Here is a 144179-nt window from a genome sequence, read left to right as displayed (position 1 = left end):
AGCTTTGGGGGACAGTCAATTTTCTCCCAAATCTTGTAGAGTCCTGCCCTGCTAACGGTGTTGAATGCTTTACTGAGATCTACGATAGTAAGGTAAAGAGGTATATCCTGATCCCTACACTTCTCTTGTAGTTGGTGTATGGAGAAGATCATGTTCACTGTAGATCTGGCAGCACAGAAACCGCACTGTGCTTCTGGATACACTCAGTCTGCAAGTAGATGAAGTCTTTAAGCAAGACCCCAGTGAAGACCTTCCCAGTGACTTTAAGGAGTGAAATGTCCCTGTAGTTGTTGCAATCTCCTCTGTCACTTTTATTTTTCAACATTATGATGATTTTTCCATCACCCATGTCCTGTGGAACAGATCCTACCTTCCGACAGAGAAGGAGGAGCTCATGAAGGTGTGACAGTAGATGAGACATTCCTTGCTTGAGCAGTTCAGCTGGAATTCCATCCTTGCCGGGTGCCTTTCTGCTTGCTAAGCAATCAATAGCCTTTGTGAGTTCAAGTGGTGAGGTTTCATCATCCAATTCAACCATGAAACTGCTGGAGAGAGTCAAACAGAGACTGGGAGATGTCTGTCTCATGGGAGTACAGCTCACAGTAATGTTCAACCCAGCAGGACATATGTTTACTTCGAATGGTGAATACTCTACCAGCTGCTGATTTCAGGGGGTCAACTTTGGTGATGGTCGGACCAAGCGCCCTCTTGATTCCATCATACATAACACATCGATTTCCGTTGTCACCAGGAGTTTGGATTTCTTGTAGGTTGATTCAGTGTTTATTTACACAGTGTCTCCCTGTCTTTTATATGAATATCTTGGCTACTTTCAAGTTATGCAGTGTTCTAACTTTTGGATTTAAGTTGTGCATCAGGTGGGCTTTGTTTTTTGCTTCAATGGCAGATGTCATCTCTGTTGAGTAGGTCACAAACCAGTCTTTGTTGTGGGTTCCACCTTTACCAAATGTTGCTGCTGCTGTGTCAGAAATGATTGAACTCAGCGACTTCCAAACTTCATCAATATCGATGTTGTTTGATGAAGCTTTTATTGATGTGCCTGTAAAATATTTTACTTCTTTGTTTCATGTTCCTTGATAATTTAATTTCATAAAGGAGGTGTCACTCTGAAGAATCTGTAAGTCAGTCAGAATTGTCAGCAAGGATAATCAGCATTTTCTAATTGGAGATGTTAATCAGGAACCTTTCAGACACAGAATCGTAGATTTTGCACCAAAGATCAATTTAGGATTGAAATAAAAGTTCATAACTTTATTATCACCTAGTTCCTGGTAAGAGTTCTTGAATCAAGGGGAAATATCACAGATGGTGCTTTTAAAAAGGGACATTGCAATCCCAAAAGGCAGCAACACCTTCAGAATATTAAACTCCAGCCAGTTACAATGTTGCTAACATCAACAGAAACAAACTAAATATTGACAGACAATCAATCCTGGATGTGATTCACAGCAGCAACAACAGCAGAATCCAACCCCTGCAGTCACTTATGAACTCGCTGGTGTGTCAGAAGATTGGATGACCGAGTAAATCCCTTCCCACACAAGGAGCAGGTGAATGGCCTCTCCCCAGTGTGAACTCGCTTGTGCACATTAAGATCAGATGAAGACCTGAACCGCTTTTCACAAACAATACAGCTGTACGGCTTATTTTCTGTGTGAATTCGCTGGTGTGACCAAAGGCCAGATGAATGAGTGAATCCTTTCCCACATACAGAGCAGATGAATGGCTTCTCCCCAGTGTGAACACGTTGGTGTGCAGTGAGGTCGGATGACTGCCTGAAACTTTTTCCACAGGAAGTACAGCTGAATGGCCTCTCCCCAGTGTGAATTCGCTGGTGTAACATGAGGCTGACTGACTGAGTAAATCCCTTCCCACACACTGAGCAGGTGAATGGTCTCTCCCCAGTGTAAGTGCGTTGGTGTGCAGTGAGGGTGGATAACTGCCCAAAATGCTTTCCACAGTAAGTGCAGCTGAATGGCTTCTCCTCAGTGTGAACTCGCTGGTGTACCACCAGGTTGGCTGATTGGGTGAATCCTATCCCACACATAGCACACGTGAATGGTCTCTCACCAGTGTGAACACGCTTGTGTGCATTGAGGTTGGATGAGGACCTGAACCTCTTTCCACAGTAAATACAACTGAACGGCCTTTCCTCAGTGTGAATTCGCTGGTGTAACATAAGGCTTGCTGACTGAGTGAATCCTTTGCCACACAAGGAGCAAGTGAACGGCCTCTCCTTAGTGTGGTCTTGCTGGTGTGCAATGAGGTTAGATGAAGACCTGAACCTCTTTCTACTGGACATGCCGCTGAATGGCCTCTTCTCAGTATGAACTCGCTGGTGTTTCAGCAGACTGGATGACTGAGTAAATCCGTTCCCGCAATTGGAGCAGGTGAATGGCTTCTCCCCAGTATGAATTCTCTGGTGTGCAGTGAGGGTCGATGACTGCCTGAACCTCTTTCCACAGGAAGAGCATCTGAATGGCCTCTCTTCACTGTGAATTCGCTGGTGTGACATGAGGCAGGCTGTCTTAGTAAATCCCCTCCCACACTCAGAGCAGATGAACGGCTTCTCCCCAGTGTGACTGCATCGATCGATTTCCAGCAGGCATGGATAATAAAATCCTTTACCACAGTCCTCACATTTCCATGGTGTTCCATGGTTTCTCCATGGTGTTGGCCCCAATGTGACTGCGTTGATGGTATTCCAGCCGGGATGGATAATTGAATCCTTTACCACAGTCCCCACATTTCCATGGTTTCTCCATGCTTTGGTTACCTTGTGTCTCTCTAGTTTGAATGATCGATTGAAGCCTTGCCCCACACTGAACAAGTGTACGGTTTCTTTCCACTGTGAATGGTGTGATGTTTTTTTCTGGCTGTATAACTGGTTAAAGCTCTTTTCACAGTCAGTGCACTGGAACACTCTCACTCAAGTGTGTGTGTGTCTCGGTGATTTTCCTGTCACACTGATGTTTATTTTTTTCCCTCAAACAGAACAGTAAAACATTACTCCTTCTACATTCGAAAGGCTGATGATATTCAGGTCCTGGTGAACCGAGTGACTCTATCAGATCTTGATGTGATATTTGGTTGGAACTTTCCATCTGCAAATCCTCCCGTTCTAATATCCTGCAAAATGAGTTTACAAAAATAATTACTTTAAGTCCAAGATAGAAATCGGAACAGACAATTCTTGTTTCTACGGAACATTTTTTTCTTCTCTTGTTCCCCAAAAGCTGTAAATTCCCGTCCCACACAGTCTCCCTCCTCCCTGGGCTGAAATCCAAACCCATCTCACCATCTCCACAGTTTATTTCCTCCACTCCCAGTTCCCTTTCTCCCTGTCCCCTGCCTGGGTTCAGTTCTCCAGCTCCTATCCACAGAGTGACAATAAAATCAATGAACCCATCATTTTCTCTCCTGGCCCCGCCTACCGTTACGTCACGGGAAGATTGCGCATGCGGTCTGCTCCCCGCTGGACCAAGATGGCGGCTGTGAAAGTGGGCCTGTTCTCAGGAGAAAAGCGCCGGAGCTGCAAACGTGGGTTCCCCAGGTTTTTCTTCGAGTTTTGAGACCTTTATCAAGCATTTAGAAACCATCCCCGTTCACCGGCCAGCTTCATCGCTCCCTCTGGATTTCTGGATCATTACCGGCTGCAGATGCGGAGAAGGAGCGTCTCTGCCCATCGCTATCACATCACGCATGCTCCAAACAGTGATCGGCACTGCGCCTGCGCACGGCTCTCGTGTGGTGTAGATAGGGGACATTCACCACCGCGCGGAATGCTGGGTAAGGATCTCGCCATCGAAAGTCCTAATTAGTGAACACTGATTGTCTTTTACTATGATGTGGAGATTGGGGCGCGAGTCGGGCAACAGATAAATTTAAGAACCAAATTATATAGAAACCCAAGAGCTCAGACCCTCCATTATCCGTCAGAAAGAAGGGGAATAGTAATTGATGGAGAATCGGGAATCCCTCAGAAGTTTTCCAATACCACAGCAATGGCAGAAGAATCCAACACCCCTCCCCCACCACCCCCACCAGTCAAACGTGATCTCAGGAGATCGGAAGGAAGAGCCTGCAAGACTAAAATAGGGCTCATTCACGTGGACACTCTTGGTCATGTATTTTCAGTTATGCTGCCACATATCAGTAACACAGGGAATTATTTTTCATTCATCACTGTATGCAGGTGTCACTGGCTAGGCAAGCATTTATTGCCATCCCTTACTGCCCTTGAGATCACTGCCCTTGGTGATCCATCTTCTAGAACTACTGCAGTCCATGAGGATTTTAGTTTCTCTGAGCAGTTTTGATTCAACCATGTGGCTTTTAGACCATTTCAAGGGTCAAGCACATTGCTGTTGGGCTGGAGTCACCCGCAGACCCATGAGGTTGGGATGGCAGGTTTCTTGTCCTAAAGGATGTCCAATGGACGCCCAGTTGGACAATCCTATAGTTTTATGATCACTGATACCAGCTTTTATTGTACATGTTTATTCCAGATTTATTTAATTAACTGAATTTAAAATCTCTAACTGCTGTGGTGGGATTTGAACTCACATCTCCAGATTATTATTCCAGTCTCTAGATTACTAATCCAGTAATGTAACCACTATGTAATTAGAATGCCCAAATTCAGATTGAACAAATAGGTGCTGTGCTCAGAGCTACACCAAGGCGCTCCTTCACTTGGAGCCAAAGGAAATGTTTCAAAGACAATCTCAAAGCCTCCATGATGGTGTGCTCTATGAACATAAACACTTGGGAAGCAGATGCCCAATCACGACCTAAAGTGGTGATTCATCCTCAAACATGGCATCAAGACTTTCCAATCAACAAGAACAGCCAACAAGAGATGACCAGAGAGGGCAGTTGCTCAAGCCAACAATCCACCACCAACTCTACTGGCTGAGAACCCCCATAATCCTCACTGTAGGAAGAGCTTGCAAGGCTAAGATAGGGCTCATTATTCACCTGTGAACCCACTGACATCTCACTGCCACCCAGTCATCCAAAAGAAAGAATCATCCCCGACATAAGGGATCACCAATGGACAACCACGATGTTATCATACCCTTCTTTACCTGGAGATCAAATGCCTGATATACAATTGTAGTAGCAGTTAGCAACCTGATGTGAACTCCATGTGGTATTTTAGTGCATAACTTGAACAATTTATTTTGAGTGTGTTTATGTTAAATGAGTTAACGCTTGATTTTCTAAAGCACTGGTTAGACCTGAGCAGGAATGCTGTCTTCAGCTCTGGGTATCACATTTGAAACAGGATGTCAAAGCCATAGAGAGGATGCAGAAGAGATTTGCTAGAATTGTACCAAGGATAAGAGGCTTCAGTTACATGGAAAGATTGGAGAAACTGGGATTGCTTTCCTCAGAACAAAAGGGCTATGAGATGTGATAGAGGAGTTCAAAATGATGAGCGGTTTTGACAGAAGGAAAGAAGGAGGAAGGCTCTCCAGAAGGTTCAGTAACCAGAGGACTTAGATTTAAGGCGATTACCAAAAGAACATTTTTTTAAGCAGTGAGTTGTTGTGATCTGGAATGCACTGCCTGCAAGGGTGCTGGAAATAGATTCAATAGCAACATTCTTGGGAGAATTGGGTGAAAAGTTGAAGGGAAGAAATATCCAAGTCTATGAGTAAAGAACAGGGGAGTGGGACTAATTCAATCGCTACACTAATGAGCAGGTACAAATACGATGAACTGACCACCTTCTTTTGGCAGCATCTGAAGATAATGGTGGATGATGCTACCCAGAATGCTCCATGTGGTAGAATACAGCCTATAAACATCAACAGGGATGCAATGCTCAGATTTTTCTCCCTTTCTCTCATGAAGCTGCTGTGTGATGGTGGGTTTCAATCCTAGTCACTATTTACCCTCCTGTCCAGTGCCAATTGGTAATTCTGAGTTTGTGATCCCATACTGTGAGCTATAATAATGGTATTTTATTCAAGAAACACGTTCGCAGCCAGAGGCTGAATTAAAGTGTGACTTACATCAGAAAATTCATATATAGACAAAATAATCAAGTTAAAAATATAGAAACATGTAAGAATCATGTAGTAAGAAGAATAGACAAGCAAATTCAGATTACAGGGAAGTGGTAATGGATATTAAAAGAAGGAATATGGAATTAAAATTATATTAAAATTACAAATCAATACATCACTTGTATAATACCGGCACTGAAATACACATGGATTTCATCATTTAAATCCTTCATTGAGGACCTGAACCATGTAAGGAATAGGACTAGGTTAGTACCTTTCTGTCTTACATGGATTGGATTTTGTCGAACCTCAGAGTTGCCTTGATTGCCCTGTGCTGCTGATGGTAACCAGTTCTGTATCCATTCTCATTCTTGTGGAAGATGTTGGAACATCTCCCTTGTTTGGAGCTTCAGCCATCTCCAGGAGTTCCCAGGACAATCAATCACCACTGACTAACATTATGCAGCCAGATGGAGTTCAGGGGCTCAGAGGAACATAAAAAATGAGTCCATGCATCTGAGTTCGGAAATACAGTTAAACATGATTCAATGTATAAACTGAACTATTTAAAATCAAAGAAAAGTAATTCTTTGCAATTAACATAATCATTTTCTCCGACATATTCACTTCTCCGGGAAGTGGATAATGTTCATTGTTTTACATTCTACTTTTCTATGACTGTAACCCCTGACTTTCCTCTCCCTGCGAACAGATATGAATGGCGAGTCAGTCTGTCCATAATAAAAATAAAAATACCTGGAAAAACTCAGCAGGTCTGGCAACATCTGCGGAGAGGAACACAGTTAACGTTTTGAGTCTGTATGACTCTTCAAAAGAACTAAGTAAAAATAGAAAAGAGGTGAAATAGAAGCTGGTTTAAGGGGGTGGGTGGGACAGGTAGAGCTGGATAGAGGGCCAGTGATAGGTGGAGATAGCCAACAGATGTCATGGACAAAAGGACAAAGAGGTGTTGAAGATGGTGATATTATCTAAGGAATGTGTTAATTAAGGGTAGAAAGCAGGACAAGCAAGGTACAGATAGCCCTAGTGGGGGTGGGGTGGGGTGGGGTGACGGGAAGGGATCGAAATAGGCTAAAAAGTAACGATAAAACAATGGATGGAAATACATTTAAAAATAATGGAAATAGGTGGGGAAAGAAAAATGTATATAAATTATCAGAAAAAAGGGGGGGGCGGGGGGTGGATCGGAAAGGGGGTGAGGATGGAGGAGAGAGTTTATGATCTAAAATTGTTGAACTCAATATTGAGTCCGGAAGGCTGTAAAGTGCCTAGTCGGAAGATGAATGACTGTCAGATTCTGATGCGATGTTTGATTTGAGGTTCCCATCCACAAATCATCTCCTTCTTTCCCACCCCCCTTTTTTTCCAATAATTTATATAGATTTTTCTTTTCCCACCTATTTCCATTATTTTTAAAAGTATTTCCATCCATTGTTTTATCTCTACCTTTTAGCCTATTTCGATCCCTTCCCCCACCCCCACTAGGGCTATCTGTACCTTGCTTATCCTGCTTTCTACCCTTAATTAGCACATTCCTTAGATAATATCACCATCTTCAACACCTCTTTGTCCTTTTGTCTGTGGCATCTTTTGGCTATCTCCACCTATCACTGGCCCTCTATCCAGCTCTACCTGTTTCCCCCCCTTAAACCAGCTTTTTTTTAACTTCTTTTCTATTTTTACTTTGTTTTGTTGAAGAGTCATACGGACTCGAAACGTTAACTGTTCCTCTGCTGCCAGACCTGCTGAGTTTTTCCAGGTATTTTTATTTTTATTTTGGATTTCCAGCATCCGCAGTTTTTTGCTTTTAGCCTGTCCATAATGTTCCGCGCGCGTGAACATGTCCCATCCCCATCAGAAGGGCCGTAACGCGCAGGTGCGGAAAGGCCCCGCCCCCTGTGTCCGCCTGCATGCACAGAGCATGCGCGATGTGGCAGCCTCAGGAACAGCGAATGCGGCTCTCAGAGATCGAGAAAGAGCGGCCGGGCCCGGCGGCCGTGCGGTAATTTCCCCGGGCTGGGAGGCTGGGGGTCGGGGGTGAGGGGCTGCCCATTAAAGCGATGCTGCAGCGCCTCCCCCATCCTCGCCGCCGCTTCTCTGTTTCTTCTCCCGTTTCCATCGAGTGCGACTCACAACAAGGGAGCCACCCAGAATGCCCCGCGGCTGGCCCTGGGCGCATGCGCACTCAGCACCTGGGGAAAGGAGCGAGCTGGATAGAGCGGTTTCTGGGGCGCGGGGGATTGTGGGAATCAGCCACCATGAGTCAGTGCCTATCGGTGAGTGTTTTGTTGCAAACTCTGTTTCCTTCTCCACAGATGCTGACTTAGCAAACACTTTTGTAAAAATTTCAGACATCCTGCATGTGCATGTTTTGCTTTTGTTTAATTGTACGCGTTGCTGATAAATCCGAGTATTGAAACACAGACGGACCAATTAAAAGCCGTATTTCAAGTCGGAGACAGTATTTATGTCGACGCTTTATATTTCAAATACAGAAACTTTTACAATTAATTATTGGGACATGGGCATCACGAGCATGACCAGCAACTCTCTCAGCCTCCTTCAAAAAGCACCTTCCAAACCCACGAACTCTACCACCGAGAAGGACAACGGCAGCAGATGCATGGGAATATCACCACCTGCAAGTTCCCCTCTAAGCTACATACCATCCTGATTTGGAACTATATTCCCATTCCTTCACTGTTGCTGGATCAAAATCGTGGAACTCCCTTCCTAACAACACTGGGTGTACCTATAACACATGCACTTCAGCCTTTCCAGAAGGTGACTCACCTCTACCATCTCAAGGGAAGTTGGGGATGGGCATTAAATGCTGGCTTAACCAACGACACCCACGTCTGTGAATGAATTCAAAAAAATATTGACAATCAGCAGTTTCCCCTTGAGAAGGTGATGCTTGATCAATTGCTGCAGTCTGTGTGGTGAAGGTACTGTCACAGTGCTGAGTTAAGGAGTTACAAGATTTTCACCCAGCAACAATGAGGTAATGGCACTGTAAGTGTGAGTCAGCTTGGTTTGCGATTGGAAGGGGAATTTGCGGTTGATACTGTTCCACTGTCCTTTGGGCTGGTGAAGGTTCTCATTCACTCCCTCCCTCTCCCACCTCAGTCTTTCTCCTCCCATCGAGGCTGGATTCTTGTGTAGGTCCAGGCCAGATTCCCTTCACTGAAGGATCAGTTGGGCTTTTAATGACAATGGCAGCTTTCATGGTCACTTTTTCCTAGTGCCCTCCCCACAAGTTACCAGACTCATTCAGCTCAATTTCACAACCTGCTACTGTGTTTATCACTTCTCTTTCTCCCATTTGAATTAATTTTACAGGATATTCGAAGGAGATGATTTGTGGATGGGAACCTCAAATCAATCATCGCATCAGAATCTGACAGTCACTCAATTCATTGGGACACGAACAAGATCAGCTTTTGAACATGGAATCAGAAAGTACTGTTCATAACTGGAAGAAGCCATTCATGTGTTCTCTGTGTGGACGAGGCTTCAGACGATCATATAACCTGTCAAACCACAAGTGTTGTCCAGCTGGGGAGAAACCGTGGAAATGTGGGGACTGTGGGAAGGGATTCAATTACCCGTCTGAGCTGCATATTCATCGCCGCAGTCACATTGGGGAGAGACCATTCACTTGTTCCATGTGTGGGAAGGGATTCACTAAATCATCCCACCTTCTGAGACACCAGCGAATTCACACAGGGGAGAGACTGTTCACCTGCTCCGTGTGTGGGAAAGGCTTCACTAACTCATCCCACCTCCTGTCACATCATCGTATTCATAGTGAGGCAAGACCTTTTCAATGTTCTGACTGTGACAAAAAATATAAAAGGAAGAATGATCTATTGAACCATAAACGCACTCACACCGGGGAGCGGCCATTCACCTGCTCTGTGTGCAGGAAGGGATTCACCCGTTCATTCGACCTCCTGACACACCAACTTGTTCACACTGATAAGATACCATTTAAATGTCCAGACTGTGAGAAGAGCTTTAAAAACCTTGCTGATCTGCTGATGCACCAACACACACAGACCAGGGAGAGACCATTCATCTGCTCTTTCTGTGGGAAAGGTTTCATTTGGATGTCCAACCTACTTAATCACCAGCGGAGTCACACTGGGGAGAGGCCATTCATCTGCTCAGTGTGTGGGAAGGGATTCACTCAATCGTCCACCCTGCTGACCCACCAGCAAGTCCACAGTGGCGAGAGGCCATTCACCTGCCACGTGTGTGGAAAGAGATTCAGTCGTTCATCCACACTGCTGAGGCACCAGCGAGTTCACAAGTGACTGCAGGGGTTGGATTTGGATTCTGTTGTTATTGCTGTAGTTAATCACATCCAGGACTGAACCATGTTCATTCTGACAGTCAGAGTTTGTTGCTGCTGACATTAATAAGCTTGATAGCTGGGTTGCACATTGATGTTCTGTGTAAATATTGACTCAATCAGCTTTGCTTCAGACACACGGTGTTTTGAAGATTTGATTTCCCCAATGATAAGAGGAGACTGATTGATCTTCTGTTCCTGACTGGACCATTATTTGGGGCCTTTTCTAACTCAAGGTTATTTCTGTTCTCATCGAGTCCATCTTCTCCATATTTAGCTCCGAACTTTCATCAATCCCATAAATCTGTTGAACACATTGGTGAAATCCACCTGATGTTGGTGTCAATTGCCTTTTGGAAGATTTCCCGGTTTTCTTTTTTGAAATTCCATCGTGTTTCTGCTGTTGATGTGATGACAGGATTTTCATTGCCAATGATGGGATGATGGGAAAACCTGTGCTGACTGTTAGGAATTTGTCAGGAATGGTTCTGGAGGTGGTGATTGGGTTTCCTTTGCTTTAGTTGGAGAAGAAGCATAGATCCAAGTTATATTCTCTCTGCCACCTTGATTAATGGAATGTACCTTGAACCCTGACAACAAAAAGGAGGAAGTTATTTTCTAGTAAAGCTCACTGTACAATTGCTTCTCCATTATAGTTGACATCTACATAACCCCACATTGTGTGGTAGATATTGAAGATTCTGAGATGGATGGATGGATGTTGATGAGGAGGAAGCAGTGGGTCAGGTACGATTGTTGGTTTATAGTCATCTGTAGATTGTTAACTCTCCTACACTTATTGCCGTAGTGAAAAGTCCAGAAACACTGGTCTGCTTCAGTTTGGTGCAGCCCTCGATACTTTATTTGATGTAACACACCTGACCAGGGGGTGAAATGTTATTGGGGGTAGGTGGAACCATGATCTTATTGAATGGTGGAGCAGGCTCACGGGGCCGAGTATGTTCATGCCTATGACCGTATTGGGATGGTCATTGCAAGCGATTAGGTCAAAACCTTTAATATGTCCTCTTTGTGTTGAACTGGTGAATGTGTTCGATATGTGTTTCCTGAGGAACCAGGGCATCAATGCTGTGTTTCCTGAGTAACCTTTGGAGAGACTGGCATTTTGAGTGAGAGATGCCTTAGATGTTAAGCTGACATATTGGGATAGCTGGTCTAATGTGTGGTTTTCTTTGGTCCTGAAGAGGACAGTTTCATTTGATTTGCTGCTCTCACCGGAGGTTGATTCAATGACAAGTTCAGAGTCCTTTGCGATGATGTTAGTTGTGATCTATGATCATGTAACAGGATGGGCCCTGAGAAGGCTGTGATCATCCACGCCTGAAGAGCCTCAGACCGGGTCATGGTGGATGCTGCCACCTTCTCAATAGCTGGAAGATTAAAACATCTCCATCATGAGAGATTGATAGATTTCTGATTAACAATAACATAAAAGGTTATGGGGATAGTGTGGGGTAAAAGGCATTGAAGTGTTCGATCAGCCATGATCATATTGAATGGCGGGAGCAGGCTGGATGGGCTGAGTGGCCTTCTCCTGTTCCTATCATGAGACTGTGGAGCTCCTAAACAGACCCTGCAGCACATGGTCAAACATTGTCCTCAGAGGAAATTCACAGGCAGCTTATCAGATATCCACACTGTTACACCAGAAGCTTTGGCCTGGGTGTCTGACTCAGATATTGACATTTAAGGTGGTTTTTGCTTCTACTCCCCGACAGCAGAAGAAAAGAAACCCCAAGCTTGTTCCGTTTGATTATGCTGCTTGTGGGTTACAGGCTGAACTGTAATGTTTCACTTTACACACATCTAGATTTCATTTGCACAACTCTGTAGAGAACAATCTTGTATGAGATTTGAAATCTGTTATTTTCTGTGTTATTTTACCCTTTTGGAACCTGATTTAATAAAACTACTCCACGTGTACTGTGTGTGAGAACTTTTGAAATGTTCTGATCTTTGTAATTTTCATTGCTGATTTTGATGGTCTCATTGATTTAATCTCTTGTTACGAACATACCTCGTACTATTACCTTAATTGAGCGAATTGTTTCAAATTCTTCCTGTGTCAGCCCTTTAGCCCCTCCATAGCTACCTGTCAATGATCCTTAGTTAAGCTGGGTCTTAGGTGCTGGTCTTAGTGATTGGGGCTGGGGTTAGGAATTGGGCTAGGGTTTGGGTGTCGTTAGCAGTTATTGGTTAGAATTGGGGTCAGTGTTTGCAGCAGTGGTTATTGGTTAGGGTGGTGTCAGTGTTTGGGGTTAGCTGTTATTGGTTCAGATTGGGGTTAGTGTTCGGGGTTATTGATTGGGTTTGGGATCAATGTTTGCAGGTAGTGGTTATTGGTTGGGTTTGGGGTCAGTTTTTGTACGTTCATGGTTATCGATTGGGGTTGGGGTCAGTATTTGTGCGTTCGCGGTTATCGATTGGGATTGGGGTCAGTGGTTGGGATTGGGATTAATGGTTTGGGCTGGCCAATAGGATGTTAGGTTTGGGAGTTAATGATGAGAGTTAGAAACCATAATTGATAACACCAGTATCACTTGACACATCCTTTTCCATTTTTTGTATTTGAACCTCATACAGACGAATCACAAAACAGCTTCATGAATTGTTCATTTGAGGACCCTTGCTTCTGGCTCGAGCCCGATTTCCTCCCTCCTTTCACATCTTGACATTTCGCACAGAAACAAACATCAGGGACATTAGACTGCAGGACAAGAGCAGGTGGATCCAGATGTTGAGCTGCTTACAGCCAATCATCATCCTGCCTGAAAAGAGATTTTGACAATAACCAATCAGCAGCCCCGCTGGTCACCATCTGATTCCATCATCATCGCTTCATCTATTCCTCATCTTTCACCCTCGCTAGAGCTGGTTTCACCACCAGGACCATTCCCCAGACTGAGACTCTCTGATTCCCATTTTATACTCTGTGTTCATGGTCCCTGGATTTGGTGTCTCAGTGTAAGTGGCCCCAACTCTGCTTTCAACCTGACTCTCCAGCCTCTCTCTCACTTTCCATTGACTTCAATGTATCGGAAACTGACAGCTGGATCCTATCGGCATTTGAAAGATATTTACAAAATGATTCAGGATTTCATATATTTGGGATCTTTCTCTGTTCCATCTACTCGAGATGTTGGATACAGGCTTTCCCCTGGGAATATTGATCTGCAGTATTGGGCCCTGATGTGTTTAATTGCTCATCTTGTTGACTCTAAATGTTGAAATTTGTGGTTTCAGACACCAGAAAATTAAGCTACAACAGATTGTTTTTTACCGACTTTATTAACATCCTGGGAATAATAGAGTATGATTACTTTTTCTTTATAACAGTGATAATACAGAACTCTCTTCTTCTCAGCTGTGATCTAACAAACTGTGGCTACTCAGGAGATATTTAAATTTAACTTGTTCACTACATTCATGATCTGACTCTGCTCAGCATATAACAAGGATATCTGTGCATTGTTCTGAGTGTAAGCACAAGGCTGTGTCACTATCACACACAAATACCGTTTCCTTGGTTCACATCTCCATACAAAGACCAGCTCTTCTACACATCCCCCTTCTACACAATTGCAGCAGACATGGGCAAGGATGTGAGACTCATTAATATACACCCTCATTTCATAACAGGAACAAAAGGTTCAGTCATTTTACATTTCAGGCAGAATACAGAACCACACTGATAGTTTAACAGAGTCTCATGAGCCTGCAGGCTCCTGTTAAAACAGAGCAGTACAGGAGCACACCAGCAATTTAACAGAGTCTCATCAGCCTGCAGGCTCTTGCTAAATACATACACAAGGGAATGGCAGTAGAGTGTTAATTCTACTGGACTAGTGATCCAGAGACCTGGATGATTGTCTGGAGACATGAGTTTGAATCCCACTGAGGGTATCTGGGGATAAATTTAATTAATTCATAAACCTGGAATAAATCTAAAAAGGCTGGTCATGATGATCATAAAACTATCAGATTTTTATAAAGCCTCATGTGGTTCCGAATGCTCTTTAGGGAAGGAAATCGGCCGTCCTTACCTGGCCTGCCGACATGTGACTCCAGGACCACAGCAATGAAGCGGACTCTGAAATGGCCGAGCCATTTAGTTGTATCAAAGTTCTGCAGAAATTAATAAAACCAGACAGATCACCCTCAATGACCCTGCAAAGTCCTCCCTATAACAGCTGGACTTTGTGTCAATTTCTGTCAGATCTAGGGTTTGCTTTAACTTAATTGTAAAACTTAAGTCAATTACAATTATTAGACTTGAGTTGGGAGAGCTGATATAAAAGGACTTTCAGTTCTGACTCACTACAGGATCATGCTTCTTACAAGTCAGCTGTCACGAGCTTCACAGAATTTACTAAGTTAATCATAATAATTACAAAATGCTAAACTTACCAAAGGCAGTGGAAACAGTCGGTTCACTTTGGAACACTCGCTCATGACTTCTGGCCAACTGTCATGTTGTCTCTTGTTCTGTTGACTGTAATCTATCTTCTTCCTGCTCATCTTCCTGGAGCTGCAGCTATGCTCCTGAAAGCTGGTGCTTATTAACCCTTTCTAGACACAGCCCCTGTGCACGATCAGTAGTGTTCCTGAACTCTGGTTCAGACGATGCATGATCAGTCCGATTGGTTTAGGTGGTGCGTGATTAGTTTCTGATGGGTCATCTACTGATGCCATTTCATTTAATCTCCTGACTCTCCACACTCTAATGTGTCAATAACTTGTGGGACTGTGCCCCTCATTATAGATTTTCCTGTCATTTCATGAAATTTTGTAGCTTTCTACTGAGATAATCGGATGCCTTAAGATGTTTTCTTTGTCCACTTATTTGAGATAAGAAAGCATGTGGAGTCAAGTCCTAATGGTTAACACTTTGAGGGAGGCGGTGGCATAGTAGTATTGTCACTGGACTAGTATTCAAGAGACCCAGGGTAATGCTTTAGGGACCCAGGTTCGAATCTCACCACGGCAGATGGTGAAATTTGAATTAAAAGTTTGATAACGACTGCAAATCCATTGTTGTAAAAACCCATCTGGTTCACGAATGTCCTTACGGGAAGGAAATCTCCTGTCCTTACCTGGTCTGGCCTACATGTGGTTCCAGACCTGCAGCAATGTGGTTGGCTCTTAATGCCCTCTGAACAAGGGCAATTAGGGATGGGCAATAAATGCTGGCCTAGCCAGCAACACTCACATCCCATGAATGAATAAAAAAAAACTCGGGCTCATTGTCCCAAATGCCTAATTGATGTTTAGAAATCCTGTAGAGTTCTCATTAGGGCAGGCGCCTATCAATATGTTTTGGTTAAAGAAACTGCTTGCTGGTGTATGTTTTCGTAGTGGCTGCCAGGGATTGGAACACAGTTTATTAAAAAGGTACAAAGTGGCACACAGCCTTAAACTGATACCGAAAATACAAAGTTACTTCGCACCTAAAATCGACAGGTAGTGTGCATAAAATCAGTGTATAAAGGTGATCAGTGTGTCAAAGTTGAGATCGCAAGATACACATAAAAGTGCATACAATTGATACATTTAATTGATACATGTTCATAAGTAATATGAGTCAAAAGAACTACAGAGCTACAAAAACTGATTGGAGCACTTAATTCTTTAAGTTTACAGAACCAGGTTATATATTGTTCAGGAAAGTGACTGCTTCTTTGAAAACACGACAAGTTAAAAGGATAAACTGATTTAAGACATAAGGCTGAAGGTTTGAAACCCCACAGCTGTTTTCTTCACACAATAGGGTCTTCTACCTCAAGAATAGCTTATCAGTGTCAATGGCTGGGGAGTTAACGGTTCCAGACCTTAGCTCATCCAACCAAGACGGGGTTTGCAGTATTTACTCTGTAATTAAACCATAAAAGTGTAGCTTTGCACCAGCCTAGGGCCATGGGCTGTATTTCACTTGTCAAGTAAGGATGCAGCTACAGACAAAGAGCCAGTCACATGCTACCAGTGTTCTACATCGATTACAATTAAGCAGAATATCATATTAGGTTAGTTGATTAATACACTTCAATTCCTTGATCATTACACATAACTAAACTAGAAACTAATTATTAAACATGAACTTGGCTACAATCTCACGGACTAGTCAAGCAACAGCCTGACACAGTCACACTCAGAGACAGGCCCTAACAGAGATGGCAGCACAGAGGTATACAGGGTGAGACAGTGGCCCTGGGAGTCCTCCACCTTGACTCCAGTCCCCATGAAGTCTCATGGCACCAGGTCAAACATGGGCATGGAAATCTCATGCTGACTGCCTTCCCTCAGCTGATGAATCAGTGCTCCTCCATGTTGAACACCACTTGGAAGAAGCACTGAGGGTGGCAAGGGCATTGAATGTACAGTGGGTGGAGGAATGTCCATCACCAAGACTGGCTCACTCACACCAATATCGACTGAGCTGGCTGAGTCCTAAAGGACATAGCTGCTAGACTGGGTCTGCGGTCAGTGGTGAGGGAACCAAGAGGGAAAAACCTACTTGACCTCGTCCTCATCAATCTACGTGTTGCAGATCCTTCTGTCCATGACACTATTGATAGGAGTGACCACCACACAGTGCTCATCCACTTTCGGGTTGACAAACTGTAACTGGTGGAGTGTCACAAGGATCAGTGCTGGGGCCTCAACTATTACCATCTGACTAGGATGAAGGAATCAATTGTGTTATAATCAAATTTGCTGATGATACAAAGAGGTAGGAAAGCAAGTTGTGAGGAGGATATAAAGATATAGATAGGTTAATTGAGTGGGCAAAAATTGTGGCAGGTATAATGTGGTAAAATGTGAGGCTGTCTACTTTGGCAGGAACAATAGTAAAACCATATGATTTAAATGGGGAGAGACTGCAGAATGCTGCGGTACGGAGGGATCTGGGTGTCCTGGTACATGAATGACAGAAAGGTAGCATTCAGGAATAGAAAGTAATTAGGGAGGCATTTTTGAAAGGGGGCTGAAGTATAAAAGTAAGGAATGACTGTACAGATCATTGGAGAGAGCACAGCGAGGGAACTGGGCACAATTTTCATCCCCTTACTGAATGAGAGATATACTTGCATTGGAAACAGTTCAGAGAAGGTTCACTATACTGATTCCTGGAATGAAGGGATTGTCCTATGAGGAAAGGTTGAGCAGGTTGGGCCTATACTTGTTGGAGTTTAGAAAAATAAGAGGTGATCTTATTGAAACAAGATCCTGAGGGGGCTTGACAGGGAAAATGTTGGGAGGATGTTTCCTTTCGTGGGTGAATCTAGAACTAGGAGGCACAGTTTAAAGATAAGGGGTCTCCTTTTTAGGACAGACACAAGAAGGAATTTCTTTGCTGAGGGTCATTAGTCTTTTGAATTCTCCTTCCCAGAGAGCAATGAAGGCTGGATCACTGAATATATTCAAAGCTGAGTTGGACATGTTTTTGATTGACAAGAGAGTCAAGAGTTATGGGAGCAGTCAGGAAAGTGGGAGTTAATGCAACAATCAGATCAGCCATGATCGGAGCAGACTCAAGGGGCCAAATGACCTACTCCTGCTTCTAATTCTTGTGATTTTATAAGACAAAGTCCCGTGTTCACACTGAGGATACCGTCCATCATATTGTGAGGCACTATCACCATGCTAAATGGGATAGATTCAGAATAGGTTGAAATATAAACTGGGCATCCATGAGGTGCTGTGGGTCATCAGTAGCAGCAGAATTGTATTCAGCCACAATCTGTAACCACATGGTCCACATATCCCTCACTCTACCATTACCATCAAGCCAAGGGACCAACCCTGGTTCAACACAGAGTGTAGGAGCAGCACCAGGCATTCCTAAAACTCAGATTCCAATCTGGTGACCCTACACGATGGAACAATGTGCATTCTAAACAGTGGAAGCAGCATGCTCGAGGCAGGGTTAAGCGATCCCACAAACAACGGATCAGATCACAGATCAACCTGCCACATCCAGTCAAGAATGGTGCTGGACAAGTAAACAACTAACAGGAAAAGTAGGTCCCCACAATCATCACCATCCTCAATGATGGCGGAGCCCAGCACATCAGTATAAAAGACTGGGTTTTGTGTTTAGTGATCCCGGGAGTGTTACCAATACCTTTCCTGGACACCAAGGCTAGGAGGGACAGTTTGGAAGGTATGGGACTTGTCCGTGAGAGTAATTAAAGGCATGATAACTGAAATAATCTAGAGTTAGAAAGGAGAAAAGGCTCCAAAAATGGAGCAGTTAGCAACTGGACATCAATTAATCTCATATTGGAGAAATCAAGGTCTCGAAAGTGTGCCTGTAACAATATTAGTTCACTTGACATTTATCCAGAATATTAAATTCCAGCTCAGTTATACGGGTTACTTACATCAGCTGAAACAAAGCCCAGCTGTCTGAATGAACATGGTTCATTCCTGGATCTGATTAACAGCAGCAATAACAGCAGAATCCAGTCCCTGCAGACTATTGTGAACTCGCTGGTGTGTCAGCAGGTGGGATGAGCGAGTGTATCCCTTCCCACAGTCGGAGCAGATGAACGGTCTCTCCCCAGTGTGAACTCGCTGGTGTCTCAGCAGAACACTTGTGGTTTTAAAGCTCTTCTCACATTCAGAACAATTGAAAGGTTTCTTATCAGAGTGAACAAGTTGGTGTGATCTGAGGCTGGTTAAATAAATGAATCCTTTTCCACACAAGGAGCAGGTGAATGACTTCTCCCCAGTGTGAACTCGCTGGTGTTTCTGGAGGCTGGATGACAGAGTGAATCCCTTCCCACACACTGTGCATCTGAATGGCCTCTCCTCATTGTGAACCCGCTGGTGGATCAGCAGATCGCTTGTGGTTTTATAACTCTTCTCACAGTCAGAACATTTGAAAGGTCTTTTATCTGTGTGAACTAGTTGGTGTGTAGCGAGGTGGGATGACCGAGTGAATCCCTTCCCACACACAGAGCAGATGAACGGCCTCTCCCCAGTGTGAGTGCGTTCGTGTTCAATGAGATTCTGTGATCTTTTAAACACCTTCCCGCAGTGAGAGCAACTGAACTGTTTCTCGGTGTGAACAACCTGGTGCCTGATCAGGTCCTTGGAGCTTTGAAAGCTGTTCTCACTGTCCGAGGGGTTACACAGCCTCTCATCAATGTGAACTTGCTGGTGGGTCTGCAGGTGGGATGACTGAATGAATCCCTTCCCACACACGGAGCAGGTGAATGGCCTCTCCCCACTGTGACTGCGTCGATGCATTTCCAGCAGGGATGGGTAATTGAATCCCTTCCCACAGTCCCCACATTTCCACGGTTTCTCCATGGTATGGGTGTCCTTGTGTCTCTCCAGGTTGGTCGATCAGTTGAAGCCTCATCCACGCACAGAGCAAATGTACAGATCTCCCCACTGTGGACAGTGTAATGTTTTTTCAGGCTGTGTAACTGGTTAAAGTTCAGTTCACTGAAACACACTCACTCGGATGTGTGGGTGTCTCGGTGCTTTTCCAGTCACACCGATGGTTGAATTCTTCTCCCCCAGACAGAACAGACAAACATTTCTCCTTCCACCTTTTAAATGTTCAAAGGCCGTTGATATTCAGGTCCTGATGAATTGAGTGGCTCGGTCAGATCTTGATCTGATGTTTGGTTTGAGTTTCCCATCAGCAAGTCCTCTCCTTCTAATCCTCTGTAAATAGAGTTGACAGAGTCAGTATCACGATCAGTGCAGGATAGAAATTCAGAACAGACTGTTCTTGTTAGACTTATTTCTGTGGAACATTCTTTCCACTTGTTTTCTCAAACACGTGATCCAATCAAAGTAAAAGAAACTAAAATTGGCAACAAAGTTCCATCAAAAGTGAAGAGAGCCTTCCCAACTAAACCAGAATATTGTTTCCAGTGTCTATGAGACACTTTGTACCCTGAGGTACCACCGGTTGTGGGAGGTATCAAGTCTATCGGTGGACACCGCATGTTCCTTGTCCAAGGCCACTCGGGCACAGACAAAACCATGGAAGAGAGGCCAGCAGCCATAGATACCACCCACCCTTGATCTCCAAAATGCTGTTTTAACCGAGAGCAGCTCCAGTAGAAGATCCTCTGTCTTAACCACCTCCCACTGGGCAGCAAGATCAGGAGCCTGGGGCTGAAGCGTAAACTAACATGGAAGAGCAGCCCCTCAGGTAACCATACATGGCTGCTACCTCTCAGACTGAATATATACATGGTCTCCTCTGGGCTGCAAACATCACCTGCAGTCTGGGAATAGGTGAAGCTGTTTAAAAAACTGGAGCGGCTGTTTGCACTACCCGGGCACTAGGACTCGGCAGGGAACAGAGATTCTGAAGCCCCGCCCACTCTACCCAGTCGCCAACGCATGCGCTCTACTCCTCGCTGAACAAAGATGGCGGCAGTTCACCTGGGCCACTTCTCGAGAAAAGGACTCGAAGCTGCAAACCCGGGACCTGCAAATTCTTATTCGAGGTGTGAGGCCTTCAGTAGGTGTTTCGAAACCGTCCCTGTCGACCCGCCGGCTCTATCGGTCCCTCCGCGTTTCAATTTCCTTACCGGTTGCAGATGAGACAAAAGAGCGTCTCTCCCCACCGCCATCACTCTCACTGCGCATACTCCAAACAGATCGGACCTGCGCCTGCGCACCACTCCTGTGGTTTGGATGGGGGAACATTCACCACCGCGGGGAATGCTGGGTAATGACCCCGCCATTACAGGTCCTCATTAGTGTTTTTTCAACTGATGGGCAGATTGAGGCGGGAGGCAATAATTAAAATTGGGAACAAAATTATGCATCAACTCAAGTGCATGGACCCTCCATTAACCACGAGAAAGAAGGGGAGTGGGAATTGGTGGGGCATTGTCCATCTCAGCATTGAAAATAGAAACATGAGGGGGAAATCAATTTGTATATTTTTTACAAACATCGACATGCAAAGAGAGAGATGCATGACCTTGGAAACCCTCATCCACGTGGCACAGAATGTCTGAAACTCATAATCAGAGCCTCAGGAAATCAAAATACTGACAACATTTAAACTACTCTGTTGTTTTCCAGAGACCCAGGGGACTGGGGTTCAAATCCCACCACGGCAGATGATTAAATTTAAATTTAATAAAAATCCGGAATTAAAACTCTGATGAGGACCATGAAATCATTGTTGATTGTCATAAAAACCTAACTGGTTCACTAATCCCCTTCAGGGAAGGAAATCTGCCATCCTTACCTGGTCTGGCCTACATGTGACTCCAGATCCACAGCAATGTGGTTGACTTTTAAATGCCCTCTAAACAAGGGCAATTAGGGATGGGCAATAATTGCTGGCATAGCCAGCGACGCTCACATCCCCAAAAAAAAGAATGTTTTAATGATAACTTGTCTACCAGGGGTTCCAACTGACTCACTTGACTGGCCAACTCAGGTTCCAGGCCTCAATTGCTCCAATTGGTGAACTCGCTGCTTCCTTGCTCCTCGGGCCTCTGAGTTCCTCTTGCTGTTGTTTCCCAGGACAGTCAATGCCTGCTCTCCAACACGGCCCTGTCAGATGGAGATCAGGGGCTCAGAGGAAGAAAATAAAATGAGGCGGTGAATCTGAATTGGGAAAAACAATGAGAGAAACAGGATTCAATGGAGAAACTGAGCGGGGGGTGAGCACAGCCTCAGGAGCAGCGAGTGCGGCTCTCCGAGGCTGAATGGGAGCGGCCGGGCCCGGCGGCCGTGCGGTGATCTCCCCGGGCTGGGGGCTGCTGGGGGTCGGGGCTGCCCATTAAAGCAATGCTGCAGCGCCTCCCCCATCCTCGCTGCCGCTTCCCAGTTTCTTCTCCCATTTCCACCGAGTCCGACTCACAACAAAGGAGCTGCCCAGAATGCCCCGCGGCTGGCCCTGGGGAAAGGCGTGAGTTGGTTAGAGCGGTTTCTGGGGCGCGGGGGATTGTGGGAACTGTCGGTAATTGTTTTATTCGAGGCTGAGGAAAGGTCAACGACCTGAAATGTTAACTCTGTTTCTCTCTTTCCACAGATACTGCTTGACCTATTGTGTTTCCCTGCATTTTCTCTTATTGCATTTCAGATTGCTCGAATCCACTGTATTTTGCTTTTGTTCTATTGCAGGCTGAATCCAGAAACACAGACAGACCAGGTTTGAATCAGGATAGTGTTGGATGCAGAAGCACATTGAACTGAAGTGGAGATGGAGGTGAGGCTGCTGGGTTTAACCCATAGGACTAGAACTTAGCTGCAGGAGAAGGACATTCAGCCCTTCAAGCCTGCTCCACCATTCAATAAGATCATGGCTAATCTGGTTGTGGTCTCAACTTGAATTTCCTGTCTGCCCTTGCAACACTTGACTCCCTTGTCTATCAACAATCTGTCTAACTCTGCCTTGAACAATGACCCAGCCTCTATTGTGCTCTCGGGAAGTGAATTCCATAGGCTAACGAACCTCCTCATCTAAGTCTTAAATTTCTCATCTCTTATTCTTAAACTGCGTCTCCAGGTTCTAGTCTCCTCCACTGCTCTGAAACCCAGAGGACTTGTTGAGCCCAACAATTTCCAATGTGGGAAGCTAAAGGGAGGTAGATTCTAGGAGAAATTAGTTTATTAAACTGACGCGGTTCCTATACTGCAACAGAAAACAGTATTGTTTTATTAACAAGTTTATGTGTAGAGTCTTTTAATCCATTTGGCAAGTACAGAAAATTTTCACTTCATTCATGGGAATTGGGCATCACCAGTGAGACCAGCACATATTGTCAATTCCCAGTTTCCCATTGAAAATGTGACGGTGGGCCTTCTTGTTGAACGACTGCAGTCAGTGTGGTGAAGGTCCTGTCACAATTCTTCTTAGTAAGGAGTTACTAGATTTTCACCCAGTGACGATGAAGGAACAGGGATATATGCCTGACTCAGAATGGTGTGTGACTTGAAAAGGATGATGGTATATGTATGCACCTGCTGCCCTTGTCTTTGTAGATGGTGGAGGTGACAGGTTCTGTCAAACGTCTGGTAGAGGTGCAGATGTAGAAAACCTCCACTGCTGCCACCTCCCAATTCTCTCCCTGTTCTGTAGATCCAAACCTGATAGCAGGTTCCCTTCGCTGGAGGACAACAGTATACAGTTGGGTCTTTACAATAATCCGGCAGCTTTCATGGTCTCTTTTCTAATGCTGGCCCCATGAATTCTGCTCAATTTCACAACCTGTCTTTTTGTTTTTGTGTTCTCTCTCACACTCTCTTTTTCCTTTTTTCTATTTGTTTTACCAAATATTAAAAGGAGAGAATGTACAGATGGGAAACCCAAACCTAACATCACATCGGGATCTGACAGAGCTGCTCAATTCCTCTGGATTTGAATATCATCGGCCTTTGAACATGGAAGGAACTAGCACTGTTCACAGTGGGGATAAACCGTACACGTTTTGTGTGTGGACGAGGTTTCAGTCGATCATGTGGCCTGTCAAAACACAGGCGGAGTCACACTGGGGAGAAACCATGGAAATGTGGGGATTGTGGGAAAGGATTCAATTATGCCTCTGAGCTGAAAGGTCATCGACGCAGTCATACGGGGGAGAAGCCTTTCACCTGTACTGAGTGTGGGAAGGCATTTGTTCATTCATCCACCCTGGTGACACACCAGCGAGTTCACACTGGGGAAAGGCCATTCACCTGTTCCCTGTGTGGGAAGAGATGTATGTTTTTATCTGGGCTGCTGAGACACCAGCAAGTTCACAATGATAAGAGACAGTTTAATTGCTCTGACTGTGATAGGAGCTTTAAATGTCCATATGGACTGAGGGAGCACCAGCGCATTCACACTGGCTACTCACCATTCAGCTGCTCTCACTGTGGGAAGAGCTTCAGGCGATCGTCCAGCCTGTTGATACATCAGCGAGTTCACACTGGGGAGAGGCCGTTCACTTGCTCTGTGTGTGGGAAGGGATTCATTAATTCATCCAATCTGCTGATACACCGGCGAGTTCACACCGGGGAGAGGCCTTTTAAATGCTCAGACTGTGGGAAATGTTATAAAAGTTCTGGAGACCTGGCGCACCATCAACCAGTTCACTCTGACGAGAAACCGTTCAGGTGCTCTCACTGTGGGACTGGGTTCAGGCAATCATCTGACCTCACTGTACATCAGCGAGTTCACACTGGGGAGAGACCATTTACCTGCTCAAAATGTGGGAAGAGCTTTGCTCGTTCATGCAATCTGTGGAGGCACCAGCAAGTTCACACTGGGGAGAAGCCTTTCACCTGCTCTGTGTGTGGGAAGGGATTCACTCGTTCTTCCACTCTGCTGATGCACCAGCGAGTTCACAAGTGACTGCAAGGGTTTGACTCTGCTGTTAACCACATCCAGGACAGAACCATGTTCATTCTGAGAGTTGGGATCTGTTTCTGATGATTTTGATAAACTGCAGTCTAGTTACAATTGTTCAAATTCTGGATAAGTGTCAAATCAGCTTTGTATTAAACAGTGTGTTGTGTCTTTTTAAAAGCACGAAGACAAGTTAGTTCCTTTTGAAATGCTCTTTTTGTTCTTTCACAACAGCCAGTTTGTGCACAGCAAGATCCCACAAATAGTAATGAGACAAATGACCAATTAATCCAGATTTTTGTTTTTTAGTGGTGTTAGTTAAAACACGAATGTTGGTCCCACTGCACCAGGAGAACTCCCCTCTGGGTAGTTGTTAAGGTCTTCTGAGTTGAGTGCGGAGCTGATTGAGCTGCTGGGCCTGCAGTGTACCTTGAAGAACATCTGTCTGGGATCTTTCCTCTTAATTCTCTGACTCCCAGTTGTTTCTGCAGCAAAATAGGTAACTTTGAATATCAATTTCAATTTAATCTTTGGAGCAAAATCGACAACTTTTAATCAGCTGTAAAACAGAAAGAAAGTTCCTGTGTTCATTTCGCACCTTTCATATCCTCAGAACATCCCAACGGGATCCACAGTCAATGATACATTTTGGAAGGAAGAATGAGGAGAGGCAGTATAAACTAAATGGTACAATTTTAAACAGAATGCAGGAACAAGAACACTTTGTATATAGAGAAATATTTGGAGGTAGCAGGGCTATTTGATAAGGCTTTCATAAAGCACAAAGGATCCTGTCTTCATTGAAATAGGCTCAGAGTACAAAAGCAAGGAAGCTATAGTAAACTTTTATTAAACCACTGGTGAGACCTCAGCTGGATTTCATGACCAATCTGGGCACCTCAGTTTAGAAAGGACGTCACTATCTCAGAGAGGGTGCAGGAGAGATTCAACAGAATTATACCAAGGATGAGGGATTTCAGTTCTGTGAAGGGACTGGAGAAGTTGGGATTTCCCTCCTGAGAGCAAGGAGGTTATGGAGAAATTTAATGGTGGTGTTCAAAATGCTGAGAGGTTTCGACAGGTAGATAGGAAGAAAATGTTTCCACTGCAGGACAGTCAGTTAGCTCTGGAATTCCTTCCATAAACATCTCCACCTCACTTTCCTCCTTTAAGATACTCCTTAAATCCTACCTCTTTGATGAAGTTTTTGGTTTCATCTGCCCTGTTAATCATTACATGGCTTATTGTCAAATGGTGATTGATAATTCTCCTGTGAAATACTTTGGGATGTTTCACAATGTTAAAGATGCTACATAAATACAAGCTGTGGATGTGAGAGTCATACTGGATTATGGATTATAAATTGTACAAACATTAAAAAAGGAAAAGATGATTTAAATCTGTCTGGTCTTTGATTACCTCTCCTCCAGATCCAAACAAATGTATTAAACAACAACACTGAAGCAGTCACTGTCCAAATGCAACAAGACCTGGGCAATATGCAGGCTTTGGCTGACAAGTGGCAAGTAACATTCGTGCCTCACAAGTGCAGGGCAATGACCATCTCCAACAAGAGAGAGTCTAACCATTGCCCCTTGACATTCAATGACATTACCTTCACTGAATCCTCCACTATCAACATCCTGGAGGCTACCATTGACCAGAAACTGAACTGGACGAGCCATATAAATACTGTGGCTACAAGAGCAGTCAGAGGTTAGAGATCCTGGGGCGATTAGCTCACCTCCTGACTCCCCAAAGTTGTCCACCATCTGCAAGACACAAGTCAGGAGTGTGATGGAATGCTCTCTGCTTGTCTGAGTGAGTGCAGCTCCAACAGCACTCAAGAAGCTTGACACCGTCCAGGTCAAAGCAGCCTGCTTGATTGGCACCCCATCCACAAACATTCACTTCCTCCACCACTGACGAACAGTGGCCACAGTGTGTACCATCTCCATGATGCACTGCAGAAACTTGCCAAGGCTCCTTAGACAGCACCTTCCAAACCCACAACTGCTACTATTTAGAAGGACAAGGGCAGCAGATACATGGGAACACCACCAACTGGAAGTTCTCCTCCAAGCCACTCACCATCTTGATTTGGAAATATATCACCGTTCCTTCACTGTCGCTGGGTCAAAATCCTGGAACTCCCTCCCTAACAGCACTGGGTGTACCTACACGCAGGGACTGCAGTGGTTCAAGAAGGTAGCTCACTGCCACCACCTCAAGGGTAATGAGGGATGGGCAATAAATGGTGGCCGAGCCAGTGATGCCCACATCCCGTAAATGAATAAAAAAAGGGCATGGTGGCACATAAGTAAAATATTGCAGATGCTGAAAATCTGAATTCAGAAACAAACAGAAAATGCTGACATCCAGTGGTATCTGCTTTTACTTCAGGGAAAAGTGGGACTTCGTTCCAGTGGGACTAAATCCCTGTCTCCTTGGGACTGAACCCTTTGTACCAGTGGGACTAAATCCCTGTCTCCTTGGTACTGAACCCCTTGTACCAGTGGTACTCAACCCTGGTCTCCATGGGATTGAAACCTCAGCCACCAGCTCTTGTTGCCCTAAACTCCACACCCCTGCGTTGTGATTGTTTTTGACCGAGTGGACCCCAGACTCTTGTGCTGCAGTTTTTTGTTACCCTCCTTCCACTGTTCTGAAACAGCTTTTGCCCCTCAAATCTCCGTGCTGCCAGAGAAAACCAAAGTTTCAATAGGAGATTCACTGCTTCAATGGTGTGTGTCTGTTCCCAGAATGTACAGCAGGACAGAAAGTCTGCCACTTAGTCTGTCAGAGGAACTCTCCTTGGTCACGTGCAGCATTGTTTGTACTTTTCCTCAAGTGGATAAGGGGTTTGTGCTGTGGTCCCAGTGGTGGAGTTTGGCTGCATCAGGGCCCTCCCCTGTCCTGAGCCGGTTCAGCAAGGACCACTATCATCGTGGCAGTTCAAACCATTCAGCAGATGGGGATTGTCACGAGGAACTTGTCAGTGACTTTCTGTGGTTCCATTGCTTGATCCAAAGGATGTCTGCTGGTAGATCTTGCTCAGGAAGGGTGCTCCATATGGGGCAGTGAGATGGACTGCGGGCAGTAGATAGGTTGAACTGGTCATCATGGAGCGGTTAGTGAGGTGCAGCATGAATGGTTTCAACCAGTTTGTGGGTTTTAATCAGTTGGCGGATATGTGGCAGAGTGATGTTTGTGAGGACAGGAAGCCAGGGGAAGGGTGTTGAGTGCAGAGTTCCAGTTACGATGTGCATTGACAGTGAGATAACAGCAAACAACAATATAAACCTCCAATAACAGCCTCCACCGCTTCCCTCCGAGCCGGATCACAACAAAAACCTGAGAGCAGAGGCAGTCCCAAAATCCAGGAGAGGCAGAGAGTGTCAGTAAATGTAGGAGAAATGGAGACTGGTCAGGGAGCGTCTGTAAATGTAGGAGAAATGGAGAGTGGTCAGGGAGTGTCTGTAAATGGAGAAGACTGGTCAGGGAGCGTCTATGAATGGAGGAGAAATGGAGACTGGTCAGGGAGTGTCTGTAAATGTAGGAGAAATGGAGACTGGTCAGGGAGTGTCTGTAAATGGAGAAGACTGGTCAGGGAGCGTCTATGAATGGAGGAGAAATGGAGACTGGTCAGGGATCATCTATAAATGAAAGAGAAATGGAGACTGGTCAGGGAGCATCTGTAGGTGGAGCAGAGATGGAGACCGGTGAGGGAGCATCTGTAAATGGAAGAGAAATGGAGGCTGGTCAGAGACTGTCTGTGATTGGTGATGACAGTTCTCTTATCTCAACTCTCAAATGCCTGACATTCTAGGGGAGTACAAAGAAAATGCTTCAAAGACACTCTGAATGTCTCCTTGAAGCACAGTGACTTTGGCCTTCGTGACTGGGAGGAGTTTGTTACCAATTGTTCAGAATGGCAACAACTTATCCATCCAGCTGCCTCACGCTCTGAGTCCCAACAGCTTAATGAAGAGGCAGAGCAGTGGCAGAAAGGGAGAAAAAAAGGAAGCAATCCTGCACTCTGGATCTCACTACCTCGTAGAACATCCGCCCCATGTGCCCAACAATCTGTGGGTTAAGAATCAGCCTGTTCAGTCACATGATGACCCATGGCAGAAACTCGTGACCCTGAGTAGGCATTATCCTCAAAATGAGGGAATGCTGATGACCTTCCAGAGGAGGAGGTCATGAAGGTGTGACAGGAGATGGGAATTCCTGTGCTTGAACAGTTCACCTGGAATTACTTCCTTGCTGGGAGCCTTTCTGCTTGCTATGCAATCAATGGACTTTTCCAGCTCAAATGAAGGAGGTTTCTGGTCCAACTCAACCATGACAGGAAGCTGCAGAAGTGAGTCAAACAGAGACTGGGAGATGTCTGTCTCACGGGAGTACAGCTCACAGTAATGTTCAACCCAGCGGGACATCTGTTTACTTCTGTCAATGAGTACATCATCTGCCAATTTCAAATGGGTTGGACCAAGCGCCCTCTTGATCCGATCATACACAGCACATACATTTCCTTTGTCACAGTCAGTTTGGATTTCTTGGTGTCGGCTGTTGCAGTGTTTATTTGCACAGTATCTCCCTGTCTTTTGCACAACTGTCTTGGATAATTTTAAGTTACGCTGCGTTCAAGCTGTTGGGTTTATGTTGTGTATCAGGTAGGCTTTGCTTTTTGCTTCAATGACAGATGTCATCTCTGCTGAGTAGGTCTCAAACCAGTCTTTGTTGTGGGTTCCACCTTTACCAAATGTTGCTGCTGCTGTATCAGAAATAGAAACATAGCAAATAGAAGGAGTAGATCATTCTACCCTTCAAATCTGCTCTGCCATTCAATATGACCATGGCTGATCCTCTATCTCAACACCATACACCTGCTCTCTCCCCACACCCCTTAATGCCTTAAATATATTCAGCGACTTGACCTCCACAAGCTTCTGTGGTAGAGAATTCCACAGGTTCACCAACCTCTGAGTAAAGAAGTTTGTCCTCATCTCAGTCCTAAATAACCGACCCCTTATCCTGAGATTGTGACCCCTTGTTCTCGACCTCCCAGTCAGAGGAAACATTATCCCTGCATCCAGTCTGTCCAGAGTTTTATATGTTTCAATGAGGTCCCCTCTCATTCTTCCAAACTCCAGTGAATACAGGCCAAGTCGACCCAATCTCTCATTATATGACAATCCTGCCATCCCAGGAATCGGTCTGGTAAATGATTGATATCAGTGATTTCAAAGCTTCACCAATATCAATGCTGATTGATAAAACTTTTATTGATGTGCCTGTAAAATGTTTCACTATTTTGTTTCATGATGAAACTAATTTGTTCAATTTGATTTCATAATGAAGCTGCCTCTATGAAAAATGTGCAAGTCAGTAAGGATTAATCACCCTTTTTTAATTGAAGATGTTAATTGGAGATAGAACCTAAGACGGGAGTTGAGGAGAATTTTTTTCACCGAGGGTGTTGGGAGTCTGGAACTCTCTGCCTAAAAGGATGGTTGAGTCAGAAACTCTCGTAATATTTGAGAAGTATTTAGATATTCACTTATGTTGTGTTGTGTTGCTATGGGCCAAGTGCTGGAAAAAAGGGATTAGTGCAGTCAGATCTTTGTTGACTTGCGTGGACACGATGCGCCAAATGGCCTCCTTCTGTGCTGTCGACGTCTATGAGACTATCACCTTACAGACACCAAATGTAGATTTGCAAAGGTCAATTTAGGATGAAGTAAAAGTTCATTTTATATTTTCTAAAAGGTTCCTGTAGAGAGCTCTTGTATTAAGGGGAGAGATCACAGATGGTGCTTTTAAAAAGGGACACTGCAGCCCCAAAAATCAGTGGCAAATCCAGTCTGTTAAACTCCATCCAGTTACAGGGATTGTTAACATTAGCAGAAACAAATCAAATATTGTCAGACGAGCAATCCTTGATGTGATTAACAGCAAAAGTAACAACAGAATCCAGCCCCTGCAGTCACTTGTGAACTTGCTGATGTCTCAGCAGGTCTCGTGACTGAGCAAATCCCTTTCCACACAGGGAGCAAGTGAAAGGCTTCTCTCCAGTGTGAGTGTTTTGGTGTATCAGCAGGTTGGAGGATGTGGTAAATCCCTTCCCACACACTAAACAGGTAAACGGTTTCTCCCCAGTGTGAACTCGCTGGTGTGAAATGAGATCGTTCGACTGTCTAAAATGCTTTCCACAGTCAGTGCAGCTGAATGGCTTCTCCCCAGTGTGAACTCGCTGGTGTACAATGAGATGGCCTGACTGCCTGAAACTCTTCCCACAGGAAGTGCAGCTGAATGGCTTCTCCTCAGAGTGAATTCGCTGGTGAGTCACCAGGTTGGATGACTTTGTGAATCCCTTCCCACACATGGAGCAGGTGAACGGCCACTCCCCAGTGTGAACTTGCTGGTGTGCAATCAGGCTGGATGAAGACCTGAACCTCTTTCCACAGGAAGTGCAGCTGAACGGCCTCTCCTCAGTGTGAGCTCGCTGGTGTGACATGAGGTTGGTTGTCTGAGTAAATCCCTTCCCACACACGGAACAGATGAATGGCTTCTCCCCAGTGTGACCACGTCGATGGTTTTCCAGCAGGGATGGATAATTGAATTCCTTCCCACAGTCCTCACATTTCCATGGTTTCTCCATTGTGCTGGTGTCCTTGTGTCTCTCCAGGTTGGATGATCAGTTGAAGCCTGATCCACACACAGAACATGTATACAGTTTCTTCCTGCTATGAATGGTGTGGTGTTTTTCTAAGACTGTGTAACTGGTTAAAGCTCTGTCAGTTCACTGGAACATAGTCTCTCGGTTTGTGTCTCTTGGTGATTTTCCTGCTGTTTGAAATCAATTCTCTCAGACAGAACAGAGAATCATTTCTCCTTCCACATTCAAAGGATAATGAATCAAATGACTTAACCAGATCTTGACATAAAGTTTCGTTTGAGCTTCTGTAGATCCTCCTTCCTAATATCTGTAAAAAGAGATTACAAATGCTATCACTGTCAGTACAGGGGAGAAATTGGGAACAGGCAATTCTCGTTTCTAAAAAATACATTTTTTCCTCTCTTGTTCCCCCAAAGCTCTAAATCCCCGTCCCACACACTCTCCCTCCTCTCTGGGCTGAAATCCAAACCCATCTCACCATCTCCACCACCTCTTTCCTCCACTCCCAGTTTTCTCCCTCCCTCTCCTCTGCCTGGGTTCAGTTCTCCAGCTCCTGTCTGCAGACTGACAATAAAATCAATGAGTCTTATTGGGGGTTTGGGGCCTCCAGCGGGTGTTTCTGAATCCTCCCCGCCCACCTCCCAGGGTTTCCTTCCTTCCCACAGATCAGATCCTCATTGATTTGAGCCCAAAGTGTAACCTCTTATTTATTGTCCCCCCCTCCCCCATCCTCTGATGTGAACCATCCTCCACTCGCTGACCCAGGATGGCGGCCGTTAACCTGGGCCTGTTCCCGGGAGGGAGAAGCCCCGCAGCTGCAAACCAGGAGCTGACAATTATTCCTCAGGGTTTGCGGATCCACAAAGTGTTTCCAAATCCTCCCCGTCCAGCCGCCGGCTCCATCGCTCCCTCCCCCCGGGCCTGTCACCGCGGGGTAAACACGGGGCCTGGGGCCTACCCCAGAAGTTGATCCAGTTCCCAGTCCAGCCGCGGTTTCCATTCCTACCCTGTGATCACAATCTCCTCCCGCCTCCCGAACCGTCCGCTCCTCCTCACTCTGTCACCATGACTGACACTGAGCATGCTCAGAGCGCACACGCACACTGCACCTGCGCACTGGACTCCTATAGTCATTGATAGGGGACTTTCCGCAGCGCGGGGCGTTCTGGGTAGATAATCCGCCATTCAATTGGCAGTACATATTTCAATATATCGGCTTCCCAATCGAGTTCGGGACCCGGGGCGCAACACACAAAATATGTACTTAAAGTGTGTAGATACCCAAATGTCTGGACCTTCCTCCCTGATGCAATCTGTGCAATTCTCCCCCACCTCCAAATGAAATTTCATATTGGAAAAATGTCGAAGGTTGAAATTCACAAAGATCAGTGCTGGTACAAACTCGTGGAAACAACCTGCTGAGTTTCCATCACTTTTTTTTTAAATTTCCGATCTCCAGTATCCACAGTGTTTTGCTTTTGTTTCACTGCTGGTACCTCTGTAAAGAAATACAAGCTGAAAAGCTCAGATGGGGTAGATGGAATGGAATGTGTCTTTTTTGAAATATAAACACCAGCAGATTAGTCGAACAGAATGCACTGTTTCTGGACTCCATATTCTCCGTAATTCAATGTGATCTCCTATTTGCTCCTGATCACCATGTTGCACATCCACCACTTGCACTGCACATGCTCAGAGAACAACCTGAGTAATCGCACTGGGCTCCTGTAGTCATTGATGGGGCACATTCTGGCACATGGAAAACTATGGATCGTAACAGTGTCAGTTAAAGTCCAATTAGTGAAAAAAATTTTATCACCACATCGAGACTGGACCTGTTTCTGTAATGTTATTACAAGGGATAGCGATTAATTAATGCTCGAGTCCATACAGGAGGTGATTTAATACTTGAGCCCACAAAAGCCCCCACCCCTACCATTAACTCTGTTCCTCATCACCGACTCCAGCCCCCTCCCTTACCACAGTCTGAGGTTGAAGCAGACTAATAGCAACCTTAGTTTCCTATTTGAGCCTGAGCTGAGGGCTAAGCTACTGACAACGTGTCTTCTCCATCACTAAGATCACCTCCTTCCCCCTCTGTAATATCGGTTGTCCCCATCCTGCTGAAGCCCATTTCCTGCTGAAATCCTCATCCATGCCTTTGTTGCCTCCAGATTCGACTATTCCAATGCTCTCGTGGCTGGTGTCCCATCTTCCACCCTCCATAAAGGAATGCTCGTTCAAAACTTTTCTGTGGACAGCAGTTTAGTGGGAATAGGGTCAATAGAGCAGAAGGTGGGTCTCATGGACAAGATGAGTTCTTGAGAGGATAAGGGGGGATCGGAGAGAAACTAAAGAAAGATGAGTTCAGAGCTAGAGCCGGGCAGATCTTTAGAGGAAGTTGGGCCCGATGGTCAAGTGGAAAGGAGGGAAGCAGCAGAGGCAGCTGGTCAGATTGTCTCAACCTTAGAGACAAGGAAATCTGTGAGCTCCTCACACTTTCTGTTTGAGGTGAGTGTGGAGGAGACAGTGGAGAGGGAAAGCCTTTCAAAAGGAACTAACTTGTGTTAGAGATATTAAAGTGACTCGTCACACTGTGTGTTTAACATAATGCTGATTTATTTTACTTTTACCTAGAATATTAACACCTATTCCTGGACTAGGTTTTATTAACATTTGAAGAAACAGATCCCAATGCTATTTTCATTTTGAGACAAGTGAGGGGGAAATATTGGAGAGGTCAATGCAACACGAAGATTGTATTCATTGATCTGGAGAAGGCTTATGACCAGGTGCCCAGGGAAGAAGTCTGGAGATGTGTTAGAATTCATGAAGTCCCTGAGAAGTATGTATGACTATTACAGGACATGACCAAGGAGTTCCAGACAAGAGTAAGAAGCTGTGTGGGAGAGAGTGAGTTTTTCAAAATCAAAGTTGGATTGCACCAAGGATCGACACGGAATCCCTTCCTCTTCCTGATTCGCATGTTGTAACTGTGAGAGGGAGTGAAATTTACAGATGACACTGAGCTATGATGAGAACATGACTGAGTATCTGGGGAACTGGAGAAAAGCACAGGTATGAAGATTAGTTTTTTTTTAATTCTTTCATGAAATGCGGAGTCACTGATAAGACCAGCATTTGTTGCCCATCCCTAACTGCCCTTGAACTGACTGACTTGTTAGGCCATTGCTGGGGGCAGTTAAGAGTCAACTACATTGCTGTGGGTCTGGAGTCACGTGTAGGCCAGACTGGATGAGGATGGCCGATTTCGTTCCCTAAAAGGAAGAAAATCCTTCCTTCACTAGTGAACCAAAGACCCAATTCATGGACTGTCGGTTTGAGCCTATGGAAGAGAATCAGAGTGAAGGTGAAGAGATTAGGGGTGAATACTTGGAGAATGTGAGTAGCTTCAAGTACCTGGGGCCAGCGATGGCAGAAGATGGAAGTATGAAAATTAAGAAACAGATTAGCTTTGGTTGGAGTAATTGGAAGAAGTGCAGTGCAATGTGATGTGATCGAAAAGTGTCACTGAAATTGAAAAGGAAGAATCTACAGGACAGTTGTGAGACCGGCCTTGTTGTACAGAGCAGAAACTTGGGCAGTATCAAGAAGAGAGGAACAATGACTGGATACAATGAGATACAGATGCTGAGATGGATGTGTGGAGTGACAAGAAAGGACAAGATCAGGAACCAGTATATCAGGGGGTCAGTGAAGATTGTGGAAACATCGAAGAAAGTAGCTGAGAAGAGATTGAAATGGTCTGGTCATCCATTGTGGAGAGAGGGAGGAAATGTGGTGAGGTGAGTGATGGACATGGGACTGTCAGGAAGAAGGAAAAGAGGAATGTCTAAGGGCCAGATGGAAAGATGTGGTGGCCAGAGACAGAAATGCAGTGGGATTGGAAGAGGAATGTGTGAGTGACAGGAGGAGATGGAAAAGGTGATCAAGCAGCATTGTGGTGACCCCAAGTAAAATGGGACGAAGATGAAGAAGAAAAAAACAGATCTCAATGAACATGGTTCAGTCCTGGGTGTGGTTAACAGCAAAATCGAATCACGGGAGTTACTTATGAACTCGCTGGTGTTTAAGCAGGTTGGATGACCGAGTGAATCTCTTCCCACAGTCCGAGCAGGTGAACAGTCTCTCCCCAGTGTGAATTAGCTGGTGTACAGTGAGGTTAGATGATGTCTTGAACCCAGACCCACAGTGAGAGCACCTGAACGGTCTTTCATCGGTGTGAACATGTTGATGGGATATCAGTTCCCCAGAACTTTTAAAGCACTTCCCACAGTCTGGGCATTGAAAAGGTCTCTCATCAGTGTGAACTCGTTGGTGTATCAGCAAGTCGGGTGACCGAGTGAAGCCATCTCCACACTCTGAGCAGGTGAATGGTCTCTCCCCAGTGTGAGTGAGTTTATGTAAATGCCGGACTGAGTGAATCCCTTCCCACATATGGAGCAAGTGAATGGTCTTTCTCCAGTGTGAACTCGCTGGTGTATCAGCAAGCTGGATGACCGAGTAAATCCTGCCCCACACTCAGAGCAGGTGAACGGTCTTTCTTCAGTGTGAACTCGCTGGTGTCTCAGCAGGTGGGATGACTGAGTGAATCTCTTCCCACAGTCAAAGCAGATGAATGGTCTCTCCCCAGTGTGAACTCTCTGGTGATTCAGCAAGATAGATGAATGGGTAAATCCCTTCCCACAATCCCCACATTTCCATGGCTTCTCCCCGTTGTGATTGCATTTGTGTTTCGAGAGGCCAGATGTCCGGCTGAAGCCTCGTCCACACACAGAACACGTATACGGTTTCTCCTCATTGTGAACGGTGCTTTTTCCTTCCATGTTCAAAATCTAATGATATTCATGTTACGGTAAATTGGGTAACTCTGTCAGATTCTGATGTGATGTTTGGTTTCAGTTTCACGGCTGCAAATCCTCTCCTTCTAAAAACCTGTCAAATTGATTTAAACCAGAAAACAGGCAGTGAGAGAGAACCCACAAAAACGCAAAGGCACCAGAAAAGTGACCATGACCAAGAGGGAGAGAGAGAAAGAGCGAGAGAGAGAGAGAACTGCCTTCTTAAAGTGCTACTGTCCATGCGATGTAGGTACACCCACAGTGCTGTTAGGGAGGGAGTGCCAGGATTTTGACCCGGTGACAGTAAAGGAACAGTGATACATTTTCAAGTCAGAATGCTGAGTGGCTTGAAGGGGAATTTCCAGGTGGTGGTATTTCCATGCATTTGCTGTACTTGTCTTTTTAGATGGTAGCGGTCGTGGGTTTGGAAGATGCTAAGAGTCTTGGTGAGTTCCTGCAGTGAATCTTGTAGATAGAACACACTGCTGTCACTGTGCATCAGTAGTGGAGGGAGTGAGTGTTTGTAGATGGGTGTCATCAAGCGGGCTGCTTTGTCCTGGATGGCATCAAGCTTCTTGAGTGTTGTTGGAGCTGCACTCATCCAGGAAAATAGGGAGTATTCCATCACAATCTTGACTTGTACCTTGTAGATGGTGGACAAGCTTTGGGGAGTCAGGAAGTGAGTTACTCCTCGCATGATTCCTAACCTCTGACCTGCTCTTGTAGCCACAGTATTGATAAGGCTAATCCAGTTCAGTTTCTGGTCAATAGTAACCCCCAGGATTTAAATGGTGGGGGTTTCCGCAATGGTAATGCCATTGAATGTCAAGGGCTAATGGAGAGATTCTATATTATTGGAGAGGGTCATTGCCTGGCACTTGCATGGTGCGAGTGTTTCTTGCCACTTTTCAGCCCAAGCCTGAATATTGTCCAGGTCTGCAGCATTTGGACATGGACTGCTTCAGTATCTGAGGAGTCACGAATGGTGCTGAACATTGTGCAATCATCAGCGAACATCCCCACTTCTCACCTTATGTTGGAAGGAAGGTCATTGAAGAAGCAGCTGAAGATGGTTGGGCTGAGGACACTACCCTGAGGAACTCCTGGAGTGATGCCCTGGAGTTGAGATAACTGACCTCCAACAACCACAACCATCTTCCTTTGTGCTAGGTATGAGTCCAACCAGTGGAGAGTTTTCCCCCTGATTCACACTGACTTCAATTTTGCTAGAGCTCCTTGATGCCGCAGTCAATCAGTTGCTGCCTTGATATCAAGGGCAGTCACTCTCACCCCACCTCTGGAGTTGCTGGAGCTATGTTAAAGGTGCTTTATAAATACAACAAATTGTTGTTGACTTGGACCTATATCACCATTCCTTCATCATTGCTGTATGAAAATCCTGTAACTCCTTATCTAACTGCATTGTAGGAGCAGCTTCACCACATGGACTGCAGCGGTTCAGGAAAGTCAAACATCATCTTCTCCACAGGTAACTGGGAATAGGTAATAAACACTGCTGGTCTTGTTAGTGATGCCCAAATCCCAAGAATAAATTTTAAAAACATGCATATGTCAAATAGATCAAAAGCATCAAAAGAAATCCTTGTTCCTAAAACAGTTACATTGCCTGGACAGTGTCTGTTTATTAACCTGGTCTCACCTAGTATCTACCTCCCTCGACAATTTCACATCGGAAATTGCTGGGCCCAACTGGGTTCCAAAGTCCTCGGGGTTAAACCCAGCAGCTTCTCCTCCGTCTCCACTCCAGCTCAAACTGATACAACAAAGGCTTTCAAAGGGAATTGAATAAGCACCTAGAAAGAGAAAATTGCTGGGCTACGAGGAAAGGGGAGGAGGGTGGGACTAGCTGATTTGTCCTTGAGAGCGCCAGCATGGGAATGATGAGCTAAATGGCCTCTGTCTGTATTATAATCATTCTATGACTGCATAAAAAATACCTACACTGGGGGCCAGGGACCAACCTCTACAACCAACACCCACCCTGATGCAAATCAGTTTTTAATTGGTCCATCTCTGTTTCTCGATTCAGTTCAGAGATAAACACCTGTAACAAAAAAAAGCAAAATACTGCAGTTGCTGGAAATCTGATATAAAAAGAGCAAGTGCTGGAAATACTCAGCAGGTCAGACAGTAACTGTGGAGAGAGGAAGAGAGTTAACATTTCAGGATGTGCAGAATCAATTCCAGGGAATAAAAATGGAGCAGAATTTGATGGTCAATATGAGCTCATGAGCAGAAAAGAAACGATCTTTAGTGCAGGAAAAGCAATTCCTGACCATTGGAAGATAAAGCTGGTAAATCAGTATTGGATAGCCAGGGGATGAGTAACGGTGGAAACCTCATTTAGACACATTTGGAAGAAATAACAGTAATATACCAAACATGGTTAAAATACATCCAATATTAGAGGCAGAGGAAGTTAGACAATGGCATAGAGGTGGTCAGGGAAGGCAGAGTGAAACAGAGTAACGGATAGACATGGATTCAGAACCACAGTAAAGGAGCCACACCAGCCCCACAGCCATGGAACCAGAGCACAGCACTAAAAACTCTAAATGGTAGATGAATGTTCAATAATACTCACTTCTGAAACAATTTCACTGTTTTCAAAATTTTAATCTGCTGGAGCCTGCAGTTGAAAAGATAGCAGAAACACTGGAGTTAGAGAAAAATCTCATAATTTTCAAATCTTCTAACTCCCTGTAACAGAGATGACAAAAGCAATAAATGTCAGTTCAGGATATAAGTTTAGAAGAGACAAATATTTCTCTTGGTTTCAGTTTGCTGTGTGTAAATCCTCTCATTCTAACCCCCTGTTAAAGAGATTTCCAAAATCCATCACCGTCAGTCCAGGATAGAAATTCACAACATTCTCTCCACCTGCTGCCTGTCCCAGGATTACTTAAGCACTAGTTAAACAACACCTAGAATATTGTGAACAATTTTGGTCCCCTTATCTCAGGAAAGATATAGTGGCATTGGAGGCAGTCCAGAGAATGTTCACGAGGTTGATCCAGGTATGGAGGGATTTTCTTATATGGAGAGGTTGAGTAAGTTGGGTCTGTAATCATTGGATTTTGGAAGAATGAGAAGTGACCTAATTGAAACATACAAGATTCTTCGGGGGTTTGACATGCTGAGATGCTCTCCCCTTGTAGGCGAGTCCAGGACCAGATGGCATAATCTCAGAGTAAGGGGTCGCCCATTTAAAACAGAGATGAGGAGGAATTTCTTCTCTAAGAGAGTAGTCAATCTGTGGAACTCTTTATCACAGAGGGCTGTAGATGCTGGATCGCTAAATATATTGAAGGCTTAGATTTTTAATCAGTAAGGGAATCAAGGGTTATGGGGAAAAGGCAGGAAAGTGGAGTTGAGGATTGTCAGATCAGTCATGATCTCATTGAATGGCCTACTTCTGCTCCTACATCTTATGGGACATATGTGCATTGGAAGCAGTTCAGAGAAGGTTCACTCGGCTGATTCATGGGATTAGGGAGTTTATTTTCAATGCAAACGTTAAGCAGTTTGAATTTATCCTCATTGGGGATTAGAAGAATGAGAGGTGACCTTATTTAAACCTGTAAGATTCAGGGGTCTTGACAGGATAGATCAGGGAGGACGTTTCCACTCAAAGAGGATTCTAGAATTAATGGGCCAGTTTAAAAATAAGGGGTCTCTCCTCTCAGGCTGAGATGAGGAGGAACCTCTTCTCTCAGAGTGTTGCTAATCTTTGGAATTTTCTTCCCCAGAGAGCAATGGAGGCTGGCTCATTGCATATATTCAAAGTTGAGTTAGATAGATTTTTAATCTACAAGGGAGTTATAGGGGGCAGGCAGCAAAGTGGAGTTAAGGTCACAATCAGATTAGCCATGTTCTTATTGATGGCAGAGCAGGCTCGGTGGCCCACTCCTATTTCTGATGTTCTTAGGGTGGCCGCGCAAACGCCCTGCAGCACCTTGACCCTCTAAAGATGGTGGCAATTAACTCGGGCCTGTCACCAGCTCTTGTGCGCAGAGAGAATGAAATCGATGAGTCAATTATTTTTTTTCTCCTGGTCACGGGGACCCTGAAGCCCCGCCCCGCCCCGCCCCTCTGTTGCATCACCAACACAGCCGCGCATGCGCTGCGTTCCCCGGTGGCCATTAAACTGGGCCTCTTCCTGGGAAAAAGCCCCAGAGCTGTAAACGCAGGACCCGTAGAGTTTTATTCAGGCCTTGCGGCCTACACCAGGTCTTTCTGAAGCCTCCTCTTCCTCCCCACCCCGACTCCCGGCTCCATCCCTCCCTCCCTCCCTCCACCTCAACCACTCTCACCCGCTGCAAAAAGCGTCTCCCGCAATCACAAGGCTCTAACCAAAGTGACACTGCGCATGCTCTGGACACCGTCCAATATTGCTCCTGTGCACTGGGCTCCTGTAGAGGGAATAGGGCACATTCACATTCGCAGGGGATGTTGGGTAACAAGAGCGCCATTGATACTCCAGACAGAGAAGAGCAAATAATTCTGTTACCAACTGAGATAAATTGATTTAAAAATCACATAAATTCTTGTTAATGCCGTGTTTCATTTCTCAAAGTGATTCAAACCGCTGCTCTCCTGTGTTTTAAAAACTTTTCTGACTCTATCTCTTCCTCTGAAGGTGTTGATTCAGGCTGGCTGCAATCGCACAGTAGCTGCTTCCTCTCTCTTGATCTCGCTATCCCCTGATACTGAATATTCACAGTTTTATAGAATGATACAACACAGATGGAAACCATTCGGCCCATCATGCCTGTGCTGACTCTTTGGAAGATCTATCCAATTAATTCCTCAGACCTGTTGGCACTGTCAGAACAATGTATATCTGCTGTAGAGATGGAAGCGGTGAATGGAAAAGGTTTTCCAGTTGGATACTTCTCAGACACACTCACCACTGTGGAAAGATCAATTGTCCAGTTTATTAAGCAGAATTGACTGTTCACTGGTTGGTTAAGCACACAGAGTACTTGGTGGAGTTAAATTCAAAAATTTTACACACCCCCATATACTGCAGTGACATTATTAGTTAAAGGCCAAGGCAAGGGAATATCCTTGGTGTGATAGAGTAAATGAATTGAGATACAAAGCAATGACATTAACATCATAAAACTGAAAAAATTACCAATTGGTTGGAATGTTGCAGTATGAAGGAACTCCACATACTTGTCAGGTGAAAGAGGCCATATACAATGGACCTATTAAAGCCACACCACTGTTAGACTCCACTGGGGTTTATGTGGATGAGTCTTGGTTTTATGAACAGGGACCATATTAGACTGGTACTACATCTTTGATTCCCCATGACAGCCATAGTATCCTTAGTAAATGCCCACCACAATACTTAGTCCAGAAATCTGAGGTTATTGTGATCAAAGCCCTTCAAACCGTCACTGATTGAATCAGGAACTATTCTGAAACCTCCTTGGGTTGTAACTCCTTCAGGGAAAACCAATTTCTCTGGCAAAAAAAAACACAACAGCAAGGAAACCACTCACCCACCACTCCAAACTCCGAATGATTTGGGATATTGCTGGTCAGTGTCCGGGGCAATTTGCTATTTGTAAGGCGAAGGTACATCAACAGCAGGAGTTAGTGAAGAGGGTAATAACCAGGCAGACTGACTCACTAGGAAAGCTGCTGGGATGTCCTTGGGATCCACCCAAAACTCCATCATTGGCACCGATATAACAGACTCCAGTTAAACCTGATTTTAAAATTTGTCAGGATCCTGACCCTGATGTGACTATAGTCAAAGAGGCCGTACACCATAGGAGACGTTACCTCATCCCTCACAGCAAGTAAGGACTCGCTCATCCGACATGACGAGGTTTTTCTATTACATGGATGGGTCTAATTTTTCTTGAGTCACACCTCAATGGCTCAGAACAGGATTCATTTTATTTATGGGTCAAATTGGGGACATGTTTCTCTTTTTCAAGTCATCGATATGTCACACAATTACTATTGGTGGCAGAGGATGCACCAGGGTGCACCAGGATGTCCATCATAACCGGAACCTGTGTCTCATCTGTGTCCAAATCAATCCAGATCTTCAAAATTTAAGGTTCTGATGGACACATCCTACCTGAATGATGTTCCTGGGAAGCATTGCAGGTTGATTATACAGGTCCATTATGCACATAAAAGGAGGGGATTAGGATATCATGGTAATTATAGATACGTTTACTTGGTGGATTCAAGATTTCTTGGTATGTAATAATGATGCAGTCACTACAGCCAATATCCCATGGGAATAGATCTTTACCAGATGGGGCTTTCTGAAAAGGATAGAGTGATATTGATTCTCATTTCACAGCAGAAGTAATGCAACAGCTCTGTCATCTTATGGGTATGTCACTACATTTCCACATCCTCTACCACCCAAAGTCCGGTGGGATGCTCGAGAGCTTTAATCACTCTGGATAAACAACACTGATAAAAGCTGTCGTGTAGTGAGCCCATTCAACACCTCCAGGGAGAACAACCCCATCCGTAACATTATCTCCTAAATGGGAGATGAAGTAATGTTAAAAAAAACATTGTGAAAAGGGCTAGGAGGCTATTTGGGAAGATCCATATGATGTTCTGGATAATTGGGAGAATAAAATCTTATACTATTTAATTGGAAATGGGGAAGGGAAGCACAATATCCAAGTTACTATGGAGATCAGTGTAAACAGTACAAAATGAAAAGGTCAGATAACTACATGGGGAATAAACGCTTGTGCTTGATTTTAACCAACAGGGACTTGATGTGGATGGTCATCGTGCTGCTGGACTGTGTCCAGGTTGAAGCCCTATGCATTTCCCCCAGATTGTCCTTTCTGAACTCCAGCCAGATGATGCTAAACACTCAATTGAGAAAGACAAAAATCTACAACAATGTGTTTAAACCAAAGTTGATTTATTCCACATTCAAACAGAATATTAAACTCAAGCCCAATGATGGGATTATTACCATCCGAGACAAACCCTGATTCTCACAAGGAACGTGGTTCAATCCTGCCTGAGATTAACAGCAGATTCCAGTCTCCACAGTCAGTTGTGAACTCGCTGGTGAGTCAGCAGAGTGGATAACTGAGCAAATCGTATCCCACACATGAAGCAGATGAACAGACTTTCTTCGGTGTGAGAGTTTTGGTATGTCAGCAGATCATTTTTACTTTTGGTATTGAAATGTTGTCTTATCAGTGTGAATGCGCTGGTGTCTTCACAGATGAGATGAAGTAATGAATCCCTTCTCGCACACAGCGCAGGTGAATGGCCTCTCTCTGGTGTGAACTTGCTGGTGTATCAGGAGATGGGGCGACTCAGAGAATCCCTTCCCAAACTCGGAGCAAGTGAATGGCTTTTTCCAAGTGTGAACCAGCTGGTGTTTCAATAGGTGGGATTAACAAGGAAATCCCTTCCCACAATTGGAGCAGGTGAGCGGCCTCTCCCCGGTATGAACTCGTTGGTGTGTTAGCAGGTTGGACAATTGCGTGAACCCCTACCCGCACTGAGAGCAGCTGAGCGACCTGGAACAGGAATGAATGTGTTGGTGCTTTTTCAGCCCACATGGATGTATAAAGATCTTCTCGCAGCCAGAACATTTGGACTCGCTCGTCGCTGTGAAGTTACAGGTATCTCAACAGGGCAGAGAAATTAAAGAATCCCTTCCCACACTTGGAGCAGGTCAATGGCCTCTACTCAGTGTGTCTGAGTCGATGAGTCTCCAGCTGAAATGAGTAATTAAATACCTCCCCCCAGTCCCCACATTTATCTGGTTTCTTCTCAGTGTGACTGCATGTGTCTCGACAGGCCAAATGAATGGCTGATGCCTCGTCCACACACAAAGCATGTATATGGTTCATCCTCGCTGTGAACAGTGTTTTTTCCTTCCACATTCAAAGGCTGATATTGTCCGATTATGACTTGATATTTGTTTTGAGCTTCCATCTGCAATCCATCCCTTCTAACACCCTGTAAAATGAATTTAAAAAAGGGCAAAGGGAGTGAGGGAGAACGCACAAAAGCACAGATAGGTGATGAAACTGAACTGAATAAATTTAGTCATTTGTGGAACCAACACGAGGAAAAAGTGACCATGAAAACTGTTGGATTGTAAAACCTAACTAGGTCATTGATGTCCATCAGGGTAGGGAACCTGCCACCCAATATTGACCTAAAATAAGACTGTGGCCTCAGCAGAAGCAGATAGAGAGGTAGAAGTTTTAGGGCTGTGGCGTGGGAATGATACTGAAGGAGAGGGGTCTTATGCATTGACATGTCGACAAGAACTTAGACATGACCTCCTAAAACTGTGACTTCCACCCACTTTAAAGACAATAACAGCAGGTGCATGTGGAAACCTTTATGTTCATTTCAAGTCACACACACCATCCTGACTTGGACATCATTGCTGGGCGAAAATCCTGCAATCCCTTACCTAACAGCATTGTCAAAGTACCTTTAGCACAAGGACTGCTGTGGATAAGAAGGCCCACAATCAGCTTCGTGTGGAGCAGGTTGGATTTCACAGGATGTGGGCATTGCTGGCGAGGCCAGCATTTATTGCCCATCACTAATTGCCCTTGAGAAGGTGGTGGAGAGCCACCTTCTTGAGCTGCTGCAGTCTATGTAGTGTAGGCACACTACACTGCTGCTGGAAAGGAGTTCCAGGATTTTGATCAGCTGATAGTGAAGGAACGGTGATATAGTTCCACGTCAAGATGGTGAGTGGCTTATAGGGAAAATTGCAGGTGGCGGTGTTCCATGAGTCTGCAGGCCTTGTCCTTCTAGGTGATAAAAGTCGTGTGTTTGAAGGTGCTGTCGAACAAAACTTAGCGAGTTGCTGCAGTGCATCTCATAGATGATACACATTGTTGCCACTCTGCAACGGTGGTGGTGGGAGTGGATATTTAAGCTGGTCGGTGGAGTGTCAATCACGCAGGCTGCTCTGTCCTGGATGTTGCCAAGCTTCTCGAGTGTAACTGGAGTTGCACTCATCCGCTATATTTGCTGGCCTTGCTGGCAGAAGCCCACACCACAAGAATTAATTTGAAAAACTAAATGGAAATGAATTAAAAGCCTTTACTGAAATTATTGCTCTGAAGAGAATACTTGTTTACTTTGTAGGGGCTGTGTCTGTTTAGCAACCGAACATCCCAGAGGAATCTATCTCCCCTGGCAGTCCACACATTGGGAATTTTGAGGCTTAACTGGGCTGAAAACTACACAGAAGATTCTCCCCCATCCCCATTCCTTTTGAAACTGATACAACAATAAAGGTCCACTCAGGAGGCCAGGGACAGGCAAGGGCATCCAACTCCAATCCTGAGGCAAATACCGGAAATATTATGTTGTTTAAACAGAATATGTGCAGAGAGAACCGAGAAAGAATTCCATTCTGTTGAGTTTTTGCCAGGATGCAGAAAAACACTTACCTGCAGCTGCTCATTAATGGTGGCCATCCCTCCCACAAATCCCCGCGCCCCAGAAACCGCTCTATCCAACTCGCTCCTTTCCCCAGGCGCTGAGAGTGCGCATGCTCCCCAGGGCCAGCCGCGGGGCATTCTGGGCGGCTCCTTTGTTGTGAGTCGAACTCGGTGGAAACGGGAGAAGAAACCGGGAAGCGGCGGCGAGGAGGGGGGGAGGTGCTGCAGCATCGCTTTAATGGGCAGCCCCGACCCCCAGCCCGGGGAGATCACCGCACGGCCGCCGGGCCCGGCCGCTCTCATTCGGCCTCTGAGAGCCGCACTCGCTGCTCCTGAGGCTGCGCTCGCCCCCCGCTCAGTTTCTCCATTGAATCCTGTTTCTCTCCTTGTTTCTCCCAACTCAGATTCACCGCCTCATTTTCTTTTCTCCCTCTGCGCCCCTGAACTCCATCTGACAGGGTCATGTTGGAGAGCGGGCATTGACTGTCCTGGGAAACAACAGCAAGAGGAGCTCAGAGGCCGGAGAAGCAAAGGAGCAGCGAGTTCAGTCACCAATCGGGGGGGATTGAGGACTGGACCCTGAGTCAGTCAGTCAGGGGAGTCAGAGTGAACCCCTGGGGTATCAGTCATCTCTGAAAAATTAAATGAATATCTCTTTTACCAATAACACAATTTAACATTTATCAGTTTAATTTTTAAAAATTCTTTGTTATCGCAATCCTAGGACATCGCTGCAGGAATTCCTCAGGACAGTATCCTGGGCCCAACCATCTTCAGCTGCTTTATCAATAACCTTTTTTCCATCATAAGTCAGACTTGGGAATATATTGACATTCCTTCATTGTCGCTGGGTCGAAATCCTGGAACTCCCTTCCTAACAGCGCCGACACCACATGGACTACAGCAGTTCAAGGAGGTGAACAGGAAGATTTGCTGACAGGAAACTCAAACCAAAAATCACGTCAAAATCTGACAGATTCACTCAATACATCAGGTGCTGGATATCATTGAACCTTAAATGTAGAAGGAGAAATGTTTTAACCAATTGCACAGCTTGAAAAAACATCTAATCATTCACAGCGGGGATAAACTGTGTACGAGGTTTGGTCTGACCATCCAACATGGACAGCCACGAGGACACTGGCACCATGGAGAAACCATGGAAATGCGGGGAAACCATGGAAATTCATCAACGCAGTCACACTGGGGAGAGGCCGTTCACCTGCTCCGTGTGTGGGAAGGGATTCACTAGTTCATCCAACCTTCTGAGACACCAGCATATTCACACTGAGCAGAGTTCAGTCATCTGCTCCGTGTGTGGGAAGGCAATCGGCCATTCATCAAACTTTCAGAGGCACCAGCAAACTCACAGTGGAGACAGGCCGTTCACCTGCTCTGTGTGCGGGAAGGGATTCACTCAGTCATCCTACCTGCTGACACACCAACGCATTCACACGAGGGAGAGACCGTTCATCTGCTCCTTGTGTGGAGAGGGATTTAACCGATTATCCAGGCTTCTGAATCACCAGAGAATTCACACTGGGGAGAGCCCATACACCTGCTTTATCTGTGGGAAGGGATTTAATCGGCCTTCCAAACTACTGACACACCAGCGAATTCACACTGGGGAGAGGCCATTCACCTGCTCCATGTGCGGGAAGGGATACACCAATTCATCTGACCTGTTGACACATCAGCGAGTTCACACTGGCGAGAGGCCATTCACATGTTCTGTGTGTGGAAAAGGATTCATTCGGTCATCCCACCTTCTGACACATCAACTTGTTCATACTGATCAGAGACCTTTTAAATGTTCTGAGTGTGAGAAGACCTTTAAAAGTGAAAAGGATCTGCTGACACACCAACGAGTTCACACTGGGGAGAGGGCATTCACCTGCTCTGTGTGTGGGAAGGGATTCACTCAGTCATCCACCCTGCTGACACATCAGCGAGTTCACAAGTGACTATGGGGATTGAAATCTGGTTACTGTTGCTGTTAATCCTGTTCAGGATTGAATTATTTCATTCTGACAGCTGGAGTTTGTTTCTGCTGAAATATAATTGTGCAAAGATGGGTGGCAGCTCAGAAGATGGGACAGAATTTTAAAAAAGAGGATGACTGAAAGATTAATAAAGAGGGAAAAATTCGAATATGAGAGAAAGCTAGTTAGAAATATAAAGTCAGATAGTAAGAGTAAATATTGATATTTAAAAATGAGAAGTGTTAACAAAGTGAAGGTTGCTCCTATAGAAAGTGAATCTGGGGAGTTATTAATGGAAAATAAGGAGATGGCAGATTAATTGAAGAGGTATTTTGCATCGTCTTCACTATAGAGGGTACAAGTAACTTGCCAGAAATGGCTGTAAATCAGGAATTGGAAGGGAGGGAGGAACTCAAGAAAATTACAATCACCAGGGAAGTGGTACTGAGCAAATTGTTGGAGCTGCGGGCTGACAAGTCCCCCTGTCCTGATAGATCCTCGGGTCTTAAAAGAAGTGGCTAGTGAGATGGTTGATGCATTGGTTTTAATTTTCCAAAATTCATTAGATTTGGAGAAGGTTCCGTCAGATAGGAAAAGAGAAAATGTAACTCCTTTATTCAAAAAGGGAGGGAGACAGAGAGTAGAAAACTATAGGCCAGTTAGCTTAACTTCTGTCATAGGGAAAATGTTAGAAGCATTATAACAGGGCACTTAGATAAATTCAAGGTAATCAGGCAGAGTCAACAAGGTTTTGTGAGAGGGAAATCATGTTTAACCAATTTATTTGGGCTCTTTGAAGAAGTAATAGGTGCCGTGGATAAAGGAGAACTGGTGGATGTACTGTACCTATATTTCCAGAAGGCATTTGATAAGGTGCCTCATTAAAGGTTATTGCGGAAAATGAAATCTCATGGTGTAGGGGCTAACATATTGACATGAATAGAAGATTAGCTAGCTAACAGGAAGAAGAGAGTAGGCATAAATGGGTCTTTTTCTGGTTAGCAGGATGTGATGAGTGGTGTGCCACAAGGATCAGTGCTGGGACCTCAACTCTTTACAATTTAATATAAATGATCTGGATGAAGGAACCGATGGTACGGTTGTTAAATTTGCTGATGACACACAGGTAGGAAAATAAATTGTGAAGAGGACATAAGGAGCCTACAAAAGGATCCAAACAAGTTAGGTGAGTGAGCAAAGATCTGGCAAATGGAGTATAATGTGGGAAAATGTGACAATGTCCATTTTGGCAGAAAGAATAAAAAAAGGAGCATACTATTCAAATGGTGAGAGATTACAGAGCTCTGAGATTCAGAAGGATCTGGGTGCCCTGGTGCATGAATCGCAAAATATTAGCATGCAGGTGCAACAAGCAAAACTGAAAGAATGTTATCTTTCATTGTGAGGGGAATTGAATACAAGAGTAGGGAGGTTATGCTTCAGTTATACAGGGCACTGGTGAGCCCACATCTGGAGTACTGTGTGTAGTATTGGTCACCTTATTTAAGGAAGGATGTAAATGCATTGGAAGCAGTTCAGCGAAGGTTTAGTAGATCAATACCAGGAATAGGCAGGTTGTCTTATGAGGAAAGGTTGGACAGACTAGGCTTGTATCTGTTGGAGTTTAGACGGGTAAGAGGCAACTTGATTGAAACACATAAGCTTATGAGGGGCCTTGTCAAGGTAGATGTGGAAAGGATGTTTTCTCTTCTGAGAGAATCTTGAACTAGGGGCCACTGCTTAAGGGGTCGCCCATTTAAGAAAGAGATGAGGAATTATTTTTTTCTCTCATAGGGTTGTGAGACTTTGGAATTCTCTTCCTCAAAAGGCAGTTGAGGCAGAGTCTTTGATTATCTTTAAGGCGGAGGTAGATAGATTCTTGATAAGCAAGGGGTGAAAGGTTATTGGGTCGGCAGGAATGTGTAATTGAGATTACAATCAGATCAGCCATGATCTTATTGAATGGCAGAACAAGTCCGAGGGGCCGAGTGCCCTACTCCTGCTCTTAATTCGTATGTTCGTATATAAGTTAATAAACCATATCAATGGGCTGCTGCTTAATATTCCGGATAAATGTCACATTGCATGTCAAACTTTGTTTTTCACACATTGTTGTACAATTTTGTCTTTCCCACCTGAGTGTTTAACATCACCTGGCTGGAGCTCAGAAAGGACAATCTGAGGGAGGATCATATGGCAGGAACAGAACTTTAGCCTGGACACAGTCCTTCTGGGTCACACTGAGAGGGACAAATGACACTTTGGTCTTTCTCATCTCTCTTCACTGACCCATATGTGGGTGAGTCCTGAGGTGTGTAAGAAATGTGTCACAGCCACTTCTATGCAGTACATACAGCCTAAAGATGACCAAGGTCAGGCTGTGTGGAGTCCAAGGCCACAAAGAAAAATGGATGGAAAAATATAAACTCCCTGTAAATCTAACCCTCTGATTTCTGTTTGGAACCATCGTGGTTCAAAGCTCCTAGGCACAGAGCAGAAGGTTCCTTTACAACTGTGGTTGTTCAACCTCAGTCAGGCAGTCTGGGAACGTGCTTTTAAATCAGAGATTGATGTAAAACTGTGCTCTGTTCCTGACTGAAACTGAAATGGCAGGAATAAGTCTCCAGTTTAAAAATGACTGTGGTGATTATTCTGTGAAGTTTTTAAGGTTTATTAGTGACAGTCCTGAGTCCACTACTTTAAACCAATGTCAACAACAACTTGTGTTGACATAGCACCTTTAAAAAGTGAGACATAGTTAAAAATAAATAGTGTAAAGTCTGCATTGAAATAACACATGGAGGAATTCACATGATCCTTTTAACTACTGGGACAATTATACAACAGACATCTGATCTCCAGATAAAGAAGGACCTGCACCGTGTTTTCAAGAATTCCCTGTTATATTGATGTGTGTGTGTTAGATCCTAGGATTTTGTTGCAGTCTTCCTCAGTATTAACTGTACTTCCCAATTTGGTAATCAATTAATTCATGTTAGAGGGAAATAAAGGAATACAGTAATGGTCAAGGGACTTGACTTAACATATCCCAGCATGCAAAACCACAATTGCTAAGTAGTTAACATTTAAAGTTCAGGCTGGGACAGAGAGAATGCTGAACCTTGCACATTCTCAGGGCTTGCGAGCATCAGCAAGGCCATATTAGACGAAGAAGAATGTAAATATGATAGATTGGGAGTTTTGGGAGTTAGGCTGGAGTCAGAGGATGGCAATAACAGATTAAGTGTGCTCTTCAACAGATAGGGGAAGGACAGATGGTTCCAGCTTAGATAGGAAGGCAGGTCTCTGCCTGGGTGAAGGTGGGGTCAGATGATGCATGTACTTTTGTACCAAAGACATGTCTGTTTAATGTAAACCTATATGTTGACGAGATTGAAATCTGGAAATTGTTCTTGTACGTGACCAATAATGTATAAATATGATGAACACTTGTAGTTTAGCAGAGTACTTTCTCAAGCTACATTGAGATGGTGCCCTCCTTGCAATTGCTCGAATAAACGATCGTAACCTGTACCCGAGTCTCCTGTGGTCCGTTCATCAAAGACACCACAACAATTCATAAATAAATCAGTTCATCACTTCCTCGTGTCATTGTACACTCTGCTACTGAATTAAAGATTTAATGAATTGTGCAACAAAGTTTTGTTAACTGGGAATTCTTATCTGTGATTTACTGAAATTCTGCTCCCAAATTTTAAAATTGGGTTTCTGATTTCTGAGTCCAAATTGTTTATGTAAATTGTGAATAACAGTGGCCCCAGCATTTCTTCCTGTGGAGCATCAATCCCCATCTTTTACCAGTCTGAGTCACTTTGCTTAACCTCTTCTCTCTGTTTTCTGTTTTGTAACCAGCTTGTTATCCATAACAGTGTGTACAACCTACAGGGTAATCAAGATCAGGCTGTGTGGTGTGAAGGGCCAGGCAGCAGAATGGATGGAAAGATGGCTACAAAACAGAATTCAGAGGGTTAGATTTACAGGGAGTTTGGAGCCATCTTTTCATCCATTCTGCTCTGTGGCCTGACCTTCACCCAGACCATCAATATAAGGGGGTTTATCTGTAATACCGATAGGAAAGTAGGGTCTGCGATTATGCAAAGATGTCCTGTATTGTCTAAAATCTCCCACCAGGGCTGATCACCAGGGTGGCCATAGACCGCTCAATATCCATTGATGGCTTAACTTTTTGTTATTGCTTCTGTTCAAGATGTTGTCCATTATAGATTAAGGTTCAGAGAAAGTGCTGGAATTAGATAGTCAAAACTGCTTTGAGTTCCTGGAGCGTAATGTTTACTTGAATTTCTATAACACTTTGGTCCTTACAGACACTGATACTTTATCCCCAGTCCTAGTCAGTAGTCGGGTTGGTGGTGTGAGGCAAAACTTGGTCCACCTGATCGATAGGAAGTGTACCCATGTGGGTGTGTGTGTGTGTGTGTGTGTCAAACCAAGTGGAAGGTCCAATGTCCTTTGTAACAACACAAAGAGTCTTTTTTTCCAGATCCCTTCCTTTCCCCTCACTGTTATCCTCAGTTAGTTTAGAAAACCTTCTGTACAGCATCTTCCAACATGCTACTGTCTCCACTAAATACTTCCATCGGTCTTACGAGCAATGGGATCACTGATATCACAGGAATCAGTTCTGAAATACTGTCACTTTGATTTTAAGTCTTCCTGGAGTAAGACATTGATCCAGATCTTCCCACCTAACACCAATCCATATTCCCATCTGAGTTCCAGATTTTAATGTGATTGTCCCATATGTTTAGCATCCATTCATCTGTGAGAGATGATGGGAATACAGCCTCAGAACCTTGGTGAGATCAGATGAGATGATTTGCTGCACTCCATCTGATGGCTGAACAAGCCGATACTGTAAAGGCAAAAGTGCCCCGTATGAAGGTATTCCTTACTCCTATTGTGGGATGATCTCTGCTGACACCTTGATTGTCTGTGTTGGAGTTTCTGAAACCACATGTCGCTGTGGTGGTGAACTCCTGCCCACAGCTGGTGTTTCCAATTGCATCAATCATCAGTTAGCTTCCCACTTGTCATGATTAATGTCGAGGGCTTTCATGTCTCATCTTTGAAGCTTTGATGTGATTGTGCAATATAGAAAACATATCTAACTCCTTTAAACCTGTTTCAGCACATTCCCTTCATACATATTACAACAGATTGTCTTTGAGATCAGTTTTTCCTTTACATTCCGTGTTGTTCTGAATGATGACAGTATTAATCATCTCCCTAACCTGTCCTAAACCCTCCTGCCTGCTCATTTATTGAAACCAAGGACTCCCCTTGCTGTGGTGACATTCCCTGTGTGCCCAGTTATTCCTTTAAGTTTGTGCCTCGTTTCACCATGTTCCCAAATTTCAGTAATAAATGTTGAAATATTTGCACCACACCTACAGGGTTTCATCTGTTTAAAGCAACAAACAGAAAAGTCCAGTTTTCTCCTGGAGTTTGAGACAAATCAGTTTTCAAAATGATGCAGAGTTTCAGCCAATGAGGGAGACCCGCGTTCAACCCCGCCCTTCATTCACTCCGATTGGTTGGAGGGCCAACCGCACCCCTTTGATCCTGCAGTCCCGCCCCCATCCACCATTGGTCCGGAGCTGCCGTCAATCACCTGGACATTGTGACGTTTGCATGTGCTGTGGCTGCTGGAGCTGGACATCAGAGCGCAGGTGCAGTCCCGCCTCGAGTTTGGAGCATGCGCAGTGTGTGAGGGCGAAAGAAAGCTGCTTGTTTGTCAGGTCCGCAGCCGGTAAGACAAAGGGCCGAATTGAGGGAGAGATGAAGCCGGCCGGTGGACGGGCAGGTTTCGTAAACACCTTGAGCCGTTCTGAAGTCAGAATAACAAGCTACCGGTTCCTCGCTGGTATCTGTGGGCGGCAGTTCCCCCGATCCGCGTCCCTAGGTGAGACACCCGGGTTAACGGCCGCCATCTTGTGCAGCAGGGCGCATGCGCGATCATCCCTGTCCCTGTCAGCAGGAGGAGATGATATTGTGTATTTCTATCCTGGACTGACAGGGATGGATTTTGGAAACTCCTTTTACAGGGGATTAGAAGGGGAAGATTTACACACAGCAAACTCAAATCAAGAGAAATGTTTGTCCCTTCTCAGTTTCTATCCTGGATTTATAGTGACGGTTATTGTAAACTTACAGGGCACTGGAAGTGGAGGATTGACAGACGGGAAACTCAATCCAAACATCACATCAACATCTGACAGAGTCACTCAATTAATCCGGACCTGAATATCATCAAAGTTTGAATGTGGAAGTGAAACAGTTTGTCTGTAGGCAAAGGTTTCAGGTAAGTATGAGAATAATGAACTGGGGGAAAGCCAATTTCCATGGGGTAAGAATGGATCTCACCCAGTTAAGTTAGAATCAAAGGTTGGCAGGTGAAACTGGAACTGAAAAATTGGCAGCCTTTGAAAAAGAGGTAGTTTAGACACAGTCAAGGTTTATTCCCACGAGACAAAAGATAGGGGCAAGAAGTCCAGAGCTCTCACGATGACAAAAACGACAGAGATTAAGATGAAGAAGAAAAAATGTGCTTCTTGCAGATGTCAGGTGTAAAATAGAACCAAGCTGAATAAAAAAAGTTCAAAGCAGAATTGGAAAAGCAATTAAGAGAAGCAAAGAGAGAGTATGAAAAGAGATTGGCAGGTAACTTAAAAATTAAAATGTCTTCTGTAGGCATACAACTAGGTAAAGGGTGATAAAGGTATGGGTGGGGCTGATTAGGGACCACAAAGGGGATTTACACATAGAGGCAAGGGGCATAGCTGAGGTATTAAACTAACAATTTTCACCTGCCTTTACCAAAGAAAAAGACATTGCACAGGTCCTGATGAAAAAGGAGATAGTTGAGACCCTTGAAGGGTTTAAAATTGATGAGATATTGGATAAGCTGTCTGTACTGAAAGATAGACAAGGTACCAGGATGGTTTCCATCCACAGATACTGAGGGACCGGAATCTCAGGAGGCTTCACACCGCTGGCTGCTCGTGAGGAAGTGATCTCCGATCAGATTAATGTGCTTCTGCTGTAAGTATTTAATAAAGTGTCCGAACCTCTCATTGTGCTTCCTGTCCAATATCCCCCTTGCCATGGATCTTCCAATTTACCAACTGGGGGAAAAAAATGGCTGTTCACTGATTGGTCTCGATGGCGGCTGGTTTATCCAGAATGCCCTGTGGGTCAGAAAGTCCCCTATCAATGAGAACAGGAACCCAGAGCGCCACCGTGGGGACCGGGCTGTGCTCTGAGGCAGGGGCACAGCTGGGCGATGTTACTGAGGTGGAAATGGGTGGTTTTAGTGATTTGTAGTCAGTAGCTCAGCTTGGGCTGAAATTTGACAACAAGATTGTGAATAGTCTGGTTCAGCCTCAGAGAACTGCAAGAGGGATGGAGTCGGTGGTTAGGGAGTGGAGACAATGGCTTTCATCTTCCCAACATTTAAATGGAGGAACTTTCTGCTCATCCAGTACTGGATGTCAGACAAGTTAGGACGGTGTGTGAGTTGGAGGTGATGGTGTTCATTGACACGTGTTACTTTCATACTTCTAGGTGGTGGATGTTGAGGGTTTGGGATATTCTGCCAAAGTTCTGGTTGAGCTGAAGATGTATTAAACACATCTTCACCCCCTGCACCTCCCACCTCTCTCTTTCATCCCATGGAGGCCAGAGTCTTGTGGAGACCCAGACCAGGTGGCAGGTTCCATTCCCTGAAGGACATCAGTGAACCAGTTGGGTTTTTATGACAAGCCGGCAGTTTTCATGGTCACTTTTCCCTGGTGCCGGCCCCACAAATTACCAGATTCATTCAGCTCAATTTCACAACCTGCATTTGTGTTTTTGTGGATTCTCTCTCACACCTTTTTTTCTGTTTTAAATCAATTTCACAGGGTCTTAGAAGGGGAGGATTTGCAGTCAGGAAACAGAAACAAAACATCACAGCAGAATCTGACATTCGCCCTGAATATCATTTGATTTTGAACATGGAAGGAGAAAGTACCGTTCGCAGTGGAGAGAAATCGTACATGTGTCCTGTGTGTGGACGAGGCTTCAACCGATCATCTGGCCTGTCAAGACACAAGTGCAGCCACATCGGGGAGAAACCATGGAAATGTGGGGACTGTGGGAAGGGATTCAGATTCCCGTCAGAGCTGGAAGAGCATCGGCGCAGTCACACTGGGGAGAGGCCGTTCACCTGCTCAACGTGTGGGAAGGGATTTACTCTTTCAAGCTACCTGCTGAGCCACCAGCGAGTTCACACTGAAGTGAGACCTTTTAAATGCCCAGACTGTGGGAAGTGCTTTAAAAGTTCCTGCGAGCTGATGTCCCATCAACGTGTTCACACTGACGAGAGACCATTTAAATGCTCTCACTGCGGTACTGGGTTCAGGCGATCATCTCAACTCACTGTACACCAGCGAATTCACACTGGGGAGAGGCCATTCACCTGCCCTCAGTGTGGGAAGGGATTCACTCAGTCATCCCACCTGCTGACACACCAGCAAGTTCACACAGGGGAGAGACCTTTCATCTGCTCTGAGTGTGGGAAGGGATTCACTGCCTCATCCTACCTGCTGAGACACCAGCGAGTTCACACTGGGGAGAAGCCATTCACCTGCCCCCAGTGTGGGAAGGGATTCACTCAGTTATCTAGCCTGCTGACACATCAGCAAATTCACACTGGGGAGAGGCCGTTCATCTGCCCTCAGTGTGGGAAGAGATTCACTACCTCATCCAACCTGCTGGCACACCAACGAATTCACACTGGGGAGAGGCCGTTCACTTGCCCCCAGTGTGGGAAGGCATTTATTCATCCATCCCACCTGCTGACACACCAACGAATTCACACTGGGGAGAGACCATTCACCTGCCCCCATTGTGGGAAGGGATTCACTACCTCATCCAAGCTGCTGACACACCAGCGAGTTCACAAGTAACTAAAGTGGTGGGATTTTGCTGTTAATCACATCCAGGACTGAACCATGTTCATTGGGATCTGTTTCTGCTGATGTTAATAAACTACAGACCACTTAGGTGGGGGCAAATATTCTGGATAAATATCAAATAAATTAGTTTTGTGTTAAAAGGCACAATGTGTTGAACCTTTTTAATATCTCTAACACAAGTTCATTCCTTTTGAAATGCTCTCCCTCCATCCTCACCCCCAACAACTGGTGTGAGGGTCTCATGGAGCTTCTTTGTCACTAAGATTGAGACAATCGGATGAGCTGCCTCTGCTGCTTCCCTCCTTTCCACTCGCCCTCCCTAAAGTTCCCCAATACCTGAGCCCTGAACTCACATCTTTCTGTAGTTTCCCTTCCATCTCCCCTCATGCCCTCTCAGAGCTCATCTTGTCCATGAAATTCATCTCTTGCTCTATTGACCCTACACCCACTAAACTACTGATCACTCAACTTCCCCATTTTCACTGAATATGTCAACGGTTTTCTCTCTAAAGTACTGTCCATCTTTCCTTCAAATCTGCCATCATTATACCCATAGAACTATAGAAAAGTTACAGCACAGAAGGAGGCCATTTGGCCCATCTTGTCCATGCCAGCCCGAGGACACCCAGGTGCTCTTTCTAATCCCACCTCCCTGCTCCCGGTCTATAGCCCTGCAGCTTACAGCACTTTAGGTGCAGATCCAGGTACTTTTTAAAGGAGTTTAAAGTTTCTGCCTCAACCACCAACTTGGGCAGCGAATTCCAGACACCCACTAACCTCTGCGTGAAAAAGTTCTTCCTCATGTTCCCCCCTACACCTTCTGCCACTTATCTTGAATCTACGTCCCCTGGATCTAGAATTCTCTACCAAGGGAAACAATTTTATCCTGTCCACTCTATCTATTCCCCTCATAATTTTGTACACCTCAATCAAGTCACCTCTCAGCCTTCTTTGTTCTAAGGAAAATAACCCCAACCTATCCAATCTCTCCTCATAGTTACACTTTTCTAACCCTGGCAACATTCTTGTAAACCTCCTCTGCACTCTCTCCAGAGCTATTATGTCCTTCCCATAATGTGGTGACCAGAACTGCACACAACACTCCAGTTGTGGCCTCTCCAGTGTTTTATACAATTCCAACATTATATCCTTACTTTTATATTCTATACCTCTGCCAATGAAGGAGAGCATTCATATGCCTTCTTTACAACCTTGTCTACTTGAACTGCTGCCTTCAGGGACCTGTGTACTTGTACGCCAAGATCTCTCACTTCATCTACCCCTCTCAGTATATTCCCATTTATTGTGTAATCCTTGTAACTGTTTGACCTCCCTAAATGTATGACCTCACACTTATCTATGTTAAAATCCATCTGCCACTTTAACGCCCACTCCACCAACCCATCTATATTGTTTTAGAGATTATGGCTATCCTCTACACTATCCACTACTCTGCCAATCTTTGTGTCATCTGCAAATTTCCCAATCGTCCCCCCCACGTTCACGTCCAAATCGTTAATATATAACACAAACAGCAAGGGTCCCAACACTGAGCCCTGGGGAACACCAAATGAGACAACTTTCCATTCGCAAGGGCATCCATCGAACATTACCCTTTGTTTCCTGTTACAAAGCCAACCTTTTATCCAGTTTGCAACATTACCCTGAATCCCATGGGCTTTTACTTTCCTGACCAATCTGCCATGTGGGACCTTGTCAAACGCCTTGCTAAAATCCATGTACACAACATCCACTGCACTACCTTCATCAACCCTTCTTGTCACTTCCTCAAAGAATTCAATCAAATTTATGAGGCAAGACCTTTCTTTAACAAATCCATGCTGACCATCCCTGACAAGCCCATGCCTTTCCACATGACAGTTAATCCAATCTCTCAGGATTGATTCTGCTAATTTGCTCACCACCGATGTAAGACTAACTGGCCTATAATTGGCATTTCCTTTGATCCCTTTTTAAACAATGGAACTACGTTTGTATTTCTCCAGTCCTCCGGTACCTCCCCTGTATCTAGTGAAGATTGGAAAATCATCCTCAGAGCATCTGCTATCTCCTCCCTGACTTCCTTCAGCAGCCTTGGAAACAATCCATCTGGCCCTGGTGACTTATCAACTTTCAAGGTTTCAACCCTTCGAGTACTTCCTCTCTATGACTATCCAGTCCAATATCTCGCAGTGTTCCTCCTGGACTACTATATTTCCATCCTCCTTTCCTTTGTAAACATGGAGACAAAATATTCATTCAAAACCCTTCTCACAGCCTCTGCATTTACACACAAGTTTCCATCTTCATGTCTGATAGGTCCCACTTTTTCCTTAACTAACCTTTTAGCCTTCTTGAACCGCTGCAGTCTATGTGGTGTCGGTACGCACACAGTGCTGTTAGGGAGGGAGTTCTAGGATTTTGACCCAGCGACAGTGAAGGAATGATGATATATTTCCAAGTCAGGATGGTGTGTGGCTTGGGGGGGATCTTCCAGGTGGTGGTGTTACTATCTATCTGCAGCCCTTGTCCTTCTAGATGGCAGAGGTCTCAGCTTTGGAAGGTGCTGTTGAAGGAGCCTTGGTGAGTTGCTGCAGTGCATCTTGTAGATGGTACATAAACTGTGTGAAGTTAAAGCACGTTGTTTGCAACCTCAATTTCATATTTGACCAGAAGGTGAGCTTCTGACCACAAATCTGCACTATCACTAAGACTGCCCATTTCCAACTCAGTAACATCGCCTGACTTTGCCCCTGCCTCAGCTTATCTGCTTCTGAAACTTACATCCATCAAACTGTTAACTTTAAACTTGATTATTCTAACACAATCATGACCGGCCTCCCATATTCTACCTTCAGTAAACGTGAGATCATCCAAAACTCTGCTGTCTATGTCCTCACTCACACCAAGTCCCATTCGCCTACCATCCCATGCATGCTGACCCACATTGGCTCCCGGTTCAGCAGCACCTCAATTTTAAAATGCTGATCCTTGTTTTCAAATCTCTCCATGGCCTCCCCTCTCCCAATCTCTATAATCTCCTCCAGCCCTACAACACTCCAGGATCTCTGGGCCCAACAACTGTCCCACATTCCCACCAAAGCTACACGTCGAGCCGCCGGAGCCTCCAGCCTGGAACTCGGAGTGGGAGAAGGGGGAAGAATGAGGAGACACAATATAGTCTGACACTCACAGCAACCTACTGTCTATTTATATTAATGGGATAGTGAGGCAGTTCAGAAACAATTCATTGAACTACAGAAAAGGTATGGCACAGAAAGAGGCCATTCAGCCCATCGTATCTATGCAGGCCGAAAAATAAAAAACTAGCCACCCATTCTAATCCCACCTTCCTGCACATGGTCCGTAGCCTTGCAGGTTACAGCACTTTGGATGCAGACCCAGGTACCTTTTAAATGAGTTGAGGGTTTCTGCCTCCACCGTCAAACCAGGCAGTGAATTCCAAACACCCACCACACTCTGGGTGAAGAGATTTTTCCTTAAGTGCCCTCTAATCTTCCTACCAAATCACGTTAAATCTATGGACCCTGGTAATTGAGCTCTCAGCTAGGGAAAACAAGCCTTTACTGTCTACGCTATCTGGGCCCCTCATAATTTTGTGTACCTCAATTACGTCACCCCTCAGCCTCCTCTGTTCTAAGGAAAACAACCCTAGCCGATCCAATCTTTTTTCATAGCTGCAATTATCCGGCCCTGGCAACATTCTTGTAAATCTGTCCTGCCACCTTCAGGGACCAGTGGACATGCAGTCCAAGGTCTCTCACTTCCTTCAGCCCTCTCAATATCCTCCTGTTTATTGAGTATTCCCTTGCTTTGTTTGCTTTCCCCAAATGCATTACCTTGCACTTTTCTGCATTTAATTTTATTTGCCCCTTTCTGACCGCTCACCAACACAATTCCTGTAGAAGATCCCATCAGGAAAACATTTTAGTTTCCCTTCTGTAAATCCTCCCCTTCTAACCCCCTGTAAAAGGAGTTTCCAAAATCCATTCCTGTCAGTCAGTGAGGCAAGTCTGGCCACAGGAGAGGTGCCAGAGGACTGGAGGACAGCCAATGTGGTCCCGTCATTCAAGAATGCAGGAAGGGATAAACCAGGGAACTACAGGCTAGTCAGTCTAACCTTAGTGGTGGGGAAACTATTGGAAGCAATTCTGGTGGATGGAATTAATCTACACTTGGAGAGGCAGGGATTAAACAAGAACAGTCAGCATGGTTTTGTTTAGGGGACGTCATGTCTGGCCAATTTGATTGAATTTTTTGAAGAGGTGACCAGGTGTGCAGATGAGGGCAATGCATTTGACGTAGTCTACTTGGACTTCAGCAAGGCTTTTGATAAGGGCCCACATGAGAGACTGATAATGAAGATAAGAGCCCATGGGATCCAGGGCAATTTGGCAAATTGGATCCAGAATTGGCTGAGTGGCAGGAAGCAGAGGGTGATGGTCGAGGGGTGTTTTTGTGACTGAATGCCTGTGTCCAGCGGGGTTCCACAGGGATCAGTGTTGGGTCTCTTGCTGTTTGCAGTATATATAAACGATTTAGACTTGAATGTAGGAGAATTGATCAGTAAGTTCATGGATGACATGAAAATTGGTGGGGTGGTAAATAGTGAGGAGGATAGCCTTAGATTGCAGGAGGATATAGTCAGGCTGGTCAGTGGCAAATGGAATTTAATCCAGATAAGTTTGAGGTGATGCGCTTGGTATAGGACAAACAAGGCACGGGAATACACGATGAATGGTAGCACCCTGGGAAGTACCGAGGATCAGGGGGACCTTGGTGTGCACGTCCACTGGTCCCATAAGGTAGCTGAACAGGTAGATAAGGCATATGGGATACTTTCCTTTATTAGCCGAGGCATAGAATATAAGAGCAGGGAGGTTATGTTGGAACGGTATAAAATGCTGGTTTGGCCAGTTAGAGTGTTGCCTTTAGTTCTGGAATCTGAATTATAGGAAGGATGTGATTGCACTAGACAGAGTGCAGAGGAGATTTACCAGAATGTTGCCTGGGCTGGAGAGTTTTAGTTATGAGGAGAGATTGGATAGACTGGAGTTATTTTCCCTGGAGCAGAGGAGATTGAGGGAGGACATGATTGAGGTGTATAAAGTTATGTGGGGCAGAGATAGGGTAGACAGGAAGGGACTTTTCCCCTTGATGGAGGGATCAATAACCAGGGGGCATAGATTTAAGGTAAGGGGAAGGAGGATTAGAGGGGATTTGAGGAAGGATTTTTTCACCCAGAGGGTAGTGGGAGTCTGGAATTCACTGCCTGAAAGGGTGGTAGAGGCAGTTACCCTCATAACATTTAATTTGGATGTGCACTTACGATGCCATGGCATACAAGGCCATGGGCCTCCTGCTGGAAAATGGGATTAGAATTAGATACTTGTTTCACCCGCGCAGACTCGATGGGCCGAAGGGCCTTTTTCTGTGCTGTCGACCTCGATGACCCCAGGATAGAAATTTACAACATTCTCTCCTGCTGACAGGGATGACCGCGCATGCGCCCAGCTGCACATTGCCCTCCCCCCATAAACCCGGGTCTTGCAGGAGCTCGGAGTTGCCGCCCGCTGGGTATAAAGGCGGGACTGGGAGTTTGTTATGCGAGGTCTGAAGCTTAAACAGGGTATTTAAGAAGCCTTCCCGCCGCCACCTCCCCCCACACAGGTTCCATTCCTCTCCGCCCGCTCCGCTCCTCCCTTGACGTTTCTCACCTGATCTTCATCGAATGGAAATGAGGCCGTCCAATTTCAACAATCAAACTGCGCATGCGCCAGTCACAGCCCCGCCCAGCGCGGTGTCACCTGTCGTGAAGATAGGGCACATTCTGGGCCCCGGGGAATGCTGGGGAATAGCATCGCCATTAAATATCAATCTTTTAATAAACTCGAAATATCGTTTTCATTCGATTAGAATTGCAGCCAGAGAATTCGGATAATCTTGAAGATGAGGGATGATAGGAAACTTGGAAGCATTGTAAACTTTGAGAAGCACAATGTTGAACTTCAAAAGGACGGAGTCAAGTTTGTGGAGTGGACAGATAGGTGGCAGATGATGTTCGTTGCGGAGAAGTGTGAGGTGATTTTTGTTTTTATTCATTCACGAGATGTGGGCTTCGCTGGCTGGGCCATCATTTATTGCCCATCCCTAGTTGCTCTTCAGAAGGTGGTGGTAAGCTACCTTCTTGAACCGCTGCACTTCATGTGATGTAGGGACACCCACTGTGCTGTTAGGAAGGGAGTTCCAGGATCTTGAACCAGCGAAAGTGAAGGAACGGTGATATATTTCCAAGTCAAGATGGTGAGTGACTTGGAGGGGAACTTTCAACTAGTGGTGTTCCCATCTATCTGCTGCCCTTGTCCTTCTAGATGGTAGTGGTTGTGGGTTTGTAAGGTGCTGTTAAAGGAGCATTCCTGCAATGCATCTTGTAGATGGTACACACTACTGCTACTGTGTGTTGGTGGTGGAGGGAATGAATGTTTGTGGATGTGATGCCAATCAAGCAGGCTGCTTTGTCCTGGACAGTGTCAAGCTTCTTGAGTGTTGTGGGAGCTGCACTCATCTACGCAAGTGGGGAGTATTCCATCACACTCCTGACTTGTACCTTTTAGATGGTGGACAGGCTTTGGGGAGTCGGGAGGTGAGTTACTCCTCGCATGATTCCTAGCCTCTGTACTGCTCTTGTAGCCACAGCATTTATATGGCTAGTCCAGTTCAGTTTCTGGTCAATGGTAACCCGCAGAATGTTGATAGTGGGGGATTCAATGATGGTAATGCCGTTGAACATCAAGGGGAAATGGTTGGATTATCTCTTGTTGGAGGTGGTAATTACCTGGCACTTGTGTGACGTGAAGTTACTTGCCACTTGTCAGCCTAAGCCTGGATATTGTCCAGGTCTTGTTGCATTTGGACATGGACTGCTTCAGTATCCAAAGAGTCGTGGAACATCGTGCAAACATCAGCGAACATCCCTACTTCTGACTTTATGATGGAGGGAAGGTCCATTGATGAAGCAGCTGAAGATGGTTGGGCTGAGGGCACTACCTTAAGGAACTCCTGCAGTGATGTCCTGGAGCCGAGACGACTGACCTCCAACAACCACAACCATCTTCCTTTGTACTAGCTATGACTCCAACCAGCGGAGAGTTTTCCTCATGATTCCCATTGACTTCAGTTTTGCTAGGGCTCCTTGATGCTACACTCGGTCAAACGCGGCCTTGATGTCAAGTGCAATCACTCTCACTTCACCTCGGGAGTTCAGCTCTCTTGTCCATGTTTGAACTAAGGCTGTAATGAGGTCAGGAGTTGAGTGGCCCTGGTGGAACCCAAACTGGACGTCAATGAGTAGGTTATTGCCAAGCAAGTGCCGCTTGATAGCACAGTTGATGACCACCCCCCCAATTACTTTATTGATGATCAAGAGTAGGCTGATGGGGCAGTAACTGTCGAGGTTGGACCTGTCCTGCTTTTTGTGCACAGGACATACCTGGGCAATTTTCCACATAGCTGGGTAGATGCCTGTGTTGTAGCTGTACTGGAGCAGCTTGGTTAGAGGCGCGGCAAGTTCTGTAGCACAAGTCTTCAGTACTATTACCGGAATGTTGAGAGGGCCTATAGCCTTTGTAGTACCTCGTGCCTTGAGATCACATGGAATGAATCGAATTGGCTGAAGGCTGGCATTTGTAATGCTTGGGACCTTCGGAGGAGGCCGAGATAGATCATCCACTCGGCACTTCTGGCTGAAGATTGTAGCAAATGCTTCAGCCTAATCTATTGTATTGATGTTCTTGGCTCCTGCATCATTGAGGATGGAGATATTTGTGGAACCTCCTCCTCCAGTGAGTTGTTTAATTGTCCACCATCATTTACGACTGGATGTGGCATTTTGGTAGGAAGAACATGGAAAGACAATATGAAATAAAGATGCAATTGTTCAAGGGGTGCAGGAGCAGAGGGATTTGGGTGTATATGTGCATAAATCATTAAAGGTGACAGGACAGGTGGAGAGAGCAGTTAATAAAGCATACAGTATCCTGGGCTTTATCAATAGGGGCATAGACTACAAGATCAAGTAGGTTACGCTGAGCTTATAAATGACATTATTTAGATCTCAGCTGAAGTACTGTGTATAGTTCTGGGCACCACAGGAAGGATGTGAACGCATTGGAGAGTGTGCAGAAGAGGTTTACGAGAATGGTTCCAGGGATGAGAAACTTCAGTTATGAAGATAGAGGTTGGGACAGCTCTACTTGGAGAGGAGAAGGGTAAGAGGATATTTGATAGAGATGTTCAAAATCATGAGGGGGCTGGATAGAATTGATAGGGAGAAACTTTTCCCACTTGTAAAAGGATCGAGAATGAGAGGGCACAGATTTAACGTGATTTGCAAAAGAAGCAAATGTGACGTGAGAAAAAACTTTTTCACACAGCGAGTGGTTCAAGTCTGGAATGCACTGCCTAGAAGTGTAGTGGAGGCAGGTTCAATTGAGGTATTCAAGAGGGCAGTAGATGATTATTTGAATAGAAACAATGTGTGAGGGTGCAGGGAAAAGGCAGGAGAATGCTTATTTGGAGAGCCCTGCAGACGTGACGGCTGAATGGCTTCCTTCTGCACCGTAACATTCTGTGATTATGTTTCAGAAAGTTAGTGCATGGGTCCTCTGTCATAGTGCTCTCCTGGATGTGAATAACAACATCGATAACTCCCTATGGTCAAATGTGAGCCTACTGATGTGTCACCAAGTAGCATGCATGAATGAATCTTCTTCCACACACACATTTATACAGCCTCTCACCAGCCGGAATGTACCCATTGTGCAACAAATACTTTGAAAATTTAAATCTGGAATGTTTACAGGTGGGAAAACTGAGTAAATCACTTCACACACATGAAGTATCTGAATGGACTCCCTCTCACGTGACTGCACTGGTGTGTCAGTAAGAAGGATGGTTGAGTGAATCCCTTTCCACATGCAGCTGGTGAACAGCCTTTCTGCATTGTGAATGTACCCATGAGTTAACAGGGAATTGAATGTCACCCCAGTCAACAGTAACTACAGCATGTTGTATATAGCACCTTAGCCACAGTAAAAAGTTCCAAATCCCTTCACAGCTGTGTTAACAATCCCCACACTAGTGGGTAGATTCCCCACACCTCTGTGCTTGTGTCTCCAATTTGGTCCCCAGAACAGTGCCATCATTTCCATCCAAAAATTGAAATGCACCTATTTTGCCAAGGTAAGTGGTCAATTCCGTGGTGTAACATCCCAGTGGTTGTAAGCAGCAGATCCTCTGGCTCAGTATGAGATGTGCCTTGTTAGATGGGCTAGGAATGTAGTATAAACACAGCCTGACAGATGCTTCATCAACTCCAAGTCACAGTCCACAGTTAAATGATCTGAGGGCCAAATGGACTCCTTGATCTCTCTCATTGCATATTGTTCGATAACAATGAGATCACACCTATCTGATCATCTTTTATCAACTGGAGTAGGTCATTCAGCTCTTCGAGCCTGCTCTGCCATTCAGTTAGACTCTGGCTGATCAGTTCATCTCCTCTGAACTTGAGGGACAAATTCCTGAACAGTTAGCTCCAGCCAGTTATAGGGGTTATTAACAGCAGCAGAAACAAATGCAAACTGTCCAAATGAACATGGTTCAGACCTGGATGTGATTACCAACTGCAATAACAAGAGAATCCACCTCCAGAAGTTATTTGTGAACTCGTTGGTGTCTCATTAGGTTTTGTGATTGAGTGAATCTCTTCCCACACATGGAGCAGGTGAACGGCCTCTCCCCGGTGTGAACTCCTGGTGTGTCAGAAGGTCAGATGAATTAGTGAACCTCTTCCCACACATGGAGCAGGTGAACAGCCTCTCCCTGGTGTGAACTCGCTGGTGTGTCAGAAGGTCAGATGAATTAGTGAACCTCTTCCCACACATGGAGCAGGTGAACGGCCTTTCCCCAGTGTGACCACGCTTGTGTTTCAGGAGGTGAGATGAACTGCTGAATCCCTTCATACACACAGAGCAGATGAATGGTCGCTCCCCAGTGTGAATTTGCTGGTGTGTGAGTAGGTTGAATGATCGATTAAATCCCTTCCCACACATGGAGCAGGTGAACGGTCTCTCCCCAGTGTGACTGCGTTGATGACTTTCCAGCTGGGATGGAGATCTGAATGCCTTCCCGCAGTCCCCACACTTCCATGGTTTCTTGACCTTGTGATTCTCCAGGTTGGCCGATTCCAAGTCAGTAGATCCTCCCTTTCAAATATCCTGTAAAAGGAGTTTACAAACATCAGCACTGTCAAGACAGGATAGAAATTCAGAACAGAAAATTCTAGTTTCTAGAAAGCATGTTTTCCTCACGTGTTCCTGCAAAGCAGTAAATTCTCATGTCACACACTTTCCTCCTCCCTTTGCTGGAATCCAAACCCAGGGTTACCAACTGTTCAGTATTTTATGGGATTGTCCCTTATTTGAGATAACTGTCCCAGGCTGCAAAGTGCAAGGATGATGTTTGTCCCATAAATTGGACCTACATTGAACCTTATTCAAACTGTTCTGGCAGCCACACCTCATCCCCACCCACCCTCACATCTCTGGCAGCACCCCACTCAACAGCCTCCCTCAACACACACATATGGACCCCATGGCAGGCCGTCCCTTAATTATCTCTGTGAGAGTTGCTCACCCTGCCAAACCCATCACATCATTTCCACCATTCTTTGCTCTGCTCCCAGTTATCTCCCTCTACTCTGGCTGAGTTCAGTTCCCAAACCCCTCCGTGCAGAGTGAGCATAGAATCAATGAATCAATCATTTTCTCTCCTGGTCACAGGAACCCTGTAGCCCCGCCCACTCTTTGTTGCTTCACCAAGATGGCCGCACAAAGTTTTTTACTGCAAACGCGGGACCTGCAGGTACTTATTGGGAGTTTGTTCTCCCAAAGCTGTAAATCCCCGTCCCACACACTCTCCCTCCTCCCTGGGCTGAATTCCAAACCCATCTCCACCATTTCTTTCCTCCACTCCTAGTTTTCTCCCTCCCTCTCCTCTGCCTGGGTTCAGTTCTCCAGCTCCTGTCTGCAGACTGACAATAAAATCAATGAGTCTTATTGGGGGTTTGGGGCCTCCAGCGGGTGTTTCTGAATCCTCCCCGCCCACCTCCCAGGGTTTCCTTCCTTCCCACAGATCAAATCCTCATTGATTTGAGCCCAAAGTGTAACCTCTTATTTCTTGTCCCCCCTCCCCCATCCTCTGATGTGAACCATCCTCCACTCGCTGAGCCAGGATGGCGGCCGTTAACCTGGGCCTGTTCCCGGGAGGGAGAAGCCCCGCAGCTGCAAACCAGGAGCTGATAATTATTCATAACGGTTACTCCAGCTCACAATGCCCGGGGACTGATTGACGGGAGGGAATGACCAATGGGAAGAGGGGATGGAGCTGGAGGACCGAACGAGAACGGCTGGTCCTCCAATCGGAGTGAATGAGGGGCGGGGCTGAGCCCACAGCTCCCTCATTGTCTCCGCAGGCGCCCCGGCTGCACATTGTGCCCGATAAAGGTGGCGGCCGTTAACCCGGCCTTGTCTCGGGTAATGGCCCGAGCAGCTGCAGCCGGTTCAAATATCGTACCCGAGCTTCGTATTCGAGGCTTGGGGCCCTCACAGGGTGTTTGTGAAGCCTCCCACCCCACTCGTCGGCTCCATCCCTCCCCTATGACCCACCCGGCAGTATTTTACCGGCCGAGAATTTCTACACAAATCACCTCAGCTCTGTCCTCACCCGCACTGCGCATGCGCCAGCTCACAGAGCCCGCCTGATGGACGGCCGCTCTGGACCAATAGCAAGCGGAGGCGGGGCCGGATCACCAAATGTGCATAGCCCCCCAACCAATCGGAATGAATGAGGGGCGGGGCTGAGCCCGGATCTCCCTCATTGGCTGAAACTGCATCATTCTGGAAGCTGATTTTTCTCAAACTCCAGGAGAAAACTGGACCTTTCTGTTTGTGGCTTTAAACAGGTGAAACCCTGTGGGTGTGGAGCAAATATTTCAACATTTGTTTCTGAAACAATAAAGGGAACATGATGAAACAATTCAAGGGCTGACTTGAAGGAATAACTGGGCGGATAGGGAATGTCACCATTAGGACAAGGAGAGTCCCTGGTTTCAATAAATGAACCGGCAGAAGAGTTAGGATAGGTTAGGGAGAAGATTAATACTGTCATCATTCAGAACGACAAAGACTATAAAGGAACAGCACGGCCTCCCAGTCCATCCTGTCCTCTATCACGGAGGTCTTAGACGACAGTACGCGGGAGAGCCTGGACAAACCGCTAACTCCTGACGAACTGACTAAGGCCCTTGAGTCCTTCGAGAAGAGTAAAGCTCCCGGAAGTGATGGCTTGCCGGCGGAGTTGTATTCGGCTCTGTGGGACTTGATCAGCCCAGACCTGCTAGAAGTGTACGAGAGTATGCTCCTGGCCGGCAGTATGTCAGAATCAATGAGGAAAGGCATCATCACTCTCATCTACAAGCACAAGGGAGAAAGGGAGGAAATTAGAAATTGGAGACCTATTTCACTGTTAAATGTGGACTATAAGATTCTGTCCAAGGTCATCGCCAATCGGGTCAAATCCGCTCTGGAATTGGTGATCCACCCTGACCAGACCTGCGCTGTGCCGGGCAGGAAGATCTCTGACAACCTCGCGCTGCTCAGGGATACGATTGCCTATGTACAGGACAGGGGTGTGGATACCTGCCTCATCAGCCTGGATCAGGAGAAGGCCTTTGACAGAATATCGCACACCTACATGGGGGATGTTCTCTCCAAAATGGGGTTTGGGGAGGGAATTCGCAACTGTATCCAACTGCTCTACACTAACATCAGTAGCGCAGTCTCAATCAATGGGTGGGAAACAGATAGCTTTCCGATTAAATCTGGAGTCAGGCAGGGCTGTCCTCTCTCACCTGTTCTGTTTGTGTGCTGCATAGAACCCTTTGCTGAGTCCATCAGGAAGGATCTGGGCATAAGAGGAGTGACAATCCTAGGCAGTGGAGGCACTCAGGTCAAAGCCTCCCTGTACATGGACGATGTCGCCGTTTTCTGCTCAGGTCTGCTGTCGGTGCGCAGACTGATCCACATCTGCGACCAGTTCGAACTGGCCTCGGGAGCCAAGGTAAATCGTGGGAAGAGCGAGGCCATGTTCTTTGGGAACTGGGCTGACCGATCCTTTGTCCCCTTCACCGTCAGAGCTGATGGCCTGAAAGTGCTGGGTATATGGTTCGGAGGGACCAGACCATGCTTTAGAAACTGGAAGGAGCGAGTGTCTATGGTGAAAAGGAAACTGGGCATGTGGGATCGACGCTCCCTCTCCATTGAGGGTAAGAACCTGGTCATCAGGTGTGAGGCACTCTCGCTGTTGCTGTACGTGGCGCAGGTCTGGCCCATTCCACACTCCTGCGTGATGGCGATCACCCGAGCCATCTTCCGCTTTATCTGGAGGTCGAAAATGGATCGGGTCCACAGGGACACGATGTACAAGCCTCTAGATAAAGGGGGAAAAAACGTGCCCAACATCGCCCTCATACTGATGGCCACCTTTGTGTGCGGCTGCATCAAGCGGTGTGTAGACCCTCAGTACGCAAACACCAAGTGTCACTACATGCTGAGGTTCTACCTGTCCCCGGTGTTGCGAAGGATGGGTCTGGCCACGCTGCCGCGGAACGCTCCAAGTAGTTGGACCGTGCCGTACCACCTGTCCCTCGTGGAAAAATTTATGCATAAAAACACCTTTGACCACATGGCCATCAGGCAGTGGTCAGCACGTAACGTCTTAGAGGCCCTGTGGGAAAAGGAGAGGGTGGATCCTGTGGGATGGTTCCCCGAGCAGACTGTCAAAGTCATTTGGCAGAATGCCTCATCACCAGAACTTTCCAACAAGCACCAAGACATAGCTTGGCTGGTGGTGAGAAAGGCCCTCCCTGTCAGATCCTTCCTACATGCCAGGAGTCTCACCCCCTCTGCACGTTGCCCTCGAGGTGGCTGTGGTGGGGAAGAGACCGTTGTTCACCTCCTGGTGGATTGTGCCTTTGCAAAGAAGGTCTGGAGAGAGATGCAGTGGTTTCTGTCGAGGTTTGTCCCGAGCAGTTCTGTGACACAGGACTCTGTGCTCTACGGGCTGTTCCCAGGGACACACACCGAGACAAACATCAACTGCAGCTGGAGGATCATCAACTCGGTGAAAGACGCTCTTTGGTCTGCCCAAAACTTGTTGGTCTTCCAGCGCAAAGAGTTGTCCCCGACCGAGTGTTGCAGACTGGCACATTCCAAAGTCCAGCACTACGTGCTGAGGGACGCACTAAAGCTTGGAGCAGCCGCCACAAAGGCGCAATGGGGAAGGGTCGCTGCCTAAGACCTTTCTGCCATAGTGCACCGAGGGACTGGGAACTGTTTAAATCCCCTTGGGCTGTACAGCTCAAAATGAATGTAATATTCATTGTATGTATCAATGGATTTCATGATACGTGTTGTAAAAGTTTGAACCTGTTTGTATTTTTGTGTTGGTGATTTTGAAATGTTTTAGAATGTTGTTTGAAGATATTTTGTGAATAAAGTATATTTTTGCAAAAAAAAAGACAAAGACTATAAAGGAACAGCTGATCCCATAGACAATCTCTTCTGGTATGTGTGGGGGGGATGTGTTAAATCAATGATTGGTTTAAAGAGATTAGATGATATATGTTTTCTAGATTGAACTTTAAAACCTGGAACTCAGAAGGATATGGATTTGTGTTGCAGGGGGCGGGTGCGAGTTGGGGAGATCTGGATCACTGTATTACTCCAGTAAGCCTTAAAATCAGAGTGACAGTATTTCAGAACTGATTCCTGTAGGTAAGACTGATGGAAGCATTTAAAGTGGAGACCATAGATGTGTTGGAAGATGATGTGCACAAGGAATTTATGAACTATCCGACGATAATAGTGAGGAGAAAGGAATGGATCTGGAAAGCACCAGATATTTCATATATTATTTATTATAGCAGATACATCATGTTGTTTCAGGAGAAATGGGGCCTGGCTGTGTCAATGCCAGATTTTACACAGCAAGCTGTCAGCCTGTGGTTTCACCGTAGATTAAAAACCTCTGAATGGTACCATTCAAATCACTTAATGGAACTCCCAGAAGCCACATTGTCTGCTCAAAAAAAGGAAGGTTTGTGTTACAGCTAATGAGAAGAAGCACACACACACACCCATGAACTCAAAAACACATATGCACAAACAGAGAACCACATTTACACACACAAACACTGGAATAGTTGCTTGGTTGTACGGAACTTGAATATTGCTGAAAGGAGACATGTCTAATCTTTTTTGTCTTGCACTCATCAGGAGACTTGCAAGAATAGCAATAAAAGGGGAAAGCAACAAATTATTCTGTATGTGAACAGAATGTTGATTGGTTGTCAAGTGGTGTTGCCATGGAAAATGCATCAGTGATGGTGACTGACAGTTAACTGCCAAGCATTGTTTGAAATTTAAACCAGGCAGCTTTTTATTTTTGTTCATTGATGGGATGTGGGTGTCGATGGCTAGGCCAGCATTTATTGCCCATCCCTAATTGCCCTTGAGAAGGTGGTGCTGAGTTGCCTTCTTGAACTGCTGCAGTCTCTGTGGTGTAGGTACACCCACAGTGCTGTTAGGGATAGAGTTCCAGGATTTTGACCCAGTGACAGTGAAGGAATGGCGATATATTTCCAAGTCAGGATGGTGAGTGGCTTGGAGGGGAAGTTCCAGGTGGTGGTGTTCCCATTTATCTGCTGCCTTTGTCCTTCTAGATGGTAGCGGTGGAATTGGAAGGTGCTGCCTAAGAAGCCTATGTGAGTTCCTGCAGTGCATCCTATGGATGATACACACTGCTGCCACTGTTCGTTGGTGGTGGAGGGAGTGAATGTTTGTGGTATTGTTGCAAATCAAGCTGGCTGCTTTGTCCTTAATGGTGTCAAGCTTCTTGAGTGTCATTGGAGCTGCACTCATCCACACAAGAGGAGAATATTCTATTCTCTTGTGCCTGTAGATGGTGGACCCACTTTGGGGAGTCAGGAGGTGAATTACTCGCCGCAGGGTTCTTAGCTTCTTGTAGCCACAGTATTTATATGGCTGCTCCAGTTCAGTTGCTCATCAATGGTAACTCCCAGGATGTTGATAATGGGGAATTCAGCGATGGTAATGTCATTGAATGTCAAGGCTTGGGGGGTGTGGGGTTGTTAGATCCCCTCTTGTTGTAGATGTCATTGCCTGGCACTTGTGTGGCACGAATGTTACTTGCCACTTATCAGCCCAAACCTAGATATTCTACAGCTCTTACTGCATTTGGACATGGACTGATTCAGCATCTGAGGAGTAGTGAATAGTGCTGAACATTGTGCAATCATCAGTGAACATCCCCTCGTCTGACCTTATGATGGAAGGAAGGTCATTGATGAAGCAGCTGAAGATTTTTGGGCCCAGGACACTACCCTGAGGAACTTCTGCAGTGATGTCCTGGAACTGAGATGATTGACCTCATACAACCACAACCATCTTCCTTTGTGTTAGGTATGTTCCAATCAATGACGAGTTTTCCCCCTCATTCACATTGATTCCAGTTTTGTTCAGGCTGCTTGATGCTACACTTGGTCAAATGCTGCCTTGATGTCAAGGGCAGTCACTCTTACCTCACTTCTGGAGTTCAGCTGTTTTGTCTATGTTTGAACCAAGGCTGTCATGAGGTCAGGAGCTGGGTGGCCCTGATGGAACCGAAACTGAGCATCAGTGAGCAGGATATTGCTTAGCAAGTGCTGCTTCATAGCACTGTTGATTACCCCTTCCATCGCTTTACTGATGATCGAGAATAGCCTGATATGGTGGTAATTGGATTTGTCTTGCTTTTTGTGTACAGGACATAACTGGCTGGCTGTCACCTATTTTGTTTCACTGAAAAAGGCGCAATGTATGTACATGTTCTTTCTGTCTGCAAGGTACAGGGCCCTGTGTATTAATATATGTACCTCCCAGTGCATGCAAATGCACCACATTGCGAGCCCAACTGACAATCTTAAATTGGTTGTCAGCATAATTCTTAGCACACTGAGGATTATTTAGCAAATGTTGTCCAATCACGGAATCACTTCTAATATTGGACACTGTGTATTGAGTTTTGCAAGCATGGGGTGCTTGGGTATGGTCTGTACCCTGCCCATTGTGATCAGCGGCTGGGGCATGCTGTTTGATATGATCCGTCAGTCTTTGGGACATGCGGCCTACATTCCGAGCACCACACTGGCACTGTCATGGTATGTAGACCAGTTTAAGATTGTTAGTCAGGCTCTCAGTGTGGCACATTTGCGTCTTCTGGAAGCTCCATATATTAATACACAAGACCCTGTTCTTTACAGACAGAAAGAACATGTACATTCATTGTGCCAGTTTCAGCTAAACAAAATAAGTGACAGCTATTCACTGACTCATTCCTCAGGGCAAGGCCTTAACCAATCAGGATCAAGCTGCCTGGTTTAAATTTCAAACAATGCTTGGCAGTTAACTGTCAGTCACCATCACTTGTGCATTCTCCATGGCAATGCCACTTGCCAACCAATCAGTACTCTCTTCACATACAATATAGATTGTTGTTTTCCCCTTATATTGCCATTCTTGTGTCACCTGATGAGTGCCAAATGAAAAGCTCAGACATGACTCTTTTTTCAGCAAAACACAGGAGTACTCCCTGTCCCATCAGGTGGACAACAGCAGATAACCTGACTAATACTGAGGATAAAGTATTGGTGTCTGCAAGGCCCTCAATGTTAGAGTAATTCAACATTCTAAAAATTAATTCATGGGACATATTATTGCCCATTCCTGATTTCCCTTGAGAAGATGGTGGTGTGCTGACTTCTTGAACCGTTACAATCCATGTCGTGTACATATATCCACAGTGCAGTTAGGGAGGGAGTTCCAGGATTTTGACTCAGTGACAGTGAAGGAATGGCGATATATATAAGTCAGGTTGATATGTGACTTGGAGGGGGACTTCCAGGTCATGGTGTTCCCACCAACTAAACAGTATCTTCCAGTGACTGAGAGTGGTTTTGGTCATATAATTCCACTGTTTTCTCTAAATCTTAAATCAATATTGAACAACATCTGGGACATTGGAAACAATAACCAATAACACTGAGCGATCTATTGTCACCCTGAGTGATCATTCCCTGTGGAAGATAGCGTAAAATACAGGACAACATCCCTGGATAATCACAGCATATATTTTCCTCCTGGTATTACAGATGAGGCTGATTCCCCTTATTGATGGTTTCCTTGACAAAGAGAATTCTAAGACAGGTTACAAGGAGAAAGAATATAATGGAAATGCAAAAGGTCGTTTGGTAGTACAGAAGTTGAGTATTGCTGAACACAAACCCATGTTGTCAGAGCTTTTCATCTTGCACTCATAAGGACAATTCACAAGAGTGCCAAATGTAAAAGGAACAATTTATACTTCATGAGAAGAGAGTGCTGATTGATTGGCAAGTGGACTCTGATTGGCAGAGGCATTGCCACAGAGAATGCGCCAGTTTACTGATGACTGACAATTAACTGCCAAGCTTTGTTTAAATTCAAACCAAGCAGGTTGACTCTGATTGGTCAAGGCATTTCCCTGGGCAATGAACCAGAGAATTACTATCACCTATTTTGTTTAGTTGAAAAAGGCACGATGTTTTTTCAGCCAGCAAAGAACAGGGCCCTGTTTATTAATATATGGAGCTTCTAGCAAGCATAAGTGCGTCACACTTCAAGTCTGACTGATAATCTTAAATTGGTTGTCAGTGTAATTCTTAGTGCATGCAGGATTGTCGAGAAAATGTCCAGTTGCAGAATGGCATCTTATGTTGGACACCGTGTTTTGAATTTTGCAAGCATGGGCTGGTTGTGTACAGTTGGTAACTTGCCTGTTGTGAACAGCTGAAAGGACATATTGTTTGATACAATCCGTCAGTCTTTGGAAGTACAGCCGATATACATCACATTGACACTGAAGTTCATATACCACATTATCCATTTGTGTGATAGACAGACATCCTTTTGGCTTGACGGCAGCATCCTGTTCATGGTGAATACCACTTGTGTTGCAACTAAATGAATTGTTCTTCCCTTTACATTTGGTATTCTTGTGAAATGTCCTGATGAGTTCAAGACAAAAAGCTTTGACAAAGTTTCTTTTTGCAGCAATAATGGAAATATTTGCACTGACCAAGAGAAAAGCTTTGAAGCTACAAAAGGAAGAATCTTCTTGAGTCTCGAAGTGGGGAATGTAGACAGAGGGAAGCCAGGTGAGGAAGATCTGAATAATTCTAATAACTTTATTAAACATTTCTCAGCAGTAAAGACAGTTACACACATTAAAACTAAGAACCTGCAGTGCAAACAGGTTCTAGGAGATCATATTGTGAATATGATTAGAACCTGTGAATAGACATGAATAGATCAATGATCTGAAAGGACCGATAATGTATGTTTTTGGCCCTGAGCAGAGGGTCAGGAGATGGACTGAATACAAAGACGTTACTAAGTCTTTCAGAAGGAGATGAGATATTCAGGTACAAATCATGAGAAAATGACAATATTACACAGACTCACTGAAGAGGATTACATCATTTACAAGATGATTTAATGGGTTAATGTGTTCCATTTTGATAAACAAATAATCAGAATGTGTTGACATGTTATCATCAAGTTAGCAAGATGTTACTGAAGTCAAAAAGGATCAATACACAAAAGCTTGGGCTCCTTGACCAGGTCTACCTTCGATCAGACTGATCAGATTAGAATAATAGGCTCACAACTCTTTCTGACGAGTCCTCCTGTGAGTATCCAATAATCTCATGGTCTCTGTGTGAAATGGGTTATTTTCTAGAAATAAAAACATTAAACCAATGTCTCGTTGTTTCCTAGGTTCCGAGTTTGTTTGAAGGGATACAGATAATTCTGTAAAAACACAAAGTATATTTATCTTTTAGGGAGAAACATTCTAACAATTTGAAATGAATTCCAGAATCTCTGATAAGTACCATATCAGGATGTGTTTCCAGACAGGAAGCAGGTGAATAGCCTCATTCCACTTTGTCACTGACATTTTTACAGTTGTCATGTTGACCAAATCCTTTTACACAGACACCCACATGCATACACACACACTCTCCATGCAGTGTGAACTCACTGGAATCAGAAGTTTCAACAACTGAATGAATCCCCGCCCACACACAAAGCAGGTGATTGGCCTCTCCCCAGTGAGAACTTACTGATGTCTCAGAGGGTGCATGTCCGATCGAATCTCTTCCCACACTCCGAACATGAGACGTCCTCTCCCCAGTGTGACTGTGCTAGTGTAACAGTGAGGTGAGATGATTGCCTGAACTCAGTCCTACAGTGAAAGCAGCTGAAAGGTTTCACATCAGTGAATACTTTGATGGGACATCAGGTCCCCAGAACTTTTATAGCACTTGCTGCAGTCTAGGCATTTAAAAGGTCTCTAGTCAGTGTGAACTCGCTGGTGTCTCAACAGATTGGATGAGGTAGTGAATCCCTTCCCACACCTGGAGCAGGTGAATGGCCTCTCCCCAGTGTGAGTGCGCCGATGTGACAGCAATTGTGATGACTGAGTGAATCCCTTCCCACACTCAGAGCAGGTGAACGGCCTCTCCCCAGTGTGAATTCGCTGGTGCGTCAGCAGGCGGGATGAAATACTGAATCCCTTCCCACACTCTGAGCAGGTGAAAGGACTCTCCCCAGTGTGACTGTGCTGATGTATAGTCAGTTCAAATGATCGCCTGAACCCAGTGCCACATTGAAAGCACCTGAACGGTCTCTCATCAGTGTGAACACGTTGATGGGACATCAGTTCCCCAGAGCTTCTATAGCACTTCATGCAGTCTGGGCATTTAAAAGGTCTCTCAGCAGTGTGAACTCGCTGGTGCATCAGGAGACGTGATGAACAAGTGAATCTCTTCCCACACTTGGGGCAGGTGAATGGCCTCTCCCCAGTGTGAGTGCGCTGGTGAGTCAGCAGGTGGGATGACTGAGTGAATCCCTTCCCACAGTCGGAGCAAGTAAATGGCCTCTCCCCAGAGTGAATGCGCTTATGTGCCAGCAGTTGGGATGACTGAATGAATCCCTTTCCACACTCAGAGCAGATGAACGGCCTCTCTCCAGTGTGAATTCGCTGGTGTATCAGCAAGTAATATGAGGTAGTGAATCCCTTCCCACACTGGCAGCAGGTGAATGGTCTCTCCCCATTGTGATCTCGCTGGTGTGTCAGCAGGCTGGATGAATGAGTGAATCTCTTCCCACACTCAGGGCAGATGAACGGCTTCTCCCCAGTGTGACTGCGCCGATGAGTATCCAGGCCAGAGGGGTAATTGAATCTCTTCCCACAGTCCTCACATTTCCATGGTTTCTCCCTAGTGTGACTGCGCTTGTGTTTTGACAGGCCAGATGATTGGCTGAAGCCTTGTCCACACACAGAACACATGTACATTTTCTCTGCACTGTGAACGGTGCTTTTTCCTTCCATGTTCAAAATCCAATGATATTCAGGTTATAATAAATTGGCGACTCTATCAGATCCTGATGTGATGTTTAGTGTCTGTTTCCCGACTGCAAATTCTTCCCTTCTAACACCCTGTGAAATTGATTTAAAGCAGAAAAAAGACAGTGAGAGAGAACCCACAAAAACAGAGAGAGAGAGAGAGAGAGAGAAAGTGAGAGAGAGGTGGAGCAGCAGGAGGCTAAGGAGAAGGATTTTATATATACAACTCGAACAGAACTTTGACAGAATTTGTTAATTTGCTTCCCTGTCTCTGTAATCTCCTCCATGCTCTTGTCCCTCCCTGTCTCTGCAATCTCCTCCATGCTCTTGTCCCTCTCTGTCTCTGTAATCTCCTCAATGCTCTTGTCCCTCCCTGTCTCTGCAATCTCCTCCATGCTCTTGTCCCTCTCTGTCTCTGTAATCTCCTCCATGCTCTTGTCCCTCCCTGTCTGTGATCTCCTCCATACTCTTGTCTCTCTCTGTCTCTGTAATCTCCTCCATGCTCTTGTCCCTCCCAGTCTCTGTAATCTCCTCCATGCTCTTGTCCCTCCCAGTCTCTATAATCTCCTCTTTGCGCTTGCCCATCCCTGTCTCTGTAATCTCCTTCAGCCACACAATCCTCCAGAATATCTGCGCTCATGTTGAGCGTTCCTGATTTTAATCACTCCACCTTTGGTGGCCATTCTGGCTAGTGGCACTAGCTAGTGGCTAGTGCCAGGGGCACTAGCTGTTGAATTTCTTCCTTTAACCTCTCCACCTCACTTTCCACCTTTAAGATACTCCTCAAAGCCTACCTCTTCGGCCAAACTGATGGACACCTGTCCTAATATCTCCTCGTGTCACATGTTGCTTTATAATGCACCCTGTGTAACACCTTGGAATGTTCTATTCCACAAAAGGCACTATATAAATACAAGTTGGTGGGTTTTTTTCATTTGGATCTTGGTGTCGCTGGCTAGGCCAACCTTTATTGCCCATCCCTGATTGCCCTTGAGAAGGTGGTGGTGAGCTGCCTTTTTGAACCACTGCAGTCTCTGTGGTGTAAGTATATCCACAGTGCTGTTAGGGAGGGAGTTCCAGGATTTTGACCCAGCGACAGTGACGGAATGGTAATATATTTCCAAGTCCGGTGAGTGACTTGGAGGGGAACTTCAAGGTGGTGGTATTCCCATCGATCTGCTGCCCTTGTCCTTCTAGATAGTGGTTGTGTTTTTGGAAGGTGCTGTCGAAGGAGCCTTGGTGAGTTCCTGCAGTGCATCTTGTAGATGATACACACTGCTGCCACTGTGCGTCGGTGGTGGACGGAGTGAATGTTTGTGGATGGTGTGTCAATCAAGCGGCTGCTTTGTCCTGGATGGTGTCAAGCTTCTTGAGTTTTGTTGGGGCTGCACTCATCCAGGCAAGTGGAGAGTATTGCATCACACTCCTGAGTTGTGTCTTGTAGATTGTGGACAAGCTTTGAGGAGTCAGGAGGTGAGTTACCTACTGCAGGATTCCTAGCCTCTGAACTGCTCTTTTAGCCACAGTATTCATATGGACAGCCTAGTTCAGTTTCTGGTCATTGGTAACCCCCAGAATATTGATAGTGGGGATTCAGCGATGGCAATGCCACTGAATGTCAAGGTTGCGGGGGGGTGGGGGGCGATGGTTAAGATTCTCCCTTGTTGGAGATGGTAATTACCTGGCACTTGTGTGGTTTGAATGTTATTTGCCACTTGTCAGCCTAAGCCCTGAATATTGCCTAGGTCTTGCTGCATTTGGACATGGACTGCTTCAGTATCTGAGGAGTAGCGAATGGTGCAGAACATTGTGCAATCATCAGCAAACATCCCCACTTCTGAGGAAGGTCATTGATGAAGTAGCTGATAATGGTTGGGCCTAGGATACAACCTGAGGGGCCCCTGAAGTGATTTCCTGGAACTGAGATGATTGACCTCCACAACCTCAACCATCTTCCCTTGTGCTAGGTATGACTCCAATCAGCGGAGAGTTTTCCCCCTGATTCCCATTGACTCGTTTTGCTAGCACTCCTTTATGCTACACTTGGTCAAGTGCTGTCTCAGTCACTCCTACCTCATCTCTGGAATTCAGCTCTTTTGTCCATGTTTGAACCAAGGCTATATGAGGTCAGGAGCTGAGTGGCCTTGGCAGAACCCAAACTGAGCATCAGTGAGCAAGATATGGCTAAGCAAGTGGTGCATGATAGCACTGTTGATGATCCCTTCCATCACTTTACTGATGATCGAGAGTAGACTGATGGGGCGGTAATTAGCTGGATTGGAGTTGTCCTGCTTTTTGTGTGCAGGACACACTTGGGCAAGTTTCTACTATGCCGGGTACATGCCAGTGTTATAGCTGGAATAGCTAGGTTAAGGGAACAGGAAGTTCTGGAGCAGAAGCCTTTAGTACTATTGCCTGAATATGGTCAGGGCCTATAGCCTTTGAAGTATACAGTGTCTTCAGCCATTTCTTGTGGAGTGAATCGAATTGGCTGAAGACTGGCATCTGTGATGCTGGGGACCCTCAGAGGAGGCCAAGATGGATCATCCACTTAGCACTTCTGGTTGAAGATTGTTGCAAATGCTTCAGTCTCATCTTTTACAATGATGTGCTGGGTTCCCCCATCATTAAGGGTGGGGATATTTGTGGAGCCTCCTTCTCTAGTGAGTTGTTTAATTGCCCACCACCATTCACGACTGGATATGGCAGGACAGCAGAGCTTAGATCTGATCCGTTGGTTGTGGAATTGCTTAGCTCTGCCTATCACTTGCTGCTTGTGCTGTTTGGCACACAAGTAGTCCTCTGTTGTAGCTGCACCAGGCTGATACCTCATTTTTAGATCTGCCTGGTGCTGCTCCTGGCATGCCCTCCTGCACTATTCATCACCAGTCCTTAATCATAGCTGGGTGAAAATCCTGTAACTCCTCATGTAACATTATTGTGGGAGCATCTTCACCACACAGACTGCAGCGGTTCAAGAAGGTCAAACATCATCTTCTCCATAGGTAACTGGGGATTGGTAATATCTGCTGCTGGTCTTGTTAGTGATGCCCAAATGCCAAATATACATTTTTGAAAATATGTATATATAAAACAGATAAGAAGCATCTGCAGAAATACTTGTCGCTGTAACAATATCCTTTTCCATTATACAAACAGTGTCTGTTTAACAATCTGATCTCTCCTGGAATCTACCTCCCTTTGACAATTTCACATTGGAAATTGCTGGGCCTGACTGGGTTCCAAAGTCCTCGGGATTAAACCCAGCAGCTACTCCTCCATCTCAAACTGACTCAACAAAGGAAAGGGAATTGGACAAGCACCTGAAGAGAAAGAAAATGCTGGGCTACGAGGAAAGAGCAGGGGAGTGGGATTAACTGATTTGTCCTTGCAGAGAACCAGCATGGGCTCAATGGGCTAAAGGACTCCTTCTGTATTGTAATCATTCAATGATTCTATGATTCAATGACAAATAACCAACACAGGAGGCAAGGGACAACCTCTGCAGCCAACACCCACCCTGACACAAATCAGTTCTTAATTGGTCCCTCTCTGTTTCTCGACTCGGTTCTGTGAGAAGCGCCTGCAATAAAATAAAAGCAAAATACTGCAGCTGCTGGAAACCTGAAATAAAAAGGACAAATGCTGGAAATACTCAGGAAGTCAAGCAGTATCTGCGGAGAGAGAAACAGAGTTAACATTTCAGGGTATACAGAATAATTTATGGGGAATAAAAAAGGTGCAACATTTGATGGCCAATATAAACTCAGAAACAAAAGAGAAATGGGCAAAAGCGCTAAAAGCAATTCCTGGCTATGAAAGATACTGTAGGTAGATAAAGCTGGGAAGCCAGTAGCACATGGTCAGGGGATGGGCAGCTGTGGAAACCTCATTTCGACATGGTTGGTAGGAGTAACAGTAAAATACGAAACAGAGCTAAAATACACCCATTATTAGAGACAGAGGAAGTTAGACAACGGCAGAGAGGTGATCAGGGAGGGCAGAGGTGAAACGGAGCAATGGATGGACATGGATTCTGATCCACAGTGAAGGAGGCAAACCAGCCCCAGAGCCATGGAACCTCTCACAGATAACAGAGCATAGCACTAAAAGCTCTAAAATGTAGATGAATGGTCAAAAATACTCACCTCTGAAACAATTTCAGTTTTCAATATTAAAATATTCCACTGGAGCCTGCAGCTGGAAAGATATCAGAAGCACTGGAGTCAGAGAAAAATCTCCCAGTTGAGGAAATACCCGGGGAGCGGGGGTGATGTCACTGAGCAATTGTCGGTGTTTGATGACATCACAGAGATGAACACAGAACATCTGGGTCTGTGCAAACCAGTGATCACCACACATTATGAAGGATGTGAGGGTCCTTGAGAGGGTGCAGAGGAGATTTATCAGAATGGTTCCAGGGATGAGGGATTTTAGTTGCAATATTAGGTTGGAGAAACTGGGATTGTTCTCCTTAGAGCAAAGGAGATCGAGGGGAGATTTGATAGAGGTGTACAAGTTTATGATAGGTTTAGATAAGATATTAGTTCATCGTAAAAGTATCATTGATACAGATTTAAGATAAAATCTACAGGAGAATGTAAGGAAGAAATTTGACACAGTGAGTGGTAATGACCTGGAACTCAATGCTTACACTCAAAGGCCCATAATATCCAGGTCCTGATGAATCGAGTGACCCTTGTCAGATCTTAACGTGATCTTTGCTTTGGGTAAATCCTTCCCTTCTAACCCCCTGTAAAAGGAGTTTCCAAAGCCCATCCCTGCACATTGACTCTGTAAAGATGGCGGCCGTTAACCCGGGCCTGTCACTGGAGACGCAATCCCGCAGCCTCCGCCCCACAGAAACAAACTCAGCACCAGTAGATTATTATTCTGGGTTCAGAGCCGCATCGGATGTTTATGATCCCTCCCCGTCTACCCACTGTCTCATCTCTCCCTTCATTCCACCATTTCTCTTGTTTCACCCTCATATTTTGAACCCACCTAGGATTACAGGTGTCTTTGGGACATACAACGCTCATCGGACTGCTGTTCTCACCGCATCGTGAGATCCACACTCAGTGCCATGCACGGCCATATGAACACACTCAACCTCTCCCTCCAGCAACACCGACTCACACTATCTCAAAACTGTCCTCGTCTCCAGTTTCATTTTATTCTTTGTCTCATCTGACGCCTTAACAAGAAACTTTGTCTCTTCCTTTCAGGTTTTAAGGAACGCGAGCTTCAACAACTTATTGATACCAACGCCCATCCAGGAACCTCCACCCCTTCCCGTCCCACTGACCCCACCCCATCTTCTAATCCCAGCCCTTGCCATGGATTCACCGTACCCTCTGACCTTCCCCTCTCTGATGCTGAATGTTCAGTATTCAGCAAAGGACTCAGTTTCATACCCTTACGCCCTCACCTCGATGAATTCCAGGCTCGGCACGATGCTGAACTCTTCTTATGTCGCCTTCGTCTCCATGCCCACTTCATTGGGCAGGAGTCCTCTCCCCATTCAACAGATCCTTTTACCCGCCTGCAGTATTGTCCCTCCACCTGGACCCCTCCCTCTGGCCTCTTCCCTGCTCTTGATCTTTTCACTGAGAACTGTCAGTGTGACATCAGTCATCTCAATTTCTCTGTTCCTCTCACCCACTATAACCTGTCTCCTTCTGAACTTGCTGCACTCCGTTCTCTCAGGTCCAACCCTGACTTTGTTATCAAACCTGCTGACAAGGGTGGTGCTGTTGTTGTCTGATGCACTGACCTCTACCTCGCAGAGACACTTCCTCCTACCCGCGCCCCTCCCCCCACGCCCCAAGACCATGACCCCCACCACTGAAAATCAAGCCATTGTTTCCAGGACTGTCACTGACCTCATCTTCTCTGGAGATCTTCCCTCTACAGCTTCCCAAGTTTTACTTTTTGTTCTCGTTTGTATGAGATATTAGTAAAGGTACTCCCAAACCCGGACAGCCCGCTCCTACCTCCTTCCTAAAATCCACAAACAGGACTGCCCTGCTAGACTGACTGTTTCAGCCTTTTTCTGCCCTGCAGAACTCATTTCTTCCTATCTTGACTCCGTTCTCTCTCCCCTTGTCCAGTCTCTTCCCACCTACATCCGTGATTCCTCTGAAGCCCTACGTCATATCAACAATTTCCAGTTCCCTGGCCCTAACCGCCTCCTCTTCACCATGGATGTCCAATCCCTCTACACCTCCAACCCCCACCAGGATGGTCTGATGGTTCTCTGCTTCTTCCTTGAACAGAGGCCTGAACAATCCCCATTCACCACCACTCTCATCGGTCTGGGGGTGCAGTTGTTCTCTCACTGAACAATTTCTCCTTTAACTTGTCTCACTTCCTCCGAATAAAAGATGTGGTTATGGGTACCCACATGGGTCCCAGTTATGCCAGTCTCTTTATGGGGTATGTGGAACATTCCTTGTTCCAGTCCTACTCAGGCCCCCTCCCACAACTCTTTTCTTGGTACATTGATGACTGTTTCGGTGCCGCTTCATGCTCTCGTCTGGACCTGGAAAATGTTATCAATTTTGCTTCCAATTTCCACTCCTCCATCACCTTCCCATTGTCCATCTCTGACACTTCCCTTCCTTGACCTCTCTGTCTCAATTTCTGGTGATAGGCTGTCCACCGATATTCACTACAAGGCCACCGATTCCCAAAGCTACCTCGACTGCAGCTCCTCACACCCCGCTTCCTGTAAGGACTCCATCCCATTCTCTCAGTTCCTTCACCTCCATCATATCTGTTCCGATGATGCCACTTTCCAAAACGGCACTTCTGACATGTCTTCCTTAACAGAGGTTACCCACCCACTGTGGTTGACAGGGCCCTCAACCTTGTCTGACCCATCTCCCGTGCCTCTGCCCTCACACCTTCCTCTCCCTCCCAGAACCATGATAGGGTCCCCCTTGTCCTCACTTTTCACCCCACCAGCCTCTACATTCAAAGGATCATCCTGCGCAATTTACGCCAACTCCAGCATGATGCCACCACCAAACACATCTTCCCTTCACCACCCCCTGTCGGCATTCTGTAGGGACTGTTCCCTCTGGGACACCGTGGTCCACTCCCCCATCACCCCCAACACCTCATCTCCCTCCCATGGCACCTTCCCATGCAATTGCAGAAGGTGCAACACCTGTCCCTTTACCTCCTCCCTCCTCACCATCCAAGGGCCTAAGCACTCCTTTCAGGCGAAGCAGCGCTACCCTTGCACCTCCCTCAATTTAGCCTACTGCACTCGCTGCTCCCAATTCAGTCTCCTCTACATTGGAGAGACCAAACGGAGATTGGGTGACCGCTTTGCAGAACACCTTTGGTCTGTCCACAAACATGACCCAGATCTTCCTGTCGCTTGCCATTTCAACACCCCATCCTGCTCTCATGCCCACATGTCCATCCTTGGCCTGCTTCAATGTTCCAGTGAAGCTCAGCGCAAACTGGAGGAACAGCGCTTCATCTTCCGATTCGGCACTTTACAGCCTTCTGGACCTAACATCGAGTTCAACAACTTCAGACCATGAACTCTCTCCTCCATCCCTTTTTATCCTCTTTTTTCAATATTCATTCTCAGCTCTTAATTATTATTTTTTCATTTTTAATATTTATTTTTATCCACTTATTTTTATTTTTATTCCTTATTTTATCCCCACCTTTTATCCTATTTTCAAACTTTTTTTCCCACCACCGTCCCCTCCCCCCACCCCGACAGGGGCCACCTGTCGCTTGTTCATGTTGTTCTTTCCAGGGTGCTTACCCTTGTCCTGCCATTATGACATTCTGCTTTCTGATCTTAATGCCAGCATCAGCACCTCCTTTAGCCAGCACCATTATCATTAACACCCCTTTGTCCTTTTGTTCACTGCATCTTTGTCCATCTCTCCTTTGCCTCCACCTATCACTGGTCGTCTCTCCAGCTCCACCTGCTCCACGCACCCTCCCCCCCACCTTAAACAGGATAAATTTCATCACATTTTTTCTTCAATTTAGCTCTTAAGTAGAGTCATTAGGATTCGAAACGTTACCTCTGTTTCTTTCTCTCCGCAGATGCTGTTAGACCTGCTGAGTTTTTCCAGCATTTTCTCTTTTTGTTTCCGCCATTTCTCTTCCCGTCGGTGGACCTGACAAACACGCGACTTCCTATCGCCATCACCCGCACTGCGCATGCTCCAAATCACACCGCTCGGAGAGTGATTGACAGCAGCTCCGGACCAATAGGAAGAGGGGGCGGAACTGGAAGACCCAGCTTCAGCGGCTGGTCCTCCAACCAATCGGAGTGAATGAGGGGCGGGGCTGAGCCCGGATCTCTCTCATTGGCTGAAACTCTGCATCAGTTTGAAAGCTGATTTGTCTCAAACTCCAGGAGAAAACTGGACCTTTCTGTTTGTGGCTTTAAACAGATGAAAGCCTGTGGGTGTGGAGCAAACATTTCTACATTCTTTCACTGTCGCTGGGTGAACATCCGAGAACTCCCTTCCTAACAGCACTGTGGGTGTATCTACACGACAAAGACTGCAGCAGTTCAAGAAGACAGCTCACCACAACCTTCTCAAGGGCAATTAGGGGTGGGCAATAAATGAATTTTAAATAATTGTTGGTGAAATGTGGGAACGTGATGAAACAATGCACAAACAATTCAAGGGCTGAGTTAAATTACTAACTGGGCAGACAAGGAATGTCACCATTAGAACAAGGAGAGTGTGAAGATGAGTCAAACAGACTCGAAATGTTAACCTTGTTTTTCTCTCTCCACACATGCTGCCAGATCTGCTGAGTTTTTTCAGCATTTTTTGTTTTTGGAACCAAGGCTGACCCTGGTTTCAAGAAATAAACTGTCAGAAGGGTTGGGACAGGTTAGGGAGAAGGTTAATTCTGTCATCATTCAGAACAATACAGATTATAAAGGAACTGATCTCAAAGATAATCTCTTTCATAATGTGTAGAGGACCTGTGCTGAGTCAGGTTTAAAGGCATGAAATGATATATGTTTTCTGGGTGGGACAATCACATTAAAATTTTTAACTCAGATTGGGATATGGATTATTGCAGATTTGGATCAGTGCACCAGTCCAGGAAGCCTTAAAATCAGACAGACAGCATTTCTGAACCAGGATTCAAAATACACAGGGGCAGTGGGCAAATTCACCCCACAAAAATCAATCACAGGGACAGCCCCTTGGAGAAAAACCTTTATGGGATACAGAATATGTGAGCAACAGCCCCTCCCGTCACAGGTTCTGTCTCCCCCGAACTTACTGCTGTTGCACAGACAGAATCTGTGATTGTAGAAGCAGCTTTGGCATCCATTTTGACGAAGGAATCTTGCTGGCCTGATGCCTGGTTCAGTGGTTGTAGAGAAGCTGTGTCTCCCTGGCACAGAACTAGAGGGTTTCATAGCAGTCTGAACCTTGTAAGGAGCGATAAAACATCGGAGACAAGTAGAACTCCCCCATTCTGCTGAGAGAGCTACGATTTCTTTTATACATTTCAGGAGGTTGGTTGAATGAACACTGGGGTGTACAGCACAGGAATTTGAGCAAGCAGGTATTGTGAACTCACTTGCTAGTCACATAATGCCAAATTATAAATTAGACTAATATACATTTGTCCAGATTTACATTTTTAACTACAGTTCTTTGCTGGTTAACGCTTACAGACAACATGCAAAACCCCTGTCTGAGCTGACCTCAGCTGATATAGTCAGGTTACCAATGAGTTTGGAATATAAATTCACACAATGAAGATCAGAATCATGAGTTTTTTTCCTGCTGCACCATCCGATCCAATAAACAGTTTGCATCTATTTACCAAATATACAAGCACTTTATGAAATGAACAGTTTCCAGTAAAACGAGTAAAACCCAAAACCAAGTATCAAAAGCATCTGGTTAACTTAATATCAACAAAGTGGAATGTTTTCAATCTATTTTGATGATTGCAGCAGATCCTGTTTTTATCCAGAAAGAGTTTCATTTGACACAGAATATTAGAAAGTGTCTTTATTTGATGGTGGGTGAAATCAGGGGATTTGATATAAACCCTGTTAAATGCTACTTTTTCAAACAGGTTTTCCTGCAGAGGGCTGTAGAGGTTGGGTCGTTAAGTATATTCAAGGCTAAAAGAGACAGCTTTTAATCAGTGAGGGAATCAAGGGTTATGGGGAAAAGACAGGAAAGTGGAGTTGAGGATTAACAGATCAGCCTTGATCTCATTGAATGGTGGAGCAGACTCGATGGGCCGAATGGCCTACTTCTGCTCCTACGTCTTATGGTCTTTCCAAAGAGAGAAGGAACACATAGAGAGGCGCCAGTAACTTCAACTTATCTATAGACAGTGAAAACAGAATATCTGTCAGTCAGTCATTCATGCAGTGAGATCACACACGAAGCAGATCATTTCTGCAGTATGTTTATTTTTAGAAATACAGAATTTACAAACTTCCCAAGGCACCTTGCCACACAAGTGCAGGAGAATCAACATTTACATTTTCACGTCCTCCTTACCCACTCTCCTGGGGCCGCAGATGTGACATATTCCCAATAAGTTACCTTGTGCCAAATAGTTAGAATCTCATTTTGGAAATGGAGCATGGGAGACTTATTTAAAATAAATTGACAAAAACATCTTAATTATAGATTTGAAGTTAATAGATTTAATATATAAACAGTCTTTGGTATTTGTGCTATCTTATCTATCTAAAGAAGTAAACTGGAAAAAAAACTTCAACACAGATACAGAAGATAATATTACTGAGTAATGACTGAGAGAATCCCTTCCCACACTCGGAGCTAGTGAATGGACTCTCCCCAGTGTGAGTGCGTTAGTGTACAGTGAGTGCTGTGACTGCATCACCTACTAAAGGAGTTTGCTGGAATGAAAAAGGAGCCCCTGAAAAACAAAAAGTAGTTCCCGAAAATCTAAGAGTAGCCCTCGAGAAAATGTTAAGAGACATTGAAAAAAATTTTTGATCCCTGCAGTTTAATCTTTCAGACACTGAATTGTAGATTTTTCACCAAATACCAATTTATGATTGAAGTAAAAGTTCATAATTTTATTGTAAAGGGGTTCCTGTTGAGAGTTCTTGAATTAAGGGGAAGAATCACAGATGGCGCGTTTAAAAAGGGACACTGTAGCCTGGAAAATCAGTGACATAGCAAGAATATTAAATTCCACCCCATTATAGGGTTAACATCAGCAGAAACTAACAAAATATCACCAGACTATCAATACAAGCTTAAAAGCAGCAAGAACAGTAGAATCCAACCCCTGCAGTCACTTTTGAACTTGCTGATGTCTCAGGAGGCATCGTGACTGAGTGAATCCCTTCCCACACACTGAGGATTGAATAACCTCTTCTCAGTGTGAGTGCTTTGGTGGGTCAGCAGGTTGAAAGACTTTGCAAATCCCTTCCCACACAGCGAGCAAGTGAATGGTCTCTCCCCAGTGTGAACTCGCTGGTGTGCGGTGAGGTTGGATGACCGACTGAATCCTTTCCCACATACGGAGCATGTGAACGGTCTCTCCGCAGTGTGAGTGCGTTGGTGAGCAGTGAGGTTGGATGACTGCCTGAAACTCTTCCCACAGGAAGTGCAGCTAAATGGCTTCTCCCCAGTGTGAATTCGCTGGTGTCTCAGCAGGGTGGGTAAAACTGTGAATCCCTTCCCACACATGGAGCAGGTGAACGGTCTCTCCCCAGTGTGTGCTCACTGGTGTAAGATGAGGGAGGATGCCTGTCTGAAACTCTTTCCACAGGAAGTGCAGCTGAATGGCTTCTCCTCAATGTGAATTCGCTGGTGTGACAGTAGGTGGGATGACACAGTGAATCCCTTCCCACAAACGGAGCAAGTGAACAGCCTCTCTCCAGTGTGAACTCGCTGGTGTGTCAGAAGATGGAATGACTGAGTGAATCCCTTCCCACACTCGGAGCAGGTGAATGGCCTCTCCCCAGTGTGAGTGCGTTGGTGTACAGTGAGTGCTGAAGAATGCCTGAACCTCTTTCCACAGAAAGTGCAGCTGAATAGCTTCTCCTCAGTGTGAATTCGTTGGTGTGACCAAAGGCCAGATGACTGAGTGAATTCCTCCCCACACACAGAGCAGGTGAATGGCCTTTCCCCAGTGTGAATGCGTCGATGATTTTCCAGCAGGGATGGGTAACTGAATCCTTTCCCACAGTCCTCACATTTCCACAGCTTCTCCATAGTGTGGGGGTCCTTGTGTCTCTCCAGGTTGGATGATCAGTTGAAGCCTCATCCAGACACAGAACATGTGTATGGTTTCTCCTCACTGTGAACGATGTGATGCTTTTTCAGGCTGTGTAACTGGTTAAAGCTCTTTCCACAGTCAGTTCACTGAGACACTCTCACTCGGGTGTGTGTGTGTCTCGGTGTTTATCCAGTGACACTGAAGTTCAGTATCTTTCCGCACTGACAGAACAGACAAACATTTCTCCTTCCACATTCAAAGTCTGAGAATATTCAGGTCCTGGTGAATCGAGTGACTCTGTCAGAAGATGATTGGTTTGAGTTTCACATCTGCAAATCCTTCCTTTCTAATACCCGGGAAAACCAGTTTATAAAAGTCATCACTGTCAGTCCAGGATAGAAATTCAGAACAGACAATTCTAGTTTTAATGGAATATTGTTTTCTCTCTCGTTCCCCCAAAGCTGTAAATCCCCATCCCACACACTCTCCCTCCTCCCTGGGCTGAAATCCAAACTCATCTCACCATCTCCACCTTTTCTTTCCTCCACTCCCAGTTTTCTCCCTCCCTCTCCTCTGCCTGGGTTCAGTTCTCCAGCTCCTGTCTGCAACTGACAATAAAATCAATGAATTAATCATTTTCCCTCCTGGTCACAGACACCCTCAAGCCCCGTCCACTCTCTGTTGCATCATCAAGGTGGCCATACATGCGTCTGCTCCCAGATGAACCAAGATGATGGCCGTTAACCTGGGCCTGCTCCTGGGAAGAAGCCCCAGAGCTGCAAACGCAGGACCTGCAGGCTCTTATTGGGGGTTTGGGGTCTCCAATGAGTGTTTCTGAATCCTCCACGCCCACCTCCTAGGGTTTCCTTCCTTCCCAAAGATCAGAGTCCTCACTGATTTCAACTGCTGAACACCCTCTCCCTGGCAGGACTGTACTGAGTTTCCATACATACGAACATTGGAATTAGGAGCAGCAGTGGGCCATTCGGCCCCTCAAACCTGCTCCACCATTTGATAAGATCATGGCTGATCTGATTGTGGCCTCAACTCTATTTTCCTATTTATCCCCAAGAACCTGCAACTCCTTTGTCAATCGAGAATTGATAAAGCTCAGCCTTGAATATATTCACTGACCCAGCCCCACTGGTCTCAGGGGAAGAGAATTCCACAGCCTATTGGCCCTCTGACAATGAGTGATAATGAGCTGGAACTTGCTACCTATGAGGGGGGGTGGCAATGGACATGGTGAATGATCTCAAAAGGAAATTGGATAAACACTTGAGGGAAATAAATCTGCAAGAATACAGGGATAGAGCAGGGAAATGGGACTGACTGGATTGCTCTGGCGAGCTGGCATTGACTCAATGGGCCGAATGGCCTTCTCTATGTCATAATGTCTCGGTGACTCTTGTGTACAATCTCGCCTTGAAATTTAACCCTTCGGATTCGGATATCATTCAGGTAAATCTGTGCTACACTCCTTCCAAGGCCATTCTATCCTTCCTAAGGTTTGTTGCCCAGAACCGAACACAGTTCTCCTGGTGTGCTCCAGGGTTTGTGTGTGTCAGTGCTTTTCCAGTCACACTGCTTCAGGATCACAGAATAGTTGCAGCACAGAAGGAGGCCGTTCGGCCCTTTGTGTCTGTTCTGGCTCCCTAAAGGAGATATCCACCGTGTGCCACTTCCCTGCCTTCTCCCTGTAACCCCACACATTCTTCCTTTTCAAACAATACAATCATTTCCTCTCGAATGCCTCGATGGAATCTGCCTCCATCACACACTCAGGCAGTGCATTCCAGAGTCTAAACACTGGCTGTGTGATAAAGTTTTTCTCATATGACCATTGCTTCTTTCCCCAACTCCCTTCAATCTGTATCCTCTGAATCTCCATCCTCCCACCAATGAGAGCAGCTTTTCCCTGTTCACTCTGTCCAGGCCCCTCATGACTTTGAACACCTCTATCAAATCTCCTCTCAACCTTCTCTTCTCCAAGGAGAACAGTCCGGACTTCTCAAATTTATATGTGTAACTGGTCCCAGGGATGAGGGACTTCATTCCCATGAATCTTTTCTGCACTCTCTCTAATGCCTTCACATCCTTCCCAAAGTGTGGTGCCCAGAAATAGACACAATACCCCAGTTGAGGCCGAACCAGTCTTGTATCCAAGTTTAACATAACAATTTTGCTCTTGTACTCAATGTCCCCATTAATAAACCCCAGGATGCTGTGTGCTTTATGAACTGCTTTCTCAACCTGCCCTGCCACCTTCAACATATACACATATACATCCAGGTCTCTCTGCTCCTATACCCACTTTAGACTTGTATTCTTTCTTTTCTATTGTCTCCCAACGTTCTTCTGACCAAAATGAATCACGTCACACTTCTCTGCACTACATTTCATCTGCTACTTGTCTACCCTGTCTACCAACCTGTCTACGTCCTTTTGAAGTTCCACACTATCGTCCTCACAGTTCACAATGCTTCCAAGTTTTGTAATGTTTGTGAATTTTGAAACTGAGCCCTGTATACCAAGGTGTAGATCATTAATATTTTTTCAGGAATAGCAGAGCTCCTAATGCTGATCCATTGGGAACTCCACCGTAAATCTTTGTCCAGTCCGAAAAACAACCATTAACCACTGCACCGCTACTCTTTGTTTCCAGGCGCTCATCCAATTCCGTATCCATGTTGTTATTGTCCCTTTGATCACATGAGCTGTAACTTTTCTCTCAAGTCTGTTGTGCAGCACTTTAACAAATGCCTTTTGGAAGTCCATCTACACCACATAAACAGAATTACCCTCATCACCCCTCTCTGATGCCTCTTCAAAAAACTCAAGCAAGTTAGATAAGCCGGTTCTGAGAAAGAGTCATATCGGACTCGAAACATTAACTCTGTTTCTCTCTCTACAGATGCTGCCTGACTTGCAGAGTTTTTACAGAACTTTCTGTTTTTATTTTAGATAAACATGATTTGCTGTTATTAATTTTGTCCTGAATTATCGTTTCTAGAAGCTTCCACATCACAGAAGTTAAACTGATAGACCTGTAGTTGCTGAGCTTATCTTTAGACCCTTTCTGAACAAGGGTGTAACCTTTGGAATTCTCCAGTCCTCTGACATCACCCGAGTATAAGGAAGATTGAAAAGTTCTGGCCAGTGCCTCCGCAATTCCCACTCTCACTTCCCTCAGTATCCGTGGATGCAAACCATCCTGGTACATTGTCCATTTTAAGTACAGACAGCCTATCCAATATCTCATCAATTTTAAACCCTTCAGGGGACTCAACTAGCTCCTCTTTCACCATGACCTGTGCAACGTCTTTTTCTTTAGTAAATACAGGTGCAAAGTATTAATTTAATACCTCAGCCATGCCCCCTGCCTCCATGTGTAAATCACTTTGTGGTTCCTAATCATCCCCACCCATCCCTTTATCATCCTTTACCTATTTGTATGTCTATAGAAGACATTTTAATTTATTTCTGTTAGCCATCAATATCTTTTCATACCCTCTCTTTGCTTCTCTTAATTGCTTTTCCAATTCTGCTATGAACCTTTTTTATTCAGCTTATTACACCTTACATCTGCAATAAAGCACACTTTTTTCTTCTTCATCTTAATCTGAATTTCTTTCCCCTATCTTTTGCCTCGTGGGAATGTACCTTGACTGTGTCCAAACTAACTCTTTTTTCAAGGCAGCCAATTTTTCAGTTCCAGTTTCACTTGCCAACCTTTGATTCCAACTTAACTGGGTCAGATTTCTTCTCCACCGATGCTGCCAGACCTGCTGAGTTTTTCCAGGTAATTCTGTTTTTGTTTTAACTGGGTCAGATCCATTCTTACCCCACTGAAGTTCATTATTCGCATGCTTACCTGAAATCTTTGGCTACAGACAAGCTGTTTCACTTCTACATTCAAACTTTGGTGATATTCAGGTTCTGATGAATGACTGTGTCAGATGTTTGGTTTGAGTTTCCCGTCTGTCAATCCTCCACTTCCAGTGCCCTGTAAGTTTACAATAACCATCACTATAAATCCAGGATGGAAACTGGGAAGGGACAAACATATCTCTTGATTTGAGTTTGCTGTGTGTAAATCCTCCCCTTCTAACCCACTGGAAAGATAGTATCCAAAACCCATCCCTGTCAGTCCAGGATAGAAATGCACAAAATTCTCTCCTCCTGCTGATAGGGACAGGGATGTCCGCGCATGCGCCCTGCTGTACAAGATGGCGGCCGTTAATCCGGGCCTCTCACCGAGGAACGCGGATCCGGGCAACTGCCGCCCACAGATACCAGCGAGGAATCGGTAGCTTGTTATTCTGGCTTCAGAACGACTCAAGGTGTTTACGAAGCCTGTCCGTCCACCGCCGGCTCCATCTCTCCCTCAATTCCGCCCTTTATCTTACCGGCTGCGGACCTGACAAACAAACAGCTTTCCTTCGCCCTGCAATCACACTGCGCATGCTCCAAACTCGAGGCGGGATTGCACCTGCGCATTGATGTCCTGCTCCAGCAGCCACACTGCGCATGCTCCCGTCACAATGCCTGGGTGATTGATGGCAGCTCTGGACCAATAGGAAGAGGTGGCAGGACTGCAGGACCAAAGGGGTGCGGCTGGCCCACCAGCCAATTGGAGTGAATTGGAATGCCGCCAGGGGGGCGATCGTTCCCTCAGTGACACCCTGGTCCACTCCTCCATCACCCCCAACTCCTCAACCCCCACCTACGGCATCTCCCCATGCATACGCAAAATATGCAACACCTGCCCCTTCACATCCTCTCTCCTCACCGTCCAAGGGCCCAAACACTCCTTTCAAGTGAAGCAGCATTTCACTTGCATTTCCCCCAACTTAATCTACTGTATTTGTTGCTCCCAATGCGGTTTCCTCTACATTGGAGAGACCAAACGCAGACTGGGTGACTGCTTTGCAGAACACCTTTGGTCTGTCCGCAAGCATTACCCAGACCTCCCTGTCGCTTGCCATTTTAACACTCCACCCTGCTCTCTTGCCCACATGTCTGTCCTTGGCTTGCCACATTGTTCCAGTGAAGCTCAACGCAAACTGGAGGAACAGCACCTCATCTTCCGACTAGGCACTTTACAGCCTTCCGGACTGAATATTCAGTTCAACAATTTTAGATCTTGTACTCCCTCCTCCATCCCCACCCCCTTTCCATTTCTTCCCCCTCCCATTTGTTTTTTCCAAAAATTTATATAGATTTTTCTTTTCCCACCTATTTCCATTATTTTTAAATGTATTCCACCCATTGCTTATTTCACCCCACCCCGACTAGAGCTACCTTGCTTGTCCTGCTCTCCACTCTTAATTAGCACATTCTTTTAGATAATATCACCACCTTCAACACCTCTTTGTTGTTTTGTCTGTAACATATTTTGGTTATCTCCTCCTATCACTGCTTGCTTGTCCCAACAACGCCCTCCCCCTTCTTCCCCTCCCCTCCCTCCCCCACCCCTTAAACCAGCTTATATTTCACCCCTTTCCTGTTTCTACTTAGTTCTGTTGAAGGGTCATGAGGACTCGAAACGTCAACTTTGCTCTTCTCCGCCGATGCTGCCAGACCTGCTGAGTTTTTCCAGTTATTTCTGTTTTTGTTTTGCGTCATTTTGAAAGCTGGTTTGCCTCAAACTCCAGGAGAAAACTGGACCTTTCTGTTTGTGGCTTTAAACAGATGAAACCCTATGGGTGTGGAGCAAATATTTCAACATTTGTTACTGAAATGTGGGAACATGTTGAAACAAGGCACAAACTTAAAGGAATAACTGGGCAGACAGGGAATTCACCATTAGAACAAGGGGAGTCCTTGGTTTCAATAAATGAACCGGCAGGAGGGTTAGGGCAGGTCAGGGAGAAGGTTAATATTCAGAACAACACAGAATGTAAAGGAAAAACTGATCTCAAAGACAATTTGTTGTAATGTGTGTGGAGGGGATGTACTGAACCAGGTTTAAAGGGGTTAAACATGTTTTCTATATTGCACAATCACAAAGCTTCAAAGCCCTCAACATTAATCATGACAAGTGGGAAGCTAATTGATGATTGATGCAATTGGAGACACCAGCTGTGGGCAGGAGTTCACCACCACAGCGACATGTCGTTTCAGAAATTCCAACACAGACAAACAAGGTGTCAGCAGAAATCATCCCGCAACACGAGTAAGGAAAACCTTCATATGAGGCACTTTTGCCTTTACAGAGTCGGCTTGTTCAGCCATCAGATGAAGTGCAACAGATCGTCTCATCTGATCTCACCAAAGTTCTGAGGCTGCATTCGCCATCATCTCTCACAGATGGACAGATGCTAAACATATGGGACAATCACATTAAAATCTGGAACTCAGATGGGGATAAGGATTGGTGTTAGGTGGGAAGGTCTGGATCAATGTCTTACTCCAGGAAGCTTTAAAATCAGAATGACAGCATGTCAGAAATTATTCCTGTGATATCAGTGATCCCATTCCTATCTGTTATTAAGACCGATGGAAGTACTTAGTGGAGACAGTAGCATGCTGGAGGATGATGTACACAAGGGTTTTCTGAACTGAGGATAATAGTGAGGGGAAAGGAAGGGATCTTGAAAAAAAACAGACTCTTCATGTTACAAAGGACATGGGACCTTCCACTTGGTTTGACACAACACGCACACACACACAAACCCACATGGATACACTTCCTATCGATCAGGTGGACCAGGTTTTGCCTCACACCACCAACCCGACTACTGACTAAGACTGGCGATAAAGTATCAGTGTCGGTAAGGACCAAAAAGTTATAGAAATTCAAATAAACGTCACCCTCCAGGGACTCAAAGCAGTTTTGACTATCTAATTCCAGCACTTTCTCTGAACCTTAATCTATAATGGACAACATCTTGAACAGACATAATGACAAAAAGCTAAGCCACCAATAGATATTAGGTGGTCTACGGCCACTCTGGTGATCAGCCCTGGTGGGAGATTTTAGACAATACAGAACATCTTTGCATAATTGCAGCCTCTACTTTCCTATTGGTATTACAGATGATTCCCCTTATATTAGACCATAGACCATAAGACATAGGAGCAGAAATTAGGCCATTCGGCCCATCCGCTATTCAATCATGGCTGATAGGTTTCTCAAACCCATGCTCCCGACTTCCCCTCGTAACACTTGATCCCCTTAGCAATCAAGAACATATCTATCTCGGTCTTAAATACACTAAATGACCTGGCCTCCACAGCCTTCTTTGGCAATGAATTCCATAGATTCACCACTCTCTGGCTAAAGAATATATTGATTTGATATTGATGGTCTTGGTGAAGGTCAGGCCACAGAGCAGAATGGCTAAAAAGATGGCTCCAAACTCCCTTTAAATCTAACCCTCTGATTTCGGTTTTGTAACCATCTTTCCATCCATCTGCTGCCTGGCCCTTCACTCCACACAGCCTGATCGTGGTCACCTTGTACACACTGTTATGGATAACAAGCGGGTTACAAAACAGAAAACAGAGAAAAGAGGTTAAGAGAAACGACTTGGCGCTGCCCATTAAAGCGATGCTGCAGCACCTCCCCCATCCTTGCCGCCGCTTCCCGGTTTCTTCTCCCATTTCCACCGAGTCCGACTCGCAACAAAGGAGCCGCCCAGAATGCCACGCGGCTGGCCCTGGGGAGCACGCGCACTCTCAGCGCCTGGGGAAAGGCGTGAGTTGGTAGAGCGTTTTCTGGGGCGCGGGGGATTATGGGAGCTGTGGCTGCCATTAGGAACATGGTCCAGTGCAGTAACCAGTAGACCGGGTATAGTGTCTTATAAAAAAGGACATGATCTAGTGTATTATAATCAGGAAGAAGGTCTAGTGCAGTAAGCAGTAGACTGGGTCTCGTGTATTATAAACAGGGTCATGGTTTAATGTAGTATAAGCAGGGATAGGGTCCAGCGCAGTAATCAGTAAACCAGGTTTAATGTATTATAAACAGGGACAGGGTCCAGTGCCGTAATCAGTAAACTGGGTCTAATGTATTATAAATAGGGGTAAGGTCCCGTGCAATAATCAGTAGACCGAGTATCATGTATTATAAATGTACTTCCAAGGCCAGTATTTGATGCCGATCTAGAACAGGGCCTAGTGTGATATAGGTAGATATCATTACAAACATGATCTATCACAGTAATAATTGAGACAAGGTCTAATGAAATATAAACAGAAACAAGATCTATTATAGTAATAACTGAGACAGGGCCTAGGTGATAGGTAACCCATGGTATGGATTTCGATTGGTTATAGCCTTTGCTTCCCTACCTTGCCTTGGCAGGATCATGGTGTCGCTCCTGCGACACATACTACACTTGAGCTTAGCGAAAAAGCCGAGAAGCGAACAACCTTTTTTTTTGTAAAAATATACTTTATTCATAAAATATCTTCAATCACATTCCAAACCATTTCAAAAACAACATTACAAGGGTACAATCCAGGTTACACTTTTACAAGATGTATCACCAGGTGCATCAGTACAAACAATATTACAATCATTTACAGCCTTTCATTTTGATCTGTACAGCCCGAGGGGCTCTAAACAGTTCCCAGTCTCTCGGTGCGCTGTGGTAGAAAGGTCTTAGACAGCGACCCTTCCCCATTGCGCCTTTGCGGCAGCTGCCCCAAGCTTTAGTGCGTCCCTCAGCACGTAGTCCTGGACTTTGGATTGTGCCAGTCCGCAACAATCGGTCGGGGACAACTCTTTGTGCTGGAAGACCAACAAGTTTCGGGCAGACCAAAGCACGTCTTTCACCGAGTTGATGATCCTCCAGCTGCAGTCGATGTTTGTCTCGGTGTGTGTCCCTGGGAACAGCCCGTAGAGCACAGAGTCCTGTGTCACAGAACTGCTCGGGATGAACCTCGACAGCAACCACTGCATCTCTCTCCAGACCTTCTTTGCAAAGGCACAATCCACAAGGAGGTGAACAACGGTCTCTTCCCCACCACAGCCACCTCGAGGGCAACGTGCAGAGGGGGTGAGCCTCCTGGCGTGTAGGAAGGATCTGACGGGGAGGGCCTTTCTCACCACCAGCCAAGCTACGTCTTGGTGCTTGTTGGAAAGTTCTGGCGATGAGGCATTCTGCCAAATGACTTTGACAGTCTGCTCGGGGAACCATCCCACAGGGTCCACCCTCTCCTTATCCCTCAGGGCCTCTAGGACGTTACGTGCTGACCACTGCCTGATGGACTTGTGGTCAAAGGTGTTTTTCTGCATAAATTTTTCCACCAGGGACAGGTGGTACGGCACGGTCCAACTACTTGGAGCGTTCCGCGGCAGCGTGGCCAGACCCATCCTTCGCAACACCGGGGACAGGTAGAACCTCAGCACGTAGTGACACTTGGTGTTTGCGTACTGAGGGTCTACGCACCGCTTGATGCAGCCGCACACAAAGGTGGCCATCAGTATGAGGGCGATGTTGGGCACGTTTTTTCCCCCTTTATCTAGAGGCTTGTACATCGCGTCCCTGCGGACACGATCCATTTTCGACCTCCAGATAAAGCGGAAGATGGCTCGAGTGATCGCCGTCGGGCAGGAGTCTGGAATGGGCCAGACCTGCGCCACGTACAGCAACAGCGAGAGTACCTCACACCTGATGACCAGGTTCTTACCCGCAATGGAGAGGGAGCGTCGCTCCCACATGCCCAGTTTCCTCTTCACCATAGCCACTCGCTCCTTCCAGTTTCTAACGCATGCCCCGGTCCCTCCGAACCATATCCCCAGCACCTTCAGGCCGTCAGCCCTGACAGTGAAGGGGACAAAGGATCGGTCAGCCCAGTTCCCAAAGAACATGGCCTCGCTCTTCCCACGATTTACCTTGGCTCCCGAGGCCAGTTCGAACTGGTCGCAGATGTGCATCAGTCTGCGCACCGACAGCGGATCCGAGCAGAAGACGGCGACGTCGTCCATGTACAGGGAGGCTTTTACCTGAGTGCCTCCACTGCCTGGGATCGTCACTCCTCTTATGCCCAGATCCTTCCTGATGGACTCGGCAAAGGGTTCTATGCAGCACACGAAAAGGACAGGCGAGAGAGGACAGCCCTGCCTGACTCCAGATTTAATCGGAAAGCTATCTGTTTCCCACCCATTGATTGAGACTGCGCTACTGATGTTAGTGTAGAGCAGTTGGATCCAATTTCGAATTCCCTCCCCAAACCCCATTTTGGAGAGCACATCCCCCATGTAGGTGTGCGATATTCTGTCAAAGGCCTTCTCCTGATCCAAGCTGATGAGGCAGGTATCCACACCCCTGTCCTGTACATAGGCAATCGTATCCCTGAGCAGCGCCAGGCTGTCAGAGATCTTCCTGCCTGGCACAGAGCAGGTCTGGTCAGGGTGAATCACCAATTCCAGAGCGGATTTGACCCGATTGGCGATGACCTTGGACAGAATCTTATAGTCCATATTCAACAGTGAAATGGGTCGCCAATTTCTAATTTCCTCCCTTTCCCCCTTGTGCTTGTAGATGAGGGTGATGATGCCTTTCCTCATGGATTCTGACATACTACCGGCCAGGAGCATACTCTCGTACACTCCTAGCAGGTCTGGGCCGATCAAGTCCCACAGAGCCGAATACAACTCCGCCGGCAAGCCGTCGCTTCCGGGAGTTTTACTCTTCTCGAAGGACTCGAGGGCCTTAGTCAGTTCATCAGGAGTTAGCGGTTTGTCTAGGCTCTCCCGCGTACTGTGGTCTAAGACCTCCGTGATAGAGGACAGGAAGGACTGGGAGGCCGTGCTGTCCGTGGGCTTCACGTCATACAGTCCGGCATAAAAGGATTTGCTGATCCTCAGAATGTCGGACCGTGATGACTTTACTGAGCCGTCTTCTTCCTTCAGGCTGCTGATCACAGAGCGCTCTCTGTGTACCTTTTGGAAGAAGAAACGTGAGCACGTCTCATCCTGCTCCACGGAGCGGACCCTGGAACGGAAGATGATCTTGGAGGCCTCCGAGGCAAAGTGCGAGGCTTGCTGGCCCTTCACCTCTTGGAGCTCCTCCTTGACATCGACCCCCATCGACTGCAGCCGCAGCAGATTCTGCATCTTTTTCTGGAGTCGGGACATTTCCCTCTGTTCCTTTCTAGCTTTCTGGGTGCCTTTGCGGATGAAAAACCTCTTGATGCTTCCCTTGATCACTTCCCACCAGTGTGTCAGGGACTCAAAGAGGGGTTTCACGGTTCTCCAACCTTTGTAATCCCTCTTGAGCTCCTCAATGTTCTCTGGGGTCAGCAGTTGCACATTTAGCTTCCATGCCCCCCTGCCCCCCCTCAGGTCCTTCTCCAAGTTGCAGTCCGCCAGTAGGAGGCAGTGGTCAGAGAAGAACACCGGCTTGACCTCGGTGGATCTGACTGTGAATGCACGGGACACAAACAGGAAGTCTATCCTGGAACGAATGGACCCGTCTGGCCGCGACCAGGTATATTTACGCTGCGCTCCGTCTGCAGGGTTGCTGAAGACGTCGTGCAGCTTGGCATCCTTAACTGTTTCCATCAGGGATCTGGACGTAGCGTCCAATCTGCTTCCGGCCCTGCCGGATCGTCCAGCCGCATCGATGATGCAGTTGAAGTCCCCGCCCAGAATGACCGGCCTGGAGGTCGCCAGCAGCAGTGGGAGCTGCTGAAAAACCTCCAGCCGCTCAGCCCCTTGTGCCGGGCCATACACGTTAATTAACCGGAGTGGAGCGTTCTTGTACATTACGTCTGCTACGAGGAGTCGCCCGCCCACCACCTCCTTGACCTCGGAGACGGTGAAGTTGCCTCCCCGCAGCAGAATACCCAGGCCGGAGGAACGAGAGTCGTTTCCGCCCGACCAGATTGATGGCCCATGGGACCACCATCGTGACCATTGCCTGTAGGAGCTGAGGTGCGGTATCGCACACTCCTGCAGAAACAACAGGTCAGCTTTGACCTTGGCTAGGTAGTCCAAGGTCGCAACACATCGCGTAGTAGATTTAATGCTACGCACATTTATGGATACAATCTTTAAACCCATTTTAAAGCATTTATTCTCCTACCAAACCCACTGTCTCTGAGAGTCCCAGACCTTTAGTCTGCTCCTTCATACCCGTAGTGAGCTCAAATTCCTTCACTTTGGATGGGCTGAGGTAGATCTCCTTGGCCGTGTTCTGCTCCGGTGGCATCTGGAGGTTCACGTAGAGAGCGGGTTTTGAGATGACCTTTGCTGGAGAAGCTTCTCCAAAACTCACCCCCTCTGGGGTGTTGCTGTTCCCGGCTTCCTGGAGCTGGGGTGCGATGATTGCCTCACTGCTCCCAGATTCCAGGGGCTGTGGTGCACTGGCCTCCTCAGGTTGCAGGCAAAGTTGGGGTGCGCTGGTCTCCTTGTTGTCTCCAATTTTCTGGAGCTCGGGTGTCTCGTCCTCCAACGCCCTGGAGCTTTGCCGCCTCTTCTGTCGGTGCCGCTCTGGCACTTCATCATCCGAAGAGCTGCTGCCCTTGTCATCCGTGTCGGATGGGAGACGCCTCTTGCCGCTTCTCTGGGAAACGCCTTTGCTTCTTCTTCGCTCCCTCTTACTTTTCTTGTTCTTCACCGTCCGCCACTCCCCCTGCTGCTTTTCCACTGCTGCCTCCTCCTCCATTGATTCGCTGTCCTGAGGACTGGGAGGTACAGGGGTTAGTGCTGTTGATTGGCTCTCTGTTGCCTCAATCTCTTTCTCCACCTTGTCTCTCTCTGTGTCCTCCTTTGTCCCGTTGAGCTCCCTGGGGGCCTTGGTGGTTGGAGTGACACGGAACATTTCTTCTGCTTCCCCCTGGTCGGCTTTGGCTGCCTGTGCGTAAGTACGGCAGCGTTTGGGGCAGGTCCTGTAGAGGTGACTTGCCTCGCCACACAGGTTGCAGCACTTGGCCTGTTTGCAGTCTTTTGTCTGGTGCCCTTCCTGTTTGCAGATCTTGCAGAGGGAGGCGCTGCAGTTGGCCGCCACATGACCAGCCTTGCCGCATGAGCGACAATGCTTGGGTTGCCCAGCGTAGACCAGGTAGCCCCGGTTTCCCCCGATAGCGAATCTGGAAGGAGGGTGGAAAATGGCTCCCTTACCATCGGTCTTTAGCGTGACCTTAAACAGGCGTTTGCCTGTCCAGATCCCCAAGTCGTCTCAAATCTCAGTGCCGCTCCCCACCTTATCGAAGTACCTGGTGAGGAAGGTGACCACGTCGGCGATGGGGACGAAGGGGTTGTACACATGTACCATCACCTCACGTTCCCGTTGCAACGGCAGAGAAACAAACAACCTACACTATCATTGTTTGCTCCCCTGCCAGGTAAGTATGCCCTAAACTCTCACACGCTGCCAGCCGGCATCAAGCACTACCTCTCATAGTCACATACACTCATTTTTAAAAATCATAACGTCACCCTGTTCATATTTTTCCATTAAACAGCTCAGTTTTTATCATGTATTGTAGAACATGCTTAACTATCCCTCTAGATGGAGATAAGGTAGCTGATATACTGTCCTCCGTTGATATTTGCATAATGCCTTAAAAGGAGACTAACCGCCTTGCTGGGCCACTGGCTGCAATATGGGTGTTCTCCAATTAGTGGCGCTGTTCCCTCAATATAAGACACTCGTTCGGCCTCAGCTGGAATATTGTCTCCAGTTCTGGGCGTTACGCTGTACCTTGTGTGTCCTGCCATCCAGTCATAATTAGCAGATTCTTTTAGATAATATCACCACCTTCAACACCTCTTTGTTCTTTTGTCTGTGACATCTTTTGATTATCTGCTCCTATCACTGCTTGCTTGTCCCTACAACCACCACCCCCCCACCCCCCAACCACTTCTCTCCCCCCACCCCACCCCCAACTTAAACCAGCTTATATTTCACCCCTCTCCTATTTTTACTTAGTTCTGTTGAAGGGTCATGAGGACTCGAAACTTTGTTCTTCTCCGCCGATGCTGCCAGACCTGCTGAGTTTTTCCAGGTAATTCTGTTTTTGTTTTGAGTTATGAAGATAGTTTGGAGAGGTTGGGACTGTTCTTCTGGAGATGAGAAGGTGAAGAGGAGATTTGATTGAGGTGTTCAAAATCACGCGGGGGTTCGATAGAGTAAATAGGGAGAAACTCATCGAGGGAATGAGAGGGCACAGATTTAAAGTGATTTGTAAAAGAAGTTACGGGGAGAAGGCGGGAGAATGGGGTTGAGAAACTTATCAGCCATGATTGAATGGCGGAGCAGACTCGATGGGCCGAACGGCCTAATTTCTGCTCCTATGTCTTATGGTCTAAGTAAATGTGATGTGAAAAAAAACTTTCTCACACAGCGACTGGTTCGAGTCGGGAATGCACTGCCTGGAGGTGTGGTGGAGGCAGGTTCAACTGAGGCATTCAAGAGGGCAATAGATGATTATTTATATAGAAACAATGTGCAGGGTTACAGGGAAAAGGCAGGAGAGTGGCACCAAGTTACAATGCTCAGAGAGCCGGTGCAGACATGATGGGCCAAATGGCCTCCTTCTGCATCGTAACAATTCCGTGAACTGAGGCAGAGTAATGTGTAATATAAAGAGAGACATGGTCGAGTTTGGTAATGATCAGATAGGGTCTAGTGCAGTAATATCTTGAATATAGCCGATTGTAATATAAGGAGAGATATGGTGCAATGCAGTAATAACTGAGGTAGATCTTAGTATGTTATAAATAGAGGCATTGGCTTAGTGCAGGAATCTGAGACAGTGTCTTCAGTAATGTAATCAGAGATACATTCTACTTTAACATAAATACCCATACAGTCTATTTTAATATAAACAGTGACTCAATCTGTACTTTTGGGAGGTTTTAATTCCTCATTTATCAACAGAAGCAGACATAGTAACAAAGTTCAATTGTGAAACAACTTTATGGAGACAAAGTCAGGACAAGTTTATCAAGTTTCATGTAAACTACAGCAACAAGCTCTGGCAGTTATTTACAGTTTAATGTGGGTTATTCTACCTGTGTCAAATCTGTTTCTTCTCTGTTTCTCCTTCTCTTGGCTGCTGGTCTTGGTTTCTTCTCCTCCGCATGGCCTTGCTCAGGAGGATCTCTTTCTTGTTGCCTCTTATCCAATTAACCTCTGCCCCATCCCAATCAATATTCATCCCTGTGGTGATCATGCCCTGAGAATGTTTCTCTTAACCAATCAGGTATAGTTCATGTCAGCAATGTTAGCCTTAGTTAATCACCTAAATTTTCGTATTCACAGTTCATGTCAGGAATGTTAGCCTTGGTTAATCATATAATGTTCCGTGTATTCACCGTGGTTCAATTTCCTCGTACCTGCAGGCTGCTACATCCTGTTGCCATTTATCTCAGAGAGGCCCCTACATTCCTGCCTTTGGCTCACACAAACAATCTTCAAGAACTTTAGCTTTTAGCTGCAGTAAGTGTTTTAAAGATTGTCATTATTTCCCAGAATCTTTCTCCCTTGGAATTAATTTATATTATGCCCTATTTATCCATTTTCCTTCCTCACTATAACACAAAAGGGGTTTTAACAGAGTTCAGTGTTAATAATTTTACACCATCTTCTATTGAAGACCTCTGGTTATTCTCTTTCCCACGAGAGAAAACGTTCTCTCTGTTTCCTCTCTATCGAAATCTTTCACAATTTTAAAGACCTCTATTAGGTCACCCTTCAGCCTGCTATTTTTCAGAGAGAAGAGACTCAGTCTGTCAATCCTTTCCTCCTATGTATTTCTGGTATCATCCTTGTAAATCATCTCTGCTCCCTCTCCAGTGTCTCTCTATTTGTTTTATAAAATGGTGACCAGAGCTGTACTCATTACTCTCAGTGTGGTCTGACCAGGGTTCCAGGCAGCTTTAGCAGAACTTCCCCACATTCCAATTCCATTCCTCAAGAAATAAAACCTAGTGCTCGATTTGCTCGTTTTATGGCCTTGCTCTGAATGATACAATTATACTCAGAGATCTCTTTGTTCCTCTTTTCTACCCAGACTCACACCTTCCAAGTAATAAATGACCTCCTCATTCTTCTGACCAAAATCTACTACCTCACATTTATCTGTGTTCAACTTCATTTTCCGCTTCTCCCCAGCTTCCCTACCCACTATCCGAAAAGTCGCTGGAGAACACATCCCCGCTATACTGCCTGCCCTGCAGTGATTCCACGCTCTAACAACTGTTAATTAGCTGGAGACGGGACTCCCGCCCCTCACTCGGGAGGAAGTCCCGCCACGGAGACCAATCTGTGGCCAGCAGCTCTCCTGAGCCTGCAGCATATGAAGCTGCAGTGGACAAGATTGGGACTGCATGCAGTTCCCAGAGCCGAAGTCCCAGGAGTCCGGGACCAGGTAAATGTGGGGATCTCAGGGTGGGGAGGGGAAGTTCAGACCAAGGGGAGCTGAGGGGGGAGGGTGCTTGTGTTGGTATAGAAGCCAGTGGGGGAGGGAGGCCCCACGGAGTCAGACCTTTTGAGGGGGCAGCCAATGTTAGAAGGGGGCTGCTGATGGAGGTGACCCCCTGCAACTTCCCAACCAAGAACCGAAAATGGTTCATTTTCAGGCTTGCCCCTCACCCCCGAACTCCACCCACCAGCCTGATAATTGAGGCTGTGCAGGAAAAGGCTCTCAAATGGTCAATAATTGGCCATTTAAGGGTCTCAATAGATGTAAGGGCAGGCAGGCCAGCCTGGGCCTCGCCGGTCCAAGTGTAAAATTGTGGAGAGGTCGGATTGGGCGAGAGGTCGGACTGGGCGAGAGCCCGGTGGGAAGACTATCTGAGAAACGTGATGATCACTCCTGACTACAAACCCATCGGCGGAGGGACGTAACATTCTGTCCAGGGAATATTGCTGAAAAAGGAGACATGCTGTTGAAGCTTTTCGTCTTCTGCTCATCAGGACAGATTTGCAAGAAAACCAATAGTAAAGGGAACAAAAATTTGTACTGCATGAGCAGAGAGTGCTGAGGTTGGCAAGTGGACTCTGAATGGTAGAGGCATTGCCATGGAGAATGCAGCAGGGAATTATTTACTGCAAAGCTTTTGCTTAAATACGAACCAGGTAGGTCATTATCCCCCCAGACCCGAATATAAAACAGTGAACGTTATCCGCCAGACTTAAATATAAAACAGTGACCATTATCCCCCAAACCCGAATATAAAACAGTGAACATTATCCCCCAGACCCGAATATAAAACAGTGAACATTATCCCCCAGACCCGAATATAAAACAGTGAACATTATCCCCCAAACCCAAATATAAAACAGTGAACATTATCCCCCAGACTCGAATATAAAACAGTGAACATTACCCCACCCAGACCCGAATATAAAACAGTGAGCATTATCCCCCAGACCCGAATATAAAAGTGAACATTATCCCCCAAAACCGAATATAAAACAGTGAACATTATCCCCCAAACCCAAATATAAAACAGTGAACATTATCCCCCAGACCCGAATATAAAACAGTGAACATTATCCCCCAGACCCGAATATAAAACAGTGAACATTATCCCCCAAACCCAAATATAAAACAGTGAACATTATCCCCCAGACTCGAATATAAAACAGTGAACATTACCCCACCCAGACCCGAATATAAAACAGTGAGCATTATCCCCCAGACCCGAATATAAAACAGTGAACATTATCCCCCAGACCCGAATATAAAACAGTGAACATTATCCCCCAGACCCGAATATAAAAGTGAACATTATCCCCCAAAACCGAATATAAAACAGTGAACATTATCCCCCAAACCCAAATATAAAACAGTGAACATTATCCCCCAAACCCAAATATAAAACAGTGAACATTATCCCCCCGGACACGAATATAAGACAGTGAATATTATCCTCAGACCCGAATATAAAACAATGAACATTATCCCCCAGACCTGAATATAAAACAGTGAACATTATCCCCCAGACCCGAATATAAAACAGCGAACATTATCCCCAGACCCGAATATAAAACAGTGAACATTATCCCCCAGACCTGAATATAAAACAGTGAACATTATCCCCCAGACCCGAATATAAAACAGTGAACATTGCCCACTGGTCGGGAGTTGTCTTGATGGATTGAGACTGCGAAATTCCAATATTCCAGATGTGTCTATTCCAGGAACCTGGTTTAAGGGAAGGATCATTAGAGACCAGGGACACCCCCTTCATACTGGGCTCATGTGAGAAACTGCACTAATGAGGTTCAGGAATGATGAACACGATGGGCCAAATGGCCTCCTTCTGTGCTCTGTGGTCCTTGTGTACATTTAAAGTGAGTAGTAATGACCTGGAACCCACTTCCTATGAGTGTGCTAGAAGCAGAGGTGATGGAATGATTTCTAATGGAAATTGGATGGGCACGTCAGGGAAATGAACCTGGAGCACTACAGGGATAGGACTGGGCAATGGGACTGACAGGTTTTCTCTACAGAGAGCCAGCATGGACTCGATGGGCTGAATGGCCCCATTGCCTACACTAATGACTCAATGATCTAACGAGAGAGATTTCAGCTGCTCCAGTCTTTCCAACTAACTGAAGTCCCTCATCCCTGGTGGCAATATCATAAATCCTCGCTCCAGACTCCCTAAGAACTTCGCAAATTTCCTTGAATGCGGAGCCCATATGTAGGGCGTTCTAGAGGGATAGAATGAAAAACACGGAGTTTATGTTCAGAACCATGGTTAGATTACACTGGGAGGATGGTCAACATTTGTGATCTCCATTTCGAGAAAGGAAATAAGGCACTGGAGGAGGGGAAACAAAGATTCACAAGAATAATACCTGAACTGAGAGCATTTACCCCTCATGAAAGGCTGGGGCGCTATTCTCTAGAAAAGAGAAGACTGAAGGGTGACCTGATGGAAGTCTTTAAGATTATAAAGGGGTTCAATAATTCAATAGGGATTTCATGAGAAACATCTTCATCCAGCAACTGGTGAGAATGTGGAGCTCATTACCACAGCGAGTGGTTGAGGTGAATAGTATGAATACTTTTAAGGTGAAGCTAGATACATACATTAGGGAGAAAGGAATAGAAGGATATGCTGATGAGGGGAGATGAGGGTGGGTGGAGGCTCATGTGAAGCATAAATACTGACATAGACAATTGTGCTGCCTGGCCTGGCCCCGTGCTGTGGACTCAATGGAACAGCGACAAATGTATTTATTTTAGATCTAACTGCAGTGGTAGGAAAAACACTCTTTACTATTCAGGGTGAAATATGTATACATCATGAGCTTCTGTAGATCATTTCCGTGGAAATGTGCACTCCCAAGCTCAAAGAGCATCAGCCCACTGGAAACAAAGTTGTGAGACCGGCCAGTCCAGCAGAAAGAAACCCTCCGACCCTCCCACTTCACCAACTGTCAGAATGAACATTGTTCAGTCCTGGATTAACAGCAGCAACAACAGCAGAATCCAACCCCTGTATTCACTCGTGAACTCGCTGGTGTCTCAGTAAGTGTGATGAATGAGTGAATCCCTTCTCACACACGGAGCAAGTGAACGGCCTTTCCCCAGTGTGAATTCGCTGGTGTGCCCGTAGGTTGGAGGACTGAATAAATTCCTTCCCACACTCAGGGCAGGCAAATGGTTTCTCCCTGGTGTGAACTCGCTGGTGTGCCCGCAGGCTGGAGGACTGAATAAATTCCGTCCCACACTCAGGGCAGGCAAATGGTTTCTCCCTGGTGTGAACTCGCTGGTGTGCCCGCAGGTTGGAAGACTGAGTGAATCCCTTCCCACACTCAGAGCAGATGAACGGCCTCTCCCCGGTGTGAACGCGCTGGTGTGTCCAAAGGTTGGATGACGTTGTAAACCTCTTTGCACAGTAAGAGCAGCTGAATTGTCTCTCCTCAGTGTGAATGCGTTGGTGTGTCCAAAGGTTGGATGACGTTGTAAACCTCTTTGCACAGTAAGAGCAGCTGAATGGTCTCTCCTCAGTGTGAATGCGTTGGTGGACCCTTAGATCTGCCGCACTTTTGAAGCCACTCAAACAGTCAGAGCATTTAAAGGGTCTCTCATCGGTGTGAGTAATGTGGTGTGCCATCAGGCTGGATGACTGAGTGAATCGCTTCCCACACTCAGAGCAGGTGAACGGCCTCTCCCCAGTGTGAACTCGCTGGTGCTTCTGCAGGGTGGATGACTGAGTGAATCCCTTCCCACATTCAGAGCAGGTGAACGGCCTCTCCCCAGTGTGACTGCGTAGATGAATCTCCAGCTGTGATGGGGTTTTGCATCCCTTCCCACAGTCTCCACATTTCCATGGTTTCTCCATGGTGTCTCTCCAGATTCGACAATGAGTTGAAGTCTCGTCCCCACACAGATAATGTGACAGACAACAGTCTCTCACTGCTGTGAATGGTGCGATGTTTGTTCAGATTGTATAACTGGTTAAGTCTCTTTCCACAGTCAGTACACTGGAACACATTCAGTCAGGCGTGTGTGTCTCGGTGCTTTTCCAGTCACACTGATATTTAAAACCTTTTGAAGCAGACAGAACAGACAAACATTTCTCCTTCCAGATTCAAAGGCCAGTGTTTTTCACATCCCAATGAATCAAGTGACTTTGTTAGGTTACGATGTGATGTTTTGAGATTTCTGTCTGCCAATCCTCTCCTTCTAAAATACTGTAAAAAGCATTTACAAAACCCATCATTGTCAGTATAGGACAAAAAGTCAGAACAGCCAATTCTAGTTGCTTTGGCTTATTCTTTCCTCTCTTGATATACAAGGGGAACGGGGCTCTACAGAGAGTCAGCATGGACTCAACTTGCTGAATGGACAACTTCTGTGCCTTAATGACTGGAAATATATACAGTACTATATAGGAAAACTAGAAATAATAATAAATGTACTTTATTAAAGAACCATAAAAATGTAGCATTTACTATATTAATACTAGATATACACAACCTATATCCAAGAAATAGAGTCATAGGGTTTTACAGCACGGAAAGAGGCCCTTCAGCCCATCGTGTCTGTGCCGGTCATCAAGCCTCTATCTACTCTAATCCTATTTTCCAGCACTTGGCCTGTAACCTTATGTGCTATGGCATTTCAAGCGTTCATCTAAATACTTCTTACATGTTGTGATGGTTCCTGCCTCTACCACCCTCTCAGGCAGTGAGTTCCAAAACCCCCCCACCCTCTGGGTGAAAAAAGCTTTCCTCAAATCCCTTCCAAACTTCCTGCTCCTTACCTTAAATCTATGCCCCCTGGTTACTGACCCCTCCACTAAGGGGAAAGGTTTCTTCCTATCTACACTATCTGTGCCCCTCATAATCTTGTACACCTCAATCAGGTCCCCCCTCAGCCTTCTCTGCTCTAAGGAAAACAACCCCAGCCTATCTACCCCTTTTTGATCCCCTTTTTTTTACTATCACTTTTATTTCTTAATTTTTATTTGTTTATTTAGATATCTTTTTTCCCACTTATTTTCATTACTATTATTTTTAAAATTTATTTCCATTTTTATTCATTGTTTTATCCCCAGCTTTTAGCCTTTTTGATCTTTTTTTCCCACCACCGTCTCCTCCCCCCACCCCACCCACACTAGGGCCATCTGTCACTTTCAAGAGTGCTTACCCTGGTCTTGCCATTATCACATTCTGCTTTCCACGCTTCATGTCTCCATTAGCACCTCCTTTAGCCAGTACCACCGCTATTAACAGCCCTTTGACCTTTTGTTTATGACACCTTTCGCAATCTCTCCTTTGCCTCCACCTATCGCTGGCTTTCTATCCAGCTTCACCTGTTACACCTCCTTTAAACAGTATTTATTTCACCACATTTCTACATCCCTTTAGCTCTGGAGAAGAGTCATACGGACTCGAAACATTAACTCTGTCTTTTTCTCCACAGATGCTGTCAAACCTGCTGAGTTCATCCAGCATTTTTTGTTTTTGTTCCAGCCTATCTAGTGTCTCTTCACAGCTGAAATGCTCCAGTCCAGGCAACACCCAGGCAAATCCCCTCTGCACCCTCTCAAGCGCAATCACATCCTTCCTACAGTGTGGTGACCAGGACCATAAGACCATAACACATAGGAGCAGAAATTAGGCCATTCGGCCCATCAGGTCTGCTCCGCCATTCAAGCATGGCTGATAAGTTTCTCAACCCATTCTCCCACCTTCTCCCCGTAACCTTTGATCCCCTTACCAATCAAGAACCTGTCTATCTTGGTCTTAAATACACTCAATGACCTGGCCTCCACAGCCTTCTCTGGCAATGAAGCAGCCTTCTTTAGCCACTCTCTGGCTAAAGAAGTTTCTCCTCATCTCTGTTCGAGAAGGTCTTCCCTTTCCTCTGAGGCTGTGCCCTTGGGTCCTAGTCTCTCCTACTAATGGAAACATCTTCCCCACGTCCACTCTATCCAGGCCTTTCAGTATTCTGTAACTTTCAATCAGATCCCCCCTCATCCTTCTAAACTCCATCGAGTATAGACCCAGAGTCCTCAAACGTTCCTCATATGTTAAGCCTTTCATTCCTGGGATCATTCTCGTGATCCTCCTCTGGACCCTCTCCAGGGACAGAACATCCTTCCTGAGATACGGGGCCCAAAATTGCTCACAATATTCTAAATGTGGTCTGACCAGAGCCTTATAAAGCCTCAGCAGCACATCCCTGCTTTTATATTCTAGTCCTCTCGAAATAAATGCCAACATTGAATTTGCCTTCCGAACTACCGACTCAACCTGCAAGTTAACCTTAAGAGAATCCTGGACCAGGACTCCCAAGTCCCTTTGCACTCCAGATTTCTGAATTCTCTCCCCATTTAGAAAATAGTCTATGCCTCTATTCCTTCCTACCAAAGTGCATGACCTCATACTTCCCCACGTTGTATTCCATCTGCCACTTCTTTGCACATTCTCCTAACCTGTCCAAATCCTTCTGCAGCCTCCCTGCCTCCTCAATACTACCTGTCCCTCCACCTATCTTTGTATCATCTGCAAACTTAGCCAGGATGCCCTCACTTCCTTCATCTAGATCATTAATGTATAAAGTGAAAAGTTGTGGTCCCAACACTGACCCCTGCGGAACTCCACTAGTCACCGGCTGCCATCCTGAGAAGGACCCCCTTATCCCCACTCGCTGCCTCTTGCCAGACAGCCAATCTTCTATCCATGCTAGTACCTTGCCTCTAATACCATGGGCTCTTATCTTTCTGAGCAGCCTCCTGTGCGGCACCTTGTCAAAGGCCTTCTGGAAGTCCAAGTAGATAACATCCATTGGCTCTCCTTTGTCTAACCTACTCGTTACCTCCTCAAAGAATTCTAACAGATTTGTCAGGCATGACCTCCCCTTGATGAAACCATGCTGATTTTGTACACAGTACTCCAGATGTGGCCGAACTAACACTTTATACATCTCCACCATAACCTCCCTGCTCTTGTATTCAGTGCCTTGTTGAATAAAGGCAAGTATCCCATATGCCTTCTTAACCACTACCTGTCCTGCTGCCATCAAGGATTGATGGACATGCACGCCTAGGTCCCTCTGATCCTCTACTTCCTCGGGTCCTACCACTCTTGTGTACTCCCTTGCCTTGTCGTCCTCCCAAAATGTAACACCTCACGCTTTCATGTCCTACCTTACTAGCTTGTAGTCTTAAATGTCAGCCATCTCCTGGGGAAATCAACCCTTTAATTGTGAACATTAGGAAAGAGACCAACCTTTCAACCAGACAAATTAATGTGTCAAGTTGAGGGAACAAAGAATGGCAATGACTTTAAGAGAAAGAGACCTGGGCCAACCTTTCCAGAGTCTGCACCCTCCCTGGATTCACTTCCTCTCCCTTCAGTTCCTGCAAGTCCATAATTAAACCCCAGAATAAAAAATCAAATCGAAGTAAAAAACATTCATTTCCACACAGATGTTGCCCAGAGGAGGAAGTTTTGGTTTGAAGCTGATTGTCCACCTTTCGCATTGTGACGTCCACAATGGAACGTTCACCGAATCAGCCAATAGAAATCCCTCTGTTCCGCGGTGACGTCCTCGGGTTCCAGTCTGCAGGCCAGGCGCGCGGACACTGGAGCCCCGCCCCCACCCGTTTTGCCCCCTCCCCCTGCACCTCCTCGAGACAAGGTTTCCAGGTCAAAACAAAAACAGAATTACCTGGAAAAACTCAGCAGGTCTGGCAGCATCGGTGGAGACAAAAAGAGTCTACGTTTCGGGTTTTGTTTTTATCTCAAGGTTTCCAGGTCACTGGCTGACGGCTCCGGCCAGAGGGAGAAGTCGCTCGGCGAACTCCCCATCCCCCCCACTGTCTACGACGGTTGGCTGGTTCAAAAAGAGATCGAGCGACCGCTGGCGGCAACTGCACTGCGCCTGCTCCGGACAGCAGCGCTTTCTGCGCCTGCGCTGCCAGCTGAGGGAGTGGGGGAGGGGAGTTTACAACGTGTCTTCCCCTCATTTTCTTCCAAGTCCTGTAGTTTGATTTTAAACAGCACAACATTTGTTTTAGCTTCACACACTCTAAAAATAGAGGCCGAGTTTCCTCAATTTCTCCTCATAGGAAAATCCCACCCCGCAGGCATTAATCTGGTGAACCTTTGCTGAACTCCCCCTGTGACAAGTATATTCTCCCTTAGGTAAGGAGACCAAAACTGTACTAAACACTCCAGCTAATGGAGGGAGTGTGTGGGGGGGGCAGCTACTTACAGCGCTTGGGGAGTAAGAAAGGAAATAATGTTCCAGAGAAATTAAGAACAGGCAATTCTAGTTTCTATCCTGGACTGAGGGTGCTGACTTTTATAAACTCCTTTGAGAGGATATTAGAAGAGGAGGATTTACAGAGACGAAAATCGAACCAAACATCAAGTGAAGAATTGGCAGTCACTCAATTATTGCGTGACCTGAACATCATTGGCCTTTGAATCTTGAAGGACAAAACTTTGTCTGTTCTGTGTGCTTCAGAAGATTTTAAAATCAGTGTGACTGAGAAAGGACGAAGACACACACCCGAGTGAGAGTGTTCCAGTGCACTGACTGTGGCAAGAGCTTTAACCAGTTAAACAGCCTGTAAGAACATCACTATTTACAGCTGGGAGAGACTGTACATGTGCTATATGTGGACGCCTCAGCTGATCAACGAACCTGAAGAGAGACTAGGAGGCCCGCACCATGGAAAAACCATGGAAGTATGGGGACTGTGGGAATGGATTCAGATCCCCATCTCAGCTGGAAATTCATCAACGCAGCCACACTGGAGAGAGACCATTCACCTGCTGTGAGTGTCATTCATCCCACCTGCTCAGACACCAGGGAGAGGCCGTTCACCTGCTGTGAGTGTGGAAAGGCATTCACTACTTCATCCGACCTGCTGACACACCAGCGAATTCATACCGGGGAGAGGCCATTCACCTGTTCTGATTGTGGGAAGGGATTTAGTCGGTTATCTCACTTACAGGCACATCAGCGCGTTCACACTGGGGAGAAGCCGTTCACCTGCTCTGATTGTGGAAAGGGATTCTCTCACTCCTCCAACCTGCGGATACACCAGCGAGTTCACACTGAGAGGCCGTTTAGCTGCTCCGAGTGTGGTCAGGCATTCATTGATTCATCAAGCCTGCGGATACACCTACGAGTTCACACCAGGGAGAGGCCATTCATCTGCTCTGAGTGTGGGAAGGGATTCAGTCGGTCGTCCTTCCTGAAGGCACACCAGCGGATTCACACCGGGGAGTGGCCACCCACCTGCTCTGAGTGTGGGAAAGCATTCATTGATTCTTCCAGCCTGCTGAGACACCAGCATCTTCACACTGGGGAGAGGCCGTTCACCTGCTCTGAGTGTGGGAAGAGATTCAGTCGGTCAACCTACCTTCGGAAGCACCAGCGAGTTCACAAGTGATAACAGGGGTTTGATTCTGCTTTTATTGTTGCCGTCAATCATATCCCGGACTGAACCTTGTTCATTCTGACGATTGTTGAAGTGGGAGGGCCGGAGGGTTTTTTCCTGCTGGACTGGCCGGTCTCATGATTTTGCTTCCAGTTGGCTGATGCTCTTTTAGCCTGGGAGTGCATGTTTCCACCGGAATGATCCACAAAAGCTGATGAAGAACGTTTATTTTATCCTGGATAGTAAATAGTGTTTTTTCTACCACTACAGATAGGTCTCAAATAAATACATTTGTCTCTGTTTCATTGGGTCTACAGCACAGGGCTTGGCCAGCAGTTATTGCCCATCCCTAATTGCCCTTGTTCAGAGGACATTTAAGAGTCAACCACATTGCTGTGGGTCTGGAGTCACACGTAGGCCAGGTAAGGACAGCAGATTTCCTTCCTAAGGGACATTAGTGAACCAGATGTTGTCATCATCAGACTTTTAATTCTAGATTTTTGTTTAATTCAATTTTCACCATCTGCTGTGTTGGGATTCAAACCCAGGTCCCCAGAGCATTACCCTCGGTGTCTGGAATACCAATCCAATGACAATACCACTATGCCACCACCTCCCCATTTATGCTCCACTCGAGCCTCCACCCACCCTTATCTAAACCTGCAATAATATTGTTCACCTCTATCAAAACTCCCCTCAGCCTCCTTTACTCCAAGAAGAACAATACCAGCTTCTCTAACTTAAACTTGTAAAAATCCTTCATCCCGGGAACTATTCTGGTAAATCTCCTCTACACCCTCTCAAGGACCCTCACATCTTCTTAAGTGTAGTGACCAGAACCGGACTCAGGACTCTCATAGTGGCCTCACCAGAGCTTTATAAACTATTGGCACAACTTCCCTCCTTTTGTTCTCAATACCTCTGTTTCTGAAGCCTAAGATCCCATATACTCAAAACAGGAATATCAAACCTTTTTACTTGAACATTAAAAGCATTTGAACAACAATCTTGAAATGGCTAAAGAAGATTTTGACCAACAAAGGAACGAGCTGTTGCCACAAAAACAAGACTTCCTGAACTTCTTGTCTCAAAATGAAAATCCAAAATGTTTGAGTCTGGGAAATGAACTGAAAAATGAAGTTCCAACTCCAACTGATCAAGAAGAAGACACTTTAAATGTGGAATTGACTGGGATATTCCTTTTGGATTTAAACAATGGAGAAACTACAGACATGGAAGAAAATAAAGCTCAAAAGGTGAACTCTGAACAGACGGATTTTCAAACTGAAATTGAAAATACACATATGAACAGCAATGAGGGCTCTCCTCTTGCAGAAGGAACTTTGGACTATAATTATTGTAAGAAAACTTTCAGAAAACACTGCAAGCTGTAATGTTTCACATCTTCAGTGGAATGTGATTCCAGGACATGGAATTTAGCAGTGTGCTGTTATCAAGATAGACTTGTGAATTTGAAGTGGACGTTGGAGGGATTATTATGTGTATTGCATGTTATAAGATAGTTAAACATAAGCATAGGACTCAGGAACAGGTATTTTTATTTTTGTTTTGGATTTCCAGCATCCGCAGTTTTTTGCTTTTATAACAGGAGTCAGCCACTTGGCCCCTCGAGCCTGCTCCGCCATTCGATAAGATCATGGCTGTTGTTAAGATGTACAGCAGGTTGTAAGTTGTAATATTCTAAATAGGATATTACGAGGGTGAGACATTTTCATTTCTTCCTGAGGAAGGTGTAGTGAATATCTTGTTTCATAATTCACATTTTAGAAATATAACTTTCAGTTTGGGAATTGGATTTTTTTTAATGTACGATGAATGGAAAACCTGGGCTGAGAATCTGACAAAAACACCCTAAGGGAATTCGCAATCGCAAGGTGTGGCCCATGTTGATTTAAGAAGCCAAAGCTCTCGAAGGGTAAGAACTGTAAAACAGCAGGTGGGCTTTTTTAGCTGGAGACTTGGAGACATTGGGTCTGACAATTATTGTGGGTGAATTCTTCATGCAGACCTCAGGGAAAAAAGGTTTGGTTTTGAAGCTAAAAGTTAATAAATTTAAATATCAATTGGACATCCCAACTGGTCTCTGTTAACATAGGGATAAGTGATTCAGGGTGGAGCCTTGGTTGGAATTCTGGGTGTTTCTCACAGAAAGCAGGCAGTCTGCAGTTCGCTTGGAAGCAGTCAGCTGTGGGCCCAGAGCTGTGAACCAGCTGTGGGACGAGAAGCCTGAAGGGCCATTAGGAACTAGGGGTGATCCTAATGTTTAAATCCCTCAGCAAGAAGTCAGTGAAGCCCACGCTTGGACTGAGGAGTCCACAGTTTTTAAGTATTAAAGGAAAGTTGGAGGGTTGTTTAGCCAAAAGCTAATGGAAGGACCACCATAAAACCTTGGAACTTGGAGAACAGTTGGAATACTGAGGAGAATTAAAAGTGAATTCTGGGGAGTTTTGACAAACCTTTGGGATGGTCCCAGCAACAGAAGTGAATGAACTTTCAAAACATCGTTAAGTATAAGAGAACTCTTGGAAGTTAAAAACTAGAATTGGGTTAATAGTATAAGTCTTTATAAACTATAGTGTTAAGTTCATTGTGCTGGTTTTTAATTTTCTTTTCTCTTATATACACAGTAACATTTGTATTTGTTTAAAAACATGGAATCTTCTGGCGTAATTCTTTCAGTTAATCACTGGGTGTTTGAATTTCACTTTAAAAGTTAATGGTCACAATTGGGATCCTAACAATAGCCACAAACAATATTTCAAAAAAGGAAAAAGAAAACATATGATTTTTCTTCATTTGTACAAAGCATTACATTATGAGACACCCCTCAACCAGGGTTCCTAATAATTTCTGAGTTCAAGCACTTATTTTCGTGAAACAATCTGATAATTGATGACTAAACTTGGAACTAACTGTAGTCCCTTCTAAAGCAGGAGGGTTATTGCCCAGCACTGAGCCTAATTTGGAATTTCTCCCATAGACCAATTGATAGGGACTGTACCCTCCAACCATCTGAAGTGAATTCTTTACATGAACCATCCACGTCAGTGCAGTTGTCAGCTTGCAGTTTGGCTGATCAGCTAAGATTTTATGCAGCATTTCATCGATCACGGCATGATTCCTTTCACAGAACCCATTGCTGAAAGGAGTTTCAGCTGTGATGTTCATGACCACAATGTTCATGTTTTCACACACGTCTCTAAACTCATTTGCAAATTCCCCTCCATTATCAATCAGAAACTTAGCTGGTGCCCCAAGTCCAGCCCCTATCCATTTCTCCATGACTTGGTCTACAATCACCCTTTTGTCCTTGCCATGTATTATTGGGGAAAGACTAAAGTGGTTACCCTGTCTATAAAGTGTAGAATGAAAATATTTCTGTCTTTGTCCCATACCTTTAGATCCATGGCAACTACCTCGTTAAAGTCACGTGCCAAGGGAAGGTTTACAATAGGATGTGACGGTGTCCTCCGATACTTTTTTTACACATTTCACACCTTGCATTAATCTCTTCTATGAGCCTCGTATACTCTTCACCAACCTGCAGGAGTTTCAATCCTTGACAAGAAGGGTGAGCAAACTGTCTTTGTAGCTTTAAGACAATTTGCTTTTCTTCTCGCTGATTCTTGTCACTTGATTCCATTAATCCTTCTCAAACACTCTGATTCGAAACAGCAGATATTGTTAAAGGGATACAATAATGTCCTGATTGAGTAAACTGCAGTCTCACTGACTTTCCAAAAACAGTTGTCTTATCTTGATTCATGTCCAGTTGCAATTGTGCCTTTTATCTAAGGTTTACTCAACAGTGAGGGGATCTCACGAAAGACTACACCAGTCCTGATAAAGTGGCAGAATCCAGATATTTTGCATGGAATCACCACTCTTTTTAGTGGCTTCAATGTGTGACATCACCCAAACCTAAACAAGTTGAACCCTCCTTAACCTTGTGTCCATCTTCACCATTAGGTGAATCTGGGTAACATCTTCACCAATCTGATCCACATACTGTCGAGGTGCAGCCACTATCTAACACAGCACAGTTGAAAGCGTCTGTGAACAATATACTCATCAATGGACCAAAACTCTTTGTGACGAGTACAATTCCTTCAGAGTGATAATTGTCATGATCTTCAGCCTCAGAATTCTCTGTGCCATGAGTCACTTTGAAGACCCTGATTTTACACTTTGGCTCATAATCAAATTTTGAGTTAGTCCTGAAACACTTGTTAATTGTTCCCATTCAACTATTAGTGCTGTTCCAATCCAGATCTGCTAAAGGTGCTTTCACCCTCATTCAAAACCTGTCAAACTCCGATTATGCTCACAGGCTTTCTTGTAAATCTCATCAATGAACCCGAATAGAAGATCCAAACCTTCATCGATATTCAACTGACAGGCATCCAGCTCACAAAATACTTCTGTTCTGATTTTACTTTTGTTAGGAAGTGACAGTGCCAAGGCCAAACCTTGTTCCCTCCTTGGTTGGGACATAACCCGTGTCCACATATCCACTTCATTCTTCCACTGGTCGTATGGCTCAGACTCCAAGAATAGAGGCTGGGTATCAGACCCTGACAATTGCTTTCAGCCATTTCTCACAAAAATTACTAGGACTGTAAGCTTTTGTCCAAAATTTTATCTCCGTTTAGTTTCCATTCTTCGCCATTAGGCAAGCAATCTGTTACCATGACAGCCTTATGGTGAAGAAAGAAACTGGAGCCAATCTTTACTTGGTACAGACTTATTCACAGAGTGAAACTTTAGTTATATAACTCCTGACTCCACTCCATGCCAGTTTCTTTTTATCTGTGCTCAAGTAACCATCCAATCAATTCCTTTCACCTATGTATATGTAACCACACTGATACAATTAACACCCACAGTCAGAGCATCGAAAGGGTCTCTAATCAGTGTGACTGCAATGGTGTCTCAGCAGGTTGGATGACTCCGTGAATCCTTTCGCACACTCAGAGCAAGTGAACGGTCTCTCTCCTCTGTGTGAATTCGGCGGTGCTTCCGCAGGCTGGATGTAGCAGCAAATTCCTTCTCGCACTCAGAACAGGTGAAAGGCCTCTCCCCAGTGTGAACACGCTGGTGTCTCAGCAGGTTGGATGATTCAGTGAATCCTTTCTCACACAGAGAGCAGGAGAACGGCCTCTCCCCGGTGTGAACTCACCGGTGCTTCCATAGGCTGGATGAATTTGGGAATCCCTTCCCACATTCAGAGCAGGAGAATGGCCTCTCTCCAGTATGAACACGTCGGTGTGCCCGCAGGCTGGTTGTCCGAGTGAATCCCTTCCCACACACGGAGCAAGTGAATGGTCTCTCTCCGGTGTGCGCTATCTGGTGCCGCAGAAGGTTGGTTAACCAAGTGAATCCCTTCTCACACACGGGGCAAGTGAATGGCCTCTCCCCAGTGTGAACAACACTGTGGTTCTGCAGGGTGGATGATTCATTGAATCCCTTCCCACAGACGGAGCAGATGAACGGCCTCTGCCCAGTGTGAACGCGTTGGTGCAACCGCAGGTGTGATGACTGAGTGAATCCCTTGCCACACACGGAGCAGGTGAACGGCCTCTCCCCGGTGTGAACTCGCTTGTGTGTAACCAGATGTGATGAGTGATTGAATCCCTTGCCACACTGAGAGCAGGTGAATGGCCTCTCCCCCGTGTGAATGCGTCGATGAATTTCGAGTGCAGATGGGGAACGGAATCTCTTCCCACAGTCCTCACATTTCCACGGTTTCTCTATGGTGCAGGTGTCCTTGTGTCTCTGCATGTTCGCCAATCAGCTGAAGCCTCATCTGTACACAGAATATGTGTACGGCCTCTCTCCGCTGTGAATGGTGCAATATTTTTTCAGGCTGTGTAACTGGTTAGAGCTCCCTCCAGTCAATCCACTGAAACACTCGCACTCAGGGGTGCGTGTCTCTGTGTTTTTCCATTCACATTGATGTTTAAAAATGTCAGAAAGAGACAGAGCGTCGGTGAGTTTCTAGCTTTGATGGGGAAATCAATCCCTTCCCACAGTCCCCACATTTCCACGGTTTCTCAGAGGACCTGATGTCCTTGTGTCTCCCCAGGCTGGACAATCAGTTGAAGCCTTGTTCACAAGCAGAACACATGAATGATTTCTCCCTGCTGTGAATGGTGTGATTTTTATTCAGTCTGTGTAACTGATTAAAACTCTTTCCACAGTCAGTGCACTGGAACACTCTCATTCGGGTGTGTGAATGTCTTGGTGCTTTGTCAGTCACAGTGATGTTTGAACTCTTTTTCCACAGACAGAATAGACAAACGTTTACCCTTCCTCATACAAAGGCCAGTGATGTTCAGGTTCTGCTGAATCAAGTGACAGTGAGATCCTCCCCTTCTAGCCGCCTGTAAAATGAGTTTACAGAAGTTATCACTGTAAATACAGGATATTTTCTTTTATTCATTCATGGGATGTGGGCTTCGCTGGCTGGGCCAGCATTTATTGCCCATTCCTAGTTGCTCTTGAGAAGGTGGTGGTGAGCTGCCTTCTTCAGCTGCTGCAGTCCATGTGGTATTAAATATATAAATTCAGAACAGAGAATTCTAGTTTCTATGGAACATTTTTCCCTCTCATTCCTCCCAAATCTATAAATCTCTGTCCCACACACTCCTCTCCCTCTCTGCTCATTGTTCCAGACTCAGTGACCAGTCTCCAACTTATTCTTTTCTCCTCTCCAGATTCTCTCTCCTCCTGTCCTTAAACTGGTGACTCAGGCTGTGGATCAATCCCACTCCTTCACTCTAATTCTACCAAATACTTTGCCTCAAAACAACAAATTACCTTCATTGACTTTAGCAGTGATGTTAAATGAACGGAAATAACCACCTTTTCCCATTTGGGCCTCTGGTTCAGTTTGGTGCCGCAGAGAAGCAGGAAGCGGCGGATGGTGATTCCGGACCAACAGGAAGAGAGGGGGCGGGGCTGGAGGACCGAGTTGGAGCTGGAGGACCGAGTTCGGGCTGCTGGTCCTCCAACCAATCGGAGTGAATGAGGGGCGGGGCCCTAACCGCACGACCCGGCGCATGCGTTTTGTGGGGCAGAGATTGGGGCATGCGCAGTGCGGGTGCTGGACGATGTCCTGTTGAATCCGTGGGGGAGAGATGACTTGAGGCAGGAGAGGAATAGAGGTGGCTGGTGGATTTGGAGGCTTCAGAAACACCTCATATAGGCTCCCATATCCCGTGTTTTCAACAAGCGGAACAGCAGTTGAGGGGTTTCTGATGACAGGCCCGAGGGTAACGGCCGCACCGCCATCTTGAGAAGGGAGGGCGTGCAGCCGGGCGCATGCGCGGCGACAGGGATGATGGGATTTGGAACCAGGAAATTCAAACCAAAGATCCCATCAGGATCTGAGCAAGTCAGAAACAGAAATACCTGGCAAAACTCAGCAGGTCTGGCAGCATCGGCGGAGAAGAACAAAGTTGACGTTTCGAGTCCTCATGACCCTTCAACAGAACTAAGTAAAAATAGGAAAGGGGTGAAATATAAGCTGGTTTAAGGGTGGTGGGGAGAAGGGGGGGGTTGTTGGGACAAGCAAGCAGTGATAGGAGGAGATAACCAAAAGATGTCACAGACAAAAGAACAAAGAGGTGTTGAAGGTGGTGATATTATCTAAAAGAATATGCTCATTAAGAGTGGAGAGCAGGACAAGCAAGGTACAGATAGCTCTAGTGGGGGTGGGGTGAAATAAGACTAAAAGGGCATAAAAGGTATAGATAAACAATGGGTGGAAATACATTTAAAAGTAATGGAAATAGGTGGGAAAAGAAAAATCTATATAAATTATTGGAAAAAACAAAAAGGAGGGGGAAGAAACGGAAAGGGGGTGGGGATGGAGGAGGGAGTTCAAGATCTAAAATTGTTGAACTCAATATTCAGTCCGGAAGGCTGTAAAGTACCTAGTCGGAAGATGAGGTGCTGTTCCTACAGTTTGCGTTGAGCTTCACTGGAACAATGCAGCAAGCCAAGGACGTAAGTCCCTCAATTCACCAGGACCTGGGTATCATCTGCATCTGATTGTGGAAGGACAAACAGGGCTGCCTTCTCTGTTTGTGGTAAGTGTGACCCCGGTGTGACTGCACGAATGAGTTTCCAGCTCTGATGGGTAACTGAAAACCTTTCCACAGTCCCCACATTTCCAGTTTCTCTCCAGTGTGACTGCGCTGGTTTTGTGTTCGGGCAGAAGAGCTGAAGCCTCGTCCACACACACAAAACACGTATACGGTTTATCCAGGCTGGAAACGGGTCCCTTTGCTTCCATGTTCAAAGGCCGATGATATTCAGATCCTCATGACTCTGTCAGAACTTGATATGATGTTCGGTTTGTGTTTCCCATCTGTAAATCCACCTCTTCCAACACGTTGAAAAATGAATTTAAAACAGGACAAGGGAGTGTGAGGGAATCACAAAAACAGAAAGGCAGGTTGTGATACTGAGCTGAATGAATCTGGTAATTTGGGGGCTAGAATAAAGTGGGCAGAGCTTCAGGTTCCCAGTGACCAGGAGAGAAAATCATTGATTCGTTGATTTTATTCTAACTCTCCACACAGGCACCAGAGAACTGAACCTAGCCAGAGTAGAGGGAGGGAGGGAGATAACTGGGAAATGGCAGAGATGGTGAGATGGTTTTGAATATCAGCCCAGGGAGGAGGGAGAGTGTGTAGGATGGGGATTTACAGTTTCGGGGAACAAGAGAGGGAAAAATGTTCGATAGTGACTTGAATTGTCTGTTCTGAATTTTCACCCTGTACTTATTGTTGACTTTGCTAAACTCCTTTTACAGGGCATTATAAGGGGAGGATGCGCAAATGGAAAATTCAAACCAAACATCACATCAGGATCTGACATAGTCACTGGATTCATCATTGAATATCATTGGCCTTTGCATATGGAAAGGGAAACGTTTGTCCGTTCTGTCTGAGGGAAAAGATTTCAAGCATCAATGTGATTGCAAAAGCACCGAGACACAGATATCTGAGTGGGAGTGTTGCAGTGAACTAACTGTGGAAAGAGCTTTAACCAGTTACACAGCTTGAAAAAATATCACACTATTCACAGCGGGGAGAAATCATGTACGTGTTGTGTGTGTGGACAAGGCTTCAGCTGGACATGCAACCTGGAGAAACTCAAGGACATCCACGCCATGGAGAAACCATGGAAATGTGTGGACTGTGGGAAGGGATTCAATAACCCATCCAAGCTGGAAACTCATCGATGCACTCACACTGGGGAGAGGCCATTCACCTGCTGTGTGTGTGGGAAGGGATTCACTCAGTCATCTATCCTGCTGACACACCAGCGAGTTCACACTGGGGAGAGACCATTCATTTGTTCTGTATGTGGAAAGGGGTTTAGTTGTGCATCCCATCTTGTGACACACGAGCGAGTTCACACTGGGGAGAGGCCGTTCACCTGCTCTCTCTGTGGGAAGCGATTCACTGTTTCATCCCGTCTTCTGTCACACGAGCGAGTTCACACCGGAGAGAAGCCATTCAGCTGCTCCGAGTGTGGGAAAGGATTCATTTCCTCATCCCTCCTTCTGGCACACCAGCGAGTTCACACTGTGGAGAGGCCGTTCACCTGCTTGCTGTGTGGGAAGGGATTCACTGTTTCGTCCAGGCTGTTAACACACCAGGGCATTCACAATGGAGAGACACCATTCACCTGTTCCATCTGTGGAAAGGGTTTCACTCACATCTGCTGAGACACCAGCGTGTGCACATTTAGAGGAGGCTCTTACTGCTGCTATTTATCTGCTCCGTGTGTGGGAAGGGATCTACTTGTTCAGCCACCTCTTGACACATCAACATCTTCACTCTGATAAAAGACGTTTCAAATGCTCTGACTGAGAAGAGCTTCACAATTACAAATAACCTGCTGAAACTTCAAGAGGACATCAACAGGCTGCTGGATTGGGCAGGCACAAAGCCTGACAAAATTCAACACAGAAAAATGTGAGGTGGTACACTTCGATAGGAAGATTGAGGAGAGACTGATCATGTTAAACATTAATGAACAGTGAGAGCTGTGTAAGAAGATGGGGCTGTTGAGGGTATTTTGAGAAATTAGGCATTGCAAGCATTAAATGGTCAGAAACATTTCTCTGAATAGATTCTCTGTGCAATGAGATGTACTGCCTTGGACTTTCTACTGCCTCAAGGTTTTGAATGTGTGAGAAGTGGCTTTGGTGTTGCAAAAACTCCCTTATTATCCTGAGGAAAGAACAAGCGGAAGTTCTTCTTTGATTGTGGAAATACAGCGAGCTCTTGTAAACCTGGGGAATATTATCAATTAGAAATCCTTGTTACTAATTTCCAGCATTCAGCTTTGACACAGTTAGAACACTCGTCACCATGAAGGTCCTGGGTTACCTCAGCACCATGGAAACAGACACCCAGTTTGTGTTTGTGCTCAGGCCCAGGGTGAAAAGCCAATAGGGGGAGGCTCAGGAACTCTACCCAGAGACAGAACCTACTAGGCTAATGATTGGCTAGAATGGGACTATAGGAGATCAATGATTGGATGGATTTTTCGTGATTCCAGGTTTGGGGATTTATCCCAGTGGGTTTGAGACATTCTCAGTTTGGAAAGGTCAGGAAGGTCACTGCTCCAAATTGGCTTAAACACGGATGTGAATCAGAGAAATGAGGCCCCTCCTACATCCCAATGGACAATAGTGCAGAATCAAATTCTTCTTTGTACTTTATAAACTGCTGCTCAAACACAATGTACTAAGTTTAACCTGAATAACTGTTACCAACATGTAGCCATCTTACAACCATTGAGCAGATCGTCATCAGAACAGGATGGTGCAAGCGCTATACAAATGCAAGCTGTTGTTGATATTGACTGTGGGCGGATTCAGTTTCCCATCTGAGCTGGAAACTTGGTCCAGTCCTGCCAGGGAGAGGGTGTTCACCAACTGCATGAGGTAAAGGATTAACTTGCTCACTCCATCTACTGGCAGGACAGACACATTGAGAAACGGTTCAGAAACTTCACGCATGTGAAGGGATTTCCGCCAGTTTTCTCACCTGTTAACATCCCAGTTTAAAAAGATCAAATGGTTCAGTGCATTGTTACTGGAGAGAGGCTGTTTAAATGTTCTGTGTGTGAGCAGAGATTCACTCGTTCATCCGACCTGCTGAGACAACAGTGAGTTCACATCTGACTGTCGGGGTTAGATTTTGCTGTTATTTCTGCTGTTTGGGGGACCCTCGATTCTTCACTAACCCCCATTCCTTCTGGTGGATAATGGAGGGTCTGTGCACTTGGGCTTCTGTATAATTTTGCTCCTCATTATACTGATTGGCCCTCCAGCCCGAACCTCCACCGATCACAGAACAAAATTCACAAACTGCAACCTCCAGTGGTGGGACATTTGCCCAGCATTCCCCACGGTGGGGAATGTCCCCTATCTACACCACAGGAGACCAGTGCACAGGCACAGTTTCAAACAGGGTTTGGAGCATGCTCAGTGTGAGTGATGGCCATGGATGACACTTGTTTTTCGTATCTGCAGTCGGTAAGCAGTCGAGGGGAGACAGAGGGAGTGATGGAGCCGGCTGGTGGGTGAGGAAGCTTCACAAATACTTTCTGTAGGCCGCAAACCCCAAATCCATGTTTGCACCGGTCCGGCATTCCCCAGTGACAGGCCCGGGTTAGGGGGACAGTGTGCAGCAGGGCGCATGCACGATCATCCTGGGCCAGGAAACAGGAGAGAATATTGTGAATTTCACAGAATCACAGAATGGTTACAGCACAGAAGGAGGCCAGTCAGCCCATCATGTCTGTGCTGGCTCTCCGAACAAGCAATTCACCTCGTGCCATTCCCCTGCCTTCTCCCTGTAACCCTGTTCACCCTTCCCCTTCAAATAATAATTCAGAGTTTGTATCCTGGGCTGACAGTGGTGGATTTTGGAAACTCAAAATCAGGGATTAGAAGGAGAGGATTTACACACAGCAAACTCAAAGCAAGAGAAATGTTTGTTCTGTCCTTGGTGATTGTTTTTGTAAAAACCTTAAACAGGGGAATTACAGACAGGAAACTCAAACCAAGCTTCATATCAAGATCTGACAGAGTAACTAGATTCAGAAGGACCTGAATATCACGGCCTTTGAATCTGGAAGGAGAAATGTTTCTCTGTTCTGGCTGCAGGAAAAGATTTCAAACATCAGTGTAACTGGAAAATCACCGAGACACACACACACACTCGAGTGAGAGTGTTCCAGTGCACTGACTGTGGCAAGAGCTTTAACCAGTCACAGAACCTGAGGAAACATCACACCATTCACAGTGGGGAGAGACTGTACACGTGTTCTGTGTCTGGTCGAAGTGTGAACTGATCATCCAACCTGGAGAGGCACAAGGGCATCAACACCATGGAGAAACCGTGGAAATGTGGGGACTGTGAGAAGAGATTCAGTTCCCCATCCCACCTGGAAGCTCATCGATGCACTCACACTGGGGAGAGGCCGTTCACCTGCCCCATGTGTGGGAAGGGATTCACTCGGTTGTCCTGCCTTCAGACACACAAACTTGTTCATTCTGATAAACCGTTTACATGTTCTGACTGTGAGAAGAGCTTGAAAAGAAAACCAGATTTGCTGACTCACCAACGTATTCACACTGGGGAGAAACCGTTCACCTGCTCTGTGTGTGGAAATGGATTCACTCAGTCATCCAGCCTCCTGACACACCAACAAGTTCACACTGGGGAGAGGCCATTCAACTGCTCCATATGTGGGAAGAGATTCATTAATTAATCCCACCTACAGAGACACCAGCGAGTTCACAAGTAAATGCAGGGTTTCGATCTTGATATTATTGCTTCTGTTAGTCACATCCAGAACTGAACCATGTTCATTTTGATACTTGGTGTTTGTTTCTGCTGATGTTAATGACCCCAATAACTGGGCTGGAGATTAATATTCTGGATAAACATCAAATAAACCAGCTTGGTGTCAAACACAGTGTGTGGAATATTTGTCTTCTCCAGGATAAGAGAAGATTAATTGAAATCCTGTTCTTGACTGTTCCATTTTTGGGCCTTTTCTCCTCTGTTAAAGTAGGATTTGTATTTCTGCAGAGCCTTTCATGACATCAGGATGTCCCAAAGCATTTTACAGCCAATGAAATTCCTTTGAAGTGCAGTCGATGTTGGAATGTAGGAAATACAGCAACTCATTTGTACACAGCAAGATCCCACAGACAAGAAGTTGATAATACCCAGATAGTCTGCTTTAGTGATATTGATTGAGGGACAAATATTGACCAAGAATCTGGGGAGAAATCTCCTGCTCTTTGAAATAGCCCCAATGGATCTCTTACACCTGCCCGTTCCATCTCATCTGAAAGACAGGACCTCAGACATTGCAGGGCTCTCTCAGTACTGCAGTGGGATGTCAGCCTAGATTTTATGTTCAAATTCTAGAGGTGGATTTGAACCCACAACCTCCTGACTCAGACATGAGAATGCAACCTCTGAGCCATGGCTAACACCTCATCATTACTTTGGATTTTTCCAGTTCTCAGAACCTTGGCCACTTTCATGGACAGCTTCCAGCTCCCCTTACCTTCTAGAGTGCCTCTTCTCACCCGGATACCCTGGGGAGGTATCAGTAACACACCCGTGTTCCTGCCCTCGGAGTGTTTGATGGGACAGTGTAGACAGAGAGCTGGAGGGACAGTGAGTGTCCTGGACATTATTGTACAGTCTGCTCCATATCCCATTCCTGGCTCTGAGTCTTTTGGTGATGATTTGAATTTGATGTCCTCTAGTTACTGACTCACCGACTGGTGGAAACAGTTTTTCCTCATTTACCTGATGAAATGTTGAACCTCTCCCTCAGATCTCCAATCGGCCTTTGTTCTAATGAAAAGAGCCCCAGTTTCTCTAATCTCTCCTGATAACTAAAGCCTCTCTTCCCTGGGATCATCTCAGTGAATCGCTTCTGCACCCTCTCCATGGCCTTGACATCCTTCCTGGTGTAAGATCCCCAAAACTTGACTCAATATTCTAACCGCAGCCTAGCCAATGATTTGCACAGGTTTACATGACCTCTGTCCTTTTGAACTCTACACCCCGAATTATAAAACCCAGGATTTTACCAACTTGTCCTCCCACCATTAAAGGTTTGTGTCTCTGAATACCTTGTAGGTTTTAGAGGTATTAACACAACATGACTAAAATACATTGACATCCAATGTCTGATCTAACGTATATTATGGGATAGAGAAGTTTAGTCAGAGTTAGAAACTCAAACAGACTCTTCACTGCAGACAGGTCACCATGGAAACACTGATAAGACATTCCATTCCACAGAATCGACTCATTGGAAACTCTAATCAGATTAGGGGAAAGGACAGAGTTTGTCTGTTATTAACCACAACAGAAATGTAAACAAAGTGAGGAATGGAATAGATTAGATTATCATCTATGATGTTTATATCTATAATGTAAAACTAAAAGAAATAACAGAATTAAGAGTAGGCAGGGGAGTTTAGGGAGAATGAGAAAATTACTGAAGAAAAGTAACTGCTGGGAACGAGGGAAGGTGTCCTTGTAAATCACGGATTAGAGAAATTCCAGCTGTCTTTTCCTCACTTCCTGCCAAAACCCAACAGAGGAGACAAAGAGTCAGGGGCCAGAGCTGGATCACTACAGAGTATAAAAGTGAAGGGTTCTGATGTAAGGGTGCAATCAGGACTGAAGATACCGGAGATCAAGCTCAGGGTGCCCGGGGTTCCATCCAGCTGGCTGACCATGTAAGTGACTGTGGATTGGATAAAGGGAGGCTTATGGCAGATACCCTGGGCTCAAAACAACGGAAGCCCAAGAGGAATATAGAATGTGTAGGGGGGAACATAAAAAGGAGATTAGGAGAGCAAAAAGGGGGCATGAAAAAACATTGGCAGGTAAAATAAAGGAAAATCCAAAGTTATTTTACAAGTACATTAAGAGTAAGAGGATAAGTAGGGAAAGAGTCGGGCCCATTAAGGACCACAGTGGTAATGTGTGTGTAGCCGGAAGAAGTAGGTAGGTTTCTAAATGAATGCTTTGTGTTTGTGTTCACAAGTGAGAGGGACGACGTGGGTATGGAAATCAGGTAGAAGGACTGTGATATAATTAAACAAATTAGAATTGAAAGGGAGGAGGTTCTAAATGGTCTGGCAGGCTTAAAAGGAGATATATCTCCAGGCCCAGATGAAATGTATCCCAGGCTGTTGAGTGAAGCAAGGGAGGAGATAGCAGGGGTGCTGGCAATAATTTTCAATACCTCTCTGGCCACAGGAGAGGTGCCAGAGGACAGCCAATGTGATACCATTATTCAAGAAGGGAGGAAGGTATAAATAGGGAACTACAGGCCGGTCAGTCTAACCTCAGTGGTGGGGAAACTATTGGAAGCAACTCTGAGGGACAGAATTAATCTACAGTTGGAGAGGCAGGGATTAATCAAGGACAGTCAGCATGGTTATTTTAAGGGGAGGTCATGTCTGACCAATTTGATTGAATTTTTTGAAGAGGTGACCAGGTGTGTAGATGAGGGCAGTGCATTTGACGTAGTCTACTTGGACTTCAGCAAGGCTGTTGATAAGATCCCGCATGGGAGACTGATAATGAAGATAAGAGCCCATGGGATCCAAGGCAATTTGGCAAATTGGATCCAGAATTGGCTGAGTGGCAGGAAGCAGACGGTGATGGTCGAGGGGTGTTTTTGTGACTGGATGCCTGTGTCCAGTGGGGTTCCACAGGGATTGGTGTTGGGTCCCTTGCTATTTGTGGTATATATAAACAATTTAGACTTGAATGTAGGAGGGTTGATCAGTAAGTTCGCGGATGGCATGAAAATTGGTGGGGTGGTAAATCGTGAGGAGGATAGCCTTAGATTACAGGAGGATATAGACAGGCTGTACAGATGGGCTGATCAGTGGCAAATGGAATTTAATCCAGAGAAGCGTGAGGTGATGCACTTGGGCAGGACAAACAAGGCACGGGAATAAAACGATGAATGGTAGGACCCTGGGAAGTACTGAGGATCAGAGTGACCTTGGTGTGCATGTCCACCGGTCCCTTAAGGTAGCGTGACAAGTGGTTAAGAAGGCATATGGGATACTTGCCTTTATTAGCCAAAGCATAGAATATAAGAACAGGGAGGTTATGCTGGAACTGAATAAAATGCTGGTTAGGCCACAGCTAGAGTATTGCGTGCAGTTCTGGAATCCGCATTATAGGAAGGAGGTGATTGCACTGGAGAGAGTGCAGAGGAGATTTACCAGGATGTTGTCTAGGCTGGAGAGTTTTAGTTGTGAGGGGAGATTGGATAGACTGGGGTTATTTTCCCTGGAGCAGAGGAGATTGAGGGGGGACATGATTGAGGTGTATAAAATTATGAGGGGCATAGATAGGGTAGACAGGAAGGAACTTTTCCCCTTGGTGGAGGGATCAATAACCAGGGGGCATAGATTTAAGGTAGGGGGAAGGAGGTTTTGAGGGGCTGTGAGGAAGAATTTTTTCACCCAGAGGGTGATGGGAATCTGGAACTCACTGCCTGAAAGGGTGGTAGAGGAAGAAACCCTCATAACATTTCAGAAGTATTTGGAAGTGCACTTGCGATGCCATGGCAATCAAAGCTATGGGCCTAGTGCTGGAAAATGGGATTAGAATAGTTCGGTACTTGCTTCAATGGCGCAGACGTGATGGACCGAAGGGCCTTTTTCTGTGCTGTAGACCTCTATGACTCTCTATGACACTTGGGACTTGGATGTTTACTCAGATTGATGGAACAATATAAAATAGAGTAGAGGGCGTGAATCTGCTCATTTCTTTATTTCTGTATTTCTTTAGAAGGTATTAAAGTTGCTGACATGAAACCTCATCAGTGTGTTTATTAATGAGAAAATGTAAACTAGAATCTTCCCTGTCTTTACTGTTCTGTTTCTCCAATCCTTCTAAACCATAAGCATTTAGTGAATATTTTAGCTTTTTAATTGAGGAAATATATCACTTCATATTTTCTGTGTTAAATTTAATCTGACATGTTACCTGCACGAGTTACTAACCTATGTATTCACAGTGAGTCACTTATATTCCTCTTCACTGTTCTGCCCATTTCCTATTGTAAAATCATCTGGAAATTTTGATTTTAAACCCATAAAGCGAAACCCAATCATTCCTTTATATTGAGAAGAGCAATGGTCAAAACACCAACCCTGGGAGAGAACTGGATAGTCTGAAGAATATCCATTTGTCACTCCTTTCTTTAATTTATTTCCTGGGATGGGTATTGCAGGCAGTGCTAACATTTGTTGCCCATCCCTAATTGCCATTTGAGGGTAGTTAAGAGTCAACCACATTGCTGTGGTCTGGAGTCTCGTGTAGGCCAGGCCAGGTAAGGATGGCAGATTTCCTTCCCTAAAGGTCATGAGTGAACTTTTATATGGTTTCCTCTCCTCACTTCCTGCTTCAATTGCCCTCTGCAGTTCCATTCACCAATACCCAGAGCATTATTTGGTGACATGCCAATAAGGTAGTGATGCAAAATAAGAACTCATGGTGTAAGGGGTAACATATTAGCATGGATAGCAGATTAGTTAGCTAACTGGAAGCAGAGAGTAGCAATAAATGGGTCTTTTTCAGGTTGGCAAGCTGTGATGAGTGGAGTGCCTCAGGCATCAGTTCTGGAGCCTCACATATTTATATAACTCAACTATTTATATGTAAGTATATTTATATATCAGGATAAAAATATACTATTTGTATAGAACCTCTACTATTTAGAGAGAGTGGACAAGCAAATGGAGTATAATGTAGGAAAAGTGAACTTGTCCACTTTGGCAGGAAGAATAGAAAAGCAGAATATTATTTAAATGGAGAGAGACCACAGAGCTCTGAGGCAGAGAGATCTGGGTGCCCTGGTAAATGAATCAGAAAAGGTTAGTCTGCAGGTAGAGCAAGCGATTAGGAAGGCAAATGGAATGTTGTTGTCTATTACAAGGGGAATGGAATATAAAAGTAGGGATGTTTCACTACAGTTCTACAGGACATTGGTGAGACCACATCTGGAGTACTGTGTACAGTATTGGTCTCCTTATTTAAGAAAGGATATAAATGCATTAGAAGCGGTTCAGAGAAGGTAAACTTGGTTGATTTCTGGGATGAAGGGGGTTATCTTATGAAGAAAGGTTGGACAGGCTGGGCCTGTATCCATTGGCATTTAGAAAATGGAGAGGTGATCTTCCTGAAACATATAAGATCCTGAGAGGACTTGACAGGATAGATGCTGAAAGGATCTTTCCCCTCGGGGGAGAAACTAGAACGAGGGGGCACATTTTAAAATAAAAGGTCTCCCAATTAAGATGGAGATGAGAAGAATTTTTTTTCTCTCGGCCAGTTGTGAATCTTTGGAACTCTGTTCCCCAGAGAACAGTGGAGGCAGTGTCAATGAATATTTTAAAGGCAGTAGTAGATTTTTTTCTTATTCATTCATGAGATGTGGGTGCTACTGGCTAGACCAGCATTTGTTGCCCATCCCTAATTGCCCTTGAGAAGGTGGTGGTGAGTTGCCTTCTTGAACTACTGCAGTCCATGTGGCGTAGGTATACCCACAGTGCTGTTAGGGAGGGAGTTCCAGGATTTTGACCCAGCGACAGTGAAATAAAGGCAATATATTTCTAAGTCAGGATGTGAGTGGTTTGGAGGGGAACTTCCAGGTGGTGGTGTTCCCATCTATCTGCTGCCCTTGTCCTTCTAGATCACTTATAGGGTATGGAAGGTGCTGCCTAAGGAGCCTTGGTAAGTTTCTGCAATGAATCTTGTAGATGGTACACACTGCTGCCACTGTACTTAGGTGGTGGAGGGAGTCAATGTATGTGGATGGGGTGCCAATCAAGCGGGCTGCTTTGTCCTGGATGGTTTCGAGCTTCTTGAGTGTTGTTGGAGGTGCACTCATCCAGGCAAGTGGGGAGTATTCCATTACACTCCAGACTTGTGTCTCGTCGGTGGTGGGCAGACTTTGGGAAGTCAGGAGTTGAGTTCCTGGCCACACGATTCCAAGCCTCTGACCTGCTCTTGTGACCACAGTATTTATATCTTCAATGATGTGGTCAGTGGTAACCCCCAGGATGTTGACAGTGGGGGATTCACTGATGGTAATGCCCTTGAATGTAGAGGTTAGATTCTTTCTTGTTGGAGATGGTCATTGCCTGGCAGTTGTGTGGTGTAAGTGTTACTTGCCTCTTGTCAGCCCATGCCTGGATATTGTGCAGGTCTTGCTGTATTTGGACATGGATATTTCAGTATTTGAGGAGTCACAAATGGTTCTGAACATTGTACAATCATCAGCGAACATCCACACTTCTGACCTTATGATGGAAGGTCTGTCATTGATGAAGCAGCTGAAGATGATTGGGCCTAGGACACTACCCTGAGGAACTTGGCTAATCTTGACTAACAAAGGAGCCAAAGGTTATTGGGGGTAGCTGGAATGTGAAGTTGAGGCAAAAATCAGATCAGCCATGATGTTATTAAATGGCAGAATGGGCTCGAGGACCAGAGCCCTCTGTATTACTGAGTTCTACTCTCCACTTGTATTGTAGACTGTTTTCTATTCTTCCTGCCAGAGTGGACAAGTTCACATTTTCCCACGTTATACTCCATCTGTCAAATTTTTGCCCACGCACTTAACCTGTCCATATCACTTTGCAGACTCTCGACTTCCTCTTGACAACTTCTTTTCCTATCTCTATTCATGTCATCAGCAAATTTAGCTACCATACATTCGGACCCTTCATCCAAATCATTGATGTAGATTGTAAATTGTTGAGGACCCAGCAATGATCCCTGTGACACTCCGCTAGTTACAGCTTGCCAATCCGAAAAAGACAGATTTATCTCTGCTTTCTGCTTACTGTTAGCCAAGCAATCATTTATCTATGCTAATATGTTACCTCCTACACCATGTGTCTTTGTATTGTGCAACAATCTTTTATGTGGCACCTTATCAAATGCCTTCTGCAAATCCAAGTACACCATATCTGTTGGTTTCCCTGTATCCACCTTGAATGTTACTTCATCAAAAAACTCTAACAGATTAGTTAAACACAATTTCCCTTTCACAAAGCCATGTTGGTTCAACCTGATCAAATCTTGATTATCTAAGTATCCTGCTTTAACCTCCTCAATAATGGATTCTAGCATTTTCCTTATGATAGATGTTATGCTAACTGGCCTTTCGTTTCCTGCTTTCTGCCTCCTTCCTTTCTTGAATAACAATGTTGCTTTTGCTATTTTCCAATCCATTTCCAGAATCTAAGGAAATTTGGAAGAGTATAACCAATGCATCTGCAGTCTGTGCCGCCACTTCTTTTAAGATCTACCTATCTTGGTGTCATTGGCAAATGTAGAAACCATAAATTCAGTCCCTTTATCCAAATCATTGATGTAGATTGTAAATAGTTGAGGACCCAGCACTGAACCCTGTGGCACTCCAGTAGTCACATCTTGCCATCCTGAAAAAGAGCCATTTGTCCCTACTCTCTGCTTCCTGTTAGCTAACCAGCCTTCGCCCATGCTAATATTTTATCTTCTACACCATGTTCTCTAATCTTGTGTAGGAAGCTTTGATGTGGCACCTTATTAAATGGCTTTTGGAAATCCAAGTACACCACATCTACAGGCTCCCCTTTTTTCCACGTTGCTTGTTATTCCCTCAAAAAACTCTGATAAATTAGTTAAGTATGATTTCCCTTCACAAAGCCATATTGACTCTGCCTGATCATGTTATGATTTTCTAAGTATCGTGCTATAAACTCCTTAATGATGGATTCCAGCAATTTCCCTATGACGCATGTTAGGCTAATGGCCCTGAAAATTCCTGCTTCTGTCTTCATCCATATTTTCTTGAATAACGATATTACATTAGCTATTTTCCAAACCATTAGGACCTTTCCAGAATTTGAGGAATTTTGGAGGATTATAAATGATGCATCGACTGTCTCTGCAGCCACTTCTTTTAAGTTTAGTATTCTATACTAATTGTTTTAATAATTTTATATCTTGGCCCTATGGCCCCAGTCGTAATTGGATCACTAAACGGAATTTTCATTTCAACAACATCGCCTTTAAATGGCGGGGTTCTTACCCAGCATTCGCGGCGAAAGAGAATATGCCCTATACTCATTGCAGGAGGCCATTGCGCAGGCGCATTACCGGGCTGTGGCTAGAGCATGCGTATTGTGGGTGCTGAAGGGGGAGGGAGTCATCTCGACTGTGCAACGGGTGAGTAACAGTCGATTGTAGGAGGATAATGGAGGCGGTGGAATGGGTGGAAAGGCCTGCTAAACACCCAGTGGAGGCGTCAAGCACCAGAAAAGGAACCTACTTGTCTCGCGTTGGCCACAATTCGGGGCGGCATTTCCGGTTGGTGGCCCGCGTTCACGGTCGCCATCTTCATAGAGAGCAATGTGCAGCCGCCATATTTATAAGGGGCAATACTGGGCCAGGCAGCCAGAGGGAGTACACCGCTCAGCCCCGCCCACTTAATTCGGCAAACCCCGCCCTTAACAGGCACTCTGATTGGTGGGAGAACTAGATGACTTCATCAGTCCTCCAGTCCCGCTTCTTAGAAACAACTTCGCCTTCTGCTTCTCCACCTCTCTCCAGGCATTTGATACAGTGTCACACAACAGACTTGTGAGAAAAGTTATAACTCATGGAATAAAACGGACAGCAACAACATGGATACAGAATTGGCGGAATGACAGGAAATAAAGAGTAATGGTTAATGGATGTTTTCCGGGCTGGAGGAAGATTTGTAGTGGAGTTTCCGAGGGGTCGGTATTGGAACTCTTGCTTTTCCTGACAGATAAATGATTTAAACCTTGGTGTATAGTCACCAATATTATGATTTTGCATACAATACAAAACTTGGAAGCATTGTAAACTGTGAGGAGGCTAGCGTAGAACTTCAAAACGACATAGACAAGTTGATGGAAAGGGCGGAACAATGGCAGATGAAATTTAATGCAGCGAAGTCTGAGGTGATGCATTTCGTTTGGAAAATCTTGGAGAGACAATATTAAATAAAGGGTACAACACGAAAGGGGGTGTAGGAGCATAAGGGACCTGGGTGTCTATGCGCATATCATTAGAGGTGGCAGGACGGTTTAAGAGATTAGTTAATAGCACATATGGAATCCTGGACTTTATTAATAGGGGCACAGAATACTTGAGCAAGGAGGTTAGGCTGAGCTTATGTACTACACTAGTTAGACCTCAGCTGGAGTAATTTGGGCACTGCATTTCAGGAAGGATGTGAAGGCACTGGAGGGAGTGCAGAGGAGATTTACAAGAATGGATCCAGGGATGAGAGATTTCGGTTATGAAGATAGATTGGAGAAGTTGGGATGGTTCTCCTTGGAGAAAAGAAGGCTGAGAGGAGATTTGATAGACGTATTGAAAAGCATGAATAGATAGAGAGCAACTGTTCCCATTGGCAGAAGGATGGAGAACCAGAGGACACAGATTTAAGCTGATTGGTAAAAGAAGGAAAAAGTATATGAGAAAAAACTTTTTCACACAGCAAGTGGTTAGGGTCTGGAATGCACTGCCTGAGATTGTGTTGGAGTATCCATAAAAGTATCCAAGAAGGAATTAGATGATTATTTGAAAATAAACTATCTGCGGGGTTATGGGAGAAGGTAGGAGAAAGGCACTAGATGAAATGCTCATTCGGAGAGCCAGTGCAGACATGATGGGCCAAATGGAATCCTTCTGCACTGTAACAATTCTGTGATTCTCACTCTCTCTTTCTCTCTATCAGTCTCCTCTTATGGAGACCAAAGTCTTGTGTGGGCCCAGACCAGGCATGGCAGGTTTCCTCCTGAAGGGCATTACTGATCTAGTTGGGTTTTTATTACAATCCAGCAGCTTTTATGGCCACTTTTTGCTAGTGCCACAAATTGCCAGATTCATTCAGCTCAATTTCACAACCTGTTTTTGTGGGTTCTCTCTCACACTCTTTTCAATTTTAAATCCATTTCACAGGGTATTAGAAGGGAAGGATTTTCAGTCAGGAAACTCAAATCAAACATCATATCAGGATCTGACAGAGTCACCCAATTTATCGTAACCTGAATATTATCAGATTTTGAAATGGAAGGAAAAAACACCGTTCACAGTGGGGAGAGACAGTGGAAATGTGGGGACTGTGGAAAGGGATTCATAACCCTGTCTTTGCTGGAAATTCATCGACGCATTCACACTGGGCAGAGGCCGTACACCTGCTCCCAGTGTGGGAAGGGATTTACTCAGTCATCCAACCTGCTGACACATCAGCGGGTTCACACTTGGGAGAGACCATTCACCTGCTCAGAGTGTGGGAAGGGATTTACTCGGTCATCTGACTTGCTGACGCACCAGCGGGTTCACACTGGGGAGAGACCATTCACCTGCTCAGAGTGTGGGAAGGGATTTACTCGGTCATCTGACTTGCTGACGCACCAGCGGGTTCACACTGGGGAGAGGCCGTTTACCTGCTTTGAGTGTGGGAAGGGATTTACTCAGTCATCCAGCCTGCTGACACACCGGCGAATTCACACTGGGGAGAGACCGTTCAGCTTCTCTCACTGCGGCACTAGATTCAGGGAATCAGATGAACTCACTGTACACCAGCGCACTCACACTGCAGAGAGGCCGTTCACCTGCTCTGACTGTGGGAAGGGATTCACTCAGTCATTCAGCCTGCTGTCACACCAGCGAGTGCACACTGGAGGGAGACCTTTCATCTGCTCCAAGTGTGGGAAGGGATTCACTCAGTCACCTGACCTGCTGAAACACCAGCATGTTCATGAGTAACAACAGTGATTGAATTTTGATTGATGTTAATAAACTCCAGCCCAGTTATGGCACCTCCCCCTCCCCCAACAGGGCCATCTGTCACTTGTTTCTATGTTGTTCTTTCACAGAATGCTGACTCTTGTCCTGCTCTTCACACATTCTGCTTTCTTACCTTTGTGCCACTATCAGCACGTTCTTTAGTCTTCACCACTGCAATTAACACTCCTTTTGTCTTTTGTCCATGACATTTGTCTATCTCTCCTTAGCCTCCACCTGTCGCTGACCTATCCTGCTTTACTTGCTCCAGCCCCCTTAAACAGTATAAATTCCATCACATTTCAACTTCTCTTTAGCTCTAAAGAAGAGTCATGTGGACTTGAAACGTTAAGTCTGTTTCTCTCTCCACAGACGCTGTCAGACCTGCTGACCATTTCCAGCATTTCCAGTTTTTATTATGGCAGTTAAGTTGCTAATATAAGTCAAATAAATCATGTTGTGTTAAGCAGACAGTGTATTGAGTCTCTTTTTAATATCTCTAACACATGTTAGATCCTTTTGAAGGGTTTTCACTCTCCCCTGTCTCCCCCATCCTCCCCTCCAACAACAAATGTGAGGAGCTCATGGAGCTTCTTTGTCACTGAGATTGAGACAATCCGATCAGCTGCCTCTGCTGCTTCCCTCCCTTCCACTAGCCCACCTGGCTCTGAAGTTTTCCATTGTCCTAGCCCTGACTTGCAACTTTCTCTTGTTTCTTTCTGATCTATCACACCTGATTTCTCCATGGTGCAAGTTTCTTTGTGTCTCTCCAGGTTGGATGATCGATTGGAGCCTTGTCCACACACAACTTATGTGTGGTTTCTCCACACTTTGATTGTTGTGGTTTTATCAGGCTGTGAAACTGGTTAAAGCTCGTACCACACATAGTTCATTGAAAGACTCTCACTTTGATACGCGTGTCTCAGTACTTTTCCAATTTCAATGATAATTTAAATGCACAGGCAAAACAAACAATTATTTCTCCTTCAAAAACAAAAATAGCTGGAAAACTCAGCAGGTCTGACACCATCTGCGGAGAGGAATACAGTTAACGTTTCGAGTTCGTATGACTCTTCATTAGAAAAGTCAAATGGACTCAAAACGTTAACTGTATTCCTCTCCACAGATTCTGTCAGACCTGCTGAGTTTTTCCAGCTATTTTTATTTTTGTTTCAGATTTCCAGCAACTGCAGTATTTTGCTTTTATCTAATTATTTTTCGTCCCCTAATTGGAAGCTGACCATATATGAATGAAGTGATTGCATGAGATCTTGTTGAGATTTTTGGTTTGAGTTTCCTGCCTGCAAATCCTCCCCTTCTAACCCCATGTAAATTGAGTTTACAGAAGTTATCACTGTAAATACAGTATCAAAATTCAGAACAGACAATTCTAGTTTCTATGGAACATTCCCCCCCGCCCCTTCATTCCCACAATTCTATAAATCTCTGTCCCACACACTCCTCTCCCTCTCTGCTCATTGTTCCAGATTCAGTGTCCAGTCTCCAACTTATTCTTTTCTCCTCTCCAGATTCTCTCTCCTCTTGTCCTCAAACTGGTGACTCAGGCTGTGGATCAATCCCATTCCTTCACTCTAATTCTACCAAATAATGCACCTCACAACAACAAAAAAAAATTCTTTCGAGTTATCAACAGTCACAGATTGCAACTCTTTCGAGAGTAATCACAGTTCTTGGTTTCCGGGAGTGGAACATTAACCCACAACCCTCTGATTCAAAGGCGAGGGTGCTATGAACTGAGCCACAGCTGACACCTCCTTCACAACAACAAATCATCTGTAACGTTTTACACGGGGCAGTGGAATTTTAGACAAATCAGTTTTCAAAATGATGCGGAATTTCAGCCAATCAGAGAGGTCCAGGCTCAGCCCCGCCCCCTCATTCACTCCGATTGGTTAGAGGATCAGCCGCTCCCTTGTTTGGTCCTCCAATCCTGCCTCCTCTCCTATTGGGCCGGAGCTGCCTTCAATCAGCCGGGCATTGTGAGCTGTCAGGTGAGAAGTCACTGTCGGGAGCGGGTTAATAAACACCTGGGGGGGTGGGGGGGCGGGGTTAATAAACACGTGGGGGGGCGGGGTTAATAAACACGTGGGGGGCGGGGTTAATAAACACCTGGGGGGGTGGGGGGGCGGGGTTAATAAACACCTGGGGGGGCGGGGTTAATAAACACCTGGGGGGTGGGGGGGCGGGGTTAATAAACACCTGGGGGGGCGGGGTTAATAAACACCTGGGGGGGCGGGGTTAATAAACACGTGGGGGGCGGGGTTAATAAACACCTGGGGGGGTGGGGGGGCGGGGTTAATAAACACCTGGGGGGGTGGGGGGCGGGGTTAATAAACACCTGGGGGGGCGGGGTTAATAAACACCTGGGGGGGTGGGGGGCGGGGTTAATAAACACCTGGGGGGGTGGGGGGGCGGGGGTAATAAACCCCAGGTGAGGTGAGGTGAGGTGGGGTGGGGTGGGGTGGGGTGGGGGGGGGGGGGCGGGGGTAATAAACCCCGGGTGGGGTGGGGTGGGGTGGGGGGCGGGGGTAATAAACCCCGGGTGGGGTAGGGTGGGGGGGCGGGTGTAATAAACCCCGGGTTGGGGGGGGCAGGGTTAATAAACCTCGGGTGGGGGGGGGGCGGCGGGGTTAATAAACCTCGGGTGGGGGGGGGGCGGGTTTAATAAACCTCGGGTGGGGGGGGGCGGGGTTAATAAACCCCGGGTGGGGGGGGGGCGGGTTTAATAAACCCCGGGTGGGGGGGGGGGCGGGTTTAATAAACCCCGGGTGGGGGGGGGGGCGGGTTTAATAAACCCCGGGTGGGGGGGGGGGCGGGTTTAATAAACCCCGGGTGGGGGGGGGGGCGGGTTTAATAAACCCCGGGTGGGGTGGGGGGGGGCGGGTTTAATAAACCCCGGGTGGGGTGGGGGGGGCGGGTTTAATAAACCCCGGGTGGGGGGGGGCGGGTTTAATAAACCCCGGGTGGGGGGGGGCGGGGGTGGGTTTAATAAACCCCGGGTGGGGGGGGGGCGGGTTTAATAAACCCCGGGTGGGGGGGGGGCGGGTTTAATAAACCCCGGGTGGGGGGGGGCGGGTTTAATAAACCCCGGGTGGGGGGGGGCGGGGTTAATAAACCCCGGCTGGGGGGGGCGGAGTTAATAAACCCCGGCTGGGGGGGCGGGGTTAATAAACCCCGGCTGGGGGGGCGGGGTTAATTAGCCCCGGGTGGGGTTAATAAACCCCGGGTGGGGTGGGGGGGTTTTCCAAATCCCGAGTGCGGCCCCAGAGCCGAATATTAAACAATGAACATTCTCCACTCTCACTATCCGCCGCTTCCGGCTTCTCTCCGGGAACAACCTCAAACAAAGAGACCAGGACCCTCCGAGCATGCGCGTAACTGCCCACCAACCCGCGGCAGACAGAGCGGTTTCTGAGACGCAAGGGATTGTGGGTGACCCGGCCGCCATTGGAGACCCAGTCTTCGTTTTTCTTTGTCTGCATCTGGGGAAGTGAGGAGGAGATTCTGATCACATAAGGATTGCAAAATAAGAAAGGCCAAAATCCGTCTCACAATCCGCATCTTCCAACAATGGATCTGTTAGCCAATCTTGGCAATGGGTCTGTTTCAAGAAATTTGAAACAGAGCAATCCACAGCTGGTCAGTAATGCTTTGCATTTTAATGGGAAGTATCAGATTTTTTTTTACCACTAAGAGCTTGCGCGGTGGACTGTAAATTTTTACTCTTCTCTTTGGATTTTATCCAGAAGGGCTGGTGTAATTAGAGAGACTT

General features: G+C 45.7%; 5 protein-coding genes and 2 pseudogenes across 5 annotated transcripts in view; 4 read left to right on the top strand and 3 right to left on the bottom strand.

Moving 5' to 3' along the window:
* Positions 1–31643, bottom strand: part of LOC144674519 (uncharacterized) — a 55255-nt gene extending 23612 nt beyond the window's left edge. Inside the window, exons 1-5 of the mRNA XM_078535828.1 lie at positions 30811–31643; positions 18925–19486; positions 13970–13971; positions 2337–2603; positions 1514–2252 (exon numbers count right to left, since the gene is read on the bottom strand). Coding sequence (XP_078391954.1) covers positions 1514–2252; positions 2337–2603; positions 13970–13971; positions 18925–19486; positions 30811–31424 — 2184 coding nt within the window. The 5' untranslated portion in view covers positions 31425–31643. The remainder of the gene's footprint in view (positions 1–1513; positions 2253–2336; positions 2604–13969; positions 13972–18924; positions 19487–30810) is intronic.
* Positions 9549–25231, top strand: LOC144674521 (uncharacterized). The gene is made up of 2 exons (XM_078535829.1): positions 9549–10374; positions 23998–25231. Exons 1-2 carry the CDS (start codon positions 9551–9553, stop codon positions 24761–24763), a joined length of 1590 nt encoding a protein of 529 aa, XP_078391955.1. The 5' UTR covers positions 9549–9550; the 3' UTR covers positions 24764–25231.
* Positions 31644–34350: 2707 nt separating the features above from the next.
* On the bottom strand, positions 34351–40690 carry LOC144674522 (uncharacterized; annotated as a pseudogene).
* Positions 40691–46880: 6190 nt separating this feature from the next.
* Positions 46881–56877, top strand: LOC144674532 (uncharacterized). Its single transcript, XM_078535834.1, has 2 exons — positions 46881–47719; positions 55714–56877. Exons 1-2 carry the CDS (start codon positions 46881–46883, stop codon positions 56729–56731), a joined length of 1857 nt encoding a protein of 618 aa, XP_078391960.1. The 3' UTR covers positions 56732–56877.
* Positions 56878–76771: 19894 nt separating this feature from the next.
* LOC144674523 (uncharacterized) lies at positions 76772–122357 on the bottom strand (annotated as a pseudogene).
* LOC144674528 (uncharacterized) lies at positions 114556–121114 on the top strand. Its single transcript, XM_078535832.1, has 3 exons — positions 114556–114628; positions 115873–116053; positions 116135–121114. The coding sequence occupies exons 1-3, from the start codon at positions 114556–114558 to the stop codon at positions 116463–116465; spliced, it is 585 nt and encodes a 194-aa protein (XP_078391958.1). The 3' UTR covers positions 116466–121114.
* A 3041-nt stretch (positions 122358–125398) lies between the features above and the next one.
* LOC144674530 (uncharacterized) lies at positions 125399–140368 on the top strand. Its single transcript, XM_078535833.1, is given in 4 exon segments — positions 125399–126196; positions 126831–126934; positions 128874–129310; positions 139693–140368. Coding segments are annotated over 4 exon segments (1758 nt in total). The 5' UTR covers positions 125399–125655.
* The last annotated feature ends 3811 nt before the right edge of the window (positions 140369–144179 follow it).

The sequence above is a fragment of the Cetorhinus maximus genome, unplaced genomic scaffold, assembly GCF_964194155.1.
Source record: "Cetorhinus maximus unplaced genomic scaffold, sCetMax3.hap1.1 HAP1_SCAFFOLD_684, whole genome shotgun sequence".
Lineage (NCBI taxonomy): Eukaryota > Metazoa > Chordata > Chondrichthyes > Lamniformes > Cetorhinidae > Cetorhinus > Cetorhinus maximus.
This window is presented reverse-complemented; position numbering and strand designations above follow the sequence as displayed.

Coding starts and splice junctions, on each gene's coding strand:
- LOC144674532 (XM_078535834.1), top strand. CDS start 46,881: ATGGACAGCCACGAGGACACTGGCACCATGGAGAAACCATGGAAATGC. Junction 47,720..55,713: donor ACACATCAGCGAGTTCACAA/GTGACTATGGGG, acceptor ATTTGCAGTCAG/GAAACAGAAACAAAACATCA.
- LOC144674521 (XM_078535829.1), top strand. CDS start 9,551: ATGTGTTCTCTGTGTGGACGAGGCTTCAGACGATCATATAACCTGTCA. Junction 10,375..23,997: donor AGGCACCAGCGAGTTCACAA/GTGACTGCAGGG, acceptor TCATCGACGCAG/TCATACGGGGGAGAAGCCTT.
- LOC144674528 (XM_078535832.1), top strand. CDS start 114,556: ATGGAACGTTCACCGAATCAGCCAATAGAAATCCCTCTGTTCCGCGGT. Junction 114,629..115,872: donor CCTCGGGTTCCAGTCTGCAG/GCCAGGCGCGCG, acceptor CCACCTGCTCAG/ACACCAGGGAGAGGCCGTTC. Junction 116,054..116,134: donor CGCGTTCACACTGGGGAGAA/GCCGTTCACCTG, acceptor TCACACTGAGAG/GCCGTTTAGCTGCTCCGAGT.